Below are 109,583 nucleotides of genomic sequence, written 5' to 3' on the forward strand. Positions count from 1 at the left end.
GACGAATAGGGTTTAGTGTTCAGTTTTCTGCTGATATAAACATGACATTTACATGAAAGCTTGTGATCTTGTTTGCATGTTCAGCGCATGCTTGTGTGTGTTTTTAGATGTATCTTACATTGTATTAGGTCACCATTAGCTGACCACAAACATAATGGATCCACTTAAGTAATTACATACTATCTACACACAGACACACACACACAGAGCGCTGTCACTGCATTACATTATCTCTCTAATGTAAAAGGCACTAATGCTGCTGGTCCTTGTGAATGTATTGAAAACCGATTGTATCATATGTCGCACTTATTGCACACTTGTCAGTAATACCGCTCTTTGTAATTTGTTGCAGTGCTGTTATTGAGGCGTCATCTGTAAGTATGGAAGCACATTGCTTTTTTTCTATGCCACTGATGTGCAGAAAGGTGACAAAATTGCATATAATGGAGTCATATTGAACATTAAGATTTCCCCCAGTGGTTTCATTTTAAATGATGACATTTCCAGAAGTTTTTCACAGCCACTTATATGAAAGTACAAACAACTTTCTTCACTCAGGCTTTCTTGTTTAGTTAAAGAACGGAAGGTCCTTCCTCTCTATGTGGCTAAAAGCAAACATAGTCATCTCTTCTATTTAGAGCATTACTTATATCACATTTAATAAGATGAACAATCAATAAACAATCAGCAGCACCACTTGTTCATCACAGACCATAAAGAAATGAGGACAAATTATAGTAACTCTGTCTCGTGTTAATGTGTTCTTCTTGTCTCGGTGCTTAGTGTTTGTCTTCAGGTTACTTCCTGTTTTTTACTTTGAAGGTTTGTTTCCTTTCATGTCTTGTGTTAGTTATCATGGTTTTCTTTTTAACTTTTTGTCACAGTATCTGTTTCGTTTCCAGCCCTGTGATAGTCTTTGCTATGGTTATTTTTTAGTTTGTGGACTGTATTTTGGACCATTCACTGTTCTGTCTGACCTTATATTTACTGTTTATTTCTACCATATCCATTGCAGCGCTCATTTTTCTAACATACCACATATCCCAGCTAGTATTAGGTAAGATGTACATCCCGGAGGGGTCAGTGGTCCATAACAGGGGTAAAGACATCTGTTCATACTGGCATCTACACCTCAGTCAGTATTAACTGTGGAAGGAAGAAACTTAACAACAGGAAATCAAAGAAACAGACACAGGGAGGACATGCAAAATCCAAACAGACAGGCCCCAGCCAACCAGGAGGTTATCTCTGCTGCAATATAACATCTGTTACTAAATAACAGATAAAATCTGCCTTCTGATGCTTTCTGTCTGGTTTATTCTAATGTCTGCAAAATTTTATTCTCATGAACTAAACCACTGAAGCATCCAATTTTATCATTTTTTCTTCATGCTGCTAATAAAATGGTTACTAAAAGTGAAATGGAAAGTGTGAGTGGTAGATTCCTTCTGAGTCAGACACTAACACATGAAAGACGAAAATTATTACATTATTACTGAAAGCATGCTGTGAGCAAATCACAGTGGACATATGGGGTATCGATTACTGCCTCAGTCTAATTGTGCATTTGTCTGTGCATGGTTAGTGTGTTTGGGGATGGGGATTTGTGGAGAAGAAAGAGACAGAGGGAGGGACAGAGGAGACATTTTCCTCCCACTCGTTTGTGTCAAGAAAGGGGGAGGTCCAATTTGTGTCATAAACCAACAAAACTAAGCATGCAAGGAAGGCGATAAACACAGGCAGGACTGAGAGATGATACAAGCAGGGTGAAAATTAGGATCTTATTTCTTTATTTGAACCAGAAGGGAGAGCTGTATTGTGAAAGATTTACCATCAAGTTTCCAAGAAGGCACCTGTTGGGGAGAAGAGTTGCACTTTTCTCTCAGAGTCATTGCTACCTGGGTCACACTGACGAGCAGCAATGGGCTTCGTTTTGTGGGGGTTCTTGACTGATTTCTTCACCTACGAGACCACCAAATCCGTGGTGGTAAAGAGCTGGTCTGTGGGTATCATCAACCGTATTGTACAGCTGCTCATCATCACCTATTTTGTCGGGTCAGTGATCTGTAGTTTTCTTTTGAGTTTTTTTCAGAGTGTAATAATGTGTGTAATCATGGGTGTAAATTGAGTTTTCCTTAGCTAAATTACAAAATATTTCTTTCACTGATCCGTGTCATGCAGCTGGGTCTTCATCCATGAGAAAGCTTATCAGTCAAGCGACACCAACATTGAGTCCTCCGTGATGACCAAAGTCAAAGGCTTTGGTTATCTACAAAACCAAAACCAAAATGAGAACTATCAGAATCGTGTGATGGACGTGGCTGATTACGTGTCGCCCCCTCAGGTGAGTGACGTGATGATAACATGACATATTTAAACTTTGTAGTTTTCTATGAGTTATTAACAATGTTGGCAGTTAAGATGCTGCAGTTGAAAGTGTTTTTAAAATAACTTTTATGATGAGCAAGCTTTCTTCCCAGTCTCATATGTGTAGTAATAAATAAACACAAAGCATATCATAAGCATTCAGTTGTTGTTTTAGGGTTCAGGCGTGTTCTGCATCATCACCAAACTCATCGTCACTGAAAATCAGTTCCAAGGACGATGTACAGAGGTGAGTACACATTCAAACGCATGCTTTTGTCACGTTTTACTATTTTACCATTAATTTTCAGTCGATTTTAAGGCTTGCTGGTTTTATTGTAACCACTTATGTCTTCTTATTCCTAGGCAGCATAAAATACGTCAAAAATATTGCATATTTTGAACAAGGAAACCAAATTGCAGATTTTTTGTCAACATATCAGGATCAATATTATTGCAAACTGATATTCCAGCAGATATCTGCCTGGCATTTATACTTACGGGGTGTTTTTGGTCTCCAGAGAATCAACAGGAAGTCTTCAGCTAATTCACTGAAAGCCCTACAGCAAAAACATGGTCATATATATCAGTAAAGATTTATGACTATATTTATTTTTTCTGACAAATCTAATTAAAGTTTTAGTCTCTTTTGCACTGACATCAAATTACATTCTACTCCTACCTGTGAGTGGCGGTAGGATGCAGTAATGAGCTGAAGGGCAGAGGACACACCTTGAGCCATTAACTCCTTCTCAGTGTAGTGTTGGCAGTATGGTCCATCCATCCATTTTTCTTAGGCAGAGTATAACCTGGAGAAGTCATCAGTTTGTCACAGTAGTGTGTCAGTGCGCCCCAGGGCAGCTGTGGCTACAATGTAGCTTGCCATCACCAGTGTGTGAATGTGTGTGTGAATGGGTGAATGACTGAATGTAATGTGAAGCGCTTTGGTAGTAAAGCGCTATACAAATGCAAGCCATTTACCATTTTGTAATGAGACGGTGTGTGTGACCAGGTAGGAGGGCCTTGCCTCCGGATGGCAGGCAGAGACTCGATTCTCAAGGCAATGCTAAAACTGTATATAGAATGGGAAGAACGGGAGTCTTTGAATCTATTCTGGAATTTGTTACATTTATTCATTTGGTATGGAAACAGCTTCATGTTAGTATAAGATGAATGCAATTAGTAATATCTCTGATATGTATTCTTTAATGTTTCTAACGTAAACAGGCAGATCTGTAGGCTCTTAAACGCAGCCTTTTATCTGTCAGTGGCAGACAGGATGATTAAAAACTGACCTCACAGTGCATTAATAGCAGCTGGTAATACTGCAACATTTTTCAAGTTATATTTGGACTGATATATCGGGTTATATTTAGACTGATATATAGCGACCGTGGCTCAGGGGGTTGGGAAGCGCATCTATAACCGGAAGGTCGCTGGTTTGATCCCCGGGCTCTCTGTCCTGGTTGTTGTGTCCTTGGGCAACACCTACTGGTGTTGGCCAGAGGGGCCGATGGCGCGATATGGCAGCCTCGCTTCTGTCAGTCTGCCCCAGGGCAGCTGTGGCTGCAACCGTAGCTTGCCTCCACCAGTGAGTGAATGAATAGTGGCATTGTAAAGCGCTATATAAATCCAATCCGTTATTATTATCTTAGAGATGTGATTTTCAGTTTTATTTTTCAGTAGTAAAAGCACCAGAGCAGTCGTCCATGTGTTCCTGTTCATCCACTGTTACATTTCTATATGTTTCTTATTTTGTCTAGCATGCATTCAGTTTCTGTGTTTATGTTGTTTTTAGACTGAGAAGAAATGTTCTTCCGATGAAGACTGCCAGAAGCATGTTGGCAGCAACCTTTACAACGGTGAGTCAGATTTATTTTAAACAGAAACTTTCAACAGAAACAGAAACGTGCTGATGTCAAGTCTGTGGTGTTGTAACTTTGCTTATCTTTAAATCAGATTTGTGGCATTGGCTGGTAAGTAAATACTAGATGAAAAAATAATCATGAAAAAATCTTTTAACCCAAAAATTGAATTAATAAAATAAGGCATGGTGCTAAAAACTGAGGAAATGAATTACGCTATTTAACAAAAAAAAAACAAACAGGGTTTCTTTGTTCTTTTAACCGGGACAAAAATATTTTTAAAGTAGAAGTGAAGTTTAAAAAGAATCATAGATTTATTTTATCTACCTTTGAGACATAAGGCAGAATGTAGCACTTAATACCCAGGAACAAACCTTCTTAAAAATAATATCAATATAAATAATATCTTCAAAATAATGTGCAAAGATGTTTGTGATATTATTGTATCGTCAAATAATCTTTAATTGAATATAAGAATATATTTATAGTAGAATGAGCCAGCCTTTGTTAAACTTGTAGATTTATTGATGGAATCTTTATACCACCTGATATTGTTTAAACCCAATGTAGTAAATGGTGAAAATTGAAATGTGTTCCTATGTTTTGCAGGTTTAATATTATAATATTGAAACATATTGGTAACAGAAAGTCAGACAATGCTCATTGTTAAATATTTCAGTCTTTACAACCAGGTGCCATGTCCTTTAGCATATTTTAGAAGAATATCAACTGCACAGAGTATGAACCTAAATCAAAAAGCAGGGTAAATATTTATAGTTTTATATTGTTTACAAACAATTTGCAGTAAACGTTATCCAAAACTCTCTGGCCCTGTCTGACAAAGTAATTCACCCCTAAGCCTAATAAGTGGTTGTGGCAGCAAGAATTGCACTCAAGTGTTTGCAATAATTGGTAATGAGTCCTTGTCCTTGTGGACTGGAGGAATTTTGGCCCACTCTTATTTGCTGATTGAGGATGAATGGTCATCTCAAGTCCAGACTTAGGCCACAGTGACTAGGCCACTCTAAAACCTTCATTTTGTTCATTTTTTAAGCCATTCAGAGGACATCGGTGGACTTGCTGTTATTTTTTGGATCATTGTCCTGTTGCATGACCCAAGTGAGCTTGAGCTTCAGGGCATGGACTGATGGCTGGACATTCTTCTTCAGGATTTTCTTTCAGAGAGCCGAATTCATTACTCCATCAATTATGGCAAGTCTACCAAAGCAGCCCCAGACAATCACGCTACCACCACCGTGTTTGACTATTAGTATGATGAACTTTCTATTAAATTTTGTGTTAGTTTTGCACTAGATGTTAAAGTTTTGTCTCACAGAATATTTGATTAAAAGTCTTGAGGCTCATCGTGATGTTTCTCTGCAAATCTGAGATGAGCCTTTGTGATCGTCTGCTCACTGTTACTCTTCCATGGATGCCATTTTTGCCCAGTCTCTTTCTTATGAATCATGAACTCTGACCTTAAATGAGGCAAGTGAGACCTGCAGTTCTTTGGTTGATGTTCTTTGTGAGTCGTCGATGCGATTGGAGTAATTTCGGTCAACCAGCCATTTCCGGCAAAGGTTCACCGCTTGTCCAAATTTTCTCTGTCTGTGGATAAAGGCTCTTCCACGTCGAAAGCCTTAGAAATTGTTTTGTAGCCCTTTACAAACAGATGGTTGTCAAGTTTCTTCAGATCGTGGCATGTTGTTTGGCTTCTTGAAATGTTTTGACCTAGCCCACTTTGTCAGACAGGTTCTATCTAAGTAAATTCTTGATTCAGTAGGTCTGGTCAGTAATCAGGCCTGGATGTAATGAAACTTAACTCAGATTTCCAAAACATTAATAATTTAAGTGGGACAATTACTTTTTCACACATCATTTTTTTCCCTTAATAAATGAAATTATTATTTTCAATCTGCAATTTGTATGTGCTTGGGTTATCACTGTCTGACATAAAAATGTGTTTGATGATCTGAAATGTGTGTGGCAAATGTACAAAAACACTTGGGGTAAATACTACTTCACAGCACTGTATAACTGATCATTATTATGGCTAACAGTATCTCCATTCAGTTACCTGAGCACAATGTTTCCTTCCTCTTCTTTCTTACACACCAGGTGTAATAACAGGTGCTTGCCTTAAAAACTCCAATGAGTCCCATGGCATGTGTGAGATGGAAGGATGGTGTCCAGCTGAAAATGATGCCATCAAAATGTAAGAGTGCACGCACATCCCACACAAATACATTTCACTCACTGAAAGTGTCATCTTTGTCCCCTTGTCTCTGTGTTTATCTCCCACAGTGAACCAATGGATGTGAACACCTTCACTATTTTCATCAAAAACAGTATTCGTTTCCCTCTTTTTAATGTCACCAGGTAAACCCCACAAACCTTAACCGAAGCAGCTAAAAAACATCAATATATTATGAGTGTCTTTTAAAAAAAACATAAAATCATTTTCCTTACTCAGAGGGAACTTTCCACCCACAATGACAGCCAATGAAATCAAGAAATGTAAATACCATCCAGAGGACAACCCCCTTTGCCCCATCTTTCGTGTGGGGGATGTGCTGAACTACACCGGTCAGAATATAACCGAACTGTTAAGCAAGGTAAGCATGAGTGTACAAGGTCGTATGAAGGTCTTGTCACTGTTAGGATGTTTCAAGTTACAGACAGCGGTCTTGTCCTTCCTATGCAAAGCTTCTGAAGTGCCTCAATCATCATTAAGTGCACAAGATAACACTTAGCTCAAAAAGCCAGATATTTTTGGAAGTATTTCACATTAATTCTCTCTGACCTAAAGTCAATCCAATTCCATACACTTCAATACCAGCCTTAGCTTTGACACATATTTACGTCAAAGCCAAAGCTGGTATTACATATTTAAGTGCTGAACCTCAAGGGGTGTCTCTCTTTTCCCAATCCTTCTGTCTCAGGGTGGAGAAATAGGAATAAACATTCAGTGGGAATGTAACCTGGACTTAAACATTGAAAAATGTATTCCCAAGTACTCCTTCACACGACTCGATGCTCCATTTGCCAAGAATGCTGTGTCCAAAGGATACAACTTCAGGTAGTGATAATGATTCTTCCTCTTCAAGTTTACTTCTTTTTTTAAAAAATCAGTCTTTAGTTACTCTTTTCTCTTCTTTGAATACAGATATGCAAAATATTTCAAAACAGAGAATGGGACTGAATTTCGGACTCTTCATAAGGCTTTTGCGATCCGTTTTGATGTCATGGTCACTGGCAAAGTGAGTTGTCTTCAAACTTAATATTAGACAAAGTGTGATAACAACTGGCTAAAACAAAGAATTTCCATGTGTCATTTTATGTAATTTATTTTCAGAAAATGTGACATTTATTAATTAAAAAAACACTGAAACATGACAAAATCAAGAAACTTTGCAGAAGTCTCAATTTAACATGAACTAAAATCATTTTGTTGAGCTGAGCATTGTGGGAAACCTACTACCACCACGTTAGCTTATTGTAGCACAGAGCTAGCTTAGCTTAGACTCTAGACTTAGCCTATTGCATAGGCTGTTTTTCTAAACACAGCACAAACGTTTTGAAGCTTCCAAATTTCCAGTAATTGCATAAGCAAATATACTCACCAACAACTTTATCGGGTACATGCTTTTAACACCAGGCTCAACACCCTTTTCATTTTCATGGCATAGGAGATTTTGGTCCCTGTTGGTATGAGCATCGCACAGTTGCTGCAGATTTCCATGAGATTTGTATCATGGACCATGATACAAATCTCCAATTCCACAACATCCTAAAGGTGCTGCGCTGAATTAAGATTTGTTGACTTTGAAGGCTGTTTGCGTACAGTGAGCTCAGTGTCATGTTCCAAAAACCAGTTTGAGATGATCTGAGCTTCATGACACAGAGTGTTTTCCTCCTGGAAGCAGTCACTAGACGATGGGTACATTGTGGTCATAAAGGGATGAAAATGGTCAGCAACAATATTCTGGTAGGCTGTGGCACAAACAATGCCCAGTTGGTACTAAAGGCGTGTGCCAAGTAAATATCTTTGCTACCATTACACCACCATCCATGCTTTCATGTTGTATATACCAAATTCTGACACTACCCTTCAAATGTTAGGGCAGATATCAAGATTCAAGAACAAACCAGGCGATGTTTTTCCAAGTTTCTATTGTCCAATTTTGGTGAGCCTGTGTGGGTTATAGCCTTGATTTCCCGTTCTTAGTTGGCATGAGTGACACCTAGTGTGGTCTTCTACTGCTGTAGGGTCAATGTGTTGCCCTACACATTGTTGCACAGTGAGTGAATGTTATCTATATTCCTTTGAAAATAGCTCAGCTGATGTTTCCAAGAATTCAGTCTTCAGACTAAACTGCTGGCACAGAGCGCGATCCGTCCTCTCTCACCAGAGCAGAAAATAAGCATACTAGCCAAGTGTAAAAATATGACTTTTAAATCCCGGACTGTAAATGTTTAGAAAATAAATCACCATCTTTAAATATACATTTCAGTTATAATAGTGTAGAAAATCATTAAGGAATAGTACTTTATTTTAAAATTAAACATTATGGAGAGAGCCTGTGTGTATGAAACTGCATTACATGCCATCTAAAGTGACTCCATCTATTTCAGGCAGGAAAGTTTAACACAATCCCAACTATGATCAACTTGGTAGCTGCCTTTACCTCGATTGGACTGGTATGAAATTCTTATCAACCTAATCTATTGTTCTCATGTTGCTCTCGGCTCTCATTGATCTTTTGTATCTGTCGTGGCAGGGCGCGGTTCTCTGTGACATCATCTTACTAAACTTCTTGAAAGGGGCAGAGCAGTACAAAGCCAAAAAGTTTGAAGAGGTATTGCTTTTCATGGCACAGCAACATGTTTGTCCAAAAACCTATCAGAACCTTATCACAGATTTTCCTTCTTGCTTTGTCCGTGCAGGTGTCAGAGGCTCAGATAGAAGCTTCCATAGCTCAGAGTCCAGGGAGCCAGCTGTCACTCAAATGCATGAAGAGCTCCTGTGACTCTGGAGCACTTTCTCTCAACACCTATGACCAACCTCTCTAACCGACAGCAGCAATGTGAAGACATGGGCTCCCCTTCCTCTTTTCCTTTCCACCTTATTATAAGAGGTATTCAGCTTTAGATCGGCAAGTATATGGAACAGGGTAAAGGAGGACGATGTTGTTGCCATCTCCATAAGAAGTAAGGGCTTGTAGCTCACAACAATAACTGTCAAACTAGAGCCTCTTTGTAATAGTAATAAAATCCATTTTTATTCCAAACATTTTGATTTAGCAACATGTTAACTATGATAATCGTCAAACTCATGTTTGTCAGCTGAAAGGTGGAGCCGATTAAATCCTCCTGACTCAAGCCAAATAGGAAAAAATATGTCTAATACTGAAACACTGTTGAGAATAAATTATTTGAATAAGACTTTGGAGTATCTTTCTTTGTTGTCATGTACGCACAAACACAGTCTGTTCTTTTGTCTGAAGTAAAAGTGTCCAAGTCTCTAAGTGGTGTAGAGACACAGCAAATCCTGGTGTGTGTGTGTGTATGTGTGTGTGTGTGTGTGTGTGTGTGATCTTAAGGTTTACAAATGGTCCACTATTAGTCCACATCTGGTGGATATTGCATACTCATGCAACAGTTACTGTGCAGATTAATGGACTATTATAGTGATTCTTATTCTCTCAATTTTTAGTCATTTTTTTGTTTATGCAATTGAAAAAAAGATTATTCTTCTGCTTTTCTGACAGATTTTCATCTCAGACAGTCCCTCTACTTCTCTCCGTCACATATTTTCATTTTCCCGTCATCCGTCTGTGCCCACCCACTCTTCACTACCAGGACACTAATAGATCGGCTAAAGAGCTTCTTAATGGTGCTTGCTGACAGTGATTTATGAGAAAGGATATCTGTCAGGGGAGGCCACAGAGGAAACAACAGCAGTTAGTGTGAAGCTTTGATGTACTAAAATGATAACACAAGTTAGTATAATGCATGTAATGGAAATCATAGAATATGATACAATACACCACGAAGCACTCTGTACATGAAAAATACACAAAATGATTCAGTGTATCCCATAATTTTAAGGACCTTCTCTCTCACACATCCATGGCCTTTTTAGAATTACCAAGTAGCCTAACATGCCAGGTCTTTGTACTGTGGGAGGAAGTTGGAGCAGAAACACAAGGGACACGGAGAACATCCAAACTCCACAGAAACGCCCCTGCCCACTGCACCAACCTGACACCTGTTGAATATAATTATTAGCATTGAATAATGTGAGTGGGATGAGATGAGATTTGGTGGGAGGTGTTTATTTGCTAGTCAGCTATAGAGAAAATGTGGGTGTTATCTCAACTTTTCCAGCATAGATGCACAAGCATGAGGTGTTTGTGCAGATTTGCTTTGTTGATTTTTCTCTAAACTTCAGTCTTGTTGTTTCTTCAGATGCAAACCTAAACTGTGCTGCCATGTTCTTTTATAGAGGAGACACTTTCTCTTGGCAACCTTTCCAAACTTGTTCAGTCTTTTTCTAATTGGAGTATCATGAACTTTAGCATTTAATATGTTACATGCTAACTGAGGGCTATAGAGTCTTAGATGTAGCTCACCACTTTTTGTAGTGTCTCTGAGCACAGTTTGCACAGTTTGACCCAAGGTGAATTTTCTGGGATGTGCCCTCCCACAGATTGGCAGGTGACTTTCCACTCGTGAATAGTCTTTCTCACTATGCAACAATATACAATGGGCCTGATGAAGCTTCCTAAATTGATGGAAAGCAACAACTGACTCTCTACGGTCATTGTTTATGTGTGTCATCCTTAGCATCATGTTAATACTCACCTTAAGGCTCCAGACCAGCAAAGTGCCAGAACCTCTCCTCTTAAATAAAAAATGACACAGTATATGTCATCTATGTTCTTCATTTCAGCTTGTATTTATCTAATTTTAGAACCTACTGTGGACCAGATGATTTACCATTATGCCCGGATACATAAAACCCTAAAATTGAAAAATGCACTTTCTTTTTCACATGACTGTATAAATTTATTTTATTTGTTTATTCTGTAAAAAAAAAAGAAAAAAGGCAGAAATAACAAAGTTCTCGTCTAACCCTACCAAAGAAGACAGATAGCTAAAGCTCTGACGCTTTATTTTTTGTCTCAATACTGCACAGCCTCTCATGTTGCTACATCTAAAAAGAAATAAAACGGCCTCAGCTGTTAAAAAAATTCACAGAGGTTCATGTGAGATGATGATTCACTCTGTATACACAGTATATAAAAGATAAAAGCAGTTTCTGGCTATGAAAACGAACTGTTTAAATACCAACCTGGTTTATGGTCACAGCTGCTAGTTTTAAGTCTTATTCAAGACAGAATGATGTTCATTTCATAAACAGTGATCACATGTAGAAAAAGCGGGGTTCGCTTTATGGAGGAGCTTCCTTTTGAATGACAGTATGGCACACTCATACTACCATATGAGTGTGCAGTGTCCTTGGTTCCTCGGTCAGCTCCAGCCCTGGCTCAGGGTTTAAATAGGACGGGACTGTGCTGTTTAAATAAGGCTTAAAAACTAGTGGCTACATTCATCTTTTATACAAAGTCGATGCTTTCTCACTAGAATAAGTGAACTCAGTGCTCAGGTGCTTGTCTCCATCTCTCCAAATTTAAATGGTGGTATTGAATAGAGAGGAGCAGCTGATCAGAAACCACTGACCACTCCAGCTCACACATTCTTCCTCCTTTGGGGTTATTCTCTATGATGGCTGGACTGGGAGCCATTACCCTGAGACAGGATATGGACTGTGGGGTGGGGTGGTGAGTACAGTAAGTGAGTGACGCAGATAGCAGACTGCTGTCATGTGTAAGACTGAAGGAGCACAAGGAGGAACATCTGAATCAACAAAATGCTTTCAGCACATTCAGCTGTTGGGTTACTGCAGCATAGTCCTTAGTTTGGATCACTAGTGCAACTGGAAAAGTCTTTAACCTCTGCTCAAACTTTGCTTAATAAAGCAGGAACAATAAGAAAAAGAAAGACAAAAATATCCACTTATAAAGCTTTCTGTGTGCACTGCAGAAAATATAAATATAAATATATATATATATATATATATAAATATATATGTATATCCCAATATAGTATTTATTTCCCTTATTGCATCTTAAAATCAAAACATTTCAGAAAATAAATGAGGGAAAAAGTGATTACGTATCCACGCCAGGCCTACTACTGGTCAGATATGACTTTTTGAAATACTGTCACATTAAAAAAAAAAAGTTTTCAAAGCAGAGCAACCTGCTCTTGAGACAAACTGTATCCCCTTAAGTTTATTTGTTTAATTTATAGAACGCAAAGTCCGTGAGAATGAACCCAGCACGCAGACAGTTTTACAGTCACTATCTGCGTTTCTTGTTTGTGTTCTTCCTCTTCAGAGCCAGTATCCACGCAGGGAGGGCTGTCCGCCGGGCCGGTGCCTCCTCCCCTGCCGCTACCGGATGCACTTCACACTCCTGCTCTGTCACCGAGTCCTCATCTGTAGCTGCTGAGTCATCCTCCAAGTCTGAAGTGTCCAGATCCATGTCTGGAGGTTCTATGGCCACCACTTCCTCCGCAAAACGAACCCGGCGGTTCTCCTCCACTCTCCTCTGAACCGAGAAAGAAGCACGAAACACAAAAAAGTTACAGAGAATTTAGCATCTGATTAAATATTACAGAGACTGAATGATTTCCTCAAGTTTTTTCAAATCATTTCATTAATTTTATTTGTGGATGTTGACATTTTAAAATTTCCAACCACAAGGAGGCGCTGCGATACACACTATCTTACCCTTTTATTCACTGTCTCCATTGAGGACTCCGACTCGGGGGATACGGGGTATTTGAGGACACCATGGGGCGCTCGAGCCAAAGGATTAAAAGCAGTTGGGGAGAGAGAGGCTGAATGAGAGTTTAGGGTGTATAAGGGTATTACGTTCTCGTGCTCTGACTCTCCTGTGTCAACCATCATCTGGCTGCTCGTAGGATTCAGTGAAGACATGTCCCCTTCTGTAAAACAAAAGAGACAACTTGATTTCCTGAACAGCCACCAAATTAAATCGCTCAAACAATAAAAACTCTTTAATAATAACTGATCATTAATGTTGCTGTTGGAGTATTAAGCTGTTCTGACCTCTGTCTGTCTGCTCTCCATCACTTATTTTGTCGGCTTGAAGCCTGTCGTCTCTCCTGTCAGCCGACTGATGCTGTCTCTTTCTGTTGAGGGTGACTCGGCTCTTCAACGCCTTGTTAAGCGGATTTTTTGTAGACTGCAAAGGACAAGAGAGAATGGGAGAATCACAAAGTTGTCATATTGATAATATAGATATTCTTTTTTATTTTAACTGGATGAACATGAGATATTTTTTGTTTATGAATATCTTACCACTACAAATGATGGAGGTCTTATTTGCTGTTCCAGTCTGCTCGCTCCAGACTGCATATGTGGGTAGTTGTGACCATCTTCCATTGCTTCTGAAGGGTCAGTCTGATGTAGTTTTCCACCTGAAATGTCCGTACTTGCAGCTGGGAAAGCATTAGGCAATGTTTGCGCCATGCTGAAATCTGTGGCCCGTGATGACTCTGTGCTCCTGAAGCTCCACTGGTTGCCCCCACTGCCAAGTTGGTTCAAAATCCCATTTGACGGAGTGCTACTGTGAGGATTTAGTTGGTTTGGGGGTTGGCCCATTGGGTCCTCTAATGGTCTCTGATTTGCTGATGAGGATGAAAGGCTGGGACTGAGGAACTTAGCCCACTCTTGGCCCTTAGTGATCTCTTCCAGCAGACTGAATGACCCGAGGCCCAATTCAAAGTCACTGGCAGGTCTGAAACGGGACAAAATCTTCATTAAACTCAAAAATTCAGTATACAAATCCCATCACTACCAACAGCACAAAGAGATTTTTATTTAAAATAACCCAAAATAACATTTCAGAGTTCACTCAGATGAGGTGTGATGTTATAAAAGGTCCTTGAATACAGTTAGCTCCATAACTTTGTATTTTTGAGGTTTTACCTCTGTACATCACCACGGTTGATTTTAAACAAACAATCAACACATTATTAGAAAGAAATTGGCATTAAGTTTTTAGGAAAGGGTCATTTTTATGCATAGAGGTTCAAAATTAATGAGACAACTGACTGACAAGCAGTAGAGGCCTGCTCCCTTGTTATTTTATGACAAGTGAAGAAAGCATAATATCTCAAACTGATTCAAAGTGTTAAAATTGCATTTTATTTTTCACTGTACTTTTAAATGAGTCCCAAAGAGATGTCTGTGCAAGTGAGGGAGGCTGAAAAACAAAACAAAATAAACATCTTAGAGAGAGCAAAAGCTTCAGCAGTGTCCAAATCAACAATCTGTTTCATTCTTATAAAGAATGAATACAGTGGCCTCCTTCAGCAACACCGAAATGCCTGAAGGCCCTAAGGAGACAACTGCAGTGAATGATGACAGAATTATTTCCATGGTTAACAAAAACAACTTCACTCAACTCATCAACTAACCAAGTCAAGAACTTTCTCAAGGAGGTAGGTGTATCATTATCAAAGACTACAATCAAGAGACGCCTTCGTGAATAGAAACAGGGGGTTTACAACAAGGTGCAAACTACTGATTACACTCAAGAGCAAGAAGCCCAAATTAGACTTTGCCAGAAAACATGTGGTTTTGAAAAATTCTTTGGACCTTGCACCACAATGATGGAAAGAGAAAACTGTGGAGAAGGACAGAAACATCTCATGATCCTCATGAGTGTACCACATCATCTGTCAAACATGGTGGAAGCAGTGTTACAGTATAGGCATGTACAGCTGGAGCTGGGTCACTGGTCTTTATTAGTGATGTGACTGCTAAAAGAAGCAGCCGGATAAATTGTGAAGTGTGCAGGGCTCTACTCTCTGCTCCGATTCAACCAAATGCTCCAAAACTGATCATGACACTGTTTCATGGTGCAAATGGAGATTACAATCATACTCCAAAAGCAACCCAAGAGTTTCTCAAGGCAAAGACATGGGTATTCTTTGATGGCCAAGTCAGTCACCTGAGCCTAACAGAGGATGCTTTTCAGTTACCAAAAACTAAACTGAAACCAGAGAGACCCACGAACAGCTGTAGGGGACTACGGTAAAGGTCAGGCAGAGCATCGCAAGGGAAGAAACACAGCATTTCAAATCAAGTCAAGTAAATGGCCTGTATTTGCTTTACTTAGTCCCTTAGGACCCCAAAGCGCTTTACACTACATTCAGTCATCCACCCATTCACACACACATACAGGTGATGGCAAGCTACATTGTAGCCACGGCTGCACTGGGGCGCACTGACAGAGGCGAGACTGCCGGACACTGGCGCCACCGGGCCCTCTGACCTTCTGACCACCACTAGTAGGCAACAGTGTCTTGCCCAAGGACACAACGACCGAGACTGTCAGAGCCAGGGTTCGAACCGGCAGCCTTCCGATTACAAGACGAACTGCCAACTCTTGAGCCACGATCGCACCAAGTGGCTTTTATTGTCATTTCGACCATGTACAGTGGTACAGTACAGAGTGAAATGCGACAGCGTTCCTCCGAGACCCTGGTGCTACAGTGCAACACTAGACAGAACAGGGCAATATAGACACAACACAGTGCAATGGAAATGTGCAAAATGCTGAGTATTGTGCAAAAGTAACTTGGTGTCTATAGGGGTGTCTGCACGTGTGTGTGTGTGTGTGTGTGTGTGTGTGTGTGTGTGTGTGTGTGTGTGTGTGTGTGTGTGTGTGTGTGTTAATATGAGATACTACATATGAGTGCTTGGTAGTCACATGCATGAAGGTGTGCGTGTGTGTGTCAGTCCAGTCACTGAGTGTTCAGGAGTCCGACGGCTTGGGGGAAGAAACTGTTCCGTTGGTCACTGTATGCAAATAATTTTAATCCAAGTATTAAAAACTGAATTTATATTTAAAATTATCTTAGTACAACCAATTACTTTTGATCTCCTGAAATTCCTAAACAGCTAATGCAACATTTTTGTAAAGCCCCAGTGTGCAGAAACAAAATAACAAAAATTGTCATTATCCAACAACTTTAATGAAAGAAATCTCTCAGCAGATTAAATTCTTAAAGTTCTGTTTGCTCCTTGTCCAGGCTGTCCTGGAGAAAGCTTTTGTCAATACACAGAAAATGTCCTATTTTATTTGTTTACCTTACTGTGGTCTTCTTGTAAAAACCAGACATGCCTATAGTAGATAGTAAAAGAACAGGAACTTGTGTTTATCTGTTCTTCATTACTGTATAATGAATGACTGTGGGGAAGGTCTTTATCACTAGAACAAGCTGTAAAGTTTATGAAAATACAGTTAAAAGTCAAAAATGTATGCCCTACTTCACATTTTCTTTGCCAGTTCGATTCTCACCCACGGGCCTCATGTTTGACTAAATTCTATTAGCAAGTATTACTGTTTAGTCCACTGCGCCATAGAGCTCTACTGTTTCCCTAGAAATGTAGCCATATACATAAAACACATCAATGACACACACTGTGGCAGTAGTTTACAGTAGTTTACATGGGCCTTCATGGACCAACTAAGCTTACAAGCTAACTCGATACAACAGAAATGCTGACCAGAGCAAATTTTATAAACCTTTTTTGTTGTTGTTGCTGCCTGTTGTTATTTGTTTTTAGCCCCTGAGACACCACCAGTCAAGTATCAGATGTTTTTATATGGCTTTAAGGCTTGTTTTTATCTTTTGTCGTTGGTCAAATTTGCAATTTTACAATTTCTAAGCTATTTCATATTCTCTACGGCCTACTTTTCATGCTCTCATTTCCAGCAAGTAGGGCTCAGGCAGCATTTCCTGTACATTACATATACTACAGACCAGTTTTGCACCACTTCTACATCGCTTGATTATGTTTTTGTAGTGTTCCTTAATCTTCCTCAAGATCCAGCTAGCTAAGTCTACCTGTTTTAGGAAATTACAAATCCTTCAAAATGAAAGCTACATATATGGGAGTTATTTTAATTATTTATGTCTCTAGTAGGAAAAACATAAAGCAAACAAACTTGGCTTCGGTAAGCGAGTATCTTTCCATCTTGTGTGTTAAGTCCTAATGAGAGAATCATTCTTTATGAGTTACTTGCTGTGTACATCTGTTTCCTTTAATAGCAGGTTTTAAAAAAATCTCATTGTACACAGCATGAAAGTTTGTAATGACACATGCTGTCAGTGACAGGGTGTGTTTGGCACTTCAGACCACAGACACACATCAAGGGTAAAGATGTCTGATGGCTGGAAACATCTCAAATGCTTCACATATCTTACTGCTGACGTTTCAGAGCAAATAAAGCCAAAAAAAAACTGTTCGGCTTTCAGTTTGTGCCATGCTGCTAGAGTGCAGGTTTGGATGTATTTGTGCAATTTAGGATCATTTGTGTGCCTGTTACCTGATGTGGCTGTCGTTAGTGGCGTCCTCTGTGCGTGCAGGAAGCATTTTACTGGCTCCACTGGTGTCCAGTGAACGGAGGGTCCTTTCGTCCTTATTTGACGCATTGATGAGGCTTTCTGTAACCTGGTTTGGGTGTGAAATCTGCGTGAAAAAACAAGTTGCAGTGTCACTTCAAGATTTCTTTTTTTATCATTATATAACAAAACCACACTACTCACCTCAGGTTCCTCCCCACTCTTCTGGTCTCCTATGCTTCCTTCTTCTTCTTTTCCCTTTTTTCCTTGTCTGTCCTTCCATCGCTCCTTGAGCCTCTGCGTCCACCTTCTGGTTTTATTCTCAGATGATCTCTGTTTCCTCCTCACGCTACTGTTTGTTGTTTTTTGACTGTCTGAGGCAACCTGCGTATCTTTGTTTTCTGCCATCGCTCCAAATCCTCCATTTCCTACAATTAACGCTTTATTGTCGTGACCTCCTGCGAAAGGGTCTGTGTTTTTCGCGGCCCACAGGTAGACTTTAGGTTTAAAGCCCTGCTCCTGGTTCTCATTCACTCCCATGCTTTGGGCAGCATCTGTGTTAGGAGGCATGCTTCTTTTCATTGCAGAATTGCCAAAACTCCACTTCTCACTATCAGTCCTCTCAAAGGAAGCATCTTTAAGTGATGTGGTAGGAAACAGCTGCCCTGTTACTGTTGGGGCGATCGCAGGCTGTGTCGCCTGTCCCATAACCCTGCTATCACCAGTGTCACCAACACTGTTGTCTTTCTGGGAGGGGAAGGAAATAAAACCCCTGTCCACCCCACCTCCATGACCGGGCTGCTGTAGATGACTAAATTTGAAGTTAAAGTTGCTGTCTGCAGCAGGGCTCCTGACCTTATTTGAAGGGATGCCATTAGTACCTGGGCTGCTGTTTTCTGGTCCAAGAGTGTGCCGGTGCCCCTGGCCCTCTCTTTCCGACTGCAGCTTCAGTTTCTGCAGCATGGACTGCAGCAGGGCCTGGGAGTCTGCTGGATTAGGTGACTGAGACATCTAGTAACACAACCTCTAAGTCTTCTAAATCCAGAAGTCGCAGAAACGCGTGTCAACACCACAGTGAAACTGGATACACAAGGACGGACTCTATGCAAATAATATAATTCGTCGCTTTACAACCAGCATGACAAGAGGAAAAATACCTTTGTGTAGAAGATATCACTCTTTGGTCCAGTTTTTGTTAGAAAGACACCTGTTATGGCTGCTTTCGCCTTTCTGAATAATCCAATCCCTTTCCATGACAATGTAGTTGCTTCATAGCAAATATGAAGAAAGATCCACCTCTTCCAGTTAAATGTCCAGAGGTACAAATCCTTCTTCTTCTTCTCTGTGTAAACTGCTGCTTCTTATGCTGCCTCCACTAATGCTCAATCCTCAAGAAGAGCAGCAGAAGTCTTCTTCTGTTGTTCTGCAACAAAGAGATATAAGCTTTTGGTGTTTTTTCCCTATTTTCAAAAGTCTCTCGCTTTTACTAAATGCCCATAGTTCCATTACACTAAAGGTGTTGTCGTCACACCTCTTCTCCAGCAGCCAATTATATCACTGGTAATGGGAGGAGAGACTGTGAATGGGTGCGTTCCTCAGATATTACAAACTGAAGCAGACCAACAAGAAAGACCAGTAAGGTGAGATAATTGTTTGCTGACTCTAACTCTCTCCCACTGTGTGTATTTCTGCCCATCTTTGTATTTTGCCCTCCCTTCCTTCCCATTTCTCTACTTGTAACGCTTGCTCACTCAAGTGCACACACACCCTCTGTGACCTGTAACTGATAATTATAGGGCGTTCTTAAGAGCAGCCGCTATGAATGTGCCTGCCAAATTAAAGATATAGGAAAATGTCTGCACTGAGCTTTGCAATAACCCATTTTATATCAACTCTGTGAAAAATGCTGTCACAGAGGCCTTTGCTACTGTTGTCGAAATAAAGTAATAGATTCTCCAAACATGCAGTGTACTTCAGCTTGGAGAACACCATGCAATCTTTCTTATAGGTTTGTTAACCACCAGCTATACTGTTCTCCACTGCAAGTCATTAAAAAATGCTGCCGCCCTGATAAACTTTTAACTGTTTTAATTATATTTCAGCCAACTACTATGCATTTAAAAGCACAGTAATTGTACTGCCTTCTTTCTGACTGAAGGTTTAGAGTATAAGATTAAGTAGGTACACTACAGTACTTGAAAAGCTACTTTCCTATTCTGACATGAACTTATTTAATAATTATCAAGTTGCTAATCATTAAGTAAAGTTTATATAACAATTAGTAACAATGTACATCTTTATCCATTACAATTATACCTTTTTTTTTGGTTTTTCGTCACGCTATCTTTATATATTTCTAATCCGGACGATCATAAAAAACCAGCCCCGAAGATGCAGTGAAGAAAAACACAAGTGGCAGAAATGTTCACTTAGAAACTAAGTGCGCATGTGCAGCGTCAAACGCACGCCCCCTTTAAGTTGCCGTGTATCTGATTGGTCCGCACTTTGTAAGCGGGCAATGGCGGCGTAAACAACGCTGATATCGATGAAAGAGACACTGCTTAACCGAGTAAAATAAACTTAGACTGGAAATAAACGGAGTATGCTTTCGGTAGGAAGATTTGCTCTCGGCGTGGAAACGATTAAAACGCCGTCTTGTATACTTCTCGGTGATGCTTAGCCGCTCGTTTTGGCTAACTTTTAGCCAAATGTGCTAACTTAGCGGAAAAGTGAGTTTGCAGAGATGCACTGTATCGTAACGGGAGGAAACGTGAAAGGTAGCAAACATTTCCTGAATATTAAACACAGTCTCTAACTAGAACATGTGTCATTGATTAGATGTTGCTAATAATTATCTTGTGTGTGTTTGTTGGTGGGTGTGTCTGTACCGTCCAGTACTGGCCAAAGCCGTCCATTCTCTGTCCAGGATCGGCGATGAGCTGTATGTTGAGCCTCAGGAAGATGGGGTGAGCTGTTCTGACACTGACTTGCACACCATCACTTCCTCTTACAATGCAGATAGGCTTGTTGCTTCCTGTGGGTGCACACTTTGCGTCAATGAAAAAAGTTGATTTGTTGGTCTCTCTCTCTCTCTCTCTCTCTCTCTCTCTCGTGTCGTAGCTGGCCCTGCGGTCTGTGAACTCCTCTCGGTCGGCTTATGCTTGCTTCCTGTTCGCACCACTCTTCTTCAGCAGGTGCAGACTACATGCCTGTGTTTATAAATGGCATCTTTGTGTGAGAGAAAAAGAAAGCGTGTATATGAGTGAACTTCTGCCTTTTATACCTCTGTTTTTCTGTGCAGGTACTCCATTACTAGTGGGGATAACTTCCGCTGCAAGATGGCAATAAAGGTGTGAGAGAATTAGATAATCTACTGTTTTTCAAGGCTTTATATAGTCTGGGTGTGACATTAATTACATTTTAGTAGATAATGTGGTTCCCAAACTTTCATGATGACATAACACCCAAAGTTATTATAGAATTCGTTTCTTATCTACAACAGTTATGATATATCAGAGGTGTGCAACGTATTGAAGGCATTAAGGTTCCAGTTACAATCTTGTGAAAAAGAGTTCCCACAGGTCTTTGTTACTCACAGTTAGACCTGTGAAATTAAGTACACCCCATGATTCAGTAGCTCGTAGAACCACCTATAGGAGCAATCACTTGAAGTTTATGAGTCGCTCATATTGTTTCAAAGTAATCGTTTTCTGTTTGACTTCACCAGTGTCTCAGAGTTTTGGCCTACTGTTCTTTACAGTGTTGCTTCAGGACATCGCGGTTTGCGGGCATTCATTTATGCACAGTTCTCTTAAGGTCCCACCTCAGCAGTTCAGTTGGGGACAGGTCTAGAGCTTAATTATTCTCTTTTTCAGCCATTCCGTTGTAGATTTGCTTTAGTACTTGGGATTCTTGTCCTCCTGCACGATGCTGTTTGGGCCAAGTTTTGGCTGTCAGGCCGATGTCCTCACATTTCAGTTTGGAATACTTTGGTAAACAGAGGAGTTCATGGTCAACTCAATGAGTGGAAGGTGTCAGTGTCCTATGGCTGCAAAACAAGCTCAAATCATCACCTTCTCACCATCATACCTGACAGTTGGTATGAGGTGTTTGTGCTGATATGCTGTTTGGTTTTCACCAAACAGAGGTGGTTTCTTCAGTTGCAGGCCTAAGATGTGCTGCCATATTCTTTTACAGCCAGTAGAGGCTTTCTGCTGGCAACCCTTCCAAACAAGCCAAACTTGTTCAGTCTTTTTCTAATTGTACTGTTGTGAACTTTGACATTTAACTGCTAACTAAGGCCTGTAGAGTCTGAAATGTAGCTCTTGGATTTTTATTTTTTATTTTTGCAGTTTCTCTGTTCACTGCACAGTCTGTCACTGGTGTGAGTTTGCAGGGACGTCCACACCTGGAAGGATTGACAGCTGTCTTGAATGTTTTCCACTTGTAATTGTCCTCACCGTGGTCAAATTATTTGGAAATCGGTTTATAACGATTGTCAGATTGCTTTGCATCAACAATGGCTTCTTTAAGATCACTGCTGACATGTTCCATCCTTGGGATTGTGTTAACACACACCTGAATGCTCTAGACATGCAAACTACTCACATTTTGAATTGGATTACAAGCCCCTAGCAGTAAGACTGTATTTAGTTTATCTCAGGATTGCATAGAATCAGTCACTTGACTGTCACGGATCTCAATAAACATGCTTACCAAAGGCCCCTCAGGCAGGTTGTGATAAGTATCACTTCAGTTACTTTTCTTTTGTTTTCTAGTCTAGTTTGAATTCTTTTTAAGCTCACAGTTCATTTTAAATAACTACTCTGACCTTGCATTAAACCCGAAAGTCCCATCACAAAAAGTTCAACCACTCGATCACAAAAGATGTATTGAAACTAAAGCTGCCAGTCTGATTTTTGTCTAATAGTTTGGTCAGGTTTGCATTCATGTGACCACTACCAAAATGTGAAAAATGTAAATTTTAACTTTCTCTCTATATATTTTTTTCTCCTTTTCTCACTGGTTTACATTAATTCTCAGTCGCAGTTTGCCATGTTATGGAAATGTGGCTGATAGTTTCTTGATTACTTTGATTTTAAACATACTAAAGATAAACATCATACTTTCTCATAATGATTTTTTTGTTCCTTGTTTTTTTTTTTTTTTTTGTTGCTGCTGCTGTTTTTCAAATTAACTGCATGATGGCAGTACTTGGGCCTCCCTGATGTAACTACAGTTAGGAATAGCAGATCTTATTCTTGGGATTGAGAGCGTAGTCTTGTATCTGCTGACAGCTTCAAATGCCTCCTTTCCTGTCGTGTTACCACCCAACGGTTGTGGTTATCTGTGTTCAAGTTTTGCAAAAACCTCACAGCTTCCTCGTATTAACAGTTGTACTTAGCAGTTATATTAGAGAGTGAATTGTGTGTCACTTGTCAGAAACAGCAAACATATTGATTTAGATACCATTTGAGTGTGACTAAAATGTTGATTCCTGTTGATTGTACCAGAGTGTGTCATTGCATATTGATAAGCATTATTTCCCCCCTGTGTTTCAGAGTGTACAGTCTGTGTTCAGATCTCTGACAACTTTGGAGAAGACGGTGGAAAAGTGTCACATCGATCTCGACAAACAGAAGGACCGTCTCACCTTCACCCTGCACTGCAAGCACGGTATCAGTGATTCACTTCATTATCAGATCATTCAAAGTGTTTTCCATATATGATTTAAGAAGGCTTACAACTCATTCAGGCATGTAGAATGGTGCTGGTTTCAAACCCAGAGGTGAGGGAACACATCCAGTTCTTACATTACAGGGCGATCGTGGCTCAAGAGTTGGCAGTTTGTCTTGTAATCGAAAGGTTGCCGGTTCGAGCCCCGGCTCGGGCAGTCTTGGTCGTTGTGTCCTTGGGCAAGACATTTCACCTACCCCCTACTGGTCTTGGCCAGAGGGGCCGATGGCGCGATATGGCAGCCTCGCTTCTGTCAGTCTGCCCCAGGGCAGCTGTGGCTACAACTGTAGCTTGTGTGTGAGAGTGAATGCTCGAAAAGCGCTATATAAATGCAATCTGTTATTATTATTATTATTATTATTATTATTATTATTATTATTATTATTATTATTATTATTACATCCTTGCATTGACCTACAGATAAATATAAGTGTTTATAATTCTGTATTTATAATATAATTATTTATCATTTATAAGTCCACCAGTACTGCGGAACCCAAATATATTAGAGATAAGTTCACTGAGTACAAATGTCAGGCCTGCAGGTCACTTAGTGCTGCACAGAGCTAAAACAAAACTTCTATAATCTCTTTGAAACTTAGAGGTGCCTCAACTGTAGCTATTTTAAATGAAAAACTACCCTTTTTCATATGGCTTTTACATGTATTTATTAAACTATACAGTACTGTGCAAAACTCTTGAGTCACTCCTTGTTTCTTTATATTTTGCTAATAAAAGAGGAAATAGGTGCAGTGATTTATTGAAACATGCAAACATACATGGAAATACAGTAAATCAGGCAAAAACTGTTTAATTGTAACAAGTTAGAAAGTCAGTATTTGCTATAAGTATCTTTATTCTTCAACACAGTCTGAACTCTTTGGCAGCTTTCTTGGTGTGTTTTTAAGTAGTCTTCAGGAATAGTTCTCCAGGTTTCATTCAAAGGTCTTATTTGGATGTTTGCTACCTTTTGTTCCGTTCTCTGTCAAGATGGTCCCACACTGCTTTAATAGTTTTGAGGTCCGGGTTCTGGCGAGCCCAATCCACGACTGAGAGTGTGTTTTTTCTATCCAAGTATGCTTTAACGGCTTTGGCAGTGTGTTTGGGATTATTACCATGCTGAAAAATGAAGCCATTGCCAATCAGACATTTTTTAGTTGATATTGTGAGGTGGATAAAAATCTGATGATACTTTTTTGGGTTCATAATTCAATTCAGTCTTAATTATATAGCAGCAAATCATAACAACAGTTGCCTCAAGGCACTTTATATGGTAAGATAAAGACTACAATAATACAAAGAGAACAGAGCCTGGGTCCACAGAAGAGGGGCCTAAAAGTAAGCCTGCTGTCTGAGAACAGCAAGCTCTAATGGGGTGATATGGCACTATAAGGTCATTAAGATAAGATGGGGCTTGATTATTCAAGATCTTGTATTTGAGGAGCAGGATTTTAAATTTGATTCTGGATTTAACAGGGATCCAACGAAGAGAGTCCGGTATAGGAGAAATATGTTCTCTCTTTCTAGTTCCTAACAGCACTTTTTCCACAGCATTTTGGATCAGCCGAAGGCTTTTCAGGAAGTTTTTAGGACATCCTGATAATAATGAATTACAGTAGTCCAGCTTAGAAGTAATAAAGGCATGAACTAGTTTTTCAGCATCACTCTGAGACAGGATGTTTCTAACTATTCTATTCCACAAATGGAAGAAAGCAGTGGTAGATATTTGTTTAATATGTGCATTGAAGGACATATCCTGGTCAAAAATGATTCCTCACAGTGTTACTGGAGACCATGTTAATGCCATCCAGAGTAAGAATCTGTCTCTGATTTTTTGGGCCGAGTACATTAACCACAGTTTTGTCTGAATTTAGAAGCAGAAAATTAGAGGTAATCCAGGTCTTTATGTCTTTAAAACGTTCCTTCAGTTTAACTAATTGATGTGTATTATCTGGCTTCATGGATAGGTAAAGTTGGGTGTCATCTATATAGCAGTGAAAATGTATGCTATGCCTTCTGATGATACTGCCTAAGGAAGGGAAGCCCGTGGAACTCCATAATTAACCTTAGCATGTGAAGAGGACTCTTCATTTACATGAACAGATTGGAGTCTATTAGATAGATATGATTAAAAAACAAGAGTCTTAAATAAATATCAATAGCACTGAAAGTAGCAGTAATGTTTTGAACGACTTTCATTCGTGAAGAAATTCATAAATAAAAGTTGTAACCATTATAGAAAGATATTATGTTTCGAGCAGCTCCAAACCATGACAGAGCCTCCACTGTATTTTACAGATGGCTGTAGACACTCACTGCTGTACCTCCTCTGCATATAATGATGATTATTTGGACCAAACTTAGAGTCATTAGTTCATAAGACCTGATGCAGCTGTCACAGTTATTGTCTAATTTCTCCTGACAGCCACATTTTTTGCTGATCTGACTTCAGTGAACAGTAGATGGATCAGATTTAGGGCCAGATGCATCTCTCAGGTCTTGTATGAGGTCTTTGCTGGATTTTCTTTCCTGTTCTTTCCATGTCTTAAGCCATGACTGTTCATCCACTGTGTATACTTTGGCTATTTGGGAATCACTTTCATGGAGCAAAAATGCGATTTTATGCCTCTCAAACTGTTACCTTTGGCATTTTTCATAGATTCAACTAAAGTAATGGGAATCTGTTACAGGCTGCTAATAACAAAGTGCCTAAAGATACAATTTAAAATGAGTTATTTGCTAAATTATCTGTTAAAATACACAGATTGGAAAATGCTCAGGTGAAAGCACTGGACTGAAAAAGGAATGAAGAAGAAGCCAGAAGACCTTCAGAAGGCCTGGAGAACTTTGGTCAAGAGCACTTAAAAAAATGGGACTTCTACACATTAATACATATCGGATTTTTGTGACACTTTGAATCCATAAATTCTGATTTCACATCAGTTTATAAATAATGTTTTGCGTCTTTTTATTTTATCTTCTGCCTGTAAAGCAACTCTTTTAATAACCTCTATAAACAAGTTGTTACATTGTACTTTTACATCTTGTTTACATTCACATATTTTGTATTTAATGAAGCCCATCGTGCTTTCATCTCATTGCTTTCTATTTGCTCACAAACTTGACGTGATTTTTCTTTACAGGCCTACTGAAGACACATAACCTGTCTTTCCAGGACAGCGAGAGCCTGCAGGCAGTGTTTGATAAGGACAGCTATGCCAATGTATTCAGAGCCCAGCCCAGGTCTGTAAAAATCTTTCTTCATAGTTTATTTTGCAAATCATGACAATGACAGTCTCCCACTTGCTTTTAATCTTTTATTTCCTTGTACTTGATGATGACAAACACTGTGTAGCTTTTTTTTAACACCAGGAAAAACATTTTTACATTTCAGTTGGTTGATTAAATGAATAAATAGATTTAAATAGTAAAATATATTTTAAGGGAGGTGTAACTTTGTAGCTGTAGCTAGATTTGATTTCTCTTGTTCTCAGGCTGCTGGTAGACACAGTCGTCCATTTTCCTCCATCTCTGGACGAAGTGACTGTGTCAGTGAGTGATGAACGGATGTGGGTCAGGAACCATGTGGAGGAAGAAGCAGGTGACAAGACTGATATGAAAAAGTTTCGCCAGCGTAGTGGTAAAGCAGGAACTGACATCTAATAATGCCATGCATTACTATGTTTTAAAAGCAGCTTTTTGTCCTCTTGTTTTTCTGCTCTCTCAGAGGCGTCCAAAGCCATGCTGACCGAGCTGTGTTTGGCTTCAGACGAGTTTGATCATTTTGCTGCCCAAGCTCACAACAGTGTGACTTTTTGTCTGAAGGAGTTGCGGGTGAGAGAAACTATATAGGGAAAGCACGAGAGAGTTGCGTAAGTTAGTTTGGGAGGGGGAGAGAGGTGGTTATCAGACCAGAGTGTGAAAGAAGTTATTTGGAGACCAGATGAAAGCACTTACAAGATGTTGTGGTGTTCTTGTAATGCTTGCATAGTTTGCAAAGTCACTAACTAGTATCTCTCATTCAGGGTTTACTAGTGTTTGCAGAATCAACTGGCCTCCCTGTTTCTATGTACTTGGACGAGCCGGGCAGGTGAGCATCGCCACCTGTGGGTTATTTTTTTTGATTACTTGTTTCTTCCTTTTTAATAACATAATTTTTTTCTGTGTCTGTTTGTGTGACAGCCCTGTGGTGCTTTCAGTAACGGACAGTGTCCTGGAAGGAAACTTTGTGCTGGCCACTCTTTCTGATGATCCCAGCCTTCGTAAAAATAACAGCAAAGGGTAAAAACGAAAAAACATATTTTTGTTGACTTGGGACGTTTTTTTCTCATGTTTGTGAGCAGGAAGGAAAATGAAAACAAAACTAGTGTACCCTTCACACAATGGCTTATTAACAGCTCGGTGACAGGCAGGAAATTCTAAACGTTTACCCTACTGCGCCACCTGGTGGATCAGAGTGTAAATGAAGACAAATGCTGGAGGAGCCCATTTACATTTCATACTCGACATTTCCAGTTGTTGGAAATGGATTTTTATTATTTGCTCCAGGAGTTTAGACCAGGTTCTTAGTCCACCAGTTTGAATAAACTCTTTAAAAAAAACTGTGTTTATTCAGGTTTTCACATCTTGTCATTCTGAGGCTGAGAGGCTAAATCTGGAGAACTCATGTCACAGTTAACAGCTGTTTGTAGTTGCATCTTCACACAATAAATGCACTCAGTATATTTATGGGAGTGAAAAACTAGAATGCCGTAGGCTTAATTGTTATGATATTGAGCTCTAAAATTGAAGCTGGTTAGTCATGTTGATTTGTTATTGTTTTGCAAGTCCAGAAAATCAAACGGTCACCATGAAGGTCAAAAGGAGCAAGAAAAGCTTTTTTTTTTTTTTTAATCTTGTGTGTCATCTTTCTATCTGACTTGCACTCCAAACCGTCTGCTCCACCCCTCAGAGCACACACAGCAGCTCCACCCCCTCCCGATGACTTCATGAATGATGACATGGACTCATATCTAATCGCCATGGATACCAGTATTGCGCCAGGTCCCTCAAACACAGGTCCACCCCCGCCTTCATTATCTGGTGACACACGTTCAAAACGGCCTGCAGCAGTCAGCCACAAGGCAAGGATTCTCATCGAGGAGGCAGAAGAAGAAGAAACAGATGATTTAGACAGACTACCTAATAAAAAGGTATGCCTTAGGTTTCTCAGGCGTGTTAACAGGCTGTGGATTCACTTCAATGAATCAAAAAGACAGAAGTAAAATATTCTCGCACATACAAAAAGAAGCAGATTCTTTAAAAATTGAGTCGTCACAACTGTCCACATACAGTCCTCACGTGAAAAAGAAAGTACACGCACGCTCTTTTAATTTAGTTTTATGTGTCAGGCTGTAACAAAAAAATCAACTTGTTCTTATTAGGTCTTAAAATTAGCTAAATGCAACTTTAGATTAATAACAACTCATGAATTATTATCATTACTTACATGTTACACACAAGCAGTGCGTGTGTGTAACTAAATATATCCTCACTGCTTCCACAGAAATTGAGTGTGAAGATAAATACAGTAGCAGCCAAGTGCTGCTAATCAAATCCACTTGATTAACTGATTAACAGCAAGTGTGTTCACCTTTATAAAACCAGAGGTCTGGTTGTTTTTCTGGTCTGGAGCATTCAGGTGTTTGTTAATGCAGTGCCAGGGAGGAAAGACATCAGCAATAACCTTAGAGAAACAGTTGTTGCTGCCCATCAATCAGGTGAGGGTTATAAGACCATTTCCAGTCAACCTGAACTCCATCACTGTACAGTGAGGAAGATTATTCACAAGTGGAAAACCTTCAAGACAGCTCTCAGTGTTGTTGGAAGTGAAGGTCCTGGCAAATTCACCCAAAGGTCAGACCGTGCAGTTCTCAGACTCTATGGGCCTCAAGTTAGCATATCAAATGTTAAGGTTTATAAGGGTGTGATTAGAATAACGCTGAACAAGAATAGCTTGTTTGGAGGGTTGCTAGGCGAAAGAAACAATCCTCTCTAAAAACATGGCAGCACACCTTATGTTTGCAGAGTTGCTTCTGAACAAACCACAGAAACCTCTGGAACAAAGGCGTGCACATTTAAGCAGATATTTAATAAAAAAATAAACAAGTGATTGAATGTTTGCATATGCTCTCAAATTAATTAAATATTGGTATCTTAACATTTCGATAAATTGTAGTCTTTAATATATTTCCCTTGTGTGTGATTTTTCTCACAGTTTCGGTCGCTCTTCTTTGGATCGGTGCTTCCCCCGTCGTCTCAGTTGAGCACACAGCCGATGACTTCTCAAGAGGTGCTGGCCAGCGACAGTGAGGAAGAAAATTAAATAACTGCAGACTGATCGGCTAGAGGAGACATGGACTAAACTGACAGTGGGTGCATGTGCGTGCACTGTTAAACAAAGACACCTGGAGTACTTGAAGATAAAGAAATGAACACAAATTTTCATCCTTACTGGCCAGAACAAGTAGTACCTGGACCTGGTTAAATATGCAGAGGCCACCAGCCTCTAAATTCTCATTATGTAAAACTAGACATGAAGCAATTCCAATTTATTTTAATTTTGTGTTTGCCCAGTTTGTAATTAAGGTGCAGTGTAAAAGGTCCCACCGAATAAAGCAAACTTATTTTTCAATATATGTAAACATCATTTATTATTTATTTACATGTCGAAAAGTTCAAGTATGAGAAATATTTAGGATGAGGGAATTCCACATATCCACCAATGTGGAGCTCAAAGAGAGAAAGGCAGTGATGCAGAATCTGAGTAATGTCAAAAATAAGCCTCGGCATAACCAGCAGAATGTCTGTGAATTGTCTGTGAGTCAGTCTTTGCAGGATGAGCAGCGTCGTCACTACGTTTCTCTTTTTGCACCTGAAAACTTTTCCCTCTCGTCTGTGGTTTCCTCCTCTCCTTTTCCTTCCCCTTCTCCAGCTCCTTCTCTTTCTTCTTTTTCAACCTCTCCTCTTCCTTCTCCTTTCTTTCTTGTTCCCTCCGCCGCCGCCTCCTCTCCTTGGAGTTCAGTTTGTCCTCCGCCTCTTCCTCAGCTGCATTCCCAGTCCCTGGCATATCACTGAAGTCTTGAATCAAGATTTTCGGCACTTGCATTTTGGGTGCCTTCTTAGCCTTGTTGTCTTTGTGATGCTCACCTCTCAGTCTGCGGAAGAGACCAAAACGTTTAGGGGTGTCGGGCTGTGGCTGCTGCTGTGTGGGGGCTTCCTCTGTTGTTGTTGCTGCTGCTGCTGCTGCAGGCGGCAGCAGATCAGGAGCAGCTTGTTTTGAGGTCACAGCTTTAGGATTGCACTGTGACTCTGTGAGTTTGGCTTCTGGTTGATTTTCTGAAGTTTTCTGGGGGGTGGTGAAGAGATCCTCGGAAAGCCTGCGGGCTAGCCTGGAGCTACGTGAGGTGGATGACTTGCGAACGCAGAAATCAGCGGATGATCGACTGCTGCGACGCTCAGGGGTTTGTACCGGGGGCTCTTTTGCAGATTGAGAACATTGGACTTGGGGAACATTTGTTGGCTCAGAAGAAATGAAGACATCGTCCTCTCCTGCTGGAGTTTGTTTAATCTTTTCAGTAATTTCTTCCTCCTGCGTGGGCTCCACTTGTTGAACCTTTTGATTTGAGTCTTCAGGATCCACAGTAACCTGGCTTGTTGTCTCTTCAGGTGCTTTTGTCTCAGAGGTACTAATTTGTACTGAACTCTCCTCATCAGGCTCACTGGTGTGGTTGAGCTGATCAGCTGGTGCTGCAGACTCTTCCGTTTCCATGGGTGTTGCAGAGTCTGCAGGCTTCTCATAAGTCTGAGTTTCTGTTGGTGTTTCCTCTGTGATTTTTTGAGTATAGATGCATGAATCACTTTCAACCTGTGCCTCCGAGTGTACATTCAAAATCATTTCTTCTGTTGCCTTATTTGACGCCTCCACTGTGTCTTTTCCTACTGTTATCTCAGCTTTAGTCTCTGGATCATCTACTCCACCAGTGCTTTCTTTTTGTTGAGTGCATTCAGATGAAGTCAGCATTAGTATTTCTTCTTCTAGCTCCATTTCTGTCTTTGAATCTACTTGTTGTTCTGCATCGACTTCTTTAATTTCTACCTTTATATCGCACTGTGTGGCTGAATTTTCCTGATTATGTGTCAGAACCTCATTTTCTGTGTCTCTTTGGGTGTGGGACTCTGCTTCCTTTTCTGTTTGTACTAATGACTCAGTACTGTGGTATTTTACTTCAAGTGCACCTTTTTCTGTCTCCTTGATCAGCTCTTCCTTTTCCTGTCGTGATTCTGCCTCTGCTGCACTATTCTGATCATCAACAGTTAAAGCTTCAACACCTCTGTCTGTGTCCACACTTGTCTCACTTTTAGACTCCGTAACGTCTGCGTTCATCTCCACCTGTTGCACACTTTCAGTGTCAGCACTCTCTTCTGATTTCACGTCAGCTTGTATCCTCTGCTCCTCGCCTGCGTTTACACCTATTTGCATCTCGTCCTCTGTGTTTGTATGTGCTTCGGCTATTCTCGGTGTCTCACTGTGGTTTTCCTCCACAGCAACCACGTGTTTCTCTGCCTCTTCATTTGTGTCTTTGAGCTCTACTTCCTGGTCTTTGCTTTTATGACTTTGTTCTTCTAGCACTTGTGATTCACTCTCTGCGTCCAGCTTTTCTTCTTGTTCACAGTGAGGTGCATAATCAGGGGGATGAAGAATATTTTCAACAGTCTGATTTGGGGCAATCTTTTCTTCTTGTTCTGAAAGCATTTTGCTTTCATTTATCTCAGTCAGCTTGGTTTCATCCATATCACTGAGTTTGCGTTCCCCTGTCTCCCTGACTTCAATTGTCTCAGTCTTCCTGACATCACTTGTCTCCGTCTCCCTGACATCACTTGTCTCCGTCTCCCTGACATCACTTGTCTCCGTCTCCCTGACATCACTTGTCTCCCTCTTCCTGACATCACTTTTCTCTGTCTCCCTGACAACACTTGTCTCCATCTCCTTGACAACACTTGTCTCCGTCTCCCCGACAACACTTGTCTCCGTCTCCCCGACATCACTTGTCTCCGTCTCCCCGACATCACTTGTCTCTGTCTCCCCGACATCACTTGTCTCCGTCTCCCCGACAACACTTGTCTCCGTCTCCCGGACAACACTTGTCTCTGTGGCAACACTCATCTCCGTCTCCCTGACATCACTTGTCTCTGTCTCCCTGACATCACTTGTTTCTGTCTCCCTGACATCACTTGTCTCTGTCTCCCCGACATCACTTGTCTCCGTCTCCCCGACAACACTTGTCTCCGTCTCCCGGACAACACTTGTCTCTGTGGCAACACTCATCTCCGTCTCCCTGACATCACTTGTCTCTGTCTCCCTGACATCACTTGTTTCTGTCTCCCTGACATCACTTGTCTCTGTCTCCCTGACATCACTTGTCTCTGTCTCCCTGACAACACTTGTCTCTGTCTCCCTGACAACACTTGTCTCTGTCTCCCTGACAACACTTGTCTCTGTCTCCCTGACAACACTTGTCTCTGTGACAACACTTTTCTCCATCTCTCTAACATCACCTGTTTCTGTCTCTTTGACACTGCTTTCCTCAATTTCAGCAACTCCTTTTTCCGTGTTTTCAGTCTGTTCTTTTCCCGCTGCTGTTTCTTCTGTTTGGATATTTTTGATTTCTTGAATCTTGTCAGGTGTCTGTGAAATTTCCTTCTGTTCAGTTTGTCCCTCTTTTTGTCCCTCTGAAACTACATCCTCCTCCTCTTTGACTCCTTGTACCTTCTTAAAGTCAAACTCATTCCAGCTTTTCCAGTCCTCCCTTCCACCCATTGAAAGATGCCTCACTACTTTGTTACTGCCTTCAGAGTCAACTGTGTTCCCTTTTCCCACTTTCCTCCACTTCTTGTGAAGGAGGGAAGGAGACAGTGAGAGAGAGGAGGCTGAGCGAGTTAGTGGGACAGAGAGGTTCCCTTTCTGTCTCTCTTTCCTCTCCTTCTCAATTTCATGCTGCCGAGCTCTAGCCCACGCCTTCTGGTATCCATGGCAGCGACCTCTGGGGTCAAACGTGGACGATGGTTTTTCTTTCCTCCACTTTTCCAGCTCCTTCTCCGTCTGCTTTTCCAAATCTTTACCCGACAGTGGCACAGAGCACACCTGAAACAAGAAGGGAAACTCTGCAGATAGTTTGTACCCCAACAACACAGTGTGTCCCGCCACAATACAAAACCTGTTAAAGATCCCTGAGAAACACCACAAAGAGCCTTGAACAGTTACCCCTAACCTCCAAATTCCTTAGATCATAATCCAATTGAGCAATTTTGACACACTAATTCCAAGCACCACAGGACACCTCCAGAGCTCCCACGTTCATGCCACAGTGGATCAGACATGTTTGTGGCTGAGCTGTTTTAGTAACTTACCAAGATTTATATCTACGTTATTTGATAGAATAGTGCCATTTTGTAAAAAAATTAAATAAAACAAAGTTAATGATAGAAACATGTTTTAAATTTACTCTTCAGGGTTTTTTTTTTTTTTAATTTGCCTCATCTCTTTGGTTTGCAGCCATCTTTTTGAAAGGTTTTTGCTTTTGAGGTGTATCTTTTTACACTATTCGTGGCCATGATTAGTTTAATTTACTTGCTCTGTTGCTTTACAAATGAAAGCTGTTATCTTGAGGTAATTGGCAGAGAACAAGATGCTTCTCTATAAGCCTATCAGGTTTAAAAATCGAAATCTTACCTCTGCTATGAATTCGTCATCTTCATCGTGGACCTCCTCCTTAACACCCCTCAACTTCTCCAGAGTCTCCATTTGGCCCTGACACTGCTTCCTCTGCTCAGCTCGACCCAACACCCGGCGCACCAGCACCGCTGCAACCTGTAGCAGCACCCGGACCCCTACGAGGAAAGATGAGGGCGAAAGAGGAAGACCTGGTGAAAATGCTACATATCAGGTAGATGATGGCAGTGACCAAAAATGTAAGAATTGTGCAGATATTTAAACACTTCTATATATAGTGGACAAAACCATCGCTTTTAATAAGCTGCTATTCCTGCCAGTCCTAAGGGGGTTGTGTTAGCCTGAGGTCAGCTCTACCATAGCAGAAGAAGAGGTCCCAGACTCGGAGAAGCGTGTTGAATGGAAGGTGACGTGTGAACAGACACATCAGCCAGTCGGTGGCAAACATGAGGGGCTCCACTCCGTGGTTCTGCAGATGTTTGTGTGCAGCTGGACACGTCTTTTTCAAAACCCAGGTCAGCATGGCCGCATCGAACAGTACTCCCTCCTACACAGCACACCACAGTAGGCTCAGACAGCTGCCCAGCTTTCAGGGTCAACACATGATTCATCTTTGTGTTTGGGTTATATTTATAGCACAACTTATCAAGAATCAGCCTTGAAATCAACATCTACTCGCCTACGTGTTGATTATATGTATTATAAAAGGTAAAAAATGTAAAAAACAGAAGATGTGCATGTCCTCACCAGCAGAGGGCTGTAATATCCGGGCAGGTATTGCTCACTGATCTGAACCAGACACCAGAAGGCCTCCTGCCAGGTTACATAAGGTGAACATTAGGCCAATAACTGCTCCGTATTATAGAAAATTAGCACTGTATTCTCAGGATTGCATTAATACTGTTATACCTCTGAAATAAAAAGCTTAACAGGTCGATGAAACAAGCAAGGTAGAGTCGGTGTCTTAAATGAAGGTTGTTGTTTCTCCACTGAAATCTAATTATTTTAATGTCTTTGCAGCTGATTTATCAGACCGAAGCTAAACTGTTAATGGCCTTTACCTGAGCAGGCATGTTCATCAGCAGCACTGCAGCCACCGGCCCCTGAGCCTGACAGTAACCCTCATCTGGCTGATACTGGGTGTAAGCTTTCAACACCCGGAACAAACCACGCTGCCTGCAGACACACACACACCACAATCATCTCTCACACAGCCAGAGGTTTCAGTCACCTTTGACAAGAGTTATACATTTAATAACGAAAAGAAAGAAAGACAAGTGACAAGACTGTTTGCTGTTCTGTTGAATAAGCCTTTAACTGTGAAAGCTAAACCAGGGAAACTATGAAAAGATTGGAAAGCCACGCTGAACACTAAATAAACTGTATGGTTATTCTGCAGCTCTCAGCTTCAGAAACAAATAGCAGAAACGTCGCCTACCCGTGTCCGTCTTTGGACTGGAACATCTCGTGGAAAGGGAACTGCCGGTCCAGATCTCTCTCAATCACATCCACCCAGCTCTGCAGAGCCGGCTGCTCATCCAGAGTCTGATGCAGAGACAAAAAACATAAAATGCATACCAAACAATAGATTTTTGAGTCTTTAAAATTCTAAGTAAGTTAGTTTGTTTTTCAATATTATAAATAATTTAACTTTTACTCAATAAAATATAAGAAAACAGTGATCACAAGATCTCACAACTTAGAACAGTATATATAGATGATCAGGCATAGACTGTATATAAACAATGGACAATATAGCCTCCAGGTCTAACAGAAAGCAATGTAGAAATGCCTTAAACCTGCATTTTGTTTAATTGCCAGAAGGGGAAGACTCCTGGTGGGGGAAAAAAAAAGTCAGATTGCGTAGAAAAAATTAGAAAATGACCCTCTTGGTCATATTAAATTATTTCCTGATAGGTTTACGGCCTTAGTCGCTAATCTGAAGTGGTATTTAATGCAAAATACAATTATAGTCCCATTTATAGTTAAACGAATGATAAAGACGGCATGATTTAGGGAATGTGATGTTGCTGCTCTATAAGTATGTAGTTTCCTAAATTTCTCACTTAGATCCATCAATCACTCGTGAACAACATGTTGCCGGCCAAATAGTAAACCAGCACTTCAAACTCCAACGAGAGACAACATGGTGGCTATGTCCATCTTTTACATAAAGTCTTTGCAGCTGGACTCTTGCACTTTCTTAAACCATCCCAGTGAGAGTGTTTGTTTCTCTTGCCTCGTAGAGGTTTTCATGCTGTTTCATCCTGTTGGCAGCTCCGCACAGCAGAGGCCAGCACTTGGCTCTGAGCGAGGCAGGGATTCCTTTCTGACACTGCACTTTGACCTAATGAGAGACCCGGAAAACAAACGGTTACTGTGCTTTTTCCTGATGTGTCACAATGTCTGTCATGTATAAGGCCCATCGCCCATCATTTGGTGCCAGGGTTTATTTTCGGGCATCTTTGACGGGACGCACCTTACTGCTCTTCTTCGACAAGATGCGATCCCATTGGTCAATGATCTTTATCCACTTGGCCTCCCTCTGCCTGACCAGTTCAGGTGGCGGGCCCAAACTCCTGACACAGCACAGCACATGAATCACCAGGTAAGTATTTTGACACGTTTCACCTGTTTGCTGAACAATTTAAATTCTGGAGACCTTTGTAGTGCTGTGTCGCTGCACACTGTTTAGTGTGTTGTCATTACAGACACACAGTGCTCCGAAAACAAGACAGGAAACAGGAAAACCACACGTTAGCAGTGTGAAGTCTCTATGGCAACAGGTCAGGATGTTATCAATGAAGAAAGTAAAGATGACAGGTTGCAGTTTGTTCAGTTAGTTTTAATGCTTAGTTTACACCGCCTCGTGTGCAATCCCCTGCCAGGGATATTATCAAACGCACAGTCAGCTGATTCTGAAAGTAAAATTGCACTTTATTTTTCAAGTACACACACCCACTTTCAGTTCAGTCATTATGTTTTTTGCAATATTTTTTTTTTTTTGTGGATTATATGTAAAGAATATCAAGTGTAAACAATCTGTTTGTGCAGTTTCCGTCCTGAAGAAGGCCCACTGTGGTTGAAACCACTTGGCTTTTTCACTGATACGCTCAGCTAAATCATTCTAAAGCATCTCCTCCCCCTTTGCTCTGCTTATGAAACTGCCGTAAAGCCACGTTATTTGCAGGGGTCATCCTGATTTCTTTGTTTCTTGACGTGTTTCCAACTGACATGCATTCTTACACATTCTCCACTACACCAGTATAGCCTGAATGTTCCTTTCTTTCACTCTGTGTGACTTTTTCTCTCAATCTTAACATCTCTGCTCTAACAATTTGTCTTTTAACTCTTTATTAATGGCATTTAGTCCACCTGGCTGTGTGCGTGTGTGTGCGTGTGTGTGTGTGTGGGGGGGGGGGGGGTGCAAATGCTCCTCTGTCTCTTAAAATCGGCAGATTTAAACACTGTTTCAACACTTCCTGGTCTTGTCATGGAGGAAAATTACTTTGTGTGCTGCTTCAGGGGGTGTTGTGTGCCCACATTAGAAACTCTTAGCTCATCTGGAACCTTTGTCTTTGCTCATATAAAGACAAAGCAACAACCATTAAATTATCTGATAATATTTAATATTTAGTTTCAAATTATATCTTCTGACAGCAGGTGCAAACCTTACTATTACCAAAGTCCCTGGGCTTTCTGATCTGTGTGATCTCGACAAGGTCGCCCTGCACGTCTTTTAGTCCCTTATAATAAAAAAAAAAAAAATCTCTTTAATGGGAGAATGAAAACTTAGATCCCCTGGTTTTGAACAGATCACCAACAGCACAGTAAGAGTACACAAGGCGCAAGGTGGATGTGCTCACCCAGCTGTGGAACCATTGGTTAAGATGAAGCCAAAGCGGTCTGTCTCCGGTTCAGATCCAGAGCTGTCCTCTTCACTGAGGTTCTTCTGGGCTGGACTCGAAGAATTCAACATCTTAGCTAAAGAAAAGAGGATGGGCTCGTCATCCAGTATGCAACCGATGAGGATGTGTGCGTCAGAGATGTTTAAAATCTCAAACATCCAAGATGGTAAACAGCTTAACCCCACTCTGCAAACGTCTCTGTGCACGTTTTCACCCTCTCTCTCTTATTTGACTCGGGATCTATGAAATCTGCATTTTCCAAGTTGAGAATGAGAGTAAAGAAGTGTACCAAGCCCCCCAGCCCCCGATTTTAAGTCATAAACATAACCACAGCTGTTAAAGCTTTTAAAATATACATTTAAATGTGACTACCTTTTACATTTCCGCCCTGTTTGATTAGTTGGCTGCTGAAGAGGTGAAGTGATCCTCCAGTGATGGAGGAGGAAGACAAACTTCCTCTCTCTCTCTCTTGCTTTCTCTCATATGCTCTCATTTGTTCACCACGCCTTCATTTCTCACCGTCACAAATGCAGTTTTCACATAAACTTCCGCGTCACAAACAATGACGATAAAATTATGGAGTGGTTTGTTGTTGTTTTTTTGTTTTTTTTTTTACTGTCATGAAAATGCCGTTAAACTGCTTAAATATGATTCATCAGTCATCACATATAAGTGATAATTGTGCAATTGGGGCTTTTCTGTCATTTATAGGACTTCCTAATTGCGGGTGGGAAACAAGAAGGCCTATGCGTACTTTAGGAAGCCAGGTAAATTAAATAACTTGTTACTTTCAATGGCAGGTAAAATAATGTTGCGATTTCCTAGGTGACGGTGAATACAACATCAACGTGGAGGCCTTGAATGCAGCATTAATAGCATTGCACAGTTTAGGGACTATTGCCTCCTTAGTGTTGATCATCATAAACTTGTGCCAGTGGTAAGTCTAAAAGAGATTTACATTAATAATGACGCAAATTAGCTAGCATTGAGAATAGGCTATGTTCATCTTATTGTCATGTTAGCTCGATTATACTAAATTACCGTAAATTAACTGGCTAACATGGTTGCAAAGTTGCTGACCGATGAGTTTACCTTTATGAGGAATGCTTAGCGCATTAAAACATTTTTCATCTGAACGGAAATATATAAAAACTAAATAAAGCTTAATTAAAGAAATTAGCTTGGCAGCATTAGTGTACCAGAGCCTAATTTTGCTAACTGTTATGCTATTTGAAAGGAGGCGTTCAGGTGAATCGTGTAGACTGTATGTTAGAACCAGCGGCTGGGTTAAAGGCTTTATCCTGTCATTGGTCAGGACAGCTGGTCCTTCATGTGTCCGAAAAACACAGGTAGTTCAGATTAAACCTCTGTGGTGGATTGTTTTTTGATCGTATACGTATTTTTATACTAGCACCGATACAGTAAAGGCATCGACTGATTTCTCTCTGGGTTTACATGTTAAGAAATACTAAGGTCTTTATGTAATGTCCCTGCTTATAGGTTTTTCAGCTGATCGACTTTCCTGTGTATTTTACGATTTTACTCGGCGAATACTGGTCAATAATCGAGGGATAATCCGAGAGTGCATTTCTTCCGATTCAAACAGCGTCCCGTGAACGTAGCAAATCGCTAACGTAATAGTTGGGATTTGGGGCGCCAGATTACAGGATGACTCGGATCAGCTGGCAGTCTGTCTCCCTTTTTTCACTCCTCTCTTGTTGTAGAGAAGCTTTTCTGGGTTAATACGACATTTATAAAAATATTTGCTGCAATATTGGCTCCACTGAGCGAACCCTTTACAGTCAGGTGAAAAGGGAGTGTTTTACGGGACTTTGCAGTAACCTGAAAATTATGTTCCTGATGCAAGAAAATGAGAAAAAGAGCGCCCAATTTAAAAAAAAAAAGTCCTACTAGCTTCAAGAAAAGGGAAGTATTATTGAGGAAAAAGAATGGGAGTACCCGGAGAGAACCCACGCAAACACGGGGAGAACATGCAAACTCCACACAGAAAGACCCCGGCCTGATGGTGGAATTGAACTCAGGACCTTCTTGCTGTGCGGCAACAGTGCTAACCACCGTGCATTAACCTATCCCCACAAGCTGCATGTCTTTGGACGTCCAAAGACATGCAGCTTGTGGGGATAGGTTAATTGGATAATCCAAATTGTCACTAGGTGTGAATGTGCAAATGAATGTGAGTGCGAATGGTTGTTTGTCCCTGTGTGTTGGCCCTGCGACAGACTGGCGACCTGTCCAGGGTGTACCCCGCCTCTCGCCCTATGACAGCTGGGATAGGCTCCAGCGCCCCCCGCGACCCTGAAAAGGATAAGCGGAAGCGAATGGATGGATGGAAAGAATGGGATCTCCAAGAAACAGACAAAAGGAATCAGCAGATGCAAGTAAAGCCTGGTGAAGCTCTGGGGAAAAAAAAAAAGAAATCCTCCAAGAGAAGAAACAACAGGGCATAAAACAGAGAGAGATGCAATGCAAACTCCAAGACATGGAGATAAAATACAGAGTGCTGAAAGCAAGGTGTGATAAGAGACTGCACACAAATGTAGAGTTTCTTCAAGAGAAAAGGTTAAAGGAGATAAAACAGAAAGAAATGGATTGCAAGCTTCAGAACATTGAGAAACACAACAAAACAAGTAATGCTTGAAGTTCTGGAAAAAAATAAGTATAAAAACAAGTGTAAAAAACAAGTGTAAAAAATATAGGTATAAAATAAGTATAAAAATAAGAAATGGGTAATAGCTGCATGTGTGCTTGTGTGTGTGTGCGTAATATGCATACTTTACTTGTTGGATCCAAATCCCAGAATACATTTGGCATAAATGACATAAATCTCCCCTTTGATCATTGATCAGTAAATCTCACTGCATATAAATTCTGAAGTCTGATATAATTTCATTAGTAAAGCTGCTCAGATGGTTAAATGTTGAACTTTGTTGCGATTGCTTTTCTCAGAATCACTAACCCCAGATCACCACAGTAGGATATCCACAATGTAGGATTCAGGCATTTGTTTTAGTTCAACATCACAATCATTCTATGAGTAGTTTACAGAGCCAGTAGTTAACAGCAGTAACTTCAGCTGCTTCAATTCATTGGCATTAGCAAGCATTCCTTTATACACAGCATTTCAGTCAGGTTGAGGTCTGGACTTCCATGCTGTAGATTTGCTGCTGTGCTTGGGGTCATTATCCTGTTGCATGGCCTAATTTAGGAGAAGCTTTAGGTGTCGGACAGATGGCCTCACATTTCACTCTACAAAACTCTGACATACGGAGGAGTTAGGCACCTGCAAGGTGCCTATCTCTCGTGGCTACAAAACAAGCTCAAATCAGAAACCTTGCACCAGCATGATTGAACAGTTGGTTTGAAGTGTTTGTGCTGTGTTTGAGTTTTGCTGAAGGTAGTGCTGTGCAATATGGCCAAACCTCCACTTTGGTCTCATCTGTTAAAAAAAACTGTGCTCCAGAAGTCTTCTTCAAGGGCAGCTTTACCAACTTCAACCATGTCGTCTTGTTCTTTTTAGAGAAGAAGCTTCCTCCTAGCGGCCACTACTAACAAGCCACAGTTGTTCAGTCTTTTTCTAATTATACTGTCATGAACTTTAACATTTAACATGCTATCTGAGGCCTGTAGAGGCTCAGATGCAGCTCTTGGGTATTGTGCAGTTGTGAATTTCTTTTTTCACGTTTACTCTGAGAATCTTCATTCTTCTAACTATTCTTTACTCTTTTAAAAGCTTTCTCTGCTCAGATGTCTGCAGCACTGAGTCTACGTCTTCTCCACTGCTACTCCAAACAAGGTACTAATGCAGGTGTCATTAACACAGTAATATTTAAGTGCACAAAATATTCAGATCACACGTGTATGTCTCTCCAGGTACATTTGGATATGGCTGCGGTGCAATTCGCCCGCTGAGTCTCAGTGTGCAGAGAGACGGCTACAGTGAGTACACACACCAAGAGCTGTACATATATATGAATCTCCAGTGCAGTGACCACATCAGCATGCCAAATTTGTATTTATTCTTCTACTCCTCTCTCCTTTTATTCTTCTGTCAGAGTATGTAAATGCTCAGGAGCTGCCAACAGACATGAGATCCATCACTGACCGGGCTGCCACAACCCTGCTTTGGACCGAGCTCTTCAGAGGTCCCGTTGATTGTGTTTTCTGTGCTGATAGCCTAGATTTGTAGCCTGTAATGCTCCATGTCACAAAGCTCTAATCATCTCAAACTGGTTTCTTGACTGCAACAATGTTCACTAAACCACCACCTAAATGACCTCCACAGTCACGAGATGTCAGTTTAACAGCAAATTTGGGATGTGATCCATCAGGAGATTCACAATGTGAATGTGCAGCTGACAAACCTGCAGCAACTGTGTGATGCTATCATGTCTATATGGACCAAAATCTGAGAGGAAAGGCTCCAGCACCTTGTTGAATCTATGTGAATAGAATTACAGCAATTCTGATGGCAGAAGGGGCTCCAACCCAGTTCTACCAAAGTGTATCTATATAAAGTGCCTGATTTGTTTATCTACTGTTATTAATCATGGCCAGAAATTAAGTTAATGAGGTCAGTATACATCCATCTTATTCATATGAGTCAAAAACTCAGGCTTCATACGCCTTTAAACAGTACATTCCTCAGTACAGGTGAGTAATTGACCTCTTTTCAACTAACTCAAATCTTGCAAATCAATGTGTGTCAGAGACAGTGGGCCCTTTAAGTTTTTTTTTAATTTTTAATTATTATTTATTTATTTATTTTATTCTTTGCCTTCACGCAGGTTTGGCAATGACCATGAGTTATCTGTTCCGTGAACCTGCCACCATCAACTACCCATTTGAGAAGGGTCCTCTGTCGCCCCGCTTTCGTGGGGAGCACGCCCTCCGCCGCTATCCTAACGGAGAGGAGCGCTGCATTGCCTGTAAGCTTTGTGAGGCTATCTGCCCTGCTCAGGTAAACGCATACACACACAGTCCCTTTTATTATGATAGTTGTGTTTTGGTTTTTTTGACATGTTGAGGTTGTCTAGAAGATGTACTGAAGTACAAACAAAGCGTTATACGGAACGAGAAAAATGAATGACATCACTTTGACATGGCATAGCTGTTAGCCATGGATGATCAGGTTTGAGGGTTTTTAGAAACTGATGGTTTGGCAGCGGCAGTTCTCTGGGACTGATAAAAAGACATTGAATAACCGCTTTTTCAACCACTGTAAGAAAAGAAGAGCATTTCTGAAAACACAACATGTTGAAACCTTGAAGCAGACCAGTCACAGCAGCTGAAGGTTTCCAGCTGAGAACAGGAAACTGAGGCTAGAGTGGGCACAAGTGCAATAGTGTGGCAGATATTTTTGAACACATTTACCGCTCGTTTAAACATCACCTTCTATCCGAGTATTGTTGACACAAATAACTTCCATAATCCCCAAATCTCACCAGAACTGCCTTGTGCTCTCATGTGGTTTCAAGTGCTTCTAAGCTTCTAAGCACCTTGTTGCATCTGCAGTACTATGAAAAAGTCTTCAGTCAGCCCTCATTGATTTCTATTTTGCTTCAGACCAGCAGGATTTTCTTGTAATTTATTAAAGAGCTCTTCAGCAATGGCTTTCTGTTTCTGTGTACATTGGCTGCTTTTTCCCTTATTTTCGATGCACTCTAGTCCTGTACCTAACCACTTTCTGAGGAATACTTTTTTTCTTAAGCCACTTAGCACTCATGAATGAATCATTCAAGACTAAAAAAAACACCTAAGGATGAGCCGTTGCTGTGCCTACAGCTTACACATAACAATTTAGCAAAGAATCCATTTTAAATTGTGTCATAAGACACTTTTTATATCCGGGAAAGATCTGAGACAGGACCTAAGAAATGCATCTTGCTCTACACTCTATCCATCTACTGTTCACCAAAACCTGACCAAAAATGGGCTCAGTGGTAGGGTGTCTGTCAAGAAACATTCTTGAAACCAGATTATTGTTTTGAAGCTACCAGTGGATCATGAATTGCTAATCATTCAGGATGTTTTGGTTATATGAATACATGTATATCTCAAAAGAAAGAACAAAAACTTAAAGTTTAAACTATTGCTTGATGGGAAAACATAGACTGCTGGAACATTTCATTATTAGCAGGGATAGTGTTAAGGAATGCAAACAAAGAAAAGAGGCTGAGGTATGCCAAGTTAATCGGGAACTGGGACTGAAAATCAGGGGCAAAAGGTTTGATGGAGTGATGGCTCCATATTTAGTCTAAATTGTCATCATGACATGCAGAGGAGCTCGGAAGAGAGCTACAGCAGTGAGTGTCTACACACGGTGAAGGCTCTGTCATGGTTTGGGGCTGCCTTTAAGCCAAAGGTGTTGGAGATCTGGTCAAAATGGATGTAATTATGAACCCAGAAAAGTATAATCAGATTTTGATCTGATTGGCTTCATTTTTCAGCATGGTAATTATCCCCAGGACGCTGCCATTCAGTAGAAGCATACTTAGATAGTTGTTCCACTCTGTACGTTTCTGTCAGTCATGGATCGGCCTCCCCAGAGCCTGAACCTCGACATTATTGAAGCAGCGTGGGATCATCTAGATAGAGAACGGAACAAAAGCCAACCAACATCCAAAGAAAAGCTTAATGGCTCTGAAGACGCCTGAAGAACTATTCCTGACAACTGCTTAAAGAAATGATATGAACACTGCCTAAGAGAGTTCAGGCTGTGCTGAAGAATAAATGTGGTCATACTAAAATTGTATAAAATTCTCTACCCAATGTGGTGTTGCACATATTTAAAAAAAATCACTGTACATATTTCACATTTTCCAGAAGAAAACATGGGTGAGAGTGAGACAGTTCTGAAGGTAAACAGGGGTGTAATGTCTCTTCACTCAGTAGCTGTTTTGAAATACCTCAATTTGGGCACTTATGCTAAAACATTATCTAGATTATGTATTATTTATTTGTTTGTTTGTAGTCAGTTCTCAAAATGTCTGTAAAATGAATGTTGCTGATATTTGAATGCTTCCTACTGTTGTGCCAATAAACATGATGCTTCCCTTTCCTTTCTCTATTGATCTCAGGCTATCACTATTGAAGCTGAGACTCGAGCCGATGGCAGCAGGCGGACCACACGCTATGACATCGACATGACCAAGTGCATCTACTGCGGCTTCTGCCAGGAAGCCTGTCCTGTTGATGCCATTGTTGAGGTAAAAACAAGTGTCCTCCAAGTTTGATGAAGCTGAACAAGCAAATGATAATGTGGGGATCTTTCACTGTCTTTACTCTAGTTCAGTACAATAAATTTACAACTGAAAAACTCCACTATTCTACCCAACCCTCCTTCAAAACAGACAGTTAATGTCTTTAAAAAAAATTGAATTCCTTCTTCAGGGTCCGAACTTCGAGTTCTCCACAGAGACCCACGAGGAGCTGCTATACAACAAGGAGAAGCTACTCAACAACGGAGACCGATGGGAGGCTGAGATAGCAGCCAACATACAAGCAGACTATCTGTACAGATAGACTCACTGTGGGAAGGTCCTGTATGTCCTCCTGATATGCATTTAAAGAGATTACTGGCGGTTTTACAGTTATGCCAGCGGGTTCCGAGTGGTAAAGCCTCATACACTGAGGAAATTCTATAAAAAACGCACAAATTGTATGCCTCTTGGGTGTAGTTGTACTTTTTTGATGTTGAGCTGTAGCACGTCAAAGCTTGCAATATAAGAGTATATTATTTGAAATGTTTGTTTTAAAGATATTGACAGACCTGTTGCAAATTTAACTAACCGAATTGAAATTAAAGGGGAAAAACCTCTGAAACTGAGAAGATGTGTTTTGTGGGTTTTTTTGTCTTTTATATTATATCCAAAACTTGACTCTTGTTGGACCAAATCCCTTATGTTAAGTGAGTTAATGACTGTGTTTTTAATGGTTTATTAGGCTATTGTTAGATGGTTGTAGCCTCCAGTGTAACTATTGCCGGCTGCAGTTGTGATGCAAATAAATTACTTTTAAATTTTTAGTCAATAGAAAAAAATATATATACAAATTACCTCAGAAATAAACAGCTCGTAACCATACCCAGCTGCCCAGCCTCAGCTGCTTGTCTGTAGTGGGAAATTGTGCTTTTCTAGCTACATGTGAATGTCTTTTAGGGTTGGATAAGTGTGTTTAAATAAAGACTGAATGCTGAATCACGTTCAGTTAGGACCGTGTTGCTTCTTGATGCGTTTTTGCCGCTGCAAGGGTCACATGATAAGGGCGGAAACTGACTCATAGTCCACGCTGAATCTCCCGCGAACGCAGCCATTTACTCTTTCCTCTCTTCGAAGTGTTACCGGTGAGTCTCTGAATTCCTCTCACAATGCGGGCTATCATATATTTCAAGTTTGCATTCGTTGGGATAAAAAGTCAGTTAAAACAATGGGCAACTTTAACTTTGCGATTTTGTAGCTGTATCCACGTGAGGAATGGGGCAGCTGGGGAAGGCCGGTGGTTTTTCTTATGCGGCTAACTAGCTGTTAGCTCGATGAAAAGAATGGCTTCCATGCTGTGCTAGCTAACGGGTTAGCATGCACGGCTAACCCTCATTTTTTCTGCTTTGTTCTTGGGACTCGCGCGTATTCCTGTAAATACATATTCAGTATTTTTGGCAAAATATATTGTGGATGCGTGGAGTTGCATTTATGTGTAGAGAATTATTTAGGCTGGGTTTGACTTGGAGTGTAGCGTGGAACACATTAGATGGGCTTCCAGTCGGATTGTTTCAGTCGAACAAGAAAAAGTGCGCTCGCCCGTCGTGTGGCGCACTCACTCTAACGTTTTTAGCTTTCCTAGCTAGCAGCCGTTGGTATTGAAATACGCATTTAGAAGCGCGCTTTCGAATTTTCGATTGAACGCAAATACACATTGGTCACACAACATGAATTAAACCTTTTTCCACAACATAGCTGCACCGTTACACGTTTACTCGTTACGTGTGCGTGAACGTTAGCTTGGATGGAAAATGCTAGAAGTTATGGCTATGTAACAAGCTATGGAGTTTAGCTAAACGATCAAATCGTAGGAAACTGCTCAAAGGACCAAAATAACATCTCAACAAATCATAGCTTATGTCATATTTTATCTTCTTGAAATGCCATTTAAAGTAGTTGCTAACACTGCTAGTTGGTGTTGACGGACAACGTGCTAATCAACCATCCCGCCTCGTTTTGTTTAACAGAAAAGTCGCAACCACGGCGGACTCAATGGCACAGTGTGTTCCGGTGGCGGTGTTTAAGGTAAGTGCTTGCTATCTAACATAAATTGATGTTCCATTTCTCAGCCTTTTAACTAAATGAAGCACCGCTATCTGTGCTAACAACGGTCAGTGTGGTGAACCAGTACCAACCAGTCTAGACTAACTGTACGTTCTGCATCGCAGTTGGTGTTGGTAGGAGATGGAGGCACCGGGAAAACGACTTTCGTGAAGAGGCATATCACAGGAGAGTTTGAGAAGAAATATGTTGGTAAGTACTCGCTTGCCAGGAAGGAAATCAGCTCATTCTTTTAGTCTGGATGTGGTAATAGATTTGAAAGCAGGATGTAAGATGCCAAATGTGTTAAATGGAACTACAGGGAGCAACATGTCCTGCATGGCCTTTATCTCATCACCATTTACACCTTCATTCTCCTTATTCATTATGTCTTTGCTTGAAATTTCAGCTACTCTTGGAGTAGAGGTGCACCCACTGATTTTCCACACCAACAGAGGAGCGATCAAGTATAATGTGTGGGACACAGCTGGTCAGGAGAAGTTTGGAGGCCTGAGAGATGGCTACTACATTCAAGGTGCTCCTTGCATCCTTCGCACGCTGCTCAAGTGTCACGTTTTTAAAATTCATGTACCTTGGCTTTAGCTGAACAATACATTAATGCTTTCTTGCTTCCTCAACAGCTCAGTGTGCTATCATCATGTTCGACGTCACTTCTCGAGTCACCTATAAGAACGTGCCCAACTGGCATCGTGACCTGGTCCGTGTCTGTGAGAACATTCCCATTGTTCTTTGTGGCAACAAGGTGGACATCAAAGACAGGAAAGTCAAAGCCAAGAGCATTGTGTTTCACCGCAAGAAGAACCTGCAGGTAATAACTGCTTGCAAAAATGTGTATTTTTGAATTGTAGAATAAACTTTTGAGTTTTGTCATTTCTAACTGCTGCAAATTGTTCTACCCGCAGTACTATGACATTTCTGCCAAAAGTAACTACAACTTTGAGAAGCCTTTCCTGTGGTTAGCAAGGAAGTTGATCGGTGATCCCAACCTGGAGTTTGTGGCAATGCCTGCCCTTGCTCCCCCAGAGGTCCAGATGGACCCATCCCTTGCTGCTAAGTATGAGGAAGAGCTTCAAGTGAGTATCACTGTACAGACTCATTTGTCTGATTTGGATGAATATATTGTAAATTTTACTTGCGCATCTTCTAAATGTGGAACAATCTGAAACATGACTTTGTTCTTCCATATCCAGGTTGCATCACAAACAGCACTCCCAGATGAAGAAGATGACCTCTAACCTGTTACCTAGATTTGTCCCTCCCTCCTCCCCCACCCGTGGACAGGAAGTCGTTGGAGTTTTGCCCCCTTACTGTAAAATCCCTTTTCAGATTTTTTTATTTTTGAATTTTTTTTGTTTTAAAACTTAAGTAAAAAAAGAAAAAAACTTGGTGGAAAAGTTGTGGTTCTAATTTCACTGTATGACACACACCCACCCTAGTGTTGTTGTTGGCATGGCAACGTGCTACTCTTCATCGTTGAGCACCCTCCATTGCACTTACCCAGCTCACATAATGCTGTTGTACGGTGTACTGGAAGCACTAAGGGGAGTAAACTTTGAATAAAAACATTCTCGGTATAACACGGCCGTGTTTGTTGTGATTTGCCTGCACGCCAACGATTTCAGGTCACAGGGAGCGCCTCGTAGTTAAAAAGTGGCTTTAGCATATTCAAGCATCTTGGTGAGGATTATTTGATGCACAATACAGGTTCCTGAAACTCAGATGGCTACAAGAAACTAATAGAATTCAGCATTTACTTTTGTGCTCTCCTGCAGTCACCAGTAAATGTTTCATATGGAATAAGTCTCATGCCATAGCTTTGTCTGCAACATTGCCCACAGTAGGTCAAATACAACTAGATAATGCTATACTGACATTTGTCCAAACTTACTAATTACTACTGTTGGAATCAAGTGGATACATGGAAACCTGAAGTAGACAATGATAGCCTGTGTCTTGGTGAGCCTTTACAAAGTGTGGTAATAATGAATGCTTTGCTTTCAGGTACAGCTAAAGGAGATATACAAACCATTTAATCTTAAGAGTGTGCCATTAAATTGAAAAAGCATGCAGACTGTAGGGCATTATGGGGGAAAAAACTGCTCCTTCAAAGCTTTGAAAGGCACCAAATACTTTAAATATTTGTGTCAGATAACATTGTTTCCAGTTAGATGAATCTTGAGTTTAAGAATGCAAAAGCTGGCTATTGACTGTGTTTCATTGGCTTCAGATTTCACTTTAAAATATAACTGATTATAAAGTTTGATATAGCCAAAAAGATCTAAGGCATGGGCATGAATGTCATGGCAATTTGGGGTTTTAATGACTTCTTTGACCAGTCCTTTTTTTTGGGATAGAGTGAATGTACAGCATACATCTTTAATGACTTAACAAAACAAGAATTGGGTGCATGAGTGAGAATTTATTTTGAATTTACTGCAATCCATACAGGGTCAAATGCATACACATATATTGCCATTAATATTTTGGTTAAATGTTCCTTAGCAAGTTGCCTTTTGAACAGATGATGTGAAATCATCCCAACCTGGAAAAAGAGCAGGTCAAAGAAATCAAGAGTAGATTTCTGAATCAGTACTCTTATAGATAAGCTTCTCAATAATTTGTTCCTTATTTTTGCCCTAGTTTACACCATGTTTGCATGGAAGTATGTTCAACAGTGCTGTGAAAAAGTATTTGCCCTTCCCAGTTTCTTAGTATTTTAGCATATATGTCACACATGTTTCAGATTATCTAACAAACTTTAGTATTAGACAAAGATAGCCCATGTAAATACAAAATGCAGCTTTTAATCGTTGATTTCATTTCAGAGAAAATGTTATCCAATCACACAGGATCCTGTGTGAAAAAGCAGCACCCCTAAACCTAATAACTGGTTGTGCCAATCTCAGGAGCAAGAACTGCAATCAAGTGTTTGTGATAACTGATAATGAGGCTTTCACATCGCTGTGGAGGAGTTATGGTCCACTCTTTGCACAATGGTTTTATTTCAGCCACACTGGAGTGTTTTAAAGCCTGAAAGGCCTGTTTAAAGTCACGCCAAAGCATCTCAGTGAGTTTTAAATCCAGAGTTTGCTTCAGCCGCACCATAATCATCTACTTGTTTTTTAGCCATTCTGAGGTGGACTTGGTCTGTTTCTGCTGCTTAAATCAAGTGCACTTGAGCTTCAGAGCATAAACTGATGGCCGAACATTTTCTTTCAGGATTTTTTGATAGGAAGCAGAATTCATGGTTCCATCAGTTACGGCAAGTCATCCAGGTGCTGAAGCAGCAAAGCAGCCACAGACCATCAAACTACCACCACCATTTTTACTCTTGATGTGATTTTATGAAATGCTGTGTTAGTTTTACAGCAGATGTAATAAGATGCAAAAAGTTCAGCTTTTGTCTCATCGGTCCACAGAATATTTTCCATAAAGTCTTGAGGATCGTCAAGATGTCTTTGACAAATCTGAGACAGCACTTTGTGCTCTTTTGGTCAGCAGGGGCTTTCTCATTGGAGCTCTAAATGTAAGAGTGTATGCTTAACAGAGTATGTACACTTTAAATTGTCATTTTACTGAAACTGAAGCACTTAAAAAAGTGCTATAGATTATTAAATTATTCATGCATAAGTTCCAGAAAAAGGTCTCTGCCAATCCTCCTTATCTGCAGAATAAAGACGAATAACATGAATACACAATTTCAAAATGTAATGACTACAAGGCACATGTCGTAGCCTGTGGCTTCTTCCGCTGACATGCTCATATCTATTTGAACAAAACGCTAAACCTTAATTTTTCCAAGTTGCACTACTGAGCATGTTTGTGCAGCGCAGTCTTCAGGTTTCCACATCGCAGCCTCCTATAATTTGCTACGATTGGCACTGGAGCTCATTTTAATGCTACCAGCCATGCTTGATGGGACATGTCTTCAACTCACAAGGTGAGTTCAGAGACAGCAGAACAAAAAATGAATCTTATAACATCACTCTGCCTCTGCACAGTGAGGCTCAGTGGAGTAGCCAAAAGAAATGTGTGAGTGGAAGGAGACTGAACGCATTGTTACCATTTAAAGTCATAAAGTAGCTACCTGAGTCCCAGATCCTTCACTGGACGCACGTGTGCTTTTATGAAAACTCACACAAGATGATGCCAGTGATGGAGGGTTTCATCTTAAGCTCGTGACCACTAGGTGTCACTCGTGCTTTTCCCTTTCCCCCCTGCTTTTTAAATTGAGAGCACAATGAACGCGCCCTGTAGGGTTATGTAATAGATTTCTGATGCACCTTCACTGTGACGTGTGCCGGTTACTACACGGATCTGGGTGCAACATCATTCACCCTCCACGCAGCGCCATATGTTCTGATTCAGACTCGGGTCCCACTTTACGTTTCACAATTTAGTCGTTGTGTGTTGAAAGCGTAGTGAAGAAGAAAACCGCAAAATGAGGAAATAGACATCTATATCCAGTTCTCAACAGTTGGTTACAAGCTGTAATAAAACTCTTCTTTATCGGCTTAGCTGGAAGGAAATGATCACGATGCGTTAGGTGACGGTGGGAGAGAGGAGAGTGTGATTTTGATCCCTGACACCCAGCTGTAACATTAGGCCTACATTCATGTTTACTGCTGCTGGCTGTTGAACACACTGCACATGTGAAAATACGAGTACACGTATTGCACTAAAAATATGCAGTCATTATAACAGGATAGAGATGCCTGAGCTTAGGAAGATATGTGTTTGCTCCTTTCCCCTGGTTGGCTGACTTAAAACCTCCGTAACCATGATCTGATTGATTTTTATTAACACACACACACACACACACACACACACACACACACACACACACACACACACACACACACACACACACACACACACACACACACACACCACCCCAATAACGCTGCTGTAATGCCGTCAACCCTTAGTGCTACATTTACTTTACGTTAAAACCGCGAGATTTGTCATTTCCAATAGGGAATATTATATTTCACAGTAAAGTGAACCAACCAATAAAATGTATGGTCTAAATAAGATAATTTACCTGAGAGATCATATTATGAGTCCCCCTTAATAATAAAAGCCTGTAAACAACCATGGGAGTTTTTTCTACATTCGATGGGATAAACAGTGTTTATGATTTAGTTTATAATTTATATTTTACTGTCCTGGGTCACTTGTGCAACTGGGAGTATCAAACACCACAATTAAAAATAAATACATAAATAAGTATGCTTGATCACTTGCTTTAACATGAGCTTACTTTAAAATTAAATTGTCTTCAGCTCTCTCCAAGGCTTTCTAAGGGGGGATAAAAAGTGATGTTTTATTTATAGTGCCCTCGATGGTTAAGGCAAAACATCCCAAAACGCAAATGAATAGAGGGCATCAGTAAAGACTTTGCTGTAAAGAGTAAGGTGGTGAATTCTCCAGTAATGCTGCAGGCCACCATATCAGTCATGCTGTTTTCCTCTTCAAAACTCATTAACTCTCATAACTCTTTGAACTATGACCTTGAGGTGTAAACATACTGGCATGGCAATATGATCCATGTGCTGAAATAAAAAAGAAAAGACACAGCAAAGATAGACCTGATTAATAGATGTAAACACGTTCTAATTGGTTTTAATTTAAGTTGAGTACTTTGCTCTTGACTGAAACTCTCTTAAACTATAGATTAATTGTGATGACTTTTGGTTCAGACATTCATGGTAGAAAGACGGTGAAGTTATGATCACTTATTGTAAAACATTGCCAGTGACTTCAGCAATACAGTGGTCTTCACATTTGTGGCACAACATTAGAACAACTTGTGCAATGACATTTGTGTCAGGTATTCATGTTTCCCTCTGGATCGATGATCTCGTTGCTGATCATTTGACTTTATTTCCTCCAGCAGTAGAAAAACAAACCCTTTGTCTCACAGAACAAAGATCATGGTTCAAACCCAGTCTGGGGCCTTTCTGTCTGGAGTTGCATGTTCTGTCTAGGTACTCTAGGTTAACTGGTGATCCTAAAACTTGCTGTTGTCTGTCTCTCTGCATTACTTCTGCAGTAGATTGGCAGCCTCTCCAAGGTGTACAAGGAGTCCGGCCCTCCCACTGCTCTGGATTGGATAAGTGGAAGAAGAGGGATGGACTTTTACTTATTACTACATACCAGTGAAACTAATGACATCATGCTAATTAACCAATAATATCACAGAAAGCCCCAAAGTATAGTGGAAATTGGTATGTTAGAGTTGTTGCCTTAGTATGTTTCTGGGCATACTAACATACTATGACTTCCGTTATTACCTTCATACCTTTATACTGGTTCAACCAGGCAACTTGATATTTAACAGCATGTTGTTTAGCTGTTGTGAGACTCTGCGGATGTTTATCTTCTGTGACTCCATATCTTTCTCTAAATTCCCTCATAAGACAAAAATAATCACATTTGATTCCTTATTATATATTTTTAAAAGAGTTTCCAACAAATCCGGAGGTTAGTTAGATTATTATTCCTACAATACCTGAATGCATCACGAGTGCAGGTGGCTCAGGGCGTGGCTTCATCACCGCGATCGGGGGACTTGTCTGCGCATGCGTTAGCCATAAAAGTGCGTTTTAGAATGATTACTGGTAGCCAGCGGAGAAACAGATTATACGGCTCCACACAACTGTTGTTTTAATCCCCTGAGCGAGGAGATTTAGCAAGAAAAAAACACTGGCTTCAAACCCAGCAGCCATATTGTATGGAAAAGCGACGGAAAGACTCCTGTTTTCAGAAAAAAGTCGTTTTCTCAGGACATCTGTCAAGACTTTTGGGGAGTTTAATTTTCTGCCTCACTGGCGGTGGGTCTGTGTTGCACAGCTAGCTTGGCAGCTGGCTGAGAACTTGAGAGATTGGGACTAGTTTTTTTTTTTAAACCCTTTTTGCACAATATTGTGTTTATTTCTTTATTTTAATACTGTGAAGCTAACCGCCTAAAAATGAAGGACCGATTGGAGCAGCTTAAAGCGGTAGGTAGTGTTTAGGAAACGTTGAGTTTTCTGAAAGTGTCTCCTTTTACTCATCAATATTGACTCTGTACACTCCGAAAAAGAAAAACGACCATTTTAAGATGTTTGAGGTTAGGATTTGTAAAATGAAAATTTTACACTCTTTGATTTAAACCTTTACCATAAATATATAGCATATATAAAAAAACAAAACAAACAACAATAGTGAGATATATGATGATGTAACTCATGTGATGGCTGTAGTGACATTACAGCTTGGATAATGATTGGGAATGGAAGTGCTGGATGAAAGACGTGTTTTGTGCATTCACTTCTGAGTATAAGGTTTGAAGTAGAGGTTAATTCTTATTAACTGAACTGCAGCTCAACAGGTCATATTTACCCAAGTAATTCCAGTGAAATTGAGCTTAATTTATATATCCCGGTGTATCGTGGCTAAAAATAACTTAGGTGAGTCACTCTGTTTTCATTGGTATTGATTAACTGTTGCTCGATAAAAGGGAGGACTTTATTATAGCTCTTGAAGAATGAAGGATCTGGTCCCAGCACCTTGATAATTTGTTTAACTATTTATTTAGAAATTAAGATAATCAGACATTTGACCTATACTCAATTACATGACAGCAACTGAGTGCATTTAGCCGTGTTGGCAGGTGGTGGTGAAGAATGGAGAAGAGGGGTGACTTTTTTTTTTAAGGGACTTTGAGTGTGGTGTAGTTGTTGGTGTCAGATGAGATGGTCTGAGTATTTCAGAAATGATCTACTGGGACTTTTTCCCCCCAACACCACCTCTAGGGTTTGCAGACAATGGTCTGAAAAAGAGAATGTATCCAGTAAGCGGCTGTTCTCTGGGCGAAAATCCCTTGTTGGTGTCAGAGGTCAGAGGAGAATGGCCAGACTGATTTTAGCTGATGGAAAGGCAGCAGTAACTCAAATGACCACTTATTACAGATGGGCTAAAGCAGCAGAAGACCACACCGGATGTAAATGGTAATGGTAAATGGACTCCTATATAGCGCTTTATACAACATGCAACTTTTCTTTTTTCCTATGCTTATAAGTGCTTTCTAACTGCACACATACTCAACACTCATACTCCAATGGATGCCCTGGAGAGCAACTTGTGGTTAGTATCTTGCTCAATGATATTCGGCATGCAGACTGGGGGAGCCAAGGATCAAACCACCAACCTTCCGATCAGCAGATGACCTGCTCTGCCTCCTGAGCTACAGCCACCCTGGATGTCAATCGTGTCAGCTAAGAATAGAAAACTGAGGTTATAGTTCACACAGGCTCACCAAAATTGGACAATAGAGGACTGGAAAACGTTTCATTATCTGAACAGTCTTGATTTCTGCTGCAACATTCAGGTAGTTGGGTCAGAAATTGCCATTAACAACATGAAAGCATGGATCTTCCTGCATGTCTCAACAGTTAAGGTTGCTGGTAGTGGTTTAGTGGTGTGGGGGGTGTTGTCTTTACACACTTTGAGTTCCTTAATATCAACGGAGCGTTGTTTACCTGAGTATTGTGTTGACCGTGTCAACTAGATCTTACTTCAGTAGAGTACCTTTGGGATGCGGTGAAACGAGAGATTCACATCATGGACATGCTGCCAACAAATGTGCAGCAACATTGTGATACAATCCTGTCAGGATGGACTGAAAAGAAGGTTTCTGGCATGCCATGAAAAATCAAGGCAGTTCTGAAGGAATGGGGTTCTAGCAAAGTGGCCAGTGGGTCTATATCAATAATGGTGCAGTACAGCGCGAATCTCCCACATTTTCATATCACTGGCCTCTTCTTTTCTGAATTGGGTTATGCTGCTGCTGTTGTACAGTAACTCATGATGGCGTGTGTTGAGGGATGTTGTGTTGCTATAGCTACCTAAAACTGCTGGTCAAATATTTGCTGTGTTTTAAAATTGTTTGAGCAGTGGTATTCCTCACTTGCCCCCACTCCCAGATATCTTTATCACAACACAGTTGGCTTTACATTAAAGGAAGTACAGATGTAAGCAGAACTAGGTCAGACATGTGTTTATAAGCAGGCCGTGTGACATTTTTAATTTTTCTCCAGTAATACTTGCGTCTTTTCCGACTACCTCGACCTGCCTTTACTCCTGTGTTTCTTTATCTTCCCACCTTATCCCCCTGTCTTCATTTCCCTCCTTGAGTTTCCTTTCTAATGTTTAACTTGCCGACAGTAATCTAGGCTGTGTGTGTGTATGTGCGCGTTCATGTCAATGTTTGCTTACGCCACTGGCATCATTATCACATCACCTGACGTACTGAAGACCTTGGCACTTTTATAAACCGTATGAAGTGTAGAATCGTAATTTGCTGAAGTTATTGTACTGTTACATGTGGCAGCTTATTGGCCAAGCTCCACTTTACGCTTGTTTTATTTGACTATTTTTAGAGAAATACTGAGAGGAGAAGTTGGTAACCTCACTTGTGAGCTAGACTAACATGACTGTTACTTTCTGTTGTTCTGCCTTTCTGTTCCCTCATAGTATTTTCAAATGCACTTTCATTTAAGCTCATCTGGTTTTCAGTTCTGTGTCTTCAGTGACGAGCTGGGGTTCTGGTGCTGCTCTGCTTCCTAGCCTGACCGGCACAAATCGTAAATGGAGTGCAGTTACGTAGCACTTTATTAGTCTTATCAGTCACTGAAAGCACTTTACACCCAGTGGTAAAAATGTAACAGCGTAAACATGCCGTCTTCATTGCCATATGGAGTTTTTAAATCCCTTGTCAGATGCTTTGCATCAACACAACTGCTGATGGACTAAATAGGCTTCTGTCACCACGCTGCTGTAAATCTGACCCCAGGTTCCTGTGCTACTGCTTTTAAAGGTAGCAGCTCATTTTTAAACCATCCCACAGAAAATGCTGTTGCTCAGACAGCAGTAACTAACATTTCTTGTTATTATGGATTTTATCTGATTATTTTCTGCATTATTTATCGACAAATTGTCCAAAAACTGAACTTCATATTAGCCTGAAGAAACAACAAATCCTTACAAATGACTTTCCAAAGTGGTTTTCTTCTTTTTGCTTGGCTGTTAACTTTTTATTGATCATCAAAACCTCTGCTGTTTTTATATTTGTTTCTTTTTTCTGGTTGGTCGATCTTGTCCTGTAGCTCTACTGGTGCCCACATAGTTTCAACTCCACTATCACTATTCTGTGCTGCGTGTTTGATGTTTTCTAATCGTGATGTCCACTTGACCTAATTTTACCCACTGTGCAGCCATCAAAATCTTAAATGCAATCTTCTGCATGAGATTATAGCTGTCATGCTTTTTGTTTTTGTTATTCTATTTTTTATTTCTAAGCGAGCAAATCTAATTCACCAACAGTCGGGCTGGATTTTGGCTCGCAGCACCATTTAAAGCTCGTGTTAGATATTGTTACATAAACCTTGTTCACCTGTCTAAACATGCCTCCCAAATATTTGACATCTCGCAAACCAATCATGAAGAGTTGACCATCTCCCAAACTTTAAGCTGAAATGGTTCGTAGTAGTTTGATCCAAGAATTTCTTTGTGTCTTCTGAAGTGAAGTAAAGTGTTAAGATGAGCAAGTGAGTTTATTGAGTAATGCTGTTAAAGTTTTCTTGATGACTTGGATAAGGTCACTGCCTCTGACTGTTCCTGTCATTATCACGATGTTTTTACAAGCTGTGTGTGTGTGTGTGCGTGTCTTTGTGGTCTTTGGTTGTTTGGTTTGGTGCACACATCACTCCCTTTCCTCTTGTTTTTGCTGAATGAGAGACACTGGAAGGAAGTGAGTGCTTGGTCTTATCTCACAAGAGCAGAAATGCAGTGTGAGAGTGTGCGTGAGCCTGAGTGGTGCGTTTGATGAATAACTCTCTGAGAGATTCAAAAGCAAGCACTATGTCCTGGAAACTCTCGGTTCAACTACTGCTGTAGGTACGCCAGCCTGAAGCAAATGGTCTCGGCTACATTTGCAATTCAAATTTTTGATGAAGGCTGGAAGGTTAAAGGCCAAGTCTAAAAGTCAGCATTCGTGCAGTTGCAGTAAATGTTACTGCCTAGAAGGGTTAATGATTACTTTCAATACTGATGAATCTGCTGATTATTCTCTCAGTTAATCATTTTTGTCTGTAAAATGTCAGGAAATGTTGAAACTGTCCAGAAACTGAGGACCGCAAAAGAAAATGCTTACTGTTTGAATATGACAGTGAAAAGAAGCACAACAGGTGCACAGGACAGGTGCAGTGTGAATGAACCGTAATATTTATTGAGCTTACTATTGTAAATACTGTGTGTGAGTCAGCTAATATGAGATCAGAGGCATTAAACCGATGACGTCTTAACATTTTCCAAGCCTCGACTTTGACCTGGGTGCACACCTGAAGAGCCAAAGGTTTCACAAATTTATTAAAATACAAATTCCGAAATGATAATATATAAGACTGTTATTTGTGAAATGGGCCTCTCCATAACATACAACACCCAAACCTCAGATAATATACAGCAAATACATCTTTAATTTCCAACATACATTATTATACTAACCTAAATCAGTGCTTTGAAGCTTATTCCAAATTTGTGGACCTCTGCAGGTCACACAGAGTCACCTGTTACAAAGCACAAACTCTGGACAAATGCCTGGAACAGCTCATCGGGTGTCTGATCAGAATATATTTAACTTAAAAGCAGAAGTAATTAGAAGGGAGGAAGCAAATAGGGCTGCTTTTTCTTTTCTCGCTTTATCAAACGCAGTCACGGCGTGGCCGTGATGTCCGTTCACTCTGCCTCAGTTTTGTTAAAGTCAGCTTAGAGTGAAAATTGGGTTGACGTCTTGGAGCCTGCCTCTGGTCCTAGATGTTAAATATTCACTGCCAGTGCTTGGTGCGTGCGTAGCAAACCATCAGTGCTGACTTGTGTTTACTGCCCGTCACTTGTGACACGTATAGTCAGCAGCGTGAAGCATTCTGATGAAATGCTGGATGTAAACTGATTAGGGTCAGGCTGAGCTGCTAACCAGGAAGCAATTTCATTAGTATAGCTTTGCATGAAGACTCACGGTCTAAACTGTGTTCGGTGGCTTTTCCAACCCAAACAGAAAAACTTCAGAAAAAAGAAATTAAACAGAAAATCTCTCTAAAATAAATGTGTAAAGTTGTAACTTAAATTAAGCTAATTGTTTTGTTTTGACTCTACTTTGTTTAAAGAAAGCACAGCTGCTTATTTTATTTTTATAAATTCAATATATCGTCTAGCAGTGTGATTTGAATACACTTCCTTTAATGCTGTTTGAGGTTTCGTATTTACCCTACAGATAGAGATATCCTTCTTCTCACCAGACTCCAGCCAGTTTGTTTAGCTTGACGTTGAGATGGGAAATACTTCCCCTAGCAGCACCTCTAAAGCTCACAACTAACCACATTATAATCCATGCGAGGACCAAAGTGTTGAAGTTTCAGGGTGTGGTTTTTATAGGTGAATACCAGACTTAACTTCTGGCTGGGAACAGGAACTTCCTGGAGCCTCCACTGCTGACCTAATTTTTTTTTTTTTTTTTTTTTAAGTTTGCACCGGTGTTAAAGGTTTAATTTAAATGCTGTTATTGTAAGGTTTTAGAGATACAAAAAATAACAAGTGCAGAGTTTAATGGACTCGGACGTAGCTTTGAATTATTTAAACAGAGGTTTGGAGCCCCCAGGGGGATGCTGGATCAGTAGTTAAGACAGTGGATGGAAGATTGGTTTTGAACCATGGCTGGTTTGTTATGTCATTATTTATTTATGTATTCTTTTTATCTATCTAATTGCAAATATCATGGCAAACATACTTTATTGCTTAAGTAATATGTAATACATGAGAAAAGTCTTAGATGGGTTAGAGCTACAGGATGATCCAACTGTTATAAAATAGCTCACTTGCATGGATGACCTCCACATGCCTGTTTGCACTCCAGACAACTACTGGGCATCCTCTGGATGTGATCCTCCCAGATCTGGATTGGGAAATCTGCAAGCTAGTCTGTGGTGCTGTTTGACAGTGTTGGAGGCACCGATATCGAGGTTATTTTTCTGCAAGACCCAGCAGTTCATTTTTGTCCTCTGTCGTTGACATGAGTCTGAGACCTCTATGTCAAGCACAATTTATGGAGTCTAGGGGAAATCCGGGCTTTCCATTGATGTTACATGTGTGGCGGCTGGGTTAACAGAGCACATGGACTTTCTTTTCAAAATGACAGAAACTGCAGCTTCCACATTTTATGGCTTTGAGGGAGGTTAAATTATACTTTTTTGCTAATATTAAGATTCTGGTGTTTGAGCTTAAATTGTTTGTTCAAGTTGAGAGTCTTAACTTTGATTTGGTGGGATTTCAGAAATGTACAGTATTTTTACCCCTTGTAAAACAAAACTTTTAGTGTACCTTGTAGTGGACTGCAGGACTTACTACCTCACATTTTCAACCAATGTCACTACTTCAGGACACATGCTTCACATGCACACACAAGCTAAGAGATTTATTTTGTCTTTTATCCTGTTGATTTATGTAACTAATAATAATGTGCTGAAAATGCACTAAACTACCTCTCCATACTGAAATTAGGTCAAAATTGTTTTTTTGCATGAAACATGAAAGCAGGACAATGCTGCCCACAATCACCAAACAGGAAGTCCTCTGATTAAAGTTGTATAAACTCAGTTTCAGCCCTTTTGTCTTCTTGCAGGTTGTTGTAAGGCATTTTGAATAGTTAACATTTTACTGATGTCCTAAACAAATGGCTGGTTTTGGATTTAAAAATTAATTTTAGGGGGTTTTGCATGGACCTTTAATGCAGTGCAGTGTTAACAGCGCTGGTTTTCTTTCTGGCGATGCCCCAAAATATGGATTAAATCATTAATACCATAATTGTGCAGCAACTAGTCGGCTCTTAACCTAAAGACAACAGGTTGACAAGGAAAAATTTTGGATGGGCTTGTTCTACATGAAGAATGAAAAGCTATTGAGAAACATAGGGCCTGCGGGCCTACCACCTCACGCTCTTAGTCCTGCTCTTTCTGTTTATTCTTATAGGTGTGTGATCAAGATGATGATGATGTGGAGATTGCTGTGGACAACGCAGGCTTCATGGATGAGTTCTTTTCTGAGGTAAGTGCTGCTATGGGTGTATGTATGCACTGAGTGTGATTGTTTTGCTTCACTTGCATTCACGAGGACCTGCGTGTTCTAAGATGGTGTGATTTGCATGTGTTTGCCATTTGCGGTGTGTCCTTGTGTTACAGATCGAGGTAATCAGAAACAACATTGAGAAAATCGATGAGAATGTGACAGAAGTGAAAAAGCTTTACTCTGTCATCTTGTCTGCTCCCACATCAGATCAGAGTAAGAAATCACCACCAGCTCTGACATTTACTTCATTTTTTTGCGTTACAAAATAACACAACATTGATCAGGAAAGAAATCTGCACTATGCTGTATCCTGCACAGAAACACAGGAGGACTTGGAGGCGATCACCAATGACATAAAGAAGTTGGCCAACGGTGCGAGGAACAAACTCAAGAGTGAGTCCCGCTCCCATTTCTACATACAGCCTGTCATTATGAATAACTTGTATGTCTATTGGATTAGTAAACAAGTGAATAGTGGTGTTATATTTAATCAGTTCAAGGTTGTTTAAGTGAAGTAACTCTGCCTTCTTCCCAGCCATTGAGAGGAATCTGGAGTCAGAAGAGCAGGAGAGGGTGTCGGCTGACACGCGGATACGTAAATCACAGGTAAATCATCTCCTTCAGACGATTCAAGTAACCTTCTGAGAAAGCGCTTTTCTTGCAAACTTCCCCCTCATGCTGGGCTTTGTATGTGAGGTTGATTTTTTTCTGATGGTCTTATTTGTTGTATTTTAGGTAAAAGTAGGTTAAGAGAGAATTAAGAGAAGAGGGTGCTTGTTAATACTTCTGCTTTAAGACTTTAATAAATGTTTAGCATTTCTAAAATATTCCATTTCAATCAATCAACAAGAGTTGCTTCAAGGTGCTTCATATAGTATAAAGACCCTACAACAGTACAGAGAAAACACAGAAAACTCCAACAATAAAATGAAACCCTATGAGCAAGTGCTTTGGCGATTGTGGGAAGGAAAAACTTCCTTTTAACAGGAAGAAACCTCCAGCAGAACGAGGTTTGGGGCGGGGCAGCCATCTGCCGCAACTGATCAGGCATGAAGGGAGGAAGACGGGACAAATACACGTCTTTGTCTTCAGGTTTCTGCTTTCATCATTTAAAAGTGTTCCTTATAAGCTCTTCCATTGTTATTCTGTTACCTCCCAGCATGCAGTGCTGTCTAGGAAGTTTGTGGAGGTGATGACAAAGTATAATGAAGCTCAGGTGGATTTCCGGGAGAGGAGTAAAGGACGTATTCAGAGACAGCTCGAGATCAGTGAGTCACAACGACGCCAACAAAGACATTTGACGGTTCCATTGTCGCCTTTGTCATTAATCCCGCTCCTTTTCCTTTTTCCCTTTCCTCTCCAGCTGGAAAAGCAACTACGGATGAAGAACTAGAGGAGATGTTGGAGGGTGGTAATGCTTCTGTGTTCACTGCAGGGGTAAGAGTGTGCGTTTGTGCACGTATATGCATTTTCCTTAACGTACCTTAACGTTAACTCCACCATGATGTGGTTGAACTGTGAAAGCCGAGTTGTCAGTTTCTCAGTAAAACTTAAACTGCTTGTGTCAGCTAATTATTGGCGCTTAGGAGTCGACCTGACTCGCACTCAGTCTGCTCATGACACACTGAGATAAGGAGCATTGTGTTGTGTTGCTTTGGCTACACGCAGCAGCTGGAAAAACTTGAAAATGTAGCCAAGATTCTCTGAGCTCACGTTGATAAAAAATACACAAGTAGGGAGGAATTTCTTGCACAAGGACGCACAGCTTGACTTGATATTTTCAGATACGGTGTCTCACATTCCTGTAACAAACAGGCTAGACTTTGACCTCACTTAACTGTTAAGGAATCCAACTGCTGGGCAGGACGGGACTGTTGTGTAGTGGTGTCCTTGAATAGATTTTAGATTTTTAGGCTGTATCACAACAACTGTTTTCTAGCTTGGTGCCGTTTTAAGTGAATACACATTGATTTGAATCAATGCCAAATATTCATTTAGCCACCTGTGTTTAAACTGATGCGGTTCGGTAATGTTAAGCCTCTCCTTTGCGCAGATTATAGACTCGGGGATCTCCAAACAAGCCCTGAATGAGATTGAAGCCAGACACAAAGACATCGTCCGTCTGGAGAGTAGTATTAAGGAGCTGCACGATATGTTTGTAGACATCGCCATGCTGGTCGAGAGCCAGGTACGGTCCTCTGCATCCACCTGCCTGTCATTTGATTCTAGTTATTTGCTTGTTCATTCATTGAATTCATCCTTAAATCCTCTCCATGGCTTTGTGTTCAGCCCTCATTGTATCCAACTCTTTGCACATCATTACTCTGTTTACTCTTTTCCAGCTGTATGTCTTTCCTTTACTCTTTGCGCTCTTCTGCCACTGTCACCTCCATCCCATCGCTCAGCGTTAACGGTACCAATACAAATAATAATAGAATAAATCATCAAGGTCAACAAACGTCTAACTAGCTGGTACAGGGACATTACTGTTAGCCTCTTAACTAAATATAACCACATATTTCTTGTTGCTTGCAAAATGCTGTCTGAGGAAAAGGCTTTGTAAGGTAAGGGTTGTTGTTATGCACATGTTTCATGTTGTGCTGTGAGATTGTTTTGGATTTTTTTTTTTCCTGCCAGTTTTAATTCCAGTTTTACGTTTGAAAGTTTGAATTACAGAAGAGAACTAGAAGGGTGCTTGCAGAGCTAATTCTCCACCAAGGCTGATGTCCTGGATCTCTCTTTATAGATCTCTATATGAGGCTATAAAAAGTGATTCAAGTTAAAATTAAATGTCAGAATTCAAAACAAACCCCTGAGATCCTCAGTGCAGGTGTTGGCAATCTAACTGTTCAGTGAACATGTAATACCCCTCTAACCGGATTTATTCCTCTGTATTTAACCCAATCTGCTTCTCATTTCTGCTTAAGTGTCAGTACCTTACAGAATGTTGCATGTTTTTCAGGGTGACATGGTAGAAAACATAGAGCAGAATATATCCAAGTCAGTGGACCACATAGTAGCAGCAAAGGAGCAGACCAAAAAAGCTGTAAGGTATCAGACCAAAGCACGCAAGGTAATGTCTTTCTTTTTTCTTTCTTTCCAGTCATAGCACCAAGCCGCTTTTGTCTTTTTTTTCCTGCTTATCTTCTGTACACTGTTGCACTCCTCACTGTTTGCCACACTTAAACCACATAGTGTGCCTACATATCCTCCCTTCACCATGTCTCTCTCACCCTCCTCACCCAGTACTCGCACACGTTGCCATTCGCAACAACTGTTGCATTGCTGGTGCTTGTCTTTTTCTCTCTCTTTCTGTTTAATTTCACTGCTACGTTTCTTTACCTCTGATGCCGTTTACATCAGGGTGGAATGATTGACAGGATCGAGAGCAACATGGACCAGTCGGTGGGCTTTGTGGAGCGCGCTGTTGCAGACACTAAAAAAGCTGCAAAGTTTCAGCAAGAGGCTCGCCGTGTGAGTGATAATCATCGAAAACAATGGTCAGGTTTCCCAAAAGCACTGGAATTATTTATTTAATAACTTTGCATTTACAAATCTAGTTAGTTCTGAACAAGCAGGACAAAGATTAAAAATTACAATTAAACAGAATAACTTTGACACCATGGGACAAAAAAAAACTGCGTTCTCCAGCCTGACTGATTGTGAATTAGAATATGTTCGGCATATGGAAATGTAGTCTGCTTTCTTCTCTCTCATGTTGAGTAGAACTGCACCGTCATGCAGGTGTAATGCAGGTTGTACAGGGTAGTAAACCCTGTAAAAAGTCCTTCAGGCTAAACAAAAAAAATATTGTCAAGAAAGAATTATCTTAACTTTTGAAGTCTAAGTCATCATCAGTGAAAAGTGCTAACTCTGTTCACAAAATAATCGACTTTTGGCTTTTGAAAATTGTTCTCTTAAAAGCTAAGGTAAGTCTCAGAGGTACTTTGACCTCTGAGACTTGATTTCAAACATAGAAGCTTGACCTTCAACATTTACATGTTAGTGACTCATTAAATGCAGTTATTGGGTTTTTTTCTGAATTTCGTGCCAGAGGTAATCACAGTCCACAATAAGCTGTTCAAGCAATAATGAAACCAAAACAAAGTAAAGATGTCTCCCAGTCTCTACTGGTTAACCTTCCTTTTCATGTTTAGACTTTCAGTTTACCCTGTTCAGCCTGGCAGGTGCCCTTAAAAGATCTGTAACATTAACTCCCCTAATTTAGATTTATACACACTGATAGCATTAACTAGTGTGGAGATGATACAGCTCTGTTAACTACCATTGGATTGCATACCATCAGTGTGTGGGATGGTTAAAAACAAACAACCTGTCACAAGCTCTTGTGCGGTGTCATTTCCTGTCCTCAGAAGGATCCAGATCCTAGAGAGGCCTGCACACAGTCCTCAACCCGACAATCGTCAAGCAGGAGTCCTGAAGGCAACTCCTGCTCATGGTTGTTTTTTATTTTCAGGTTGGGAATAGTTGGAATTCCTCTTCCACTAGAGGATGCTTTTGGGAAACCTGTTTGAAGACCATTCCCACCTCCCCCTGTGGTGACTTGTGCTCTCCGATCCCCTCTACCTGCTCCGTTACCAACCTGTGGCCTGTGGAACCCTGTGCTTTAAACACCACTGTGACCTGCCCAGCAACACGTAGCAGAATAAAAAGCATCCTCCCTCCCTCCCACCAACACACACACACACACACACACACACACACAGAGCTTCTTTTTTTTCTGTCCTTTCTCTTTAGCTTCATCCTCACTGTGTTGATGTGCAGTTTACACATGAAGGCTGTAACCACAACCGCTGCTGTGTTGTAGGGTTGGAGATGTTGTGTGCTTGCTTCTGGCTGTTACAGATTATGTGTGTGTGTGTGTGTGTGTGTGTGTGTGTGCAAAGGCAAACTGTTGTATTTTCAGGACAACAACAATCAACCCTGACCCTGTTTCAGTCTTGTGCAATACTAATGTGCAGAGTTTTTGTGGTAAATAAGCCTCAAGAGTAATCGATGTTATCTGATACATCTGCTGTTGTCAAGTAAAGACCTGCTGTCCTGCTGTTTTTACACTGACATTGGATCTGATAATTTATGTCCTAATTGTCCCCAACAGAAACTGGTGATAATAATTGTGATTGTGGTGATCTTGGTGATCATAGTGGCTCTGGCAATCGGATTGTCAGTGGGATTAAAGAAATGATGATGAATTATTTGAGTAAGAGAAGCGCTAAGGGTGAGTAATTGAGCAAATACCTGCTGTATAATGGGTGTGTGTCTGTTAGGCATGCTTTGGGAAGGAGTTTGCACTTCCTTTGAGGCTCAGTGTGTGTTTTCTTACTATCCAGAGGGCTTACTCGAGGTGTGTGTGCTTGTTTGAAGTACTTTGGGTGTGTTGTTGTTCTCCTGTTCTGGGCCTCTTGCCTCTGGTTACTGTAGTGGCGAATTAGTTCCTGCTGGTGTTAAGTTTGTGGGTGCTTTTCAGTTGTAGGTATCCCATCATCAACGCTGTTTCTGTGTATGTTTCTCCCTCTCTGTAGAAGATCATCATTATTGCTGTGGTCTGTGCCGTGGTTCTTCTCATTATCCTCATCATCATCCTCACCCAGACACTATAGGGCTGATCGCTGCCATCATCTCATCATCTGTGTATTCAACATCCTCACCATTATTCATCAGCCTGCCTGCAGAAGGAAAAACTGATCCTGATCACTCCATATGGGTATAAGAATATTTAACCTGCAGATCTTTTCAATCGAATAAAACACACTGAAGGTCTCCCTCACTTTTGGACAATTGAGGATGCTCTCCTGCGAATGAGGAAACAAGACCAAAGCTGACATATGAGGTACATTGTCTATTGTACCTCTGTGAAGGCGAAAAGGGAATTGGGAAATAAAACATCACTTCAGTGTCACTAAACATTTCACTGTTCAACATTTGCTGCCAAAGAATCAGCTGGGAAGCGTTTGTCATCTGAAAGCTTTCAGAAGCACATAAACCCCCTGATTTATTTGAGCCTTGATATGATTTTATGATTGAAAATCTCCCCAGTGAACTTTCACTGCTGTGGGATTTCTTTTTGTTGTTGTTCTTGTTAGGGTTTGGGGAGTTCCAGCACTTTAACATTTCCAAATGCGTAGCTCAGATATGTGTAATTATCACTGGTTGTTAAAAAAACAAATATGAAGGATTGCACTTATGGGAACACATTTCATGAACTTACAGGCGCGTGTGATGAACGCTCATTACTTGCTTACTTGTAGCAGCTGAAATTTGATCCTTTTCACAACCCAAACCAAAGCTTTTACATGTATAGACACAGTTACTCCTCCTGTTAAAGTGCTGTAGAAATATTTCAATGCCAAAGGGGTTTTAGAGAGTCTGGTAGTAACACTAGTGGTTTGTTTCCCGTAAGTGCCAGAATAGTCTTTTTGTATTTATTCTACTGTTCTAAGACATGTTGCTTATGACGTCACATACAAATGGGCACTCTGTAAAGTATCCGTGGCTAGTCTTGTCTTACTACTAGGAAATGCCTTAACAGGCATGTTTTAGGTTTTACTACTGAGTTGCCAGTTTTAGACACAGTCCTGCAGTACATCTGATGTTTGCGAAGGTGATAATGTTCAGTTTTTGTTTACACAGCCTTAGGATGTAATGGTTTGACATTTTTAACAGAGGCTGTATGTGTGCTGCTCTTTACTTCATAGGTGTGTCTAACATTTAGACTGCCCTCATTAGTGAATGTGGGGGGTGGGGACAATATTACAAACACCTCTTACTGTAACCAGTTCATCCGCACCACAAAGTACGTCCTCCAAAAAGCCCATCGAGTCTTAATGAACAATTTCAACTAAAATGAACATTATACCTCCTTTTTTTATTTAAAGAAGTCATTTTAATGTACATAGAAAACTTGTATTTTCAAAAAAAGACGACAGGATTTTTGCAGGGCTGTGTATTAGATCACATTAGCTTTAGCAACATGTACCTCCCTGTTGGATTCAGTAATGGTTGTCCATCATCATTTCATTCATTTCATTTCAGACAATCTTTGGAACTGACAGTTTACCAAACCAAAGTGCACAGGTTGTCATCCAGTGGCTTTAACAGGGTAATTAAAGCACATGATTCCAGCCGTACATAAAATCAGTACCAACCAGTCATGAGGAGAAGCCCTGACATAAGGGAGTAGGCCGATTTCAGTAAAACAATGTTGTAATTTAAGCATGAATTAAATTTTAAACTGTGGTTTTGTATGAAGCATTTGAAAATGAGAATCCCGCAGCATCATCATCATTTAGGGGCACAATCCATTTTATTTGAGCCGTTGGTGCAGACTGGAACATAAGAGAAAATTGAAGCTTTTTTTTTTACCTGTGTAAATGTCAATGATTTTATCAGAAATTAAAGATTTTATGTGTTAAATTACCCAGTGTTTATTTGTCGTGTTTGACTTGCAGAAATGGAATTATGTAACTGAATTTTACATTCTGATGACTGCTTGTTGCAAAGTGGTGTGTGTGTTTTATTGGAGTGTAGTAGCTGCTGTCAGCATGTTAACCACAGTGTTGCAAAGTACAGCTTTTAAAGACTGGTGCACACGTGTCAAAAAAGGGGGTAAGTCGTTTCACCTTTCCTGTCTCTTTACACACACAGTTACACACAAACCTCTATAACCCTTTGTTCTGCTTTTGCTCAATTGTTTCCTCAAACCAGTGTCGATCAATGTTGATAATTGCGTCGGCTCGCAAAGTAAAGCCTGATTCCTCTCTTTATCGTCTGACTGTGTGTTTCTGATTGCGTCTCCAGAAAAAGATGATGATTACATTGTGCTGTGCCATCATTGGGATCGTTGGGTTCTCCTATCTCTACAGCTTCTTCTCATAAAAACCGTTTTACACAGGTAAAAGACAAAAAAAACACCTGCATCAGCCTTTCAGTGCTATTGTTTATGCGGACTCTCTGAATGCTTAAAGACTGCATTTCTTTTGTCTCTGTGTGGTGTTTGTAGGCACGAAGGATTTCTCCAAAAATTAGGAATATTCCCCTGATGCTCCTTCATACCCCCCCCCCCCTATTTATATACAATAAAGTATTTAAAAACAAAAAATCACATCCGTCCCATTCACTTTCTCTTTTATTATTAATTGAAATGTAAACAATTTTCTTGCTATATGAAGTGTTTGAAATGTATTGTGTGTCGATGTCTCAGCCTGACTGTTCACAGCCAGGTGACTTGACTCGTGATTTGTAATCATATACTCTACCGCCTCCTGGTGGTGCATCAAGGGAAAACCCCATATTTAGAGAAATTATCTTTTTCAGGATAAAATAAAACTTTGGAAGAACACATTTTAATCATTTTCTTTTCTTTATTTTTTTTAATATACATATTTAATTATTTTACTGTCTCGGCTCCAAAATGATCTGTTCCAAAGTGTCCAGTTTAGTGGTATTTTCTGGCCTGTTTGTCATAATTATGATTAAAAATGTGCGTGACTTTGTGTGTGAGATCTGTCTGATGGTGTTTTCCGTAACAGCGGCTGTCAGTCGCTCACTGGCTGTGTTGTCTCTGTAAAGCCTGTTATGTAATAAAATTTCTGTGCGTTACATCAAGTGCTGTGTGCGGCTCGCTTCTTGCATGAGGCTCAGCTGATCGCCTCTTTGCGTGGAGGGATCCCGATGACCCTGACTTGCATAGAATCGGCCGTGTGGAGCTATTTTCCTATGTCAAAGACGTAAATGCAGCAGCTGATATAAGCACGACTTTGCATCCGCGGATGAAGACCCTTCCTGACCTCGTTTCATCCCCATCTCGCTGTTCTTCCTAACCAGCTGCAAGCCCCGCCCAACCACACGATGCGGGGCAAGCAGTAGATGAGGGTGCGCTCGTTTTCCTGTTCTGTGTTTGCCGGATCCATGCTTTTATATTCTTCACGCCACATTCAGACACCAGCCAAATGTCGCAGAACAAACGGAGACTTTTCCAGTCTCAATGGTCAAGTTTTGGTAACTGCGTGTAAATTGTAGCATCAGTTTCCAGTTCTTAAATGACAGAAGTGGTCTCCTGCTACTGTAGTCCATTTGCTTGAAGGTTCAACGGGTTTAGAGATGCTCTTCTGCACAAATTGTAGCGAGTGGTCATTCGAGTTACTCTTGCGCCCCCATCAGTTCAAATCAGTTTGACATCAACAACACACTGCTGCTCATTACAAGAGCAATATCTCTCATTCTTAATGCCCCCCACTGTAGCCAGCTTTGATAATTTTAGGTCCTCCTTTAGTATTATTCCAAAATTATGGAATAATTTTCTAATTATGCCAGATATCACAAGGTGTGTGGTCCATTTCTTATTACTTTCATTGTTCATGCTGTCAGAACACAGTGTAAAGGCACAAAATCTTCAGATGTAGAGATCGGGTAACAAAAAAAATAGACACTACTTGGTGTCTAATAATATAAAATGCTTTTAATACAAATTTTAATTCTAAAATACCAGTAGTATTTGTTTTATATAAAATATTAATTTACCGGTCACACCGGAGCAGACAAACTAAACATACTTGTATGTTAACATATGCTAATCTGCTCTAAGTGACACACCCTGTGCCCAATGAGAGCGCCTACATGCTAATTTCTCGGAGCAGTGGAGTAAATAGGGGTGGGTCCTGAGCGTTTTCCTTTTTTTTCCGTTTCGTGTGTATGTTTTTTGACTAGCTGGAAATGGCGTCTCTTGGCTTCGAACCGTTCTAACTTTATCGCACAATAATAAACATAACAATATACACAGCTATTATCCCATAACATGGGGAGAAACTTTACTGGGAGGTTTTGGACGCTCTAGTTGGGAAGCATTACTGTGACCGCTGCGACTAAAAGGAGTTAAATCGCGGAGGTAATGATAAAGAAGCTTACAACTACCGTGTACAGAGGCTAACGATAGCTAGCTAGCGATAGCGGACGACTCAAGAAAGGGCTTGCCAACTGAGCTAGTCTACGCTAGCCGATAAGGCCACTTAAAAAACGGAAGAAAATTGAGACGGTGGTTCCGGGTATTTGTGTTAAAATTAAGCTACTCTTATAGGCAGTTATCATCATAGAATGACGCGAGATGAACGTTTATGTTGGTAATTATATGTGCTGTGCTAACCGTAGCTTGCTGGCTACAGTAACACTGTTGGCTAACGTTAGCAGGGGTATCTGGCTGAGAGGGGGTGTGTTTCTGTCCGACTGGGTGTAAAAACAAACTAAAATACTCGGACAGTGGTTGGATATTTCATCTGTGTGACCAGAAACTTTTGTTTCGCTTCCAGAGAATAATGGAGGATTCTCATACACGGTACAGCAAGCGCCTGGTAAGTAACTTCACCCAACTGTTAAATCCCCGGATTCGTTGTTTTATGTTAGCAGGGCAACTTCTTCGTTTTCAATGCGGGTTTTTAATGGACAATAAGCGATTTAGTGAATGAGAACTGATATGTTTTCTTTAGAGCGGCCTGCTTTTCTTTTCTCTTTTTTTTGGCACATTGTGTTCACGGTAATGGTCCCATTTTTGTTTTGTGTGGCACCCTAATGATAACGGCAGTGAACCTGTGTAAAGGCTCTGGGTTCAGGAAAAGGTCAAGTTCAGTGTCTAAACTGACAGCATTTGTGCTGTGACCCTGTTTCACCCTCTTCCCTGTCGATGTAAAGCAATAAACTCCAAGCTTACCGTCTGCGGTTTGTACTCAAAAAATGGCACCAGCTGATTCCTGTTATTACCGGGGCAGAGGTTCAATATTAGGTATATTTATATTATTAAAAAGACTTCTTGTCATTGTTGATTATTATTTTATTGCACGAAAACCTAATAAAAGCACACATAAAGTGGTTGCTTAATACTATTTTTATTAATTATGCTTTCTTCTTTTATTGCTTTATCTGGAAGCTTTAGCTTTGGTTTCGTTGGTAATATTGACTTGCTTTAGTTTAATAGTAATAGGGACTGTGTGTTCTTTGAAAGTAAGGACTATTATATCTTAAATAATACTACATTTGTGGTGTAGAGATGGGGGTGGGGAGATCTGAGAACAGAATTCATGTGCTTCATCCATCTGTTTTGCCAAGCAGTGCACATAGGATGAATGGCAGGAGGGGAGTTAAAGGGGGGCAGTGTGTAGAAGATTAACCCCTGCTATTGTAATACTGTATTGTTTGTTTACCAGATGAACTGATTTTTGTGTCTGACTGATTGATGAATTTGGATGGGCTTACATCTATCCAGCTCTTTGCTTAAAGCTTTGATATTGCTAGTTTCAGTTTCTTTCTTTTCTTAAAAATGTTGTGGTATAGGTCTAAAGTCTTGTTAAATGCCTATAATGAAATTTAACTTGATGCCAAAAGGTAATCCAGTTATTAGTGTTATAATAGTTTAAGTATATTGTAGTAATATACAGCTGTTTTTCAGTGGTTTTCCTCTCAAGCACATTTAATTTATCCAGCTCTCAGTTATTTCTTTGTGTGTGCCTCCAATCAGATCTCGTCAGTATCAGCTGATTATTATAAATAAGATACCTTTACTATATGTGATGAAGTGTGTGGAAACTAGGCTAAAGTCTAAATTCTTTTTGTTTTATATTTTCTAAAACTTTCAAAATTTCTTTCTTCATTTTTTATGAGTATTTAACTCAAGGTGTCAAACTGTGTTTCTTTTAGTTATTGTTGTGTAGTAACCATGAACACAGTTAAATACCCACTTGTACCACATTTGTAAATGGTTAAGCTTATTATACAAAACTCCACCAGGTTCACAATACTCTGCTGATTGATCACAGTCGTCACAGGGTTATCGCCAAAGGCTGAAGGCTTTATCAAAACCTCTGCCAGGTCTAGGCCCATGTGGCTATGCTGACAGGGGATTCCCCCTCATAACTGAGAGTTATGCTGGATGTGGGTTTGAGACAAAATTGCACCTTGTTTATTTGCTCTTTATGCACTGGAAACTGTTTGGTAAACTGCAATTTTGGGACCTTGTTTTGAGAGATATCTGTTGACAGTGAAGTTAAGATCATGAAGCTGGAAAATACTGGAAAGTCCGGTTGTTCTTCTTGGTGGATGGCTGTTGTGCGTAGCTGTAATTCTTGATTTGTGTCGCATAATTTATGAAGCCGTACAAATTTTTACCTTAATATAATTTATATTTTTCTGAGACTCAAGCCCCCAGAGTACATCTTACTCTAATAGTTATAGCGTATGCATGTATGTCTGTTCACTAGCTTCTCTTCTATGCGTTAACCAATCTGGATGAAGGTTACTATATAAACTGCCTAGAGTACCGGGATAATCAACATCTGTATAGTGTTTGGAGATTACTTTTAAAACATTCAAATTCTTAGAAATTCTATATATTATCTGTAGTCGCTGATCTCAAAACAAATGGGGACATTAGATCTACGTTACATGTTGTATTTTAAAAAAATTTCTTGCAGTGTCTGTAATTGATTATTTTGTCTTATACATTGAATATGTAGCTTTCAAATATGAACTGTAAACATGTTTTTAGTGTATATTCATTTGTTTGGTGTTTGTGAGCAGGGTTTTTTTTTTTTGCCATATGAAGATAAAAGGAATAAAATGATAAATTAACAAACATGTCTATTTTTTTTTTAATTCTGTGAAGTTAAAACTTTATTAAGTTTTATTAAGTTTAAGTTTTTGTGAAACTAAACCCCGAGCCATTTCTAAGGGTTTGGATGGCACAGACTTTAACTGAAAACCTTTATTTGTCTTCAGCGTACGCGAACACAGCGCCGCTATCAGGACGATGGAATCTCCGATGATGAAATTGAAGGAAAACGAATGTTTGACCTGGATGAAAAGCTGGAGTGTGAGAGATTCGGCAGTGAATTGATCAAACACATGGAGGGTAAAGGTGAGACTAGTGTACTGAAATTTATTTTTTATTTTTTTAAAACAGAACCTTTTGTGATTATATCTAGAGCTCTGTGAGATGAGTTGATGTGTTATTTTTTTGTAAGAGTCTATCTACAAATTTCTTGTCCCTTGGGGGTTTTTGTTTTGTTTTTGATATGTGTATCTTTTTTCTAGAATTCACATTTGAATACATCCAGAGGGAAGGACTCAGGGATCCCATTATCTTCAAGACTACTGATGGCCTTGGCATGCAGTAAGGGACTGGTTTCATTAGAAAACTCTTTTCACTGTGTGTCTTTCACCAAAGAAAAGTAATAGTAAAATTATTACCTCTCTTACAGAATGCCAGATCCGGATTTTAGCGTGAGTGATGTCAAGTTGTTTGTTGGTAAGTTCCTATTTTATCCCCATTCAGAGGAAGCAATTAACCAGTAGCCACAAACCCAGCCTCAGGGGTAACGCGCTAGTGTACTCCTAGTGCCAATCCTAGTGCCAATCCTAAGCTTGGATAATTGGGAGGGTTGCATCAAAAATTGCATTCACTAAATTTTTTTTTTTACCAGAAAATGTGGCAGCCCACCTAAGCAGCAACATTTTATCGGCAAGAAAAATATAAAGCCATGTCACTAAAACCACAGCACTACAGCAGAAAGCCTAAATATTTTCTTTTTTGTTTTTATGACACTGCCAGATGGAATCTTAAAATATAATTACACTTTATAATAATATTTTTATACTTGTAAAATGTTTTTGCACTACATTGTTCAACTTAAAAATATTGTTTTTACTAATCTTATTGTTATTGTTATAATCTTTATTATTATTATTTTTTTTAAACGCCTCTTGATTTGATTTATTTTTATTTTTTTAAATTTTTGCACCCATGATCTAGAAAATAGTTCTTGTATTGTAACAGCCCCACAGAGCACTGAAGAGTTGATTTTTAACTTGTGTACTGTTCTGCTCATTGTGGCTCCAAAACGTAGTAATGTTTTTTTTGTTTATTTGTTTTTTTTGTTGGTTTGTTTTGTTTCCAAAAATTTGTGCATATTGGGGGAAAAAATGGAGTAAAGGTTTACAAAATATCCATTATAAATTGGTGAGTAGGGCTGGGCGATCAATGGCGATATACGATATATATCTCGTTTTTTTATTTTTTTTATTTTTTACTTTTAAGCCATAAAGTAAGAACAAAAAAAGAGTTCTTAGTCCAAGCTGTCCCAGATGTCACACAGGCACTTTTATTAACATTCAGCATAGATGTACGTAAAATAAATTATCAGCATTTATTAAATAATAATGCTCCATAAATAAAATAACAGTGTTGTTTTTGTGCATAACAAAAAGCTCACAATTGTGCAGTCAAAATGCAAACTAAAAAGATGCTGAGCATAATAACAAAGACAGATTTTGCAGCTGCTCTGTTCCGAAGTTCTACTGCGTGACTGACAGCCTTGAGTTTGAAATCCGCTCTGTAACCAGGCCATTTGTGGTCCTTATACACACACAATACGGTAATATCATGTTGAAGGACAGTACGTAGTACTCCACGAGGTTCCTGACTACGGTAGCCGTAATGCTCTGACAATCCATCAAGCGGTGTGGCTTCGTAGCTTACCAAAGTTGTACTAAAACATTTTTTGACAGATTGCTGAGCGCCATGTAGCACATAAAATCGGTTATCGGTCAGTAAGCACAACCAGAATTCATACATAAGGCGCACTGTCGATTTTTGAGAAAATTAAAGGATTTTAGGCCAAACGCGTTAGCGCGGTTAGCTCGTTAACACGTTGACACCGTCCAGCCCCATGCACGTGCCGATCCGTGGTAACTCGCTAACGGAGATTTGTCGCATTAATGCAGCGTTAATGTCATTTTAACGAGATTAACGCTGGCAGCACTAAAATAGTAATCTCCAAATGTTTTCTTTTTACTGACCAGCTCCTCTGTGTCCTTCTTGTAGCCTGCAGTTGAAATGATGGGGGAGGGGGAGTTGTGTTCAGTGAAGGAGAGAGGTGAGGCAGAGTAATTTTGCGTACAGACAAAAGTGGACGAAAGAGAGGCAAACTTGCGGCTGCACAAGTATAATTATAACGTAACATAGACTATATCGATATAAACGATATCTTCACATCTCATATCTCGTATAAAAATATATATCGATGTATTTAAAAACTTGATATATCGCCCAGCCCTGCTGGTGAGTGTTATGCAAAGTAAGCAATGATCTCAGTTGACATTAATGTGCTTACAGGTAGTCGACGTATTGTAGACGTTATGGATGTGAACACCCAGAAAGGAATTGAGATGTCGATGGCTCAGTGGCGACGGTACTATGAGACGCCACCATCAGAAAGAGAAAAACTCTACAATGTCATCAGTCTAGAGTTCAGTCACACCAGACTGGAAAACCTGGTGAAACGGCCTGCTTCGGTGAGAGTTTGCACAGTTTTACACATGACGTTTACAGAAACTGTACTTGTTGAAGCAACTGTTTGGGGGAAAAAAAAATGGATCCGTAACTTCACCTTTAGTTATTGACCAACTGTGATGTGTTAAGCAGAAAGTGGTGCTGATCATCAGAATAGTCTCGGGTTTGGTGCTGAAATTTTAATTGTGTACTTCTGTATTACACAGGTGGACCTTATTGACTGGGTGGACAACATGTGGCCCCGTCATATCAAGGAGAGGCAGAGGGACTCCACCAATGCCATCATAGACATGCACTATCCCAAAGTACAGAAGTGAGTAAACTAACAACATTTAACATTTGCTGTGCTGTAGAGAAACCACCATCATGACCCTCTCCTATATCAATGCAAATGTAAGCTAGCTAATCTGTATGCCAGCTTCTGTTCACATTTTAATCTTGTTTGATGGTTTTCAATCCTGCCTTCATATCTCTCAGGTACTGTCTCATGAGTGTGCAGGGCTGCTTCACAGATTTCCACATTGACTTTGGAGGCACTTCCGTCTGGTACCACATTCTGAGAGGAGGAAAGGTCAGTTTGAATGTCACACCGCACAAGAACTATAGATTTAACGAGGTGTCCATCAGAATAGTTGTTAACTTTGGTGGTTTTAACAGGCACATTTCTATGTGTATGTAGGCTGTTGTTGCACAGTTGCAACGCTAACTATGAGGCCCACATGCAGCAAAGGAGCTATGTGTGCATCTCTGCACTCACAGAGGGTTTCCAGAAGGAGAATTTGTTTCCCACTTTACAGCCTTTACCATTGAGAGAAATTTGGTGGCATTAAAGGAGAATAAGCAAGAAGGAGAAGAAAGGTGTATTTTACTGAAGATGCAAACACTGAGGTTACTGCAAATGATAAGTTGGAGCTTTTTCTGAAATGGATACAAGCGTGTAGGAATTCTGAACATAATAGTAAAGGTACATTAGCTAACTTAACAATTGTGGCTTTTGTATTTAAAAAATCCAGGTAGGCTGCTGTGTTTACAGAAACTCTAACAGCAGTGCCTATAACAGCTGGGTAAAAACTTAATCTGGGACAGTCCTTTTCTTCAGTCTTGCTTTCAGAATAAATCAAAGTATGATCTAATGTTATCACACTTCTTGTTATTATGCAGTAAATACTGACGGGGACATTTTTATGAGTGCATGCCAGTTCCTTTAATAAATTCAATTCTTGTTAGCAGACTAGAGGGAAGATCAAATTGTTTAGTTGGCATGCATTGCAGATTCTAACTAAGATTTACTTTCCCCCTACAGGTGTTCTGGCTGATTCCACCCTCACCACAGAACCTGGAGATGTATGAGAACTGGGTTTTATCAGGAAAACAGGGAGACATCTTCTTGGGGGATAAGTGCCATGACTGTCAAAGGATAGAGCTCCATCAAGGGAACACCTTCGTCATCCCATCAGGTCTGTTCTGTAATAGAATAATAGCGTTAGTACATACAGTTACAGACGAGGGTAGAGACAATGTATGTAAGCCTCTCACACATGTAAACAAGCATCCTGTGTTTAATATGGTGTAGGGTGGATCCATGCTGTGTACACACCAGAGGACACATTGGTGTTTGGGGGGAATTTCCTCCACAGCTTTAACATCCCGATGCAGCTCAACATCTACACCATTGAGGATCGCACACGGGTGAGCAGCAGTTAAACAGCTCACTGTTTAAATGTCTTTATAAATCATTTGAGATTTTAGAGTAATGTAATACATGATTCAGGGCCGTGTGGAAATTACAAGGGGCGAAAAAGACAAGTCTAAAAAAACCATTTAGTACCTTTTCGGGTATTCCCACTGTAGAAATCTGATGCCAGTACTGTCATTTTCTTGAAATTGAAACATGTATGCATCTTTTGGTTCTTGGATATGAATCCAGGGGTTGTAAAGCACTATCCACACAATTGTAGCCCACTGACAGGGTTACTGCAGGTCATTAAAAAGTCTGAAAGGAAAAACTAGACCTCAAATTGTGTGAGAGATTGTTGTATATTATAAATTTGGAGATGCTGTGACTTTAACTGGTAGATGAAATCAAAATGTGCTATGGAAAATATGAAGTTTATTTTGAGACTATGTCAAGTTTCTTTTCCTTTCTTAAATTTAGCTATAACACAGGTTAGGTATCCGGCTGGGTTAGCCCACACACACAGGTGTTCAGCTTGTATCTGGACTGCTGTGTCTGCAGTGACACCATATTTTTTTTAAATATATATTTCTAAGAAGAAGTGAAAACCACAGCTACCGTGTGACAAATGCTTCTTTTTTGTGGTGCTTGACAGTAGCTGTTAAACAAAACAAAAAACATAAATAATATAGTTGCATAGGTGCAGCTGAGAATTTTAAAAAAGACATTTAATTATTAACAATTTGGAACCATTGTAGATGCATTACAAGCATGTAACTTCCTACATGTTCCTATAGGAACACATGTAATATCAATGTCCCCATCCTGTATGTGGTATGGCTCATATTTCCGTCATTTATTTACATTGATTGCTATACATATGGTTTCTGTTATTTGTAAATGTTGATCTACCTATAATATAAGCATAAATAGTTTAATTAATACTAAATTAGGGTTAAATATGATTTTGAGCAGTGTTTAAAATGAACCTTTACATGGTTTCTTAGAGAGAAAAGGACATTTTCAACATTTTGCTACAGGTCAAACACTTTAACCTTCACTTTATAATCAATAATAGGAGCTTTTAATTGTGATAGAAATAGAAACGAAGAAGGAAATAATTGAAAAAGCAAGGCAACACTTTAGCTCAAACGAATGAATTGACATACCCATTGTTCATGTGACTACTTGGTTGCTTTTATGTCCATTGTGGTTCTTTGGACGTTTTATTTACCTGCGTAAAAATGGTGTATATTACAAACTGGCCTCAGTCACGCAGGTTCTGGATACAAATATGCAGAAAAAAACCCAGCAGTTTTTTATTTGCCGTAAATGTTTGAATCAACCGCCATATTGTGATGTTATTAGTCTTGGTACCCGAGGTAGTTTATGGGCCAAGTTTCATAAAGATTGAACCAATCCACTAGGGGGAGTTCAGGAACAGAAATGCAGACATAAATATATCATTATTATATAAGATTTAGCAGTTCTTCCTGGTCTGTTTTTATCAACATCCCCTAGGTGCCAGCAAAGTTCAGGTACCCGTTTTACTATGAGATGTGCTGGTACGTCCTGGAGAGATACCTTTACTGTCTGACAGACATCTCGCACCTCACCCCTGAGTTCAAGAAGTACTCCCTCGGTATAGGTAAGGATAAATGTACTCAGATAAAGACCGCTGCCCCCACCCCCCCTTTTTTTTTTCTTTCCTACAGAACACAAACATTTGTTTATCACTTACTTTAACTTTAAACACTACATGCTTCCTTTTTTAAGGCTTAACACCAGCTGACCTCGAAAACAATGCCTACACTGGTAATGGTGCTTCCAATGAAGATGACACTAATGATGAAGATGAGGATATCAAGATCAAGGAGGAAGATGCCGAAGAAGAAAAACCAATCCAAGTTAGCAAACCCCGGCCCGTGCTGACCCCCTTTGAGCTGGAAGGACTGTGGAACCTTTTAGGAAAACTGGAGGAGCTGCCGAGCCACAAAAAGTGCGTCCCTGAAGGAATTGCGAATGCTGCAGGCCTGCTTGAGGACATGAGGGTGAGTGTCACCAAAGTTCCTTGCGTTGATCAACTTAGAATGTAGTCACATGCTCTATTTAATATATTTAGACCAAATACTCATCTGTCATTTCCATATTTTTTTGTCTAGGCTGTTCTGACAGATTGTGCCGATGACAGCCCTAAGCTAGCCTACACTGGAGAGCCCATAGTCAGATGGCCTGAAAGGGTGAGTAGTGAACTATTTTTCTAAGCTTTATTTTTAATCATCTGCCTGATGTTTGTGGGACTCAATCATAACATGCATTTTGCCTGCTGGTCTTGTATATGTAGCCATCATGGTACCAGCCTCCCACTCCTCCTACACCTGTTCTTTACCGTCCTCGCTTGGGACCCACCCTCCACAAGCCTCTGGGTCAGAAGACCAAACGGTCTTCCATCTCCGCCTTGAGACGGAGACGGGTGAGGTGCAAGCGCTGTGCTGCCTGCTGCAGGAAGGAGTGTGGCAACTGCCAGTACTGCCATGACATGAGGAAGTTCGGTGGACCTGGGCGCATGAAGAAGAGCTGCGTCATGCGACAGTGTCTAGCAGTAAGATTTCATACCCATCATTGTATTTATATACACTGAAATAATTATGCTGTCCATCTGTAAATGCATGCAGAAGAAACACTGAAAACTGTTAAAACATACTTTTACTGAAGCGTCTTACTCTAAAGTGTGTTGACAAACTGAACTGGAAAATCATTCTAAAGTTTTGATTATACTCAGTTGCTGAAGACCTGACAGCTAAGTTAAAAAAAAAAAAAAAAAAAAAAAAAGCAGGCAGGTGTGTGCCAAAGGTTACATCACTCAGACCCTTGCCGACTCATAGACACCGAAAGTATAATCAAGGCTTAACAAGTGTCCTGTCAGCATTATATGTAAAATTTCGGGCTTTATTTTGTCCACCATCTAGCCTGCGTTACCGAACACAGCACGATGTGCCATATGTGGAGAGGGGGAGTCAGATGAAGCAAATCCAATCACTCACACCCTCATGGAGTGCTCTGTGTGTTCAGAAATCGCCCATCGACAATGCATTAAGGTGCGTCTGCTTCTGATCTAGCGTATAAATTAAGGACATTACACAGTTATTGCATTGATGCTTTTTGCATTTGTGATCAGGTTTTGTAGTTTCCAATTCAAACATTTACCTGTTGTGTTTTAGGAACCTGGTGAGGGGAAGATCAATAAGGACTTACCGAGTTGTTGGGAGTGTCCCAAATGTTACCAAGGAAAAGATTCAGCATCAGAGGTGCTTAAATATATTTCTTACATTTACTTTGATTCCTTCTTGCTTTAGCTGGTTCATTCTTTCAGACGTGTTTTTTTTTTCTTTTCCCTTTATTGTTTATCAGCCACTTCCTGTTGCCTTATAGTTGATGTTGATACACTAATTAATAATGACACTCCCATATCAGTCTTCCAGCGATGAGGAAAGTGAAGAGTCAGAAGGCTCAACCTCCTTGCCACAGTCCAAACTTTCATACAGGGAAGGAATTGGTGTTGGTGAAGAGGCGGGTCCAGCAAAACGTAGCAGACCCCAAGGCCGGCCAACAGCACCACCGCCTTCTCAGAAACTGCTACTACAGCATCAACAGAGCCGCAAACGAGCAACTGAGCTTCAGCTCAGATATAAAAAGAGAGTAAGTTGGGGATACTTAAGTTTGTTTCACATTGATTTGTATTTTTTTTTTTAGTTGCTACTGATTTTCCAACTGAAACACCTGTTTGGGGAAACTGTCTCTGACTTTAAATAATAAGCTAACACTTTATCTATTCATAGATTAGTTTTTTCTGTAGCTGACTCTTCCCTACATCTTTTCTTTTTATTGCAGCTGAAACTGGATCGGGTCAAAATGTTAACAGTAAGTGGTGCACTTATTTCTGCAGTTATTCTGTATTGCATTTGAAACTGTTGCATTTGTGAAGTTTTTTTTATCAACTTTTCAATGTTTTATATCTGCAGCAGATGACACAATTATGCAAAACCATTTTTTGTAGAACTAGATTTGATGTCTGAAACATGTCATGTCTTATTGATATTTGCCTTTTCCCTCTAAACAGAAATCGTCATCTCTAGCTCATTCCCCGAGGCTGCTGGGCTCCAGGGTGCTGCCTCGTCTGCGCTCTCCAGCGAGCAGACTACCTCAGGGCAGAGGTCAAGGTTCCACCTGGGCGAATGGGTCTTCTTACCACAGCAATCCAGTAGAGACCGAGTCCTTTGAGCAGCAGCAGCAGTCTTCCCATGGTTTAGTGCTTGCACCCAAAGGAGAGCCCCGCAGGGGGAGAGGGCGAGGTGTGAGGCTGCGGGGAGGAGGGGCAGGAAAAGGCATCAGAGGTGGTCAGAGTCACGCAGAGTTGGAAGAGGACAGTGAGGACAGCAGCAGCAGCAGCACCAACAGCAGCAGCAGTGACGACGACGAAGAAGAAGAGAGTGGGCAGAACAGCGGGAGGGGAGGTGATAAAGAGAACCAGCCACAGTTGAGACGGGAAGGACAGGCAGCCAAAGAAAGAGAAGAGGACGGGTTTGAGATGGCCAACCAAAATGGAGCAGATGAGGATGAAGAGGAGGAGATGGAGCAGGAAAGTCGAACAGGGGACAGAGATGCAACATATCTTAATAAAGTCACACTCCAAAGGCCAACCAGAGCCAAACAGGACCCGTCAGCTATTGTCCCCAAATTAGAGGCTGTCGCCCCTCACACTGCTACTTCCACAGTACACAGCCAGCCCAGAGCCCTCCTCAGACCCCCAATTAGAAATCGCAGCCCCTGTCCTGATCAGCACTCAAATAGGCACACACCACCGCAGACTCGCAGTGGACACACTGGCACTCGCACTTCCCACTCAGAGAGACTTGAGGCCTCAAAAAGAATGAGACTGACCAGGCCAGCCAAACTGAACAATGGAGCTTCCTCGTCTTCATCTTCTGAGCTTCCCCATCTCCGCGTCCCTCTGTCTGCCCTGCAGGAAGGAGGGGGCGAAGCAGAAAGGGGGAGTGTCGGGAATAACCCAAGTTGTGAGAGAGAGGTGTGGGTGTCTGTCTTCCGCTACTTAAATCGTGCAGATCTCTGCGTCTGCATGGCAGTCTGCAAGAACTGGTACAAATGGTAAGACCTCTTCCCTGACACTTTACTAACAAATCTCCTTAAAGTGTTTTTTGTTTCACTACACTCATAAAAAGCAAAGTAAAACATACGCGTTCAGGCCCATTCTACCTAATTTAAATTACAAATCACTGACGTTACTTGTGCTGGCTACAAATGATGGCTTGTTCTCTGGTTAATGTGGCCTCTATAGCTGGTCTCTGCATTAAGTTAAAGAAAAGCTTCACACTTTTTAAGAGAGCTTTACAAACCCTACTGGACTTTTGTTTTTTGTAGTTCAGCAAAGTGATGACTGTTACCTGGCTGATCACCTCAGGATCTCAGCATTTTTATCTGATATTTATGATAACTCTGAATCTGGACCTTTTTTAAAGTTGTTAAATTATGCCAGACTACAGGTGTGAATCACACGATCGAGGTATGTTTAACTGGGCCGTCTTGTGGGTCATTTCAATTTCATGTTGTAGAGGCAGGATAATTTTGCTTCTACTTTTTAAATGTTAAAAAGATTTTAGTAAGATTCAGTTGGATTTCAGTCTTTAAAATCAATTCAGACCACTTTGATTTGTATTTGTTAAAAGGCCCAGTGAGCCCTTTTGAAAGCCTAAAAGATGGTTTATTTAGACTGTATCGCTGACCCATATATCTACAAATGCACAGATATGTTCTTTATGCATATGTTTTCATCTGTAGGTGTTTAGACAAGCGGCTTTGGGCGCGGATTGACCTAAGCATCAAGCGCACGGTTAGTCCTCAGGCCTTGACAGGCATCATAAAGAGACAGCCGGTCACACTCAACCTCTCCTGGACCAACATCTCTAAAAAACAGCTCAGCTGGCTCATTGACCGCCTGCCTGGTACACACTCAAGTTTTCTTCCAGGATTATTGAATTCTGAAAGGGACAATATAGATGTATTAACAATATTGACACATAAAAGGGGGACTCAATTTTTAGATTGTATGACATTAAACACTATTTAAATCTTACCCATTTTACAGGGCTGAAGGATCTGATGCTGGCAGGTTGTTCCTGGTCCTCTGTTTCAGCTCTGTGCTCCTCTGGTTGCCCTCTACTCCGTTCACTTGATCTGCGATATGCAGATGCCGTCAAAGATGCTCAGATCAGGGATCTAGTCACTCCTCCAGGTAAGGAAAGGGGAGCCTCAGAGGGTACAAAGGGATCATACGATGTGCATTATCAAGTAATAGATTTAGTATAGTTTTCTTTCTTTTTCGTGTCTTTTCCTTTTCCTTTCTCCCTTTCCTTTACCAAATTTACAGAATGTCTCTGCTTGTTTTCTTTCATCTCTGGTCCAGGCTGTGACAATCGTAGTCAGTTGCGGTCCATGCAGTGTTTGCGGCTAGCAGGTTTGGACATTAGCGACTCCACTCTGCGTCTGGTGATCCGCCACATGCCCCATTTAACAAAACTGGATCTGTCCCACTGCAACAGTCTCACCGACCACTCCATCAATCTGCTGACTGCAGTGGGCTCGTCCACGCGAAACACACTCACAGAACTCAATCTGGGAGGTAGGAAACTGTTGGGAAGTATATGGACTGGACAGCATTTCTGGGAAGTTTCATTCAACTGGAGATAAATGTTTTCACGTTTCTTTTCCAGGCTGCAGTAAACTGACAGATACGTGTCTGAAGTATCTCCGCCGCCTCTCTTGCATCATGCTGCTTGACCTACGAGGCTGTAAAGGTGTCTCCCGCAAGGCCTGTGAGGCGTTCATCTCTGAGCTGTCGGTCAACACACTCTACTGCCTATCGGACGAAAAACTGATCCAGCGGATATCCTAAGCGGCTCGCCTTCTGTCATTGCAGACGTGATTTGAGATGCAAAAGCGGAGGGAGTGGATCCTGATGTGAATCTGTGCAACAGAGAGAGGCAGGGAAGCTCATGCACCTGTGCCACGCAAAGGAAGGGTGGGGTCTAAACTGGGAGGGCTCGCTGACTGGTGCTGTTGGGAGGGGTCAAATGGCATGTCACAGCTGGAACGATGCTTCTTTTCATTACATTTTATTTTGCCATGTACTTAAAAAGGAAAAAAGGACTCAGGAGCTTTTTTGCTGTTCTTTTGGGACTTCGTGGTGAGTGGAGAAAACATCTTTTTTTTTTTTTTTTTTTTTTTAAATTTTCCTAAGTGGGAGAATGCAGGCAATTAAAAGCTGTATTAGACTATACATCCTGTGGATATCAAAGTCATCAACTCTTCTTTGGACAGAGCCAGTCATGACTGTCATCACAAGCTTTCTGCCTTGAGAAAGATAAGCAGAGACTTTGAGTTTCATCCGCAGAACAAACATGCATTGTTTTGTTGAACTTAACTGATTTCAGCTACTTTTGGGTGCTTCAAGCATATTAATATCTTTTTCTGTTCAATTGTTTGATGACTTGCGCTTCATGCACAACAGCTATGCTTTGATACTTAAAAAACAAACAAAAAAAAAAAAAGGAAAGTAAAGGTGAAAGGACTTCGATGTCAGACTTGGGAAACGTGAGCTACGGGAATGACCTATGTTTACCAGATGTTTATTCAGCTTTGTAAGTCACTGGTTGCGACACAAGTCCAGTTGTATGGTGTATATGGATGCTAAGTGTGTAAGAAAGTTAAAAGTGTGAGTAGGCAATCAACATGGCAACAAGACCTCACCCCAACAAAAGGGCAGGTTGCATTAAGTGTAGGGGACGAGCCAAGGATAAGGTGTCAGATAAATGGTGCATTTTCAAACAACGTTAGACTTCAGGTGCTATAATTTCCAAACTCCTTTTGCTTTGTTTTTGTACAGAGACAACATTTAGAGCAAAACTATTCTAGATTAAACCGCTCCCCACCTGTCTTTGATACACTTGTTTTGCTTTCATTTACAAATAAAAAGAGAGGAAAAAATGTGACCATCTACTTTTCACATGACTTTGTCAGATTCAGTGTAGAGATGTTTTGTTTAGGGAGGTGGGGGTTCTGCTCATTTCTTTGTTCCCTTATAGTGTTATGGCTCTATATCAAAGGTCTCCTCCCAGACTGCTCCTCCTGGCCATATCCCTTAAAAATGAATATAAGAATATAAATGTATACTTTTGTGTAAATGTGTTTTTCCTCTTTTAGATTATCAAAACGGGGAACCTGTAGCATTGTAATTATTTTCAGAAGCCTTTTTCACTTTATGTTATTTGTGTTATTTTTCAAGAAAAAAATAAATAAAAGAATGATAAACAATGGCTGGGTTTCGTGATTTCTGTTGAGCTGAAAGTGGGGAAGATGCACTGCAATTACATCACTAGTATTTTCCTGTTTATACCATCTATCCACTCCTCGGTGGCTCCACCCAGCATCTCTCAATAACCTGGAAATAAAGCGACGCCTAGATAAATAAATAATAAAGAAAACTGCCGCTGCGGCTGTAAATACACAGGAATATTTGTACCGGATCGCAGCAGACTGACAGATGTAATCGCCTTTATTAGGCGTTTGCTTGGCAGGAAACGAGTGCCGTCCCGACATCAACTGTCACCAGCATCATCTCGGATGCCCCAACTCGAGGGACCTGGATGTGAAAGCGGAGTAAAGGCCGTGTCTTGTGTTATTTAGACAGCCCTGCGATAAGAAAGGGGGGAATGGTTGCAGTAGCAGCAGCGGGGGAGAAGCTAGCTAACTCCATCAGCCGGCAATTTCACCCGCTATTTTACTACTTTAAGGACACTGTGGAAAAAATGAGCGGACACTGAGGCGCATTTTAGGCTCTCTTCAGTTACGAATAATGGAACACAGGCGCCAAAACGAGAGGGAAATGATGTTATTAGCCAGTTAGCTAACGTTAGCACAGCTAGCTGCTAGTTAACGTTAACTACAACAAATTAGTGGGCTGAGTTAGCCTAGCTAACTCAGCCCACTAATTTCCATAGGCAGGTACAGTAGTCGTTTAGTTGCTGACTAACGCTAGCAACTTTGGTATATTTAGTGAGTGGAAGGGTTTTTCCCCCTTGGTGACACACCTCTTGCATTCAGAGTTTACAATTCCCTGCTGTAAACGAGGCTAGCTAGCTAAGCAGCGGTGCCGATCAGCGCAGCACCCGTCTGCTGTGGTGTCGCTGCAGAAGTCGTAGCTTTCCTGCTGATTAACTCTCAAACGGTTGTCAAACATGGCTCAAGAAGCGTTTCCTTTGCATTATCTGGTTTGGAACAATCAGTACCTGGAGCTGGATCGAGAGCTACAGAAGAAAGAGGTAAGACTTGATTTTGTTTTTTGGAGCTGGTGATTGATGATGGGGGTTTTTTTTTGGCATGTCGAACTGCATTGCGCTCATGCTGCTGCTGCTTGTGTGTTTGGTTTTGCAGCAGGATCTGGAGCGCTTGGATCCGAGAGGGCGCACCCCGCTGGAGCTTGCTGTGTGTCTGGGCCACCTGGAGTCAACCCGGGTGCTGCTCAGGCACTCTGCAGACCCTACACATTGCAACGCACAGGGCTGGACCAGTGAGTGCTCTGCTGCTTCTCTGTTTCCTACCCTCAGGCTACTGAGGGAAAGAGAAACACCCTCTGTAAATAAATGCATGTTTCAGTCTTGCAGGAGGCAGTGAGCACGGGGGACCCTGAGCTTGTACAGCTGGTGCTTCAGTACAGAGACTTCAAGCGTGCCACTGAGAGACTGGCGGGCATTCCCGAGCTGCTCAGCAAACTAAGACAGGTAGATCCATCTGGTTGCACAAATGTAATCTCTTGGGTTTTACACCTGACCCGTTGAACTGAGACAACCCTCATCAATTCCTTGGTGCCTGGTTGAAGGTTGATGGGGAAGAATTTAAGTCTGATGTGTCAGTGTATGTTTTTAGCAGCTCTTGAGCTGTATTGAATCTGAAGGCATAAACGGTAGACGACTTGAGAAGATCTAAGAGTGTCTTCTGTGTCTTCCAGGCACGAGACTTTTATGTGGAGATGAAATGGGAGTTTACCAGTTGGGGTGAGTGTGGCTCATTAATGCATATCCACAGAGGTCAGTTTCAGCACCACAACTAGCTGGACAGCTCCCACAACAGCCGCAAACAGATGTTGTTCAGCGGATTAAAATTAGAGTATCACTACCAACCAGATTATAGCATATATGATTCTCTCATTGATAGTTAATAAATTCAGACAAAAATTGTCAGCTTTATTGTCAGCCAGCTTTTTATTCATTAGGTATTCAAATTGTTTCTAGTGCTACTTCACTGTAACTGCATCTCATCTTCTTCAACTTCCATCTCAGTGCCCTTGGTGTCAAAAGTGTGCCCCAGTGATGTCTACCGGGTGTGGAAGAGTGGCTCTTGCCTCCGTGTGGACACCACACTCCTGGGTTTTGAACACATGACTTGGCTGAAAGGACGACGCAGCTATATCTTCAAGGGTGGAGGTATGCGCTTTTTGCACCTTAGGCCACAATAGCATGCAAGCCTTTTAACTTAGAAACTAACATAGATAGATTCTGAGCTGATGTAGGCCATCCCTGAAAGACTAAAAAGCAATTCTGTTCTTCTAGCTTTGTGATGGCTTTCATTCTGTCAGAATTATTGTCATTTTCCTCTTGCACCTGTATCTTGATTGAGTTTTGTATGCACCCTGATTACACAGCCTAGCTGTTTGTGCTATATCTGCCGTCTCTTCTCAGACGATGGGGCAGTGGTCATGGAGGTGGACCATGAGAAGCAGGTCGTGTACACAGAGCCGCTTGTGTTGTCCCCTCGTGATGCGCCTTCGCTCCTGGCAGCAATGCAGCCATCTCAAGAGAACACAGCCCAGAGACTCACATCGCCTATTGTCTCCACGCACCTCAACACTCGCAATATTGCATTTGAGCGGTAACATACTGTATACATATACGCAGAATTCTTAAATTATTTCTACACATCTCATTTTTCATGTTTCCGTGCATAAACTCTGAGTGCATCCTCACAGTTAGTCATGTAGAAATATATATTATATTAGCACAATGAGTACTTAATTTGTCATTGTGTGTTTAGGAACAAGTCTGGAATCTGGGGCTGGCGCTCTGAGAAGAGCGAGGTCGTCAGTGGGTATGAAGCTAAGGTAAGTGCGAGTGAGCCCATTTAGTTTTAGATGTATTTAATTATTTATTTCAAACTGTGCTTTTGAATTTAGACAGGCAGCCACTCATACTCCTGACTGAAAGCAAACTAAAATGCTCACGGGTGCTTTTCCTTTGTGCGTTGTTGTGTATAGGTTTACAGCGCTACCAATGTGGAGCTGGTGACTCGTTCAAGGACAGAACATCTGTCAGACCAGGACAAGTCGAGAAGCAAAGGTAACAACGGATACACACAGATACACCTCATAACTGAGGTGTGTATCTTGAACAGATCGTGGAGACTGAAAAATGTGATTTTTCACCAATTTATTGTAATAAAATGTTGATTGTATTAGAAAATTAGCTCTTCATGGATACTTTCCTTAAGTGGACTTATTATGCTTTTACTTGTTTCTGGTCATATATACACTGCTACAAGTGTGAATGTTCATGTTAAACGTGGTCAAGGTTTTAAATAATAAGTATGAGTAATCCCTCTGAGATTGAAACCGAAGCATCTAACTGCTCAGAATGCTCCATGTCAGATAGATCATCAGTCCATAGGCACAGTAAAAGATAAATAAGGACTATTTTGAACTATGGGTCTTGCAGAGCTGCTCTAATAAAGTGCTGGAATAAAAATATGGGGCTGGAAATTTACAGTCCACTTTAAACAGACCATACAGAGTAAATTTTAATGGATTTTTGTAGCACTTTTATAGTGATCTCTTTTTATTCCTTTTTGTCTTCCTACTCAGGCTCAAAGACTCCTCTGCAGTCTTTCCTGGGGATTGCTGAACAGCACACAGCTCACAATGGGGTAAGTCTCAGCAGCGCCCGTGCATTAACATCTACACACACACCACCTACACTGCTTTCAGCCTCCTTTAATGAACACTGTTACTTACTGCTCCCTTTCCATATTTCTCTTAGAGCAACGTGTCCCAGTGCGCCAGTCCTCACAACCCCACAGCCATCACAGCTGAGGAATACTTCAACCCGGAGTTCAACTTGAACGGCCGCGACATTGGACGCCCCATTGAGCTTACCAGCAAAGTTCAGAGGTAAGATACACAACGCAAATCCATGCACAGATGTTCATCACCACCCTTATTTCTCTTTTTGTTGTTCTGCCTCCATTCTAGGTTTAAAGCAACGCTGTGGTTGAGCGAGTCTCACCCTCTGTCCCTGGCCGAGCAAGTGACACCCATCATAGACCTCATGGCCATTTCGAACGCCCACTTTGCCAAGCTGCGTGACTTCATCACCCTCCGCCTGCCACCAGGCTTCCCTGTCAAGATAGGTGAGTGTGGTTAAAGATATATGTTGTTAGTGGCACTATTTGAGACTTTTTGAAAGTTTGCCAACTTGACATTATCTCACGGTAGTTATTTTGCAATAACAAGAGCAAGCACCTGTATAAATGAAAGAGGAGAGAGCAAAGACTTTAGTTTCTATGTTTACCAGGGTGTAAAAATCACATGTATCAAATCATCGGTCAAAACTGGTTAAATCCAAATGGCAACTGTCTTGTTTAGGGTGTGCAATCCTAGCTTACATGAAGTATATAATTATATTAAATATATTGAAGATCCCAGAAATGCAATCACCTCTGAGCCTCCAATCACCTTTTGTGGGTTTGGAAGGAGTTTTATTTATATGTTTTTGTTTAAGTCCTTGCTGGCCACCACATCTCATGTCTGACTGAACTCTCCGTCTGCCTTTCAGAGATTCCTCTGTTTCATGTGTTGAATGCCAGAGTGACGTTCAGCAACCTGTGCGGCTGTGACGAGCCGGTCAGTTCTGTGACGGTTCACAAACCAGAGAGCCCCGGAGAAGCTGGTAACTACTGACCTAACATTTAGTGGTACCTGATACCTTTACATGACTTTAAATTGACATGTAATCATTATCATTGTTATTATCATGTACTTTCTCATATCACAGGTCAGGCCACTCCTCCCTTCCACTGTGAGGTGGACCCCTCAGTGTTTGAGCCCCCTCCCGACTACACCACTCTCGGTCCGGGCCGCAGCGAGCCAATGAGGGACGAGGATGACAACCTGCTGCAGTTTGCCATTCAGCAGAGCCTGCTGGACGCCGGCACAGAGAGCGACCAGGTCAGAACAAATCCCCTTCTGGGTCACAGAGCCTTGTTCTTCTTTTCCTTTCAAGACTTTTCTGGGTTTTTTTTTTAATTTTCTCTCAGTTTATTAATTTGCCCTTCTCATGTGACGTTTTACAGCACCTTTTAAAAAACAAAGGGTCTCGGGTCATAATACTGTTACAGTGTTTTTATCATCTCAAACTCATTCCACTGTGAATTATTTAAAAGCTCAGCACAGTCTCTGTGTAGGTTGTCCTTAAATCTAAAGCCAGGTGTAACCCTTGTGTCTGGTTTTCAGGTGACCATCTGGGAGGCCCTCACCAACAGCCGTCCGGTGCCACAGTCTCCCCTGTACGAGGAAGACTCTCAGCTGGAGAGGTGAGCTTATCCTCAGGCTTTACCCATCTTCTTTTCTTAAACTGGCCATGTCCTTAATAATTACTTCAAACGTTCTGAGATGGCACACAACACACCTAAGGACTGTTTCCAGATTGTCGTGTTTGACAGAGAGGAGCATAAACCTGGCAGCTGAGTCACTCATCTATGCAACACATGTTAATGACTGGTCCGTGGACTGTTGGCTGGACATTCTGACTTTTGTTTGTTCTACAAATGAATTGATGAGACTAAACGTCTGCTATCTCAGTCAGTCTGTCTAAATCGTATGCAACACTGATCAGCTGCCAGGCCCAGCTTCAGTTCACGGACACTTTCACGCTGCTCACACTAGTTAAAGGTTTTATGCCTGAATGAAAGCTTCAGAAAACAGCCAGAGATATGAGGACATGCAGGTAGATATCCTCCATATGTTTTCTCTGGTATTAAACTTTAATACTTACACTTTCTAAGAAAGTGATAACACCTCTGCAACCAAATTTAACAGGCTCTTTTTCTTGCCAGTGCTCCTCCTCTTCACAATGGAAACAAATGGCACTGATCATATACTTTTCACTCACCTTTTGACATGTCTGGTTAAAAGGTTATGACCTCACAAACTCTCTTGTAGTTGTTACTGTAAAGAAAAATCAGACAGTTTTAACTTATCTTCCTTGTTGTTATGTAGGGAAATCCCTGGCTTGTGAAGTGACTTAATTACACATTTCTAAATAGAGTTCAGTGATGAGCTTTTTCTTCCCACCTTCTCCTGAGAGCACCAGCTTAAATTTATCCTGTAATGAAGCGCAGCTTGAAAAGTCTCCTGTTAAGAGACCCGTCGTTATTTAACGGTGTCCTCATTTCTCTCCCATCTCAGGGCGATCCAGGAGTCTCTGTCCATCTCACTGGCCAGCAGAGAGGGAGAGGAGATGGCCGACCCCAGCCAGCCCTCTTCTGTCTCTCCGTTGGACCCCACCGCCAACTCCCCGCTCTCCTACAGCACAGTGACCGATCCGCGCTTATCCGCACACTACGGTGTGGCGACCAGCTTCGACGAGCAGCTGCGGATTGCCATGGAGCTGTCCTGCAGGGAGCAGGAGGAGATAGACAGGTGGGAGTGGAGACGAGATGGATGAGGAAATGAGTCATTTCTGAAATTGTGGGTTTATATGACCTATAATTGTTAGACAGAAGGAAGAAACGACAACAAACAAACAAAAAACCTCTCACACCTGCTAGAATTTGTAGAGCTTACAAAGTATTAGTCATCTTTTTTATTTTTGTTTTAATTTAATGGAGTGTGCACACAGAGAGTGCCGCCCTCTGCTCTTTCATCTCAAACTCATATTTTGGCAGCATGGTGTGACAAACAACAACTGCGACACTTTAGGTGTCAAAAATCTCTCAAAAAACAAATGATGCTGACAAATTATTCCCTGCTTAGGGAAGCAGTTGGATTCAGATGGATTCATCCATTCATCTAACCACCCTTTTTCATAACCACGTATCTAATTCAGGGTTATCCATCTGTCACTGGGCTAGAGGCGGGGGACACTGCAGACAAGTTTCCTTGCTCTCACGTGGCTGGAAACATTAAAAATGTTTTAAGCTTGAAAAATAAAATATGAAAAAAAGGAGAGGAAGATAATGAGGGATAAAATACTGCTTGTCAGCACCCCATTAATGCTACCCAGCGCTATCATAGCCAAATAGCAAAGTAGTTTATCTGATGTTATTATAACTATATCAGCCTTCAGCTGTAGCGGTCTAATTATTTCTGGTGTTAATGGCGGCTCATAGTTCAGCTGCTGTCAAAGAGGCCCGATTGAACCTGCAAACTACTAGCTATACAGGCAGTTTAAAAGTGTCTTTATGAAGCACGAGGGATTTCAGCAGATGCTAAATGCCCGAAGTGAAAGGTTCAGTCCACTGAATGAGCAAAACAGTGGGGGGCTGTGGGGGGTCACTTCTCATTCTGCAGTCTTGTGAACTTCTACGGACACAATTTTATGAAATAAAGGTGAAAATTAAAAAATTCTGACCCAGATTAGGACTCACAACGACTCAGACTCGTGTATTGTTTTCAGTCGGTCATCCTCAGTCATCTCTGGTGAGTTAATGCACATTTAGCAGTGAGTTACTCTTCCATCCTCCTTTGTGTCAGATGGTAATGAGCTGCAAATTCGGTGTGAAGTCACGTTGCTTTTGGTGCCTTTCGTTTGGGTGGTAACCTGATTAAATACATTCACCTGTTAAATTTCTTGATTTTCATAATTCATGCGCGCTTCAGCAAGAACTGTGCAGTTTTCTTAGATTGACAACTTTTTTTCAGCTATGGTCCTGTGAGAAACGGAGTACACCATGTGATTGAGAAGCTTGTAGAAACACCTTTCAGTATAAATAACTTGACTTAATTATTTTCTACATCAGTCTCTCACGTCACGCTTCTTTACGGCATTGCTTCAGTTCATCGAGGTTCGCAGGGTTTCTCTTAATGCCCTACCACAGCATTTCAATCAGGTTGAGTCAGCCATTCTGTTGTGACAGATGGCCTCACATTTGACTCTAGAATACTTTGGTATACAGAGGAGTTCATAGTCCACTCAATGACAACAAGGTGCCCTGGCCCTGTGACTGCAAAGCAAGCCCAGATCATCACCACTTGTCTGTCCAAAGGACATTGTTCCAAAAGTCTTTGTTCAGATGCAGCTTTGCAAGCCCAAGCTGTACTGCCATGTGCTTTTTAGAGAGAGGAGGCTTTCTTCTTTCAGTCCTTCCAAACAAGCCACATTTGTTCAATCTTTTGGTGTGTTGGTGTTGTTCCTGCATCATCAATACTAATGTTGCTCCAGGATCAGCATCGCAAATGGCCAGGGAGCATTCAGTCAGCATTAGCCAAGAAGTTAATGCTTTTAAAACACGAGTAACCTAAATTTGGCTAATGGCAAACCTAAGTTGATAATGTTCTTTTGTACAAACTGATTAAAGAAAAGAGTTAAAATGTTTACTGTTTGTTGTGGAGGAAAACTTAATATAAACAAACCCCCCACTCCCACATTGCAAAGCTATGACATCACAACAATGTGCTTGATCCCTTTAAAGCCAAATCATATTTGTTAAGTGAGTTTTTGAGATTACATCACAAGTGTGATCTCCCTTCCCTAACCCCACCCCCTGAAAAACCCAAATAAACTGCAGGAGATATTTGTATGGAATAAATTGCAAAAAATATTATAAAATATGATACAAATTTTAACTCATATATGCAAATTAATATTTCATGTTTTTTAAATTTCATCAGAAGATTCACCAAATACTCTATTGTTAAAAAATTGGAATTTTCTGACAATTATTTTGTGATTCATGCTTTGAAGGGTTAAGATGATGCAGGAACACCTACACGGGGATATCAAATACACCACTTTACATTTAACACTACTTTAACACACTATCGGGCGATCGTGGCTTAAAGAGTTGGCAGTTCGTCTTGTAACCGGAAGTTTGCCGGTTCGAGCCCTGGCTCGGACAGTCTCGGTCGTTGTGTCCTTGGGCAAGACACTTCACCTTCAGATTACACTTATAACACGATCCGAACAGCTTTTCAGATGCCTTAAACCTGTGAAGAAAGTCATCTTAAAGTGATGATGCTGTCAGTGTTCTGACAGATGAACTTCTTATTTTGCTACAGGAAGCGTAAGGAGGAGGAGGAGGAGCTGGAGAGGATCCTGCAGCTGTCACTCACCGAAAAGTAATGTAACACCGACAAGGGCAGGCGGAGGCAGGTCTACATTAGGGAACAATCATCTTATTTATTCTGTTTTATTTTTTAAATCCTGAGATGTTAACTTATTACAGACATTTTATTTGTATTTCTCACACGAAGGCTGCTACAACAGAGTGTAAAGGACCTGAATATAAGAAATGTGAAACAGGAAGAGACCGCTACTCTTAAAAAACAACAAAAAATAAACACTATAGTGAAGGAGTGAGACGAAAAGGGATAGTGTGTTTGGTTTTCTTTTTTATTGAATATTTTTCACAGTCTTGCTGTCTTTACTGAGTAATGAATGATCCTTAAACTTTAAACCTATAACATGATCCACAATAAAGATAAAAAATAAAATAAAGTGCAATCTTAATGGAATAACTTATAAAACTATAACATTTCAAAAGTTTATGTTGGCTTACTCCTGTGTGTGGAAAATAAAAAAAAATAACAATGATCCTGGATTGTGTCTGTGGTTTTTTTTGTTTGTTTGTTTTTAATTTATTAATAAAGAATAAGAAGAAACATCAGTTTTCTATATTTACAATTTAATTATACATTGATCCGAAATAAACAACAGTGCTTTAAGCTTTTGTTTCTTTTGTTTCTTTTCTCTTTTTTTTTTTACACATTTAAACATGAATAACAGGCAGAAGCTGAGACAAAAACCAAAGCTAATCTGCAAAACCTATTCATGTTACTTTGGCAGTTGATTGTTTTCACCTACGTGAGATTTTTGACATCAGAGTCATCACTTTTGTATTGTGAAAATAGTCATCAATCAATCAGTAAAGCAAGAAAGCACTCAGCAGAGTTGGAATCATATTCAACCCCAGTGACAGCGTTTAAGCTCACTCTTACAAAACTTATGAAAAATACAAAAATGGAGTACAGTGATGCAACGTTGCACATGTAAACAATCTTTCATCAAGAACATATTAAAGACCTTCACTGATAATCTTACAACTCTGCAATGTGAAAATCTTATCTAGCATTGGCCAAGCTTTTTAAAAATATTCTCGGGCTCTCAAACATGTTTCATCCTCATGTTCAGACCCTCCTGCTTCTGGTATTATTACTTTAGCTGTAGCGGTGTCGCTGATGGCCGCCCTCAGCCCAGTCTAAACATCCAGGGCATGACTTTTCATTCATTAACATCCAAGTTCCCGAGGGGGTTGATTACTTTGGTGAACCCTCAGTGTAAAAGTTCCAATACGGATCCATCCACAGGTACAAAGATTTGAACAAACATTTAATCTTTTACAAAGTTTTTGGGACTGACTACGGGATGAAATGTTCAGCTTTTTTATTGACACCCCTCAGCTGGATTGCAATGACGGATGCAGATATTAGTGGTCACTGAAATAAACACAGAAATCCTTTTGATCATCTAGCACCGTCCGCTCATTTGGTCACAATATTTAAGCAACGGTCCAAACTCTCCCATCTTGGAGAAAAATGTATAAATTTCGTTTCAATAAAGCAGAATTTAGCCATTTTCACCGTGAACATTGTGATCTCTGAGCTGTAGGTAAAAGTTTTACGTTATACTTGTCAGGTTACACCAGTCCCTACTTCACGCTGTCGGTTTCTCGGTCGTCCACTGTGCCGTGTTAGATCGTTGTTTTTCCATTCAGTTTTGTTTCATAAGGGGAGACTTTCTCATCAGTCGAAACATAGATGTTTTCTCTCCGTTGTTTTAGGGCTCTCCTGAGCTCATCATCCAACTGAGCTGGTTTAAACAAAAGCATTCAAGTCATTTAGACTTGCTCTTACATTTGCCTTGATTTCTGCCCGTTCGCTTGTTTGTTTTGTTTTTAAATCAACATTCACTCTGCTCACCTAGATTCAGGCTGGAGTCATTGGGATCATCAGGAATGACATATTCTCCCTCATCAGGCTTGTTTGGCAGAATCTCCTCTTTGGTCCGTGACCGCAGCATAGGGGGCACTTGTGCCTTTGGTAGTGGTTTAGGTGCACGTGCGGTTGTGTTGAGGCACTTGGGAGCTGGTGACGCCTCTATTGAACACAATCGGTGGTTAGGAGTTGCCCACTTCACTGTAACCATTTTTAAAAGCAGTACTCTCACCGATCAAAGTGTCATAGGGCTGAGATGGAATGAAAGGACAAAGCCGATACTCAGTTTTTTCAATGAAGTATTTTAGAACATCCTTCAGGGAGCTGACGGTCACCTACAGAGGACGTGTGAAAAAAAAAGCCAAAGATAGACTCGGTTAATGATGCTCCCCTTTGATTTATCAGAAGTATCTGTCATTCCTCTATTACAGACAGCAGATTTTATGACACTTCTACAGCTTATAAAATAATAATAAAACAACGATAATTACAGGCGGCCTGTTTAACACTGTAAAGCTTCACTGTTCTGCTGAGACTTGCAAACTGGCAATAATCTGAACTTTGTGCTCCACAGAAATGTACTACATTGCCAAAACCTGGACTTGAACCTAGGACCCTCAGATCTTCAGTCTTTATTAGCTCTGCAGTTTTATTGCTCTATGCAATAAATCACATAATGATTTTCTGCAGCATTTATTAATCCTGTGTCCTTTCTGTAAGTGCATTTTGCTTTTATATATGAGTTTTTGGTCATCATTTGATCAACAACTGATAATGTTGAAATTATTTGACTGTTTTGGTCAGGTGACGGGTCACAGTGCTCTCTCTCATTCTCCATGTGTAGTGCATTGCTGAAATAGCTTAGTTGGGAGAGCGTCAGACTGAAGATCTGAAGGCCCCCTGGTTCAATCCCGGGTTTCGGCATTATACATTTAATCAGAGAAAGGATGATAATGGCCTAATAAAACTGAACCACAACCTCTGCCTTTTAAATCTGACCTGTATCTAAAATGGTTAAATGTTTAAAAAAAAGCCTGAGAGGACATACTGCCCTCTTAGCAGATGTTCAGTCTGGTGCTCTCCCACATGACTACCAAATTCAAGTCATTTACTCAGTTAAAATTACTTGGCACAGAAAGTAAGGACATTCGTGTTTGATCAATAATTTCTTTATTGGAACAGTAGTTCTTGGCAATTAATCTTATGCTGTTGAAAAGTCTGTTTATTTCCCCTTATTTAACCAGTAAATGGTTTAGTAAGAGAAATGCATTTGCACATATGTACACTCCTGCCTTTCCTTCTCTCTTGCTCCCTCCTCATATGCCTTCCCTTTTTCCTCTTCCTCTGTCTTTGTGCTAACAGTTGTACAGTTTCCACTGGCACTCTGTTGGTCAGCAGCACCTGGGTGATGTCAGTTACTGAATCACTTGCCTTTTTTGGTGCAAGTCATGGATGCTTGGTGATACTCCAGTGCTCTCCAAAAGTTGATTCTGTTCATATGAACGTGACGTTTTGTGGGAGAATCGTTTCATCACTCATCCAAGTGACTTCTTCAGTCTCAGCTGACTGCAGGTTTCCCCAATCTTATAAACATTACATTACATAATGACTGAAACCATGCAAATGTACTGTTTATAAGATTGGGGAAACCTGCAGTCAGCTGAGACTGAAGAAGTCACTTGGATGAGTGATGAAACATTTCTCCCACAAAACGCTACATCTAGATGAACAGAATCAACTTTTGGAGATTTACTTACCTGGATGATTGAGCATGCATCATAATGGCACTCCAGTGCCGAAATAGCTCAGTTGGGAGAGCGTCAGACTGAAGATCTGAAGGTCCCTGGTTCAATCCCGGGTTTCGGCATTGTGCTTTGATTAACTGATTAATAAATCTTTAGAAAAGGTGAACTACAGTATTTTTCTGCAACACCAACCCTCTGCATGTCCTCCTCTACATCCATGAACCTGAACAGAATTGTGTATGTGGGTTGCCCCAGTAAAAAAATCTGGTTTCATCTGAAGTTAATCCCATTTTAATTGTTTTTCCTGTGAGTTTCTAGGCATGGATCATGACTTAAAACTAGCCTGAGGTTTGTTCAAGTGAGGCGAACACATAGGTCCTTCTGCTGAACATGTTTGTTGCCGAAATAGCTCAGCTGGGAGAGCGTCAGACTGAAGATCTGAAGGTCCCTGGTTCAATCCCGGGTTTCGGCATTGTGTTTTGATTATGTGTTAATGCCATCAGGTAAATGTCTCCAAACAACTTACTAAAGTGTTGATCCAAAACCAGTATCGTTAACAACACGATTGATCTGTCCGCCTCTAATTTCACTCACTACACGCTCGTGATTCTTCTTTGAATCACTTGTGCTCCTGTGGCTTTGAAGGAACTTTATGTGTAAATGTGTCCTTTAGCTGAAATATATTCTGATTGGTGAGAAGCTGTGAGAGCCTGTAAGGACTTACTGGTGTCTCCAGTTCAATGACAAATCCGGCGTTTATTTGGGTCACTCTGTAATTCTTCATTACAGGCCCGCTGAAACAGAAGAAACGTTGTGATGATTATATTACAGTTATATTACAAATGAAAATAGCAAAAGTTATTCCAATCCATAAAAACGGAGAGAGATGTCAGTTTACCAATTATAGGCCAATATCACTACTCCCACAGTTCTCAAAAATTTTAGAAAAGTTATTTGTTAATAGACTTGATAAATATATTGAGAAGCATAATCTCCTAAGTGATAACCAATATGGCTTTAGAGTGAAAAGGTCCACTTCAATGGCAGTGATGGAACTTGTTGAAGGGATATCTAATGCAATAGATAATAAGGAATATACTGTTGGTGTTTTTATAGACTTAAAAAAGGCGTTTGATACAATTGATCATTCTATATTAATGAATAAACTAGAGAGATATGGCATAAGAGGGATAGCATACAAGTGGATGAAAAGTTACCTGGATGAAAGATATCAATATGTCGAATTCAATAATGTAAAATCTAAGCAGTTGAAGGTAACTTGCGGAAAAGGAGTTAAATATATTAAAAAACTGGTTTGATGTAAATAAGTTATCATTAAAAATAAAGAAAACAAAATTGATTATTTTTGGCACTAGACAAGTGAAAAATGTATCTAAAATAAGGGTTAATGGAATTGAAATTGAAAGAGTGTACGAAAATAAATTTCTTGGAGTGATAATTGATGATAAGCTGAGTTGGAAGTCTCATATAAACCACGTGAAAACAAAAATGTCAAAAACCATTGCTATTCTCTATAAAACAAAGCATGTCCTGAACAAAAAATCATTATACACACTTTATTGTTCTCTGTTGCTTCCATATATGACTTACTGTCTGGAGATATGGGGTAATGCATATAAAACGAACACTCTTCATATTTTCAAGTTACAAAAAAGAGCTATAAGAATTATAAACCAATCAAACTATATAGAACCAACTAACATTTTGTTTATTAATCTGAATACCCTGAAATTTTATGATTTAGTTGAATATAAAATGGCACAGATAATGTATAAAGCACAAAATAACTTGCTTTGCCCCAGTACTCAGAAGCTGTTCAAAGTCAGAGAGAGTCAATATGACTTAAAGGGAACAGATTTCTTTAAGAAAAACAAGATGAGGACAAATATAAAGCAGAGATGTGTTTCTGTTAGAGGAGTTAACCTGTGGAATAGTTATGACAGTGATTTAAAAAGGTGTAGTTCATTTTCCTTGTTTAAAAACATGTTTAAAAATAGAGTATTAGAAAAATATATATATCAAGAATGAAAAGAACAAAAAGGAGAAAAAAAACAACAACCTCTTGATTCTTTACTTTGATGTAGTTACTTATCTAAGGTGGAAAGTTTTTTTTCTTTGTTTTGTTTGTTTGTTTGTTTGTTTTGTTTGGTTTTTGCTTTGTTTTATTATTTTCTTCAAGCCCTGTGTACAGGAGCTGCATACAAAAAGATATTTTGTGAAAAGGGTTGGCGTAATAAGCAAATGCTTCAGCCAATACCTTTTGATTAGCCTTGTCTCATGCTTTCTTTCTTTATGGTAGATTTTTGTTCTGTTTTCACTGTTTTTTGTTTTTTTTTTTCTCACTGTTTTCACTGAGATTTGAATTTGAATGCTAATCAATAAAAATCAAATCAAATCAAATCAAAATTCTTCACAGTGTGTTTTTGCTCAATGGGCTTTCACTGAGCAAAGTTCATATTACGTTCCACTTTCTGTCTGTCCCACTCAATACTGTTTTTATCGCCAGTTAGTTCCTGGTGAACACTTCATTCTCTGTGTCAATGTGTCAGACTTACCAGTAATAATAATAATAAGGTGAATAAATTGTTTGTTGGCATCTTTCAAAGCACTCAAACTCACGTTACATTACGAAATTAGCAGGAACAATATTAAAATAGTTCTAAAACTCAGTAATATATATTATTGTAAGAGATATAAAACAAGACATTTATAGCTGATGTGCTGATGAAATCAGTCAGTACAGGAGAAAATTTATAATACAAAAAGATTAATGGTCAAAATTCAATAGTCATTTATGAGCAGGTATTCTGCATTCAGTGGTGTATATCAGAGGTTTGAATAGATTAGCAGACCTGGATGACACTTGTCTGAGGGTCAAGGCGTAGTTGTTGGGCATGGTGGACGGGCGAAGGATGATGCTTCCACACTCTGGGTTTTCCTCTAGCATCTTCTCAGCCTCCTTTCGAGTCACATCAAAGAAACACCTACAGGATTCAAAGGAAAAACAAGGAGGCACACTTCTATTTTATTGTATTTTAACTGTTTTGAAGCACTTTTTAAAGTCTATCTGAGAATTTTCTGAACCTACAAATGATCAGTGTTTACACAAACAGCAGACAGTGCTTACTCAGCAATCTCAGAGCTCAATTTGTCTTTGGATGGCGGGCCTGAGAGGAAACCTGGTCGAGGTGGGAGCGGTGGACGTGACGATGGGGATTTTCTTTTTATTTCCTGAGTGAGAACCTCCTTCAGCTGTAACACCTGGCCAGGCATCAGCTGCAGCTTACTGGGAAGCTCCTTCTGCAAGGAAACACGAGCTCGACCTCAGTACCATTCAGATCATCTGTAACATGTTCAAAAATATATCCTGATATATTTTAAAAATATATAAACGTTTATTCACTGGCCACTTTATCTGGCACCTTGCTCATTTACACCAATATCTAATCAGTCAATCAAATGGCAGCAACTCAGCACATTTTAGGCATGTGGACACCGTCAAGGTAACCTGGTGAAGTTCAAACTGAGAAGGAAAAAAGGTGATTTAAGTGACTCGGCCTTTGCTGTTGGTGCTGAATGGGCAGGTCTGATTATTTCAGAAACTGATGATCTTTTGGGATTTTACCATATACCTGACGGCTCATTTCAACTAAGGTAGAAGAGCATCTTTGAATGCACAACACATCCAATCACAAAAGACAACACCAGGCGTTCAGCTACAAACAAGAAACTGAGGGTCATCATCACTGAACAGAAAAATGTTGCCTGGGTCTCGATTTCTGCTGTGCAGTAATAATGCGAAGGACTTCAGACTTTATCTGTACCAGGTGAACATTATTTAAATACCACTGTCTACATCACTGTGTGTGTGTAATATCCTGTATAAATGGAAATAATTGTGCTGAATCAATTAGATCGGCGTGTGTTTGCTCACCTTGACCACAGTCAGGATGAAACCCCTCCACACCTCTCCCATGTCTGCACTGTCCATCTACACACACACACACACACACACACACACACACACACACACACACACACACACACAGTTGATAAAAAGCTGGTGCGATGTATAGTATTGATCCATCCAGTGATTAATTATAAGATTAGATATTAGATGTAATTGGATCATTTGAAGTGAGTTTTATCACAACAGACCTTAAGTTGCACCTTCTCTGTGCTGAGGCTGAGAGTGAACACAGTGGGTTCCTTCTTCTGATATGGAGAGTCTGACTCCATCGACTTCAGCTGGTCCAGGTCCAACTTCTCTGTATACTGAGAAAAAAATCAGGTCAGTGCTCCCAGCACTTCCTTATTGCCCCTCAAAGCTACTTCCTAATTCTTGGAATTAAACACTCCACATATTTTCAAAAGATGATTCAGTGATTAAGTCAAGCGCACAATGTGAACAAGCATAGGTGTTTGCTTACGGTATCCTGTGTGTCATCCTTGTACAGAAACAGCGAACACCCACGGAGCTCTCCATAGTATTTCTTGAAATCCTGAAAGTCATTTGATGAACATATCAGGCATCACACTTAAACTACTTACACTTGACCTGTTTCAGTTTTTCAGCTACGCAGTCATGTGGAAAACTATGCACACTTCCTGATTCGGTATCTAGTTGCTATCTGGACTTTGACTGAGCTACTGCAGCACCTTGATTCTTTTCTCTTTTCAGCCATTCTTTAGTAGATTTGGTGCTCTCCATTGTGTAGTTGCATGACCCACTTTTGCCACGTTTTAGCTGTCAGACAGATGGCCTCACATTTGTATATTTAGTATACAGAGAGATTCACAGTCAACTCAGTATCTGCAAAGTTCACAGGGCCTGTGAACTTTGCAGATACCTTTACCGCCATGTTTGCAATCGGTATCAGGTGTTTGTGCTGATATGTTGTGTTTGTTTTTTCCAAACGTGTTGCTGTACATTATCTCCAAACATTTCTACTTTGGTCTCATCTGTCTAAAGGACGATGTTTCAGAAGTCTCGTGGTTTGTTCAGATGCAACCTTGCGGATCAAAGCTGTGCTGCCATGTTTGCTTTAGTGAGAACAGAGGCTTTCTGCTGGCAACCCTTCCAAAAATGCACTACTTGTTCAGTCTTTTTCTAACTGTTCTGGTGTAAACTTTAACATTTAACACGCCAACTGAGGCCTGTAGAGTCTGAAATGTAGCTCTTGGTTGTTGTTGAAATTTTTCTGATCTTGATGAGACATCGACCCTGGGTAGATTGTCTTAAAACACACCAGAATGGTCCAGACTAGCAAACTGCTAAAACTCTTGCTGGTGATCAGTTCATCAAGTACATTTGATTAACGGCCCATGGCTGCCTCTTACCCTCTTAACTCCTGTGGAAACAGTAAGGATGTAGCTTTTTCAAAAATGCTCTTTGTCACATGATTGTATTTACACGTATCTAAAGGCTGTAAGATAATTTACAGATGAGGTATTTATATACAGACCTCTATGTCTTGTATATTTATTGTTGGATTACCATTATAAAATATGATGCACCGTCAGAGCCGAGCTACTCACTCACCGGTGATAAAAGGTGGTTAAATTTAGTCCCCTCTCCACAATAAGGCAGTAACAGTTTACGTCAGATTGAAACAACTACAGTCAGCCCAGATTACATTTGAATAATAATGTCAAAAATTGCTTCTCTACATTTTTCATGCCATTAAAATATTTTACAGTTATAAAACCTTTTCGATAACCAATAAAACAATCTCATAAAAATGTGTCCTACATAGTTTATGTGTACCACAGCACTGTGTGTCTGCTGAAAGTCATGACTGCATGAAGAGTACAGACATAAAACATTTTTATGTTTTTTGATGTTGAGTAACACAAAATTTGCTTTGTCTCCACTTTTTAAAGTAGTCCAAGAGTAATCAGATTATGCTACACAAATTTATGTAATCTAGCGGATTAATAATCAGATATGTAGCTTGTACTCAGCAACCAACATTACAGTGCAGTGCAGTAAGACCCAACTCTCTGACCTACAGCATTAAAATACTGTCGGTCAGTAAGTGATTTAGTAACAGGCCGACAAAGCTAATTCTCCATTATAAGTCCTTACTTTTGTTACACTTTTGCAGCTTTTGTTTGGTTTGTTTGGTCTTAATTATTTACATTTCCTCATGTTTATTCCCCATATTCGTTCTTACCTTGTCTTTACTGTGTTTCTTCAGCAGGTGTCCGGAGTAGTAGAGAGGCAGGGCTGTGATCGTCTCCCTCCTCTTGTGGACAACTCTGGGGGGCACTGACATTGTCCAGTAGTCTCTCAAGTCAACGTCTTCTTCTGCCCTGGTTTGGCTCAGCTTATGTCTTACAGTGCAGTCACTAGTCAAGGGCGAACTGCTGAGTCCTGGAAAAGCTTTGTTCTGATTTTGTTTCCTTATGAGGCTCTGATAACGGGTATGAATTGAGACTAGGCGTCCAGAATATGAGAGTTTTGATCACGAGGCCATAAATGTACAAAGATAAGCCTTTCTTTCCCCCAACTTCAGCCTCAGCACTGTCCTCTCCCTCAGAATGAGGAAATGTTAGTAAATATATAAAGAAGGAAGTAGCTGGTGTTATAAGAACTCTCATACTAACTTGTGCTTTTGTACTTTGGACCTGAGCATATCCCTAAAAAGCTTTACACCACAATAAAATATGCACACACACACACACACACACACACACACGTTCACATCAGATCAAAGATTATTTCAGTTAACTTCACTTAAATCTTGGAGATTTATCTTAACTTTAAACATAATAAATTCTTACCTAGAATTAAATTCAGGTGTAAATGGGACCGCAAACAGATTCTGAGGAATTCACACATACACACGCACGCACAAGCTCTTAATATTGCAAGTCAGCGTAATATTTAGATTGAACACACGATTAAAGAAGATAAGCAACACTTGTTTAAAAACATTCAGCAGGATTTGTCGTGTGAGAGCTGGCACGGCGCCATGTACTAAGACAGATTTATCACAAAGTTGAAAATATACAATACACAGAATACATACATGAATGGTTTAAACTTGACTATAAGATGGTATCAATATATTTTAAGGTGTAAAGGACAAGGGCAAAATTAGACTGAAAACTTAAAAAAAAAAAAGTAAATTGCTGAAACCTGCATCACTACTTAAAATTCAGTGATGCTAGCTAGATAAATAAATAGTTCGATATTGTGTAGCAGATAACAGAAATAACAGTGTTAGCTATACATTTTCAATACATCGTATTATCCTCAGCAGTAGTAAGGTAGAAGTGTGTCTACGGTACTTGTTACAGTTTATGAACCGTTACATAAAGGTTACATGTAACACTCTCAGGTGCAGCTAATCACACCAGCAGAAGGCTCTTACTTCAGATTGTCTGGGATTTTGGGAGGTAAGAAAAGCATCATTGTTTTCCAAGTGCATTCAATCTGTGGTGAACATGGTTAATGTTTAACTGATGCCAAGCAGCATTTTAACCTTTTACCCTGACATTTACCAGTATGATAGCAGGCAGTGACATTGGCGGCCATTAAAACCTTTGAGCAGTTGTTCAGCTAAAATGTGTTTTAGAGGAATTACTTGCACGTGTCTGTCTGCATGACACTTCCTGCATTTTTGCTTTAGAGTTGTTAGCCACACTGCCAGGAATGTTTAAATAGGGCTTTTTAATAAATTTGGTAATTGCAAAGAAAAAAAGGTATTTAAAAAAACCCCAATATATGACCTGAGCCAAGATGAGCAGGTAAAACTGACAAATTCATTAACAAAGCTCAACCATTAAAAGTCAAGGATGTTAGATAGAATTATTAGCTATTATGTTTATAAGCCTTCTTAAGGTTTGTTCTTCCTTTTTCCTGATCCAAACGGGTTAAAGAACCTGAACAGACGGTAAAACCTCTTGAGACACATCTGGAATTAGTGACACTGGATTACAGTCACTATAGTAACCGGCTTGATTAAGACACTGGCTGCTATTGTATCATAACAAAGTGATCAGAACCCTAAAATAAGAGCCTTCTTTGAGTTGTCTGCCTTTGCATTTGTTCCACTGTCTCATAATCCCATCAAGTGTTAATGCTCTTCTGAGTGATTTGCCTTAATGAGTTTTAGCTTGAAGTGTTTCCGGAGCTGTGCTGTTATGATAAGAAGTGGGTGTGGATGCATTACTAGCTCTGTTAATGCATCCTTGGTACAGAGTCACTTTACAAGACAAACTACTCACAGAAGTGCTGTCCTCTACTGATGCAAGCTCATTTTCAGTCCTTCTATTTTGAGAGGAATTTTCAATCATTCAAGTATAAAAAAAGACACCAAACTCAAGGGATGAAAAAGTCTTGTGTCTACACAAGGACTTAGAAAAGAACCAATTTTACCTATTTTTATTAGCAGTTTGTCACAAAAAATACACGATTTGTTCTCTCTCGCTGTTCATTGAAACCTCATCAGAAAGGGTCTCAGTGGAAGAGCGGCAGTCAAGAAGCTAGAAGGGAAACAGGGAAAAAAGGTTGAGCTATGCCAAATAGGGGATTTTATCACAACTGATGGCATTATGAATGCAGAAAAGTGCCACCAAATTTAAAACCACCATACAATACCATCTCAAAAGCAGCTGATTGATAGCTGCTTCTTTTTTCAGTATTGCAATGATCCCAAACATACTGTCAGTGCAGTAGAATTATACTTGGATACAAACACACACACACACACTAGAACATGATCAGTCATGGATTGGCCTCCCCAGAGCCCAGACTTCAACATTAGTGAAGCAGAATGAGATTATCTCAACAGAGAACTGAACAAAGACACCCATTTTCCATTTTCCTAGCAAAATATGAATAAACGAATGGTGACTGAAGACTTTTGAACAGTATTGTATTTAACCCTTTCTCACTTCAAATGGAACATGGTGTCCCTCATCCACCTGGCAAGGGGTGGTGGAGGTAATCATTCCAGTTTTAAATAACAAGATGATGGGCTAACAGGCAATCAAAAGAAAGAGTATTATGGATGTTTTTAGACCAGGTTTCACACTAAATATGGCAATCATAGGACTGGGCTCAGCTGGTGTGTTTAAAGCCCCCCTGAGTGATTTAAATATGGAACACCAGAATGCACTGAGGTCAGGGTCTGACTAAAACATCTGGATTAAAGTACCGGGAGGTGATTTACATGCGCTACATATCGGGTCCAAATGAGGGTATATTTTTGCTAATTCAACTTAACGCAGTGACACTGGTGGACAACTAGCCTGTGACTAGTACAGGGAGAAGAAGAGCTGCGTTCCAAGATACATCTGAAAATCTGGTATCCAATTGAGTTTTAAGCATGTGTAATGATTGAGGGCATATTTCACCTATCCAATAAATCTGGGAATTTATTCCATGTTCCTGTCATTTTTTACTTTGTACTGTATTTCTGTCTAATCTGTATCTATAGCACTTATTATATGCCCGTCCAGGGCATATAAAATCTGAGGAAGAGGACCACTTTTTTGCTTATTGACCTTCATTTAGGATTATTTGGGGTTTTTTTTGCCTTTATTTGATATTTGACATACAGCAAAGAACACAAATCGGGCAGCTGCTCCACCAGTAAGCTAAACCAGGCCTTGTTTATTGACCATCTTAAGGTTTATTCAGTTTTTCTGTCATGAACATTTATTTTACGCCCAGCTGATAGCTGCCCGTCCCATCGCTTGTTCTGCCAGAGGTTTCCTCCTGGTAAAAGGGAGTTTTTCCTTCCCACTGTCACCAAGTACTTGATTGTTGGGGTTTTTCTGTATTATTG

The 109,583-nt window shown here is 40.4% G+C and overlaps 10 protein-coding genes and 1 long non-coding RNA gene across 18 annotated transcripts; 7 read left to right on the plus strand and 4 right to left on the minus strand.

The window, feature by feature from the left end:
* The first annotated feature begins 1,768 nt into the window (after nucleotides 1-1,768).
* p2rx3a (purinergic receptor P2X, ligand-gated ion channel, 3a) lies at nucleotides 1,769-9,497 on the plus strand. The gene is made up of 12 exons (XM_082543388.1): nucleotides 1,769-2,055; nucleotides 2,182-2,344; nucleotides 2,543-2,614; nucleotides 4,163-4,226; nucleotides 6,348-6,444; nucleotides 6,534-6,608; nucleotides 6,703-6,844; nucleotides 7,172-7,308; nucleotides 7,396-7,489; nucleotides 8,865-8,930; nucleotides 9,011-9,088; nucleotides 9,177-9,497. Exons 1-12 carry the CDS (start codon nucleotides 1,922-1,924, stop codon nucleotides 9,300-9,302), a joined length of 1,248 nt encoding a protein of 415 aa, XP_082399514.1. The 5' UTR covers nucleotides 1,769-1,921; the 3' UTR covers nucleotides 9,303-9,497.
* Nucleotides 3,074-7,989, minus strand: LOC309712548. The gene is made up of 3 exons (XR_014278322.1): nucleotides 7,853-7,989; nucleotides 6,307-6,422; nucleotides 3,074-3,173 (listed from the first exon to the last, which is right to left on the minus strand). It is a non-coding gene; the product is annotated as an uncharacterized lncRNA (long non-coding RNA).
* A 1,670-nt stretch (nucleotides 9,498-11,167) lies between the features above and the next one.
* Nucleotides 11,168-20,728, minus strand: LOC309713182 (uncharacterized protein). 3 transcript variants are annotated; one of them, XM_082544585.1, is made up of 7 exons: nucleotides 20,630-20,728; nucleotides 17,946-19,164; nucleotides 17,726-17,850; nucleotides 13,684-14,122; nucleotides 13,432-13,567; nucleotides 13,090-13,307; nucleotides 11,168-12,907 (listed from the first exon to the last, which is right to left on the minus strand). In XM_082544585.1, exons 2-7 carry the CDS (start codon nucleotides 18,750-18,752, stop codon nucleotides 12,659-12,661), a joined length of 1,974 nt encoding a protein of 657 aa, XP_082400711.1. In that variant the 5' UTR covers nucleotides 18,753-19,164; nucleotides 20,630-20,728; the 3' UTR covers nucleotides 11,168-12,658. The 3 variants fall into 3 exon arrangements, with proteins under 3 accessions (XP_082400711.1, XP_082400709.1, XP_082400710.1); XM_082544583.1 differs by having other exon boundaries at nucleotides 17,726-17,868; XM_082544584.1 differs by lacking the exon at nucleotides 20,630-20,728 and adding an exon at nucleotides 20,058-20,138 and having other exon boundaries at nucleotides 17,726-17,868.
* Nucleotides 20,238-30,154, plus strand: rad9a (RAD9 checkpoint clamp component A). Its single transcript, XM_082544605.1, has 12 exons — nucleotides 20,238-20,518; nucleotides 20,637-20,707; nucleotides 20,862-20,935; nucleotides 21,043-21,091; nucleotides 23,303-23,417; nucleotides 26,621-26,720; nucleotides 26,972-27,078; nucleotides 27,205-27,311; nucleotides 27,503-27,567; nucleotides 27,660-27,758; nucleotides 28,429-28,669; nucleotides 29,734-30,154. The coding sequence occupies exons 1-12, from the start codon at nucleotides 20,485-20,487 to the stop codon at nucleotides 29,839-29,841; spliced, it is 1,170 nt and encodes a 389-aa protein (XP_082400731.1). The 5' UTR covers nucleotides 20,238-20,484; the 3' UTR covers nucleotides 29,842-30,154.
* Nucleotides 30,140-38,892, minus strand: tbc1d10c (TBC1 domain family, member 10C). Its single transcript, XM_082544573.1, has 10 exons — nucleotides 38,529-38,892; nucleotides 38,115-38,232; nucleotides 36,728-36,827; nucleotides 36,488-36,595; nucleotides 35,687-35,793; nucleotides 35,310-35,424; nucleotides 34,996-35,061; nucleotides 34,606-34,795; nucleotides 34,249-34,406; nucleotides 30,140-33,660 (listed from the first exon to the last, which is right to left on the minus strand). Exons 1-10 carry the CDS (start codon nucleotides 38,647-38,649, stop codon nucleotides 30,289-30,291), a joined length of 4,455 nt encoding a protein of 1,484 aa, XP_082400699.1. The 5' UTR covers nucleotides 38,650-38,892; the 3' UTR covers nucleotides 30,140-30,288.
* A 106-nt stretch (nucleotides 38,893-38,998) lies between these two features.
* ndufs8b (NADH:ubiquinone oxidoreductase core subunit S8b) lies at nucleotides 38,999-45,998 on the plus strand. Its single transcript, XM_082544630.1, has 7 exons — nucleotides 38,999-39,093; nucleotides 41,908-41,970; nucleotides 42,048-42,113; nucleotides 42,230-42,319; nucleotides 42,962-43,134; nucleotides 45,254-45,382; nucleotides 45,567-45,998. The coding sequence occupies exons 2-7, from the start codon at nucleotides 41,922-41,924 to the stop codon at nucleotides 45,696-45,698; spliced, it is 639 nt and encodes a 212-aa protein (XP_082400756.1). The 5' UTR covers nucleotides 38,999-39,093; nucleotides 41,908-41,921; the 3' UTR covers nucleotides 45,699-45,998.
* A 409-nt stretch (nucleotides 45,999-46,407) lies between these two features.
* Nucleotides 46,408-49,071, plus strand: ran (RAN, member RAS oncogene family). Its single transcript, XM_082544614.1, has 7 exons — nucleotides 46,408-46,518; nucleotides 47,401-47,458; nucleotides 47,602-47,686; nucleotides 47,883-48,008; nucleotides 48,115-48,302; nucleotides 48,397-48,567; nucleotides 48,685-49,071. The coding sequence occupies exons 2-7, from the start codon at nucleotides 47,426-47,428 to the stop codon at nucleotides 48,727-48,729; spliced, it is 648 nt and encodes a 215-aa protein (XP_082400740.1). The 5' UTR covers nucleotides 46,408-46,518; nucleotides 47,401-47,425; the 3' UTR covers nucleotides 48,730-49,071.
* A 5,010-nt stretch (nucleotides 49,072-54,081) lies between these two features.
* Nucleotides 54,082-70,282, plus strand: stx3b (syntaxin 3b). 4 transcript variants are annotated; one of them, XM_082553566.1, is made up of 11 exons: nucleotides 54,082-54,498; nucleotides 61,562-61,636; nucleotides 61,771-61,870; nucleotides 61,976-62,050; nucleotides 62,193-62,263; nucleotides 62,817-62,925; nucleotides 63,021-63,094; nucleotides 63,711-63,845; nucleotides 65,021-65,131; nucleotides 69,476-69,569; nucleotides 69,678-70,282. In XM_082553566.1, exons 1-10 carry the CDS (start codon nucleotides 54,469-54,471, stop codon nucleotides 69,551-69,553), a joined length of 858 nt encoding a protein of 285 aa, XP_082409692.1. In that variant the 5' UTR covers nucleotides 54,082-54,468; the 3' UTR covers nucleotides 69,554-69,569; nucleotides 69,678-70,282. The 4 variants fall into 4 exon arrangements, with proteins under 4 accessions (XP_082409692.1, XP_082409690.1, XP_082409689.1 ...); XM_082553564.1 differs by lacking the exons at nucleotides 65,021-65,131; nucleotides 69,476-69,569; nucleotides 69,678-70,282 and adding exons at nucleotides 64,620-64,730; nucleotides 66,777-66,896; nucleotides 67,201-69,283 and having other exon boundaries at nucleotides 54,086-54,498; XM_082553563.1 differs by lacking the exons at nucleotides 65,021-65,131; nucleotides 69,476-69,569; nucleotides 69,678-70,282 and adding exons at nucleotides 64,620-64,730; nucleotides 66,777-69,283 and having other exon boundaries at nucleotides 54,086-54,498.
* A 1,056-nt stretch (nucleotides 70,283-71,338) lies between these two features.
* On the plus strand, nucleotides 71,339-87,074 carry kdm2ab (lysine (K)-specific demethylase 2Ab). Of its 2 annotated transcripts, none has more exons than XM_082556713.1 (23): nucleotides 71,339-71,561; nucleotides 71,980-72,021; nucleotides 74,438-74,576; nucleotides 74,753-74,831; nucleotides 74,920-74,966; nucleotides 76,833-77,011; nucleotides 77,216-77,322; nucleotides 77,487-77,580; nucleotides 78,313-78,466; nucleotides 78,583-78,698; nucleotides 80,206-80,332; nucleotides 80,461-80,735; nucleotides 80,847-80,924; nucleotides 81,029-81,286; nucleotides 81,654-81,782; nucleotides 81,906-81,992; nucleotides 82,159-82,383; nucleotides 82,576-82,605; nucleotides 82,805-83,850; nucleotides 84,541-84,704; nucleotides 84,848-84,994; nucleotides 85,166-85,381; nucleotides 85,473-87,074. In XM_082556713.1, exons 2-23 carry the CDS (start codon nucleotides 71,986-71,988, stop codon nucleotides 85,652-85,654), a joined length of 3,915 nt encoding a protein of 1,304 aa, XP_082412839.1. In that variant the 5' UTR covers nucleotides 71,339-71,561; nucleotides 71,980-71,985; the 3' UTR covers nucleotides 85,655-87,074. The 2 variants fall into 2 exon arrangements, with proteins under 2 accessions (XP_082412839.1, XP_082412838.1); XM_082556712.1 differs by lacking the exon at nucleotides 71,339-71,561 and adding an exon at nucleotides 71,582-71,793.
* Nucleotides 87,075-87,138: 64 nt separating this feature from the next.
* Nucleotides 87,139-96,270, plus strand: ankrd13d (ankyrin repeat domain 13 family, member D). Its single transcript, XM_082556728.1, has 16 exons — nucleotides 87,139-88,079; nucleotides 88,192-88,327; nucleotides 88,414-88,538; nucleotides 88,766-88,811; nucleotides 89,097-89,240; nucleotides 89,496-89,685; nucleotides 89,848-89,914; nucleotides 90,068-90,149; nucleotides 90,671-90,732; nucleotides 90,846-90,976; nucleotides 91,058-91,215; nucleotides 91,641-91,754; nucleotides 91,860-92,032; nucleotides 92,318-92,397; nucleotides 93,272-93,505; nucleotides 96,083-96,270. Exons 1-16 carry the CDS (start codon nucleotides 87,996-87,998, stop codon nucleotides 96,144-96,146), a joined length of 1,890 nt encoding a protein of 629 aa, XP_082412854.1. The 5' UTR covers nucleotides 87,139-87,995; the 3' UTR covers nucleotides 96,147-96,270.
* Nucleotides 96,271-96,345: 75 nt separating this feature from the next.
* LOC309720142 (signal-transducing adaptor protein 1-like) lies at nucleotides 96,346-106,314 on the minus strand. 2 transcript variants are annotated; one of them, XM_082556741.1, is made up of 10 exons: nucleotides 105,960-106,314; nucleotides 104,214-104,285; nucleotides 103,942-104,058; nucleotides 103,718-103,774; nucleotides 102,911-103,083; nucleotides 102,636-102,767; nucleotides 100,487-100,556; nucleotides 98,250-98,352; nucleotides 98,003-98,167; nucleotides 96,346-97,892 (listed from the first exon to the last, which is right to left on the minus strand). In XM_082556741.1, exons 1-10 carry the CDS (start codon nucleotides 106,059-106,061, stop codon nucleotides 97,774-97,776), a joined length of 1,110 nt encoding a protein of 369 aa, XP_082412867.1. In that variant the 5' UTR covers nucleotides 106,062-106,314; the 3' UTR covers nucleotides 96,346-97,773. The 2 variants fall into 2 exon arrangements, with proteins under 2 accessions (XP_082412867.1, XP_082412866.1); XM_082556740.1 differs by having other exon boundaries at nucleotides 98,003-98,179.
* Between the last annotated feature and the right edge of the window lie 3,269 nt (nucleotides 106,315-109,583).

Source organism: Aulonocara stuartgranti, assembly GCF_965226115.1.
Source record: "Aulonocara stuartgranti genome assembly, chromosome: 2".
Classification (NCBI taxonomy): domain Eukaryota; kingdom Metazoa; phylum Chordata; class Actinopteri; order Cichliformes; family Cichlidae; genus Aulonocara; species Aulonocara stuartgranti.

Bases quoted from the DNA above. Each gene is read 5' to 3' on its own strand.
- p2rx3a (XM_082543388.1), top strand. From the start codon at position 1,922: ATGGGCTTCGTTTTGTGGGGGTTCTTGACTGATTTCTTCACCTACGAG. The intron at 7,490-8,864 runs GTGAGTTGTCTT...CATCTATTTCAG, and splicing joins ATGTCATGGTCACTGGCAAA to GCAGGAAAGTTTAACACAAT. The intron at 9,089-9,176 runs GTATTGCTTTTC...TTGTCCGTGCAG, and splicing joins AAGCCAAAAAGTTTGAAGAG to GTGTCAGAGGCTCAGATAGA.
- LOC309713182 (XM_082544583.1), bottom strand. From the start codon at position 18,752: ATGTCTCAGTCACCTAATCCAGCAGACTCCCAGGCCCTGCTGCAGTCC. The intron at 14,123-17,725 runs GTAACAGGCACA...GTCCCGTTTCAG, and splicing joins ACTAACGACAGCCACATCAG to ACCTGCCAGTGACTTTGAAT. The intron at 13,568-13,683 runs GTAAGATATTCA...TGTCCTTTGCAG, and splicing joins GACCTCCATCATTTGTAGTG to TCTACAAAAAATCCGCTTAA.
- rad9a (XM_082544605.1), top strand. From the start codon at position 20,485: ATGCACTGTATCGTAACGGGAGGAAACGTGAAAG. The intron at 23,418-26,620 runs GTATCAGTGATT...TTTTCTTTACAG, and splicing joins CACCCTGCACTGCAAGCACG to GCCTACTGAAGACACATAAC. The intron at 27,312-27,502 runs GTGAGAGAAACT...TCTCTCATTCAG, and splicing joins TTTGTCTGAAGGAGTTGCGG to GGTTTACTAGTGTTTGCAGA.
- tbc1d10c (XM_082544573.1), bottom strand. From the start codon at position 38,649: ATGAGAGCATATGAGAGAAAGCAAGAGAGAGAGAGAGGAAGTTTGTCT. The intron at 38,233-38,528 runs GTAGTCACATTT...TCTTTTCTTTAG, and splicing joins ACAGGGCGGAAATGTAAAAG to CTAAGATGTTGAATTCTTCG. The intron at 35,425-35,686 runs GTAGGCGACGTT...GTGTGTCTGCAG, and splicing joins CAGTCCAAAGACGGACACGG to GCAGCGTGGTTTGTTCCGGG.
- ndufs8b (XM_082544630.1), top strand. From the start codon at position 41,922: ATGTCTGCAGCACTGAGTCTACGTCTTCTCCACTGCTACTCCAAACAA. The intron at 41,971-42,047 runs GTACTAATGCAG...ATGTCTCTCCAG, and splicing joins CCACTGCTACTCCAAACAAG to GTACATTTGGATATGGCTGC. The intron at 42,114-42,229 runs GTGAGTACACAC...TTCTTCTGTCAG, and splicing joins TGTGCAGAGAGACGGCTACA to AGTATGTAAATGCTCAGGAG.
- ran (XM_082544614.1), top strand. From the start codon at position 47,426: ATGGCACAGTGTGTTCCGGTGGCGGTGTTTAAG. The intron at 47,687-47,882 runs GTAAGTACTCGC...TTGAAATTTCAG, and splicing joins GTTTGAGAAGAAATATGTTG to CTACTCTTGGAGTAGAGGTG. The intron at 48,009-48,114 runs GTGCTCCTTGCA...CTTCCTCAACAG, and splicing joins AGATGGCTACTACATTCAAG to CTCAGTGTGCTATCATCATG.
- stx3b (XM_082553563.1), top strand. From the start codon at position 54,469: ATGAAGGACCGATTGGAGCAGCTTAAAGCG. The intron at 62,264-62,816 runs GTAAATCATCTC...GTTACCTCCCAG, and splicing joins CGCGGATACGTAAATCACAG to CATGCAGTGCTGTCTAGGAA. The intron at 63,846-64,619 runs GTACGGTCCTCT...CATGTTTTTCAG, and splicing joins CCATGCTGGTCGAGAGCCAG to GGTGACATGGTAGAAAACAT.
- kdm2ab (XM_082556712.1), top strand. The intron at 74,577-74,752 runs GTGAGACTAGTG...TCTTTTTTCTAG, and splicing joins CAAACACATGGAGGGTAAAG to AATTCACATTTGAATACATC. The intron at 81,993-82,158 runs GTGCTTAAATAT...CTCCCATATCAG, and splicing joins GAAAAGATTCAGCATCAGAG to TCTTCCAGCGATGAGGAAAG.
- ankrd13d (XM_082556728.1), top strand. From the start codon at position 87,996: ATGGCTCAAGAAGCGTTTCCTTTGCATTATCTGGTTTGGAACAATCAG. The intron at 88,539-88,765 runs GTAGATCCATCT...TGTGTCTTCCAG, and splicing joins TGCTCAGCAAACTAAGACAG to GCACGAGACTTTTATGTGGA. The intron at 89,686-89,847 runs GTAACATACTGT...TTGTGTGTTTAG, and splicing joins CGCAATATTGCATTTGAGCG to GAACAAGTCTGGAATCTGGG.
- LOC309720142 (XM_082556740.1), bottom strand. From the start codon at position 106,061: ATGTCAGTGCCCCCCAGAGTTGTCCACAAGAGGAGGGAGACGATCACA. The intron at 104,286-105,959 runs GTAAGAACGAAT...AATGACTTTCAG, and splicing joins AGAAACACAGTAAAGACAAG to GATTTCAAGAAATACTATGG. The intron at 97,893-98,002 runs GTGAGCAGAGTG...TGTTTAAACCAG, and splicing joins TGACTCCAGCCTGAATCTAG to CTCAGTTGGATGATGAGCTC.